Source organism: Chiloscyllium plagiosum, unplaced genomic scaffold (genome assembly GCF_037043375.1).
Source record: "Chiloscyllium plagiosum isolate Xiang-an unplaced genomic scaffold, Cpla_swu_hap1 HiC_scaffold_28, whole genome shotgun sequence".
NCBI lineage: Eukaryota > Metazoa > Chordata > Chondrichthyes > Orectolobiformes > Hemiscylliidae > Chiloscyllium > Chiloscyllium plagiosum.
The window spans coordinates 24,589,459-24,711,156 of record NW_028270166.1 but is presented as its reverse complement, the minus strand read 5'-3'; the positions used below and the strand labels follow the sequence as shown (position 1 = coordinate 24,711,156).

The 121,698-nt window shown below is 40.1% G+C and overlaps 3 protein-coding genes and 1 long non-coding RNA gene across 6 annotated transcripts in view; all 4 read right to left on the bottom strand.

Annotated features, from left to right (window-relative positions):
* Positions 1-14,269: 14,269 nt before the first annotated feature.
* mbd3a (methyl-CpG binding domain protein 3a) lies at positions 14,270-41,446 on the bottom strand. Of its 3 annotated transcripts, none has more exons than XM_043721152.2 (8): positions 41,204-41,446; positions 35,873-35,971; positions 34,977-35,136; positions 32,434-32,571; positions 31,796-31,886; positions 27,769-27,946; positions 20,989-21,123; positions 14,270-14,877 (listed from the first exon to the last, which is right to left on the bottom strand). In XM_043721152.2, the coding sequence occupies exons 1-7, from the start codon at positions 41,311-41,313 to the stop codon at positions 20,994-20,996; spliced, it is 906 nt and encodes a 301-aa protein (XP_043577087.2). In that variant the 5' UTR covers positions 41,314-41,446; the 3' UTR covers positions 14,270-14,877; positions 20,989-20,993. The 3 variants fall into 3 exon arrangements, with proteins under 3 accessions (XP_043577087.2, XP_043577088.2, XP_043577090.2); XM_043721153.2 differs by having other exon boundaries at positions 34,983-35,136; positions 41,204-41,436; XM_043721155.2 differs by lacking the exon at positions 35,873-35,971 and having other exon boundaries at positions 41,204-41,442.
* Positions 41,447-48,150: 6,704 nt separating this feature from the next.
* On the bottom strand, positions 48,151-63,812 carry uqcr11 (ubiquinol-cytochrome c reductase, complex III subunit XI). Its single transcript, XM_043721158.2, has 3 exons — positions 63,675-63,812; positions 51,591-51,726; positions 48,151-48,396 (listed from the first exon to the last, which is right to left on the bottom strand). Exons 1-2 carry the CDS (start codon positions 63,782-63,784, stop codon positions 51,609-51,611), a joined length of 228 nt encoding a protein of 75 aa, XP_043577093.2. The 5' UTR covers positions 63,785-63,812; the 3' UTR covers positions 48,151-48,396; positions 51,591-51,608.
* Positions 63,813-65,046: 1,234 nt separating this feature from the next.
* LOC148142506 (uncharacterized) lies at positions 65,047-69,150 on the bottom strand. The gene is made up of 2 exons (XR_015751909.1): positions 67,814-69,150; positions 65,047-65,530 (listed from the first exon to the last, which is right to left on the bottom strand). It is a non-coding gene; the product is annotated as an uncharacterized LOC148142506 (long non-coding RNA).
* A 30,366-nt stretch (positions 69,151-99,516) lies between these two features.
* The window catches only part of LOC122565047 (transcription factor 4-like), a 149,129-nt gene continuing 126,947 nt past the window's right edge, over positions 99,517-121,698 (bottom strand). The window contains exons 18-20 of the mRNA XM_087976048.1: positions 117,303-117,535; positions 102,317-102,462; positions 99,517-101,035 (exon numbers count right to left, since the gene is read on the bottom strand). Coding sequence (XP_087832174.1) covers positions 102,320-102,462; positions 117,303-117,535 — 376 coding nt within the window. The 3' untranslated portion in view covers positions 99,517-101,035; positions 102,317-102,319. The remainder of the gene's footprint in view (positions 101,036-102,316; positions 102,463-117,302; positions 117,536-121,698) is intronic.

Genomic DNA, 121,698 nt, shown 5'->3' with positions numbered 1-121,698 from the left:
GGCACACATACTATCCAGGTGCTCCCCCAGCAGTGGTGCTATTGGTCTGTAACTGCACAGGCCCTTGGGTGTGGACGGTCATCAATATTCCCTTAGCCCCTTAATTGGATAATAGTAAAATGTGACAGTAGATCCTGTCACCTCCCAAAGTGGAGTAACTTGTACTCCTCCCCACTCCTCACCTTTTGGTTAGATTTGCAAGATCCCTAGCACCTCAGAAAATTCAGGCCTTATGGTCAACATGATTTTCCTTAAATACTTCAATTGCGTTTATTGATTTAAACTATGTTCAAATTGGTATGGTGAGGTAGCTTCGTAATGTAAACAATTTGCACACGTCTTACTCAAATATTGATTCCATTCAAGGTGCAAGAAGAGTGTATAAATTTAACTCAATAGTTTTCAGTGATTGTTATGTAGTTTCCATCTATGATGTGATGGCAACGAGATACTAAAACTAATTTAATTATTTTAATAAAAATAAAAGAACTGCAGTTTCTATAAGAAAGAAAAACAGAAAGAAACTCAGAAGGCCTGGCAGTATCTGTGGAGAAGAATGCTTCAGAATGTGCTGCAGAACGGTCATTGGACCCAAAATGTTAACTTTGCTTTCTCATCAAGGATGTGCTAGACCTACTGAGTTTCTCAAGCAATTTCTGTAAATTATTTTTCAGGTTCCCTGTTTTATGTACTGAATAGGAATTAATGTTTCATTTACTGAATATTGAAAAACACTCCTGCTACATTTCAGAGGCTTATGAAACAAGTCATTCCTGATGTTTGTAATTGTGTAGCTTATTTAGATGACGTTGTGGTATATGGTAACACATGAGACCAGTAGAAGATCAATACAAAACAAAATTTGTAAAACCTAGGTTTCTTTATTTGGATGGCTTAGGATTTAATGCAAACTCTCCAACTTGCCCACCCATGAATCCACAGAGAAACTAAATCAATGATAGCAAAAGGATTTTACATGAGAAATTGTACAAGTAAAAAATGGAGAGGGAAAATCTAATAAACTAGTTATCAAGGCAGTGATTTTTTTGTCTTTATAGATATTCAGAAGAGAACTTGTCAAATGGATCAGTTTACGGTCTGCTAATTATGTGGAAAATCAGCCGGAGCAGACCAGACAAATAGAACACAACCTATTTGGTCTCTGATGCTTGGTGATTGAGATGCCAGCATTCATTTGTAAAAAAGGTTGAATACAGACTAAAGTCGATTTGGTAATTAGCTTTCTTTAAAGTATTTTTTTGTCATAACTTGAATCTTCGAAGAAACAAAAACAAAAATTGCTGGAGAAACTCAGCAAGTTCAGCAGCATCAGTGCAGAGAAAACAGTTAATATTCTAGTCCTGTGACCCTTCTTCACCACAAATCTCCAGCATCCACACTTCTTTCTTTTTTGTAATTGAATCTTGGAAGCCTATCCTCGAGCTGCAATCAGTTTATTTTCCTTAAATATATAAGGTAAATTACAGTTTGATTAATTTCTTTGTATCTTCACTAGTAGCTTTAATTATATTAAAATATCTGATTTGAGATGAGGAAAAAATGACATTAATTTATTACTAATTGAAAGGTTGAAAATATTTACTATTTGTGTAACTGTCACAAGCACGTAATAACTGAGGATTCACTTTGTACCTATGCCATAAATCCTTGTATTTCTTGACCAGTAGCTTAACTGGATCATTCACATGAATACTGTGGCTTTAAGAGCAGTTCAGAGGCTAGAAATCCTGTGGTGAGCAACTCACCTTCTGGTTCCCCAAAGCCTGTTCACTCTCTTAAGATACAAGTCAGGAGCTTTATGGAATACTTTTCACTTGTCTGTACAAGTGCAACTTAAGAAAATCTCATGAAACTTATCACCAGTCTGGAAATAGGTAACTATTTAATTGGAACCCCGTCCAAAACCTGAAACTCCGTTTACCACTGACACAGTGATAACAGTGTGTCCCGTCTACAAAATGCATTGTCACAACTCACCAAAGGCTCCTTCAACAGCATCTTCCAAACCTATGATTTCTAGAAGGATAAGCGTAACAGAGACCCATCCTGACTTGGGAATGTATTTCTGTTCCTTCCCCCTTGGAACTATACCACATGGACTACTGTGAATCACCTTCTCGAGTGTGGATAGGCAACATTCCGTTTCATTTTTTAAGGCACCTCCCTCACTTTAGCTGACTTACAAATAAAAACAAGATAAATATACAAACAATGAAGATATTTTTTTCTGAACCATCCTGCAACATAAGTAGATCTCCAACAAATGGGACACAATGCAACCAGTGACTGAAGTTAATTAATGAGCGAAGTTAATCAGAGTTCTGAAGACGGGTCACTGAACTTGAAATGTTGATTGTTTTCTCTCCACAGATTCTACCAGCCTGGTTGAGTTTCTCCAGCAACTAGTTTTTGTTGCAAATTAAAATATGATATGGGAGAGTGTACACTTTCCCATCAATTCCAATTAGTTCTGTTTTTTCAGTAAGATTCAAAAAGCTGGAGGCAGCAATATACATGCTAATTAATTGATATTTCAGAATGTTCATCTTAAAATGAGAAAGAGCATAAGATGCAGTTCTACAATATAAAAACCCACAAGAACTTTTTGGAAGTTATGAGCAATATCTCATCCACGCTCTTCACAGCACCTCTCTTTAATGATTGCTCACTGACTGAATTATTAAGCAAAAGTTTCCCTAATCCAAGTGTTAGGGAAAATAGCAAGGATCCCTGTCAGAAAGGCCTCCTGACATATTCCCATAATCAGGAAAATTTCCCAGAGATGATTCGGAATGTGGATTGGCTATCTTATAAACAGAGGCAGGTAACCATTTGAAATAATTAAGGCTCCAATTAGAGTTCATATGGCATTTTGTGAGCAGTGGAGCAGCCCTTGAGTAATTGGAGTCGTCGGAGGGCTGCCCCTTAATGAAGACAACCTCCTTATGCCAGACTGGAATTTCAATCTCCTAAGAATAGGCTGCTAGCAGGAACAGCTACACTCACAGCCAGACACTGCTGCAGGATGGATTCCACTCCCCTGCAAGCAGCCACCTCTGAATTTGTATTTTAAATCTTTGGCTCAGAGTGCTTTTGGTTAGAGGTTCCGTATCTGCCTCCTTAGCAATGGAGCTGCAAAGGCTCAAGCTACTGACCAAATAATTGGACTGGCAGCCTTATCACCTTCCTTAATTAAATTGCATGAAAGGAAAAAAGCAGCTCCCAGTCCACCTTCCATTTGGTCTTGATGTCAGTGTCCTGAAATCTGCAGGAAAATTCTGCCTTTTATGCCCCTCTTTATATTACATAGAAACCATAAAACATCCTCTAATTCTTGGTGACCTTTAGGTCATCAACAGATAGCTAAACATTCACAGTAAGTGGGACCTCATCCTGGTAAATATCCTGTTCTATTTTTTCCAAGTTTAATTTTCACTAGTGTTATTGTGATCTAAAAAAACATACAAAGTTTGCTTTGGCACAAAGATTAGTGGCATATTTAGTGTAAACAGGAACATAACATTGTGAAATGGTGCAACTACACTAATTTTAATGCAGGCAAGTATCAGGTCATTCATTTTAGTCCAAAATGTGTAATATCCAAGTCATATCTAAATGTGAAAAGTTAGGAAAAAATACAGGAAAACAGATTACTGCCAGGTAATCAGCTACAAAAAGAAGTCAAACAAGCTAATTATTAATCTTGAGCTAGAAGGCTACAATAAAAGAAAGAAGTTGTGTCACTTGCATTGTCACAATTGAGTTTTTTTGAGATTATAGTTTGGAACCAAACCTTTCCATCTACTGTAAATGAAGGGGGATATAATATTTGTTCTGAAGTCTGTTTGACAGAAATCTTAGTTGGTTTGATTGCTGGAGATGAAAGGGTTCACATTTTCTTTACTGATTAGGTGAAAGATATTTACTTCATTAAGATAATGACAACAGTCTGAATATATTACGAGTAGACCCTGAGTATTCCAAATCCCAGAAAGGAGCTATAACTATCTGGTGCTGTAAACTATTCATTTACCTCTAAGATGAATGAGATCAAAAATAACTAAATTAGCACTTCTACCTTAATACATGATTGTCAGACATCATACTGCCATAAGAAAGAGGGTACAGGAAGTTATTTTTGAAATTTGGTTGCAGCAATTCCTAAACATTCATGAATAGAAGAGATGATGATTTGTTTGATGTGATCTGCAGCCAACTGAAACGCAGAGATCAAGAGATAGTGGGAGTCAGACCTGCAACTGAAACAGAAAAACACTGACCCTATTATTCACCAAAAGAAGAGTGGGAACTTAAACTCAGATTGACATGACTGCGTTTGTCAAGATTAGAAGCTTCACCTAATGGGATATTGGGAAGCAATACCTTGTACAAATCTCATTGTGAAAATGAGTTCTAGGATTATAAGTTATTCAGTTGGGAAATTGGGAAGGAAATAATCTATTGGGAGTTAAAAATAATTTTAGACTGGCTCCTTCAGGATAGATGTCCATTTAAGGAGCAAAATAATGCATAACTATAGTATGATATTTTCAGTTACGAAGTTAAATGGGAAATCTCCTTCTGTAGTTAGAAGTTGCCGATAGAATGAAAATGGTGTTTAACTAGTGCTGTATGTTTTAAGTCATTTATTACAGTAAAAGCTTTAAAGCATGAAATCTTGAGGTTATTCTTTCAACTGCTAACTGATATTCTGTTTAAAAGTTATTGGTGTTTACGGAAATGTAACATTGCACAAAGCCTTTGTTAGGTCACATCTGGTGTAAGTTGAGGCATGGCATCCCAGAAACTATATACAGTATTGCTATCAAGGGAGTGCAGGGGAGATTTAACAAGATGTTACTCGGGCTCGAAAGATTATAAAGAGAGCCATAAAATGTGAAGCTATGATTTGGTTGTGGCTTTTAAGAATTTGTCTGCAGTAGGGGAAGTCTAGGACAAAAGGAATTAAATTTAAAATGAGGACTAGGCCATTCAGAAGACAAATTTGGAAACATTTTCTCATGCAAGGGGAGATTCTAAAATGAATGCTTCTTCAAAAGGCAGCAGATACCAGCTCAATTAAAATAAATCTAAGATTGGTAGCTTTTTGTCAAAGGTATTAAGAGAAATGGAACAAAGGTGGATGAAAGGAATTAAGATACACATATTAAAAATCACACATCAGGTTATAGTCCAACATAGGCGGCACGGTGGCTCAGTGGTCAGCACTGCTGCCTCACAGCGCCAGGGAACCGGGTTCAATTCCTGCCTTGGGCAACTGTCTGTGTGGAGTTTGCACATTCTCCCAGTGTCTGCATGGGTTTCCTCCGGTGTCCTCCCACAATCAAGAGATGTGCAGGTCAGGTGAATTGGCTATGCTAAATTGCTCGTAGCATTAGGTGCCTTAGTCAGGGGTAAATGTAGGGGAATGGTTCTGGGTTGGTTGCTCTTCGGAGGGTTGGTGTGGGCCGAAGGACCTGTTTCCACACTGTATGGAATCTACTCTAAAAGGTTTATTTGGAAACACTAGCTTTTGAAGTGCTGCTTCTTTATCAGGTGGTTGTGGAGCAGAATCATATGACACACAATTTATAGCAACAGGATTGCAGTGTCATGGAACATACTATTAAACAAATTTATCTTAAGTCTTTCATCTTTTAGAATAATCATGTTAGTTTTGGTTCCTTCATATGTAAATCCCATATATACACACACACATGCACACACTCACTCGGTCTCCCCTGCACACACAAAAGTTTGTGGGGTGAATTTATAATTTTATTTTGCTCAAAAACTGCATAAATCCATGCAAAATTCTGTAAATCCCACTTTAGAAAGAATCAGTCTGACCTAACATTGGGACACAGACAGACTTTAACTTCACACCTTCAGTGCATTATCTGAGCCAAAATGGCACCTATTGTTAAAAGCTATCTTAAGAATGTAATTTAACTGAAACTAACGGTCATTCTAAAAGATGAAACACTCAAGCTAAATTTGTTTATTACCTTCTATGACACTGCAATCCTGTTGCTATAAATTCTGTGTCTTATGATTCTGCTCCATAACCACCTGATGAAGCAGCACTTCGAAAACTAGTGCTTCCAAATAAATCTGTTGGACTATAACCTGGTGTTGTGTGATTTTTAACTTTGTCCACCCTAGTTCAACATCTGTATCTTGATGTGGAGGAGCCGATGAGCAATGACCTCCATGAATTGTTGATCACGTTGGGGGGGGGGGGGGGGTGCTGAATGGTTTATTTCTTTTCCTGTCTTTTTACTTTGTTGAAAAACACCAATGGATTGGCACTCTTGACATTCAGCAACATCAGATTCTGTTGATCACAGAGCAAGATTGCCATACCATATAACCTTATAGGACTGATGGAGCCAATTGATCCAGCCTGCCTGTGCTGGTACTTTCAAAAGGACAATCCAATTACTCCCACTGCTTTTCTGTTTTCACCCAGGTCTGTAAATTTGAACTTTTCAAGCATTTCTAAACACTTATTTAAAGCTACTACTTAGTCTGGTTTCATTGCTGTCAGGAAGTACATCTCAAATCATACATTCAGTGTGCAGTAAACCCCATTACCACTGCCTGGTTCTCTTGCCAACTATTTTAAACCCGTATTCACTGGTTGACCTGTATGGCAGTGGAAACAGTATTTCTAACAACTCTACAAAAATTCTTCATAATACAAAATACCTCTTATTAAATCTTCATTGTCCTTTTTCTGCACTAAGAACACTTGAGATCCCTCATCCTTTGAAACCCTTCCTAAGGGCTGGTGGCTAAAATTGGACATGACAACTCCTTTAAAAGCACCCTCCATCCCCATAGCCTGTACCACCTAGGAGAACAAGGGCAACAGACAATTACAACATTTAAGAGGCATTTGGATGCGTATATGAATAGGAAGGGTTTGGAGGGATATGGGCCGGGCGCTGGCAGGTGGGACTAGGTTGGGTTGGGATATCTGGTCGGCCTGGACGGGTTGGACCGAAGGGTCTGTTTCCATGCTGTACATCTCTATGACTCTATGAGATGAATTTTGGTAAATATATATCTATAAGTTCCCCTCCAAGCCACACAGCATTGTGAGATGGAATTACATTGTCGCACCCTCACTGTGGTAGGACTAAAACTTCATACCATTGAGGTTGTACCACACCAGGTGGACTGCAACAGTTCAAAAAGGGGTCTCAACACCCCTTCCTAAAGCTTAATTACACATACGGAATAACCACAACCACTGAAAATAATAATCAAAAATAGGGTCTTAATCAGTGATTTATGAAGTGATTTTAGAGTTATGTTGTAATTTAGTTTAAAGATGAGCATCTATTACATTTTTCAGTGTCAAAATTATGTCTCAAAATAGAATTGTTATAATTATATAATCTGTACCTATAGGGCTAGGTAATTAGGCATCTCATGAACAGCAATAGTTGTAACAATGCAAGTATTTGACTACTTGAAAAACTTGGAACATGCACATTTCAATGTTGTAAATAGTTAAATGATTGACAATTCAACCCATTCACATTGTGGTCACAGTATATGCAAAATCTGTTCTTTGGAAGAGTTAGTTACTCTAAAATATGCATTTATCCTTCTATCTCAGGTACTAAAATTAGGATTTTAACATAGAAAGTAACTATGGAACTTATTGGCACAATGTCATAAACATAAGTAACTGCAATACATTCCAATTTAAGCTGCAACGGTAAGATACATTTAGTTGCTTAGTCTTTATTATTAGTTTATAACATATGTTCAAAGTTTGTGCGAAGATTTGTAGCTCGGGTGCTCGTTGTTGTGGTTCTGTTCGCCGAGCTGGAAGTTTTTGTTGCAAACGTTTCGTCCCCTGGCTAGGCGACATCATCAGTGCTTGGGAGCCTCCTGCGAAGCGCTTCTTTGATGTTTCCTCCGGTGTTTATAGTGGTCTGTCCCTGCCGCTTCCGGTTGTCAGTTTCAGCTGTCCTCTGTAGTGGTTGGTATATTGGGTCCAGGTCGATGTGTTTGTTGATGGAGTTTGTGGATGAATGCCATGCCTCTAGGAATTCCCTGGCTGTTCTCTGTCTGGCTTGCCCTATGATAGTAGTGTTGTCCCAGTCGAATTCATGTTGCTTGTCGTCTGCGTGTGTGGCTACTAAGGATAGCTGGTCGTGTCATTTCGTGGCTAGTTGATGTTCATGTATGCGGATTGTTAGCTGTCTTCCTGTTTGTCCTATATAGTGTTTTGTGCAGTCCTTGCATGGTATTTTGTACACTACATTAGTTTTGCTCATGTTGGGTATCGGGTCCTTCGTTCTGGTGAGTTGTTGTCTGAGCGTGGCTGTTGGTTTGTGTGCCGTTATGAGTCCTAGGGGTCGCAGTAGTCTGGCTGTCAGTTCTGAGATGCTCCTGATGTATGGTAGTGTGGCTAGTCCTTTTGGTTGTGGTATGTCCTCGGTCCGTGGTCTTTCTCTTAGGCATCTGTTGATGAAGTTGCGCGGGTATCCGTTTTTGACGAATACCTTGTATAGGTGTTCCTCCTCTTCTTTTTGCAATTCTGGTGTACTGCAGTGTGTTGTGGCCCTTTTGAATAGTGTCCTGATGCAGCTTCGTTTGTGTGTGTTGGGGTGGTTACTTTCATAATTTCAACAAACACATCGACCTGGACCCAATATACCAACCACTACAGTGGACAGCTGAAACTGACAACCGGAAACGGCAGGGACAGACTACTATAAACGCCGGAGGAAACATCAAAGAAGCGCTTCGCAGGAGGCTCCCAAGCACTGATGATGTCGCCTAGCCGGGGACGAAACGTTTGCAACAAAAACTTCCAGCTCGGCGAACAGAATTATAACATATGTTGCAGACTAAGTGTATGATGGATTATTAATGACATCTGAAGTGGACTTAACCAGAGTTGCAGACCAAAGCCTCATAAGAAAATCATGGGATATACCTATTGGCAACAACCTAAGAACTGTATCAAGACAAAGCTGAGACAATTCTAGGCCAGGCCAACTCAGCCCATTACGATTCCTGGACCAATTCTTACAATAACCCAAAAAGCCAAATTTACTGGTGATGTTAAAAGCAGTAAACAGCTGTTAACACATCAGCCAAATAGCCAGATATCCTCTCATAGTGGGAATGATTTACTGGTCCCAGATCAAAGAGAATGCTGATCTCCATGATTGATCATGGTAGTCTCTTCTCCCTGAGCTAACCAAAACATTATTCCAAAGCCAGCATGACCCACTATGCATCAAAATGATTATTCCCTCTTCAGAACCTTATTTATATACCTTTGTGGTTGGGGCTCAATGGTTACCTTGTGTCAATCCCATGTCAATTTTCCATTACCATGCCAAAGATAATCAAGGTAAATGCTGCTTCTTCTGTTTAATATCCAGTGATATTGCAGCTTGTTGCTTGCTAGGATGTCCTAATATACAGTTCGTATACATATAGGCCATTAGAACCAGCATTATCAGGTTTAAGAATGTCTTCTTTCAGAGCTTGTGAGAGTGTTAAGTCTTGACAGAAATAACAGGTCTATGCTGTGTTGCATTTGTCAGCTCAGAAGGCTGCTGAAAAAGAGCTGTATCTATAACATTAAATAAGATTATTAAAATTATTATCGTCACTTACTACACGCTGCAAAGTACTCTCACTAACTTCTTAGGGATTGATGTCATAGTTGAGAAAGCTGTTCCACCGAATTCAGGTAGCAGCTTGAGTGTTGTACTCCATTATATTTACTGGCAACATGTTGATCATCTCCAGGGCCATTTGAGAGTACGTTCTGTGCTGACTAGTGCAAGGGAAAAGCCAGAATTGGGGCACAGCCATGTACAGTTTAGTAGGCTCAATATGTTGTTCACAACTCATGGATTTACAGTCAAATAGGGCAAAATACACCTGAGTACAATCACTTTCTCTCAATAAGTATTTCAGATTCAATGTTAACTCAAAGAAACATTACTGAAACCCAGGGTTCATAAAATATAATAGATGGCTGACTTCAATGTCCACAAACACGTTAATATTACCAAGAGCTGACTGAGTCCTGAAGGTAGTTGCTAGACTTAATTTGGTGGGTGAAAAAATTAACATGTCTGTCGTTCAGTGGTGTCATCCTCCACTTTAGTGCCCGTGTGTCATGACATGTCTGAACACGTTGGTTAAAAAATATCTACTAGATGAGTTGGATTGGAATTCTTCACTTGTCAGGCATGACCAGTACAGAAAGTCTGAAAACAAAGTCTCACCTTCGTGGAGGGAAAACTTTCATTGCTTAGAGTGGCACCTTTGCCATGCTTAATATTTGAATTACTGATTGTTGAGAAAGATGATATCCTTTAAAAAACACATAATTAAATTATATGATGTAACAAAATTAGAGAATCCAAAAGCATAAGTAATAGCCAGGAGTTCTCAATTTAATGGGTTTATATAACAATCTCATTAATTTCATGTCAATTCATTCAGCAATCGCTAAGAGCTCTGAGAATGTCACATTCTCCATTATTATAGAATTCTAACTGTCTCATCTATATAAATGTCATTTTCTCGGTAGGAATAATAATCTCACAGACCTATATAACAGTTCACCAATCTACATAGATTTTTTTTTAAAATTCAGCACAATGCAAAGATATTGCCATGGAAATAAATCAGAGAATGTAGTTCTCTTCTCGATCTACAAAAGATACAAGGCCTACAGTGATCTCATCTGCTTCAAACTAATACAAACACAAATTAATGAACGGTAAACATATCATGAGGTTCTATTTGAAAATTGCATTTCTTATTACAAAAAAAAGGGAATAGTGTTGGTTTAAAAAAAAGTTGGCTTCGTTTTTAGATTTGTTTTGGTATTCAATGAAATTTTATTTTAGGTCTTCACCAACAATGCACAAATCATGTATTTGTACTGATCAGGAAAGTGTAATCTGAAATGGTAAAATTAGAAATACAGAAGCGTGAAAAATAAAGTTACACAGAATACAAGATGCAGCAATTTGATAAAAATGAACTCCAAGACAGTATACTAACTGTACAACAAACTATTTTCTTTCGTAACAGACCAACTAAATAAATTCTGCAATGATGGAGATTCTTAGACTAGGTGCTTTTTTCAACCTCTAACAGTTTCCCCTAAAACTTTTCTCCCTTGAAGTCAAATGACATTTAAGATGGCACCTCAAACTGCCCTGAAATCTCAGTTCATTTGAGTTTAACAAGTGTAGAAATAAGTCAATCACTCACTGCTTAGCTTAATCCTGCCCTTGCTCATTATTTGCACAACTTTCAGCAGGGCTTTCATTGTACAGTGAACAATGAGGCAAGCAATTTGTTGCAAAAGGTTTACCATAGCGGCTATCACTACAAAATTGGTATTTTCATTGTTCACGTACTTTTATATAGTCCTGCAAAAACAATTATTCATTAAAAGAATTTGATTAGGTATTTGAAAAGAATATAAACTAATACATAGAAAAAGCAGGGAGATATCATAGTACAAAGCTCTGGTTGAAGAATTAGCAATAAATCTGAATTTTTGCTTTGATTTCTACGATGTGGTGCACACCATACTTAACCACAATTTATCAGTTAGCTACTGAAAGCTCAACCAATATTCTCCTCACTTATCCTCATGTAAGATTAGCAAAATCAATTATTTTGATCTAATGGATTTTAAAAAAGTACAAATATTATACATTAGGCCGTATAGTGCAACATACAAATTCAATAAGACACAATGTCATTCCTCACCGAATTTGCTTCAAGTCAAATTTCTGCCTTGGCATGAGGTTTTTGTTTTTCAAAAAAAAAAGCAAATTTAGGAAATGTAGGCTTTGCAGGCTTGGCCAGCATTATTTGGCCATCCCTAATTGCCCCTTGGAATATAGTGGCAAGCTACTGTCTTGAACTTATGTCTATTTGCTGTAGGTACACCCACAATGCGTACCAGAGCTTTTACCCAGCGACTTTGAAGGAATGGTGATATATTTCCAAAAGAAGGTAAAGTTGGTGTTCCCATTAATCTGCTGCTTATCCTTCTAATATGATGATTGTGGATTTGGAAGGTACTAAGGAGTCTTAGTGAATTTCTGCAGTGCATTGGTGGACAGAATGAATATTAGTGCATGTGGTGTTCAAGAATCTAATTTAATTCTCAATCAGAATATTTCTCTGTGACAAGGACCAGCAAGTTCTGAAAGCTCCTTCAAAATGCTCTAGTAAAATTAAATAATTGTGATTCATGTATTCATAGCAACAATGCTGTTGGCAAGGATTAGGGGATGCTATTTAAAGCACAATTATTGTACAGCAATTTAATCAAAAGATAGGAAACACTCCCAAAACTTGCCTTAAACTTAGAATAGTAGAATTTAAAAATGTGACAGTTTTTCCATAGAATATGAATTAAAACAGTTACAAGCTGGAATCCAGATCATTCATGGATAGATATTCAATAGACATGTCTACTGCAGGTCAAGAGGCAGATATACTCTCTCCGCCACTGATATTATTTGAGTTATGCTCTTATACATGAGTCAACTCTAAAGGAGTCACACTGTGGAAATAACAAATTGGGTTAATTTACTTGTATTAGCAACTTAAATCTTTGCTATCTACTAATTTTATCGAATTTCCCTATATCTTTTTATATTCAGCCAGCCACTCCTAAAAGTTTTTTTAAGCAATTAGCCCATCAACAGCAGAGCTGTTCGCAATTCATATGCAAATTCATCTAGGCAATAATTGTGAAAATTAATATATTTAATACTTCAAGGGTAGTCTGAGAAAATCAGGTAAATTCTGTAGAAGAACAATTTCTGATGTGCAATTCAAAACCATTACAGCCAATTTAAACTCATATGCTCTTATTTGGGAATTACTAGTGGATTTGCAAACTTGCAACACAGCATTGTATGCAGTCACAAAACATGAAAGCATAAATAAATTCCGTTCTCATTCACAAGTACGGGGATCAAGTACCACAAGACTATAAGCACTCGAATCACACTACATGCTTCAGGAGGAAACAAAGGATGCATTCATAGAATTGAACATCAGTACAATTGTAACCCGATAAACTATTAAGTGAAGGCTAGGCATTCAGAGGGAAGGAAAATCAGTGGCTAAACTACGATATAGGATTCACTTTGAGATGTTAAAGCAAGCTATTTGCTCAATATTGCATACTGCAAGATTTTAGCATAAAAATGAATCCTGAAACATTTTTGCATAATTTTCATACAGCTTTAATTTACAGAACTGCTAAATTGATAAGACAGGATGATTATTTCAAGTTAAGGTCATCATTCAAGTTTTGCACCTACATGAGATACACACGTAGCAATTGCAATGGTGATGGTTTTCAGTGGTCCAAACATTTTGCATTCATTCAGGAACATGCTTGAGGTTATGGGTTCATGTTCTGCTCCAAAGACCCAAGTATAAAAGCTAGGTTGATTGTCCAGATCTGTGTACTGTCAGAGGTGCATCTTTTAGATGACATTTCATCTCAAGTGTACACAAGTGCATGGCATTACTTTGAAGAGCAACAAAGGAAATGTTTGCCCAGAGTTCTGTTTAAAGATTAGCTGATTAACTGTTCACTGCCATTTTTCTGCTAGTAGATCCCTGATGAACAGGTTGTCTACATTAGTAAAATGTTTGACTTTATCGAAAAGTACTTGTTTGCAACTTAAAGTGGTGAAAGGCACATCATAAATGTTGGTCCATCTTTCTTATAACTTAGGTTTGCAGCAGAATACCCTGATAGTCTAAAATGCATAACATCTTTTGTGCACATTCTAATTTCATCTTTCCCAAGGTTGACTCAGACACTTTAAGATACAAATTGTTAAACTGTTTGCATTTCCAGACACACAAGAAAGAGATATCAAATCTGACCTTGATTTAAACTAACTGCAACTTCAGCACAAATATCTGAATATTAGCAAGTCTAGTTTCAATAAACGACCCAAATAACTGTAGCCTTTGTTTCAGTGACCTTTTAAATCTAAGGGGCAGTTTTAACACTTCAAATATTAACTCCCAAATCTCTTCCATTAAAAGAAATCCCAAACCATGATAACTGTTCATGGTCTTTTGTCCTTGTGGGCTTGCAGCTGATTCCAAATACAGATTAGAGAAGTACAGTAAATAATTCTATAATCTAATGGCATGGTGCATCAGCTCACCTGCAAAACATTACAAATAAAAAATATTTAGTAAATAGATTTTATTAACAAGCTATTCCAGCTTTTACAGTTTGCTTCAACTACACAATGTACATGTACTGAAGGTGGGGAAGAATTGGAAACATGCATTATAAAACACTTGCAAAACAATTTTCCACAAAACATGCATGAATGCAGTTTGCCTCATTACAGGATTAAGAATGCAATGGTCTAGAAACACAACATACAAAACTAGAAATATTGGATTCATTCTCTGGTGCTCGTCACCAGAGATGTATGCTTATTTCACGATTAAACCACAAACAATGAATATACCTACCAACAGACAACCTGCACATATCAAATTTTACAGTATTTTACATAGCTTTAAAAAATGTGAGCATATAAAAACAAACTTCAAGTTTAAAAATGATTACTGGCAATGGTCTACATGCCCATCACAATGACTGTTTCCATCTGACAAAAAGCACTTTTATTTTTAAACTGGAAAAGTAGTTCTTCAAACATATTATAAACCAGTTTGGATGCAGAAATTCCAAATGATACAGTTATTCAGTGATTCTCATCCTTACGAATATTTTCACTCATCTTTATGTCCATACTTCCCTGAAAAATATTGGATTCTAAGAATCTCCTGCCAAGAAAACAAATGAAAATGAATTGCAGACAAAAGCATTATAAATTGCTGCCAACAAGCATCAAGTTTCTCTGTTAAGGCCTTGAACAACTTATCACTTGTGAAATGACTACTTGTAACCTAGCTCAGACGTGGTCCATCCAAACTGAATTTTTTTTGATTGGTTTAGATTCAGACTCGGATTTCAGGTGTCGACAGGATATGCCAATGCACCTTTTGAATATGAGCATATTGTATGACAAAATAGAGTGAGCACTTTACTCAACATATGTTATTGCAAATATTTCAAAAATGTTTAACCAGAAACAATGCAAAATGGGTTCCCTGACCGCTTAAAAAGATATGACAGCAAACCATATTTGGCCTCGGCATCAAATCAAAAACTCAGGTCAGAGATAAAATAAAGTTCTCCAACAGACTATAATGTACAAAAACCTAGCAACATAACATTGTGTCAGAGGCTCATTCATCGAAAAGGACATTTAAAAAATATTATATGACAAAATATTATTATATCTTCTAAAAGACAGCCCAATATGAAGGAGCAACAATTGTTAATTGTTCAGTCATCTTTTGCTCTCTCCTGTTATCCCTATCCAATATAAACACTGCAGTACAGGTGGTGCAGTATCATTTCTCTGGAGCTTGAAACCACCAATACACACAGGATGGGTGAATAAAAAGTAAGAATCACCTATGCAAACTCATCAAGTTATTACCCACCTTACCTAAAACATTAGCAGTTAGAAAAGTAGCAAGAAAGATTCAACCCAATATCAAAAGATGAAAACTATGCTTTTGGTAAATAGATTATTTCCAGGCCGCACAGTAATATCAATTTTGAAGAGATGGATAGGAATAACCACGATCTTACTGACACTGTAGAACGAGATGTGGTATCAAGTGTGAACTGTGGGTTGATGATATGAAGGATAGTAAGGACATAAACAAAACAGTAAAGGCACCTACCATCTGGCAATCTGACTTTGACCATAGCAGATAATCCAGTGAGCTCCAAAGACAAACAAAAAGTCTTCACTCTAAAGCTGCCACTGCAGGTCACAACCCTATTTATTCATTTTGGAAACCTCAATTCTACACATTAGCAAAATACAGTCGGTTCTGTTATAATGTGGCAGTTCCGTTCTCGTGCAACCCAGTGTTATAATAAAACCACATAATACCAGCACCATTTAAATGAGTGGGACTGGAATAATGTTATAACAAATCCATGCCTTACAATTCGCACTTTAGAAACAGTGTGCCCAATTTATCAGTTGTGTTACAGCAAATTTGCATTAATGAAATACGCATTATAGCAGAATGACCTGTGCATAGAATAATTCTCAAGTCATGAACATAATCTATCCAAATTGGGCTAATTTTGAAAATACGAAGCTGAGATGTAGGCACTGATCAGTCCAAATGGAAACGGACAACACCAGGGCAGTCATGAGCTGAAAGGACCGAAATAGTGTTGCTGCCGTAAGTCTTTCCTTCATGGCAGTATGTGAACTTTGACTCCAAATCAAATCTACAAAAGGATGTTCAAACCTTTTCTAAATTTCTCAGTAGTGCACAAATGTAAAGCAATGGACAGCATAGACTTTTTGCTCCATCCTGACAATCACTTTAAAGATGCTCTTAGATGCAAAGGGCCTAAGAGGGAAGGCCGATGAACTAAGGTTCTGGTGCCTAACAGGAAAGGCAGGTAATTCAGGGCATGGTTAGGAACATGGGACTGGGATATCATAGCAATTACAGAGACATGGCTCAGGGATGGGTAGGACTGGCAGCTTAATGTTCCAGGATACAAATGCTACAGGAAGGAAAGAAAGGGAGTGTGGCGTTTTTGATAAGGGATAGCATTACAGCTGTGCTGAGGGAGGATATTCCTGGAAATACATCCAGGGAAGTTATTTGGGTGGAAATGAGAAATAAGAAAGGGATGATCACCTTATTGTGACTGTATTATAGACCCCCTAATAGTCAGGGGGAAATTGAGAAACAAACTTGTAAGGAGATCTCAGCTATCTGTAAGAATAGCAGGGTGGTTATGGTAGGGGATTTTAACTTTCCAAACATTGACTGGGACTGCCATAGTGCTAAGGGTTTAGATGGAGAGGAATTTGTTCAGCATGTACAAGAACATTTTCTGATTCAGTATGTGGATGTACCTATTAGAGAAGGTGCAAAACTTGACCTACTCTTGGGAAATAAGGCAGGGCAGGTGACTGAGGTGTCAGTGGGGGAGTGCTTTGGGGCCAGCGACCACAATTCTATGAGATTTAAAATAGTGATGGAAAAGGATAGACCAGATCTAAGAGTTGAAGTTCTAAATTGGAGAAAGGCCAATTTTGACAGTATTAGGTAAGGACTTTCAAAAGCTGATTTGGGGCAGATGTGCGCAGGTAAAGGGACAGGTGGAAAATGGGAAACCTTCAGAAATGAGATAACAAGAATCCAGAGAAAGTATATTCCTGTCAGAGTGAAAGGAAAGGCTGGTAGGTATAGGGAATGCTGGATGACTAAAGAAATTGAGGGTTTGGTTAAGAAAATGAAGGAAGCAATGTAAGGTATAGACCGGATAGATCGACGGAACCTTTATAAGAGAATAACGGCAGGAGTATACTTGAGGGAAATCAGGAGGGCAAAAAGGGGACATGAAATAGCTTGGGCAAATAGAATTAAGGAGAATGCAAAGGGTTTTTCCAAATACATTAAGGACAAATGGGTAACTAGGGAGAGAATAGGGCGCCTCAAAGATCAGCAAGGCAGCCTTTGTGTGGAGCCTCAGAAAACAGGGGAGATACTAAACGAGTATTTTGCATCAGTATTTAGTGTGGAAAAGGATATGAAAGATATAGAAAGTAACAAAATAGATGGTGACACCTTGCAAAATATCCAGATTACAGAGGAGGAAGTGCTGGATGTCTTGAAACACAAGGGTGGATAAATCCCCAGGACCTGATCAGGTGTACCAGAGAGCTCTTTGGGAAGCGATTGGTGGGCCTCTTGCTGAGATATTTGTATCATTGATAGTCACAGATGAGGTGACGGAAGACTGGAGGTTGGCAAATGTGGTGCCACTATTTAAGAAGGGTGGTAAGGACAAGCCAGGGAACTATAGACCAGTGAACCTGACGTCAGTGGTGGGCAAGTTGTTGGAAAGAATCCGGAGATACAGGATGTACATGTATTTGGAAAGGCAAGGACTGATTAGGGATAGTCAACATGGCTTTGTGCGTGGGAAATCATGTCTCACAAACTTGATTGAGTTTTTTGAAGTAAGAGGATTGATGAGGGCAGAGCGGTAGATGTGATTTATATGGACTTCAATAAGGTGTTCAACAAGGTTCCCCATGGGAGACTGGTTAGCAAGGTTAGATCTCACGGAATACAGGGAGAACTCACCTTTTGGACACAGAGCTGGCTCAAAGGTAGAAGACAGAGGGTGGTGGTGGGAGGGTGTTTTTCAGACTGGAGGCCTGTGACCAGGGGAATGACAGAAGGATCGGTGCTGGATCCTCTACTTTTTGTCATTTACAGAAATGATTTGGATGTAAGCATAAGAGGTACAGTTAGTAAGTTTGCAGATGACACCAAAATTGGAGGTGTAGTGGACAGCAAAGAGGGTTATCTTAGATTACAACAGGATCTTGATCAGATGGGCCAATGGGCTGAGAAGTGGCAGAAAAAGTTTAAATTCAGATAAATGCGAGGTGCTGCATTTTGGGAAAGCAAATCTTAGCAGGATGTATACACTTAATGGTAAGGTCCTAGAGAGTGTTGCTGAACAAAGAGACCTTGGAATGCAGGTTCACAGCTCCTTGAAAGTGGAGTCGCAGGTAAATAGGATAGTGAAGGCGCCATTATGCTTTCCTTTATTGGTCAGAATAGTGAGTACAGGAGTTGGGAAGTCATGTTGCGGTTGTACAGGACATTGGTTAGGCCACTGTTGGAATATTGCGTGCAATTCTGGTCTCCTTCCTATCAGAAAGATGTTGTGAAACTTGAAAGGGTTCAGAAAAGATTTACAAGGATGTTGCCAGGGTTGGAGGATTTGAGCTATGGGGAGAAGCTGAACAGGCTGGGGCTGTTTTCCTTGGAGTGTTGGAAGCTGAGGGATTGACCTTATAGAGGTTTACAAAATTATGAGGGGCATGGATAGGATAAAAAGACAGAGTCTTTTCCCTGAGGTCAGGGAGTCCAGAAGTAGGCGGCATAGGTTTAGGGTGAGAGGGGAAAGATATAAAAGGGACCTAAGGGGCAACTTTTTCATGCAGAGGGTGGTACATGTATGGAATGAGCTGCCACAGGAGTGGTGGAAGCTGGTACAATTACAACATTTAAAAACGCACCTGGATGGGTATATGAATAGGAAGGGTTTGGAGGGATATGGGTCGGATGCTGGCAGGTGGACTAGATTGGGTTGGGATATCTGGTCGGCATGGACAGGTTGGACTGAAGGGTCTGTTTCTATGCTGTACATGTCTATGACTCCACTAAACTGTCTCACTGTTGAGGATCTTGCTGTAGTTCCAAAAAGACAACAAATAAAAAGACGGAGTCACTGGACCATGGCTATCTCCACAGTTGCTCTGTTCAGATAGTCTAATGTCAGTACTTGAGGAATTTGGGTGGAGTGGGGTGTCTGGTCATGTAAAAGACTATAAACTGCATTCTTTATCACATAGGTACAGGTGACTGAATCTTAAAATCAATGGATTCAGAGAGACAATCTAATGTCTTTCAGCCCGCTCAATCACCTGGACAGTATTGCAAAGAAGTGCACTTCGAGTCATAGAGATGTACAGCATGGAAACAAACCCTTCGATCCAACTTGTCCATGCCAACCAGATAATCCCAACTCTATCTACTCCCACCTGCCAGCACTCGGCCCATATCCCTCCAAGCCCTTCCTATTCCTACACCCATCCAGGTGCCTTTTAAATGTTGCAATTGTACCAGTCTCCACCATTTCCTCTGGCAGCTCATTCCATACAGGGAAAACAGGCCTGTTCAGCCTCTTCCTATAGCTCAAATCCTCCAACCCTGGCAACATCCTTGTAAATCTTCTTCAATCACAGTCATAGATTTTGTGGTTTTACTGAAGTGTAGGAACTTCTGAAATTATAGCATTTAGCAGAACAGTCAAAGATTTACATTTACACTTACACATATAACATTTTTTAATGAAGTACTTTTAACACATTGTCACTTCACTTGTAACTTGGTCAAAGATTTTGAAAACAAACCTAAAGAAAATGCTCTTTAGCCCAGCAATTGTTCCAGATTCCACCTATTTCTGACTGGAACATTGAGCACTTCCATCCTAAATCCTCTACACGTTCAATGCTCACTGGTAGTTTTAATTTCTTCTGTTTGTAGCTCATCACCCGACACACAGGAATTCGACTTGGTTGCCTTTTTGATAGTAGTACATGAACAGGGGAGGGCATAAACCACGCTTAACACTTGTAGTTGAATAGGGCCAGTTTAAGATAAACTTTCCTCGAGTTTTTGGGTTTTTCCTTTAATAAATTATCTCGATCGATCCTAGGCATTATGAGGCCACTGGAAATTATTAGGCAAGAAAACCTCTGTGACATTCAGCAATTCAAACCTTTCATTTGGCCTGAAGTCAACATACTGCCAAATTGCATTATGCAGTTAAATCTGTGACTCTGGTCAACTAAAACAGATGTTGAGCAAAGACAGAGAGAGGATGGGCAGAGCATAAACTGATTTTAAAAAATTGCAATCAATTGTCCTAATTCAGGATCAAAATTGTAAACTGAAGGTATCTAATTGTAAATTAGATAGCAAATTTAAGTGTTAAGGTTTACCAAATGTATTCTAGGGTAGAGGAAACTTGTATGTAGCACAGCACAGATAATTTCATGTTATACCTGAAAACAAGTGTGTCACTGGGTCGGTCAGCCATTATGTTGCTTTCCCAACCAACTTGGTTCAACTCCACCAAAGGAATGGAAAATGCTGAATGAAAATTGCATACTTTAATGCATGTAGTTGGTGGAAAAACAGTAAGATATTAAATTCACAGGAATTGGATAAACACAGAGATTCTGCTCATTCTTAAGGTACCTTGGCTATACATCCTCTTCCTTGTCTTGTGCTATATCTGACTCCTTTCCAGATTCTTCAGCATGTGCTAGCATATCAGCCATCAGTGCCTCCTCCAACTTCTTCCGCACTTGTTGTACAAGTTCTTCTTGCTTCCTGCAATAAATACATGGGCACATTTTAAATAGTAACACATTCAGTTATTAAAGACTCAACAACCAGCACAAACAAGTCTCAAATTGGTATACTAGTATTACAGGCATTAATGTGGACCATGCCAGAATTTTAAAGATATAGGGAGACAACATAAAATCCACTGGCCACTTTATAGCTAATACCACTTCCACTTTTGCCTCATGAATGATCATTCACTTCTGTCTCCTTAATCCCCATTTCCACTTTTACCCAGTCAATTGTCCTTTAGTGAAATGATAAATAATTGACAGCAATAAAAGTTGAGATGATGGTCTGGTGGTCTTATCACTAGATATTAATCCAGAAATCCTGGTAATGTTCTGGGGACCTGCGTTCTAATCCTGCCAAGGCAGATGGAATTTGGAATCAATAAACATCTGGAATTAGAAGTCTAATAACTATGAAACCATTGTCGAATGTTCGAAAAATCCATTTATTCACTATGTCCTTTCAGTAGAGAAACTGTTCTTTACTTGGTCTTGCCTACACCGGACTCCTGCTACCCAGCAATGTTGTTGACACTTAACTGCCCTCTGGGATAAATGTATGGTTATCCACTTTGGTGGCAAGAACAGGAAGGCAGATTACTACCTCAATGGAATCAATTTAGGTAAAGGGGCAGTACAGAGAGATCTGGGTGTTCTTGTACACCAGTCAATGAAGGCAAGCATGCAGGTACAGCAGGTAGTGAAGAAGGCTAATAGCATGCTGGCCTTCATAACAAGAGGAATTGAGTATAGAAGCAAAGAGGTGCTTCTGCAGCTGTACAGGGCCTTGTGAGACCACACCTGGAGTACTGCGTGCAGTTCTGGTCGCCAAATTTGAGGAAAGACATTCTGGCTATTGAGGGAGTGCAGCGTAGGTTCACGAGGTCAATTCCTGGAATGGCGGGCGTACCTTACACTAAAAGACTGAAGCGACTGGGCTTGTATACCCTTGAGTTTAGAAGACTGAGAGGGGATATGATTGAGACATATAAGATTATGAAAGGATTGGACACTCTGGCAGCAGGAAACATGTTTCAGCTGATGGGTAAGTGCCGAACCAGAGGACATAGCTTAAAAATACGGGGTAGACCATTTAGGACAGAGATGAGGAGAAACTTCTTCACCCAGAGAGTGGTGGCTGTGTGGAATGCTCTGCTCCAGAGGGCAGTGGAGGCCCAGTCTCTGGATTCATTTAAGAAAGGAATGGATAGAGCTCTCAAAGATAGTGGAATCAAGGGTTATGGAGATAAGGCAGGAACAGGATACTGATTAGGAATGATCAGCCATGATCATATTGAATGGCGGTGCAGGCTCGAAGGGCTGAATGGCCTACTCCTACACCTATTGTCTATCTATTGTCTATTGAATGGGTAATAAATCCTGGTTTGGCCAGTGACACCCATATCCAATGAAGGATCTTTTTTTAAAAATGAACACAAAGATAGAAGGAATGTCAGGGCAAAAACCTTTACACATTATAGATGACCAGGGCCACATGGAAAAGAAACTTATATATGTTGTCTGATAGCCATAACTTGAAACAGAGACAAGTCATTGCACAGTGGGTACTTAATCTGGGCTTGCAACGGGTTGAATCATTAAACTACCTTACATCTGTAGTGGCAGTGTTGTGGCACAATACTTGTTTTGAAGAAAAGCAAACCCCAATGAGCTTTTAATGCAAAGTAATCAGCACACTTCTCTTATATATAAAGTCTATATTTTAATTGGATGTTGCAATGGTGTCTAAACAATTTGATTTTTAGTGAACAGAGTAAAACAAGCCTAGACTTTCATGGTCTGTCAGGGTAAGCATTTTTTGCATTAAATGGCTAAATCTCAATAAGATGAATGCCCAAGAAAAATTGATGTGAAAATTAACTCTGAACTCTCATAGTACAAGCAGCAGCCTGGATTAGTGTATTATCCCAGAGGGGATGGAAGAAAAAATCAATTAACTTTACTTTTCTATTTGACTATTAGTTGCAGTGAAACATTATATATTGCATTCAGTCAAATTGTAGGTAGGATGAGTTTAGGTAGTAATAGATGGGAAGGTAATTTTACTGCAGGTATGGAGAAAAAACTCACGTACAAGTAAACACCCAAATATTACTGAGACAGAAATGCTTGCAACTGAAGGTTGAGAATTGGATTCAGAATGCCTGTAAGCATTCTTCCAACAACACTTGATGTATATGTTAATGGGAAATGGTAATCTGACATGACACTGATAAGAGTGCTCAAAAAAAGTTGGAATGCAGGTTTGTGCAGCTGATAACAGGAGAATGACAGGAATAAAACAAATCGCTTACTGGCATTGGTACAAATTGCAAGAAAAAAGGAAATGTAACAGTTTTGTCATCAGAACATTCTGAAGTGCAATACTGCTAGTATAGTAACTTTAAAGTGTAGACATTTGGAATTGGTTACAGCAGCCAAACTGCAGACAAGACAGCTCTGAATATACTGAGAATTACTGGATTGTGTATTATAATTACTGGATAGTCGGTTTTCAGTTCTATTGGTTGAGGAATAAACATAGGTGGACACTATGGATAACTCCCATTCTTAAATATTGCTATAGGATACTTTACATCCACTTGAAAGCATCAAGAGAACCTCATTAAAATGTCTTATCCAAAAGACGGCACCACTAAAAAGGCCAATATTCCCTCAGAGCCTGCTTGTGTTTCATTTCACAAGAAAGATTGTCTTGACAATGGAAGGCAAATATTGATTATCTCGCAAACATTATAAGGTTGTTAGAATCAGAAAATGTATTTAAAGTAAAATCTAGAATATTTACTGTACAGTTTTGAATAATTAAAAACACATCACTCACTACAATTAACTTAACATTTCAGAATGAGCCACTATGTTTAGGTTTGGCAAATGATGGTGGGAGGAACAAAATAGTAATTTGGTAATAATTTACAAAACAGGTATCAGTTCTAATTTAAAGCCAGAAGAGACGACATACTAGCCACAATTTTAATAAAGCTCAAGTGTATGAACTGTATTAAGTAAAAGTTAGCCGATGCAACATTCTTGTCCAATGAGAGAGGGAGAGGGAGAGGGAGAGGGAGAGGGAGAGGGAGAGGGATGCCAACAAACCATAGACCAGTTAATCTAAATGTCAGTGTAGGCACTTGAAGCCACAATTCAAATTAGCAACAAATTAGTTTTAAAAAGTTGATGTAAATTAAGCTTACAGGCAGAATAACGTGATTAGATATAGAAAAAGTATTTGGATGCAATGTATATACAAAGTGTGGAGAAACTCAGCAGGTCTGGCACCATCAGTGCAGAGAGAAACAAAGTTAACACTTCAAACAGAGTGTGTTCAGTACGATTTCAGTCATAAAATGCCAGATAATTTTTTTGATGCTTAATCAACGGAAGTAGTTTACTGAGAGGTTAACTTTTGTTCATGTAGACAACACACAGTTGGTTGTAAGGAGTGCAAACACACCTGACAAAATCTTACGAGTTAAAAGAGACTGCAAGTACTATCAATAAGTTTAGCTTGTGGAATGGGTAAGTAGGTGCCAAATCCAATTTAAATGTGGAGGAAATGATCATATATACATTCAATGAAAAAATGTGGAAGTTTGAATGAACAGATAACAAGGTGCTCAAACACTTTTTTAAAATTGTAAAGAGCAAATAAAGGGCAATTTAGTTTCAAGTTCTCACCAAAAAATCCAAATAGGGAGTTGGGTGAATTTTCTTTACAGTGAGTTGTTGCTACAGGGAATAGTTCAGACTATTGTTTCTTTTGTCATATGCTGCAAAACAGCACAATCATCAGCAGACAACCCCATTTCTGGCTTTATGAAGGAGGGGAGGTCATCAGTGAAGTAGCTAAAGATGGTTGAGCCTAGGATTCTACCTGGAGGAGCTCTTTTCGTGATATCTATGGCTGGGATGACTGCCCACCCATAGGCATATCATTTCCTTCCTGCTGGATATCATTTCAACCAGCAAAGACTCCCCCCACCTAGTTTCTGTGGGCTCTGTTTTTTCTGGGTTGCCTTCATGCTACACTCAGTCAATTGCTACCTTAAAGAACAGTCATCCTCACTTTCTCCTCTCCCGTTCAGCATTTCTTCCATGCTTTGGCCAAAGATGTAATGAGGTAACAAACTGAAAGAACCCAATCTGTGTTTTATTTCAAGCCCACTGAGCAGGTTATTGTTGAGCTAGTGTTGCTTGTTACTTTGTGAAAATGCCTCTCAGCAAATTCTTTAGGGTTAAGTAGTGTTTATTACTATATTCACTACCCAGCAAAATGGTTTGTGACACACATTAACATGTACACATGCGTCAAGAGAAAGAGATGAAAGAGAAAAGTAGTGAGAGAAGTTACAAATTGCCTAAAATCCAATAAATAATTAAAATCAGTTCACATGAATTAGAGATAGTAAAGCAAATATTCAGTTGAAGTTCTTTAACTAGCTGTGCATAGAAGTCTCTTTTAAAGGAGCTCAGGGTCAAATTGGTGAAGATATAATAGATGAAACTTGGGAATTTATTCACTGTGTAGGCAACTTATAGAAGTTTCTTTCAAGAAATCAGGCTTTTTTAATATAAAGATTGAGAGACATATATTTGGTCAAGTCTGGTGCTGCTTACTCTTTTGGTGTTACAAACTGTGGCAAAATGTCAAAGCCATATAATAATGGGTAATGCAGACAAATCATCAGGTTTGATCTTTGATTGGTTAAGACAAACAGCTACAAGCTGGATGTGATGTCTCATCAAAAATCATTACATTTTGTACTGACTAACTGCAGAGACATTCCACAAGATCAAGCAATAATGGGTTTAAGAACTCTGAGAACAGACTGTGCCAGATACCCTGTCTACTTGTCCTGTGTGTTGGCTTGGTTGGGATTTCATAGAATGCAAGGAGTGCCACTTTCCAGGAGATAAAGAGTTAAGTTTTGATCCTAGTAATGGTTTGAAATTTCTAGCAGTCAACTTGCTCAGGAAGCACACTTCCTTCCTATTCTTTGGGCATTTCGACTCACTATTCATATCTAATAACTCACGAAACAAAAAAAAAACAGTGAAAAGGATGGGTACTTGCATCATGTGAAGAATATGCAATATTCAAAGATGATCCTATAACACATTCAATTTTTGCTTCAATCTCCTTTCATAGATCAGCAACAGCAAATCAAACTCTCTCTCTCTCTCTCTTCCTTCTCTCTCTCTCTCTCTCTCTCTCTCTCTCTCTCTCTTTCTCTCTCTCTCTCTCTTCTCTCTCTCTCTCTCTCTTCTCTCTCTCTCTCTCTCTCTTCCTCTCTCTCTCTCTCTCTCTCTCTCTCTCTCTCTCTCTCTCTCTCTCTCTCTCTCTCTCTCTCTCTCTCTCTCTCTCTCTCTCTCTCTCTCTCTCTCTCTCTCTCTCTTCCTTCTCTCTCTCTCTCTCTCTCTCTCTCTCTCTCTTCCTTCTTTCTCTCTCTCTCTCTCTCTCTCTCTCTCTCTCTCTCTCTCCCTCCCTCTCTCTCTCTCTCTCTCTCTCTCTCTCTCTCTCTCTCTCTCTCTCTCTCTCTCTCTTCCTTCTCTCTCTCCCCTCTCTCTCCCCTCTCCCCTCCCCCCCCCCCCCCCCCCCCCAAGGGAGGAAATGTGACTTGTAAAAGATGACTGGGAGATGACTGTCTTTCATTTTCCCCTGCACAATGCTCAAAGCAAAATAATTCAGTAATTATCACCATTGAACTTTGAAAAGTATTTGTGCTTGCAATTAAACCTGGAAATCTTGGCAAGTGAATGAACAAGGCTTATAGTTCAGCTGTGAAATGGTTCACAAACTTTTCAATCTCTACTCTACAAAGTAATGACTATACACAACAGACTGAATTATTCATTGTGTCTAGGGTCCTAGAATCCAAGGAAACAAACAACCCCAAATTATTAAAAGTCAGTACGCCACAAACAGGACTAAACAAACTTGCATTTTAATCAATTTTGTATGCCAAACTAATGTTAGTACTGTCAATACCTGCATGAAGCAGGTCATCTTCCAATGATCCAAAGTACGAAGTATGAAAAACTGAGGTAACATAAATCCAAAGATGACTTGATTTTAAATCAGTCAAATGCTGAAGATGCTACTGTATCTGAAGGATCATCATGAGATGGAACGAAACAATTTAGACCAATGAAATGTATTTCCCATTTGTAGCTATTAGTTTGGTTACTTGATGTCCAGTGGGAGCTAACCAACACATTTATCACTGAAGACTTGATCTCCTTATCTGGCAATCTCAATTTTTCAATAATCAGAAATAATCATAAAACCCAAAAACTGAAATTTCTGGAAAAACTCAGCAGATCTGGCAGCATCTGTGCAGAGAAAACAGTTAACATTTCAAGTCCAGTAATCGTTCTTCAGAACTTAATCATAACGCCTTCAGGTTTAAGATTTATTAGATTCCAACTAAAATATTAAATCGCACTTCAATAGGATCCTAATTCTGCTTATGCCAAACAAAGCAAAGAAAAATTAATTTCCAAATTAACAGCAAATATTCAAACGCTGTTACAGTTCACAACACTTATGTTTAATAGTATAGCTCAAGGTAGAGGCCAGAATAATTAATGCTCCTACCTAATGTCCTCATCAGTGACCATGAAAGCTTTGCAGAGAGGTTGCGAAGTATTCAGCCACACACCGGGATTTTTTTCTACTGCTGCAGAGACCTGTCCAGTAATAGGATTGGAACTAGTATGTAGAGCACTTGCTATAGCAGACAACAAAGTTTCATCTGTGCATCCTGGCCCCACACCTAAAAAAGAAAATATGCAAACAATTTCTATGACTAATCACAATTTACTCATGAATTCTCTTTTAATAAGTTTATGATATTTAATTGTGATATTCCAGCTTAAGTGACTTCAAAAATTTAAAAACAAAGAGGTGCCAACGACCCCTCATCTACCCTAAACCAAAACTTCCACATCACCCAAGCACCTTGATCTGTTAGGTGCATTAGTCAGAGGGAAAATGGGTCTGGGCGGGTTACTCTTTGGAGGGTCAGTGTGGACTGGTTGGACCGAAGGGCCTGTTTCCACGCTGCAGGGAATCTAATAAAATAATAAAAAACTGACTCAACCTCCCTGCCTCTCCATCCAGACCACCTTAGAGATCCCTTGGTTACCTACCCCTCTGTCACCCAACCCAACTCCTGCAGTTCTGCAGGATACCTTTAATGGAGCCAAAATATGTAAGTATGCATGCAACTTTCCGGTCTGCTTTTCATCAGAAATTGGAATCCTGACCCAGGTCAGAAGATTTGGGTTAACATGGGAAGAGATCATTTGTAACTCTTCAGAGTTTTTGTTGAGAATGTGACATCCTAACTAGATAGGGAAACAATCATACAGAATATCTATATCTCTAGAAAACTGACAATAAGGTTGCCAGGCCCAGGTAGGCTACACAAGCTTAAGGCACAGATAAAACATGGCAACAGATGAGGAACTGTAAAACAGTGGATAGTAGTTAGGGAACCAAATGACAGATGACATGCAGGGACTACAAGCCCCTTGGACCAGCACTGGAATCCTTTCAAATTTTGATTTAAAAGAACGATCAGAGTTGAGGACAAACTGTGTAACAGATTGTAAACATGGGGACAGAGAGTCAAACGAAGGCGGCGAGAATTAATGCAACAAATTTGTTTACGCAATGGCGGGTATACCATTCATGATGGATGCAATCCGGCATTGGCAAGTACAAATTCATACTAACAAAAAGGGGAAACAAAAAGAGGTGGGCTACTTGCATTTTATCATTGATACCAAATCAGTCACAGGAAAGATCAAGAAAATGAATGTGGTAACATTCTCAACTCTTTCTTGTCCAGTCATTGAATAGCAGCCAACAAAAAACAGAATCACAGAATGATTTATCCAGGAGGCCAGTCAGTCAGTCTTGGCTCTTTCAGAGATATAGTTACAACAACAAATTCGTTTGCATTTAAAAACTTAGGGCTTTGGAATAGCAGCAAACCAGTTGGTCCTTTTAATCTGTTTCCCCAAAGATATTATGGTTGATCTGGCTGTGGTCTCAGTTCCATGTTTCTGTCTGAACTATACAACCTCGGACCCCTGTTTATCAAGAATCTCTTTTGTATATTATGATGTTTTCAATGTGGCCAACATTGCAAGAAATTGCGCGCGCTCACAGTTAAAAATTTGAACCTAATAGACAATCAAAAGATTAATGAAAGTGTGATCAAATGAGATCTTCTAAAGGTAGTGAGAAGATTAAAGCAGCAAATTTGGAATGCAGATTGAAGCAGCAAATGGCAAAGTAAACAGAGCGGAGGGTGCATAATACTTCAGAATTTAAGTAGTGGATGTAGACTGCCCAGCAGGCAAAAGTTAGGGGTAAGGCAGGATGCCCAATTATTAGAGATGGAACAACAGGACACTTCAATGGGATTACACCAAATCAGCGTGGATTTATGAAAAGGAAAGAACATTTGACAAATCAACCACAATTTTTTTGAGAATGCAACTGTAGAATATATAAAGGGAGAACTAGTGGACATGACGTATTAGGATATTTTTAAAACAGAAAACTTTTGATCAACTTGCATGTAAGAGGTTACTGTGCAAACTTAAAGCACAAAGAATTGATTGGAGGGTTAGATATACTGGTAAATGACTGAGAATTGTTTAGCAGATAGGAAGTAGCAGCAATAAATGGGTCTTTTTTGGGGTGGAAGGCGATGCAAGGAAGTAATATTTCCTTATTCTCACTAACATTGGAAAAGGGCAATGTGAATACTGACGGAAACTATTAATTAAGTGCTTCCCCATGTCCTCAGATTCCACACACCACTTTCCGCTACTTTCATTGATTAGCCCTAATCAGTCATTCTTTTATTCCTGACATACCTATAGAAGGCCTTAGGGTTTTCCTTGATCCTATCTGCCAACAACTTCTCATGTCCCCTCCTGGTTCCTCTTAGCCCTCTCTTTAGATCTTTTCTGGCTAACTTATAACTCTCCAGCCCCCTATCTGAGCCTTCATGCCTTATCCTTACGAAAACCTTCTTCTTCCTCTTGACAACTACCTCCCTGCCTGATAGGTATATACTTAAGGACCCGCAGTATTTGTTCCTTGAATGAATTCCACATTTCAAGTGTGTCCATCCCCTGCAGTTTTCTTCCCCATCTTATGCATCCTAAATCTTGCCTACTCAAATCATAATTGCCTTTTGCCCCAGTTATACCTATTCCTGCCCACTGCTATTGTAAACATAACCGAATTATGGTTACTAATCGCCAAAGTGCTCACTTACCTCCAAATCTAACACCTAGCCAGGTTCATTCCCCAGTATCAAATCCAATATGGCCTCACCCCTTGTTGGCCTGTCTACATACTGTGTCATACATTGCATATATTGAACAAAAACTGACAAAGAATGACTACATTGTATGAGATCTTGTCTTTTGTATGACCTGTTGGAGTGAGGCCTTGTCTATCCACTCCAAAAGGGCAGAAAAGATTCCCTAGAATTATTCTGAAGAACTGCACGGACGTCATTCTATAATCAATATTCATCCTTCAAAAACACTGCAAACAGGTCATCCAGGCAGTATCACACTGCTGTCTGTGGGAGCTGGCTAGTACAAATTAGTAGCCTGTTTCTCAACAGCGAGAACAATTCAAAAAGTGCTTTGTTAGTTGTAAACCGCTGTTAGACAACCATAGTTGTCAAAAATACCACACAAAAAGTCTGTTCAATAATACATTCAAGGAATAGGAACAAAATATGTTGGAAATGCTCAGCTTGGCATTGGTGGAAAAAGTGAACTTTTCAGGTTGAAGACGTTTTCCCAGAACTGCCAAAGATACCCAGCATTCCTGCAGTATTTGATTTTGTTGACGTTGGAGGAAAACAAGGTTGGTGATGGTCAAAGATTTATAACTTTTTGTTTTGAAAGGGAGCAATGGTGTTTTTGAAAGAGATGACATCACCCTTCATTAGGAAACAATATGAGTGAAGATTAAAGCGACTACGTTCTGGTCAAGTCATATCTTTAAATCTGATCACTGAAGTGTAGGGGTATATTCATTCGGGAAAGGTGCCAAAATCATCTCAGCTCTGGGCTGAACCAGCTTGTTTGTTTCACACTGACACTTTGCCTATCTGCTTTAATACGTGGGGGTTAGGAAAAGGAGCGGGTCCACAGGTCAGCAAACTGTCAGGTTGTTACTGTTTCTCTGTCCTCTCATCAGGTCAGGACACGTGGTAGAGATTTTTGCAGTCAGACATCAGGTAGGAGGAAATATGTCCACAGTGTGTGACAAACAACAGTTCCAATTGGGCTAAAATGCATTGAATTTGGTTGAGTAAAGCAAGTTGCTAAACCATAGGAGAGGATGGGAAGACAAGATTTGAGGTTGAAACCTAGTTCAGCACTGGCTGATTTTTGTAGGGATGAACATGCACAACTGCACAAACATCTAAACTTAGAATATGCTTAAATTTCACTACAAAAGCCAAAAACAGTTAAGGGAACAAGCATCAGCAAATAAGTGAATTAATTCCACAAAATTTTCAAATATCTCCTCCTGATCCCAATAACAAAATAAGCAATATACTCAAATTCAAGCTCACCTTGTAGACCTTTCGGTAGATCCATAGTCTTTATGATTTCTTCAGCAATGTCAAATGCATTCAATCCAGTCAGCTTCTTCTCCCAGAATAACTAGAGTGTTACAGAAGAATAAATATTTTAAAAGCAAGAGCTGGAAAAAAGTTTTCAAAACTTGCTACAATTTTTGAAGCATTTTAATTAAAAACAAACAGTAGAAACTAAAAGCCATTTAATTTGACCCAAGTGATGTAGAACTTGCAGACAAATGGGAAGCATTTAAAAACACAAACTTCCCCAATGGCTTAAAAGCATCAGCAAACAGATAGCATGTGGCAATATTAAACCATTTTGGTCATTACTATTCAACATGCTTGCTGAAAAGCATGTGCAGAGGCGCTGGTTGAGGACAGAATTAAATGTAGAAGCAGTGCCCTACTTGGACAAATAAGCTAATACTCTTGATTTGCACATGGTAAGGTCTCAAATTGGCAGACTGCCAGAGTGCTGTTGATGCTATTAAAACAATACCTCTGCAAGCATCAGTCCCTTCAGGAAGGGCAAAGAGGGGAAAAGCAGAAAGTAATTATAAAAATTAAAGAAAACAGAAACGTCAAGATCATTTTCACTGATCTACAAATACAATATTAAACATCACTACCTGCCGTGGCTGTTCTACAGCTTTCTGTGGATCCATTTTTACTTTATTGTTGGGGTGGTTGGTCACTTTGGTAACTGGTTGTTTGAAGATTGAAGCTGTCTGTCTAACAGGTAGTGAAGTGTTCAGATCTGGTTTGCCCTGTCAAAGTAAGTTTGTTCATGAGTATGGATAATATAACTGAGCAATTATCATCAACTTTATAAATGACATGATACTAAACAAATTCATCAGACTGCAGAATACTGTATTTTAAACATTCAGACCTAACACATAAAATACACAAGATTAAAAACTTCAAGACATTATAGTATAATATTATTACAAAACGATTCAGAATATATGGGGCGAAGAAGTTCAGCAGCTTTACTGGATAATGATTTCATGTCGAGTGTCATTGAACTTTCTGGTGTAGAAAAAGGTCCATTGCCTTACCAATTTTAGAAAGGTCTCAAGTTAGTTTATCTACTTTCTTTATTGATCTGTAAGTTCTACTCTGCAATTTCTTTTTTAAACACTTCAGCTACCAATTCCTTCAAGTACCCTCTGCTGAAAGATATGCATGGGCAGACAGAATCATGCTGAGTTATGATGTCTTTCACCTTAATATACCTTCTGATGGCCATCATCATGCTGCAGTGATAGTACAGCTTGAGAAGTATGGATGGTGCCTTGCAGGACTATCAACTGAAACATCGTTACGCAAACCACTCTGCCCTACAGATTATGTCAGAAATTGAATATTACAATGATAAATAGTTGAAATGTTTCAACTTTCCAATGGAAGAACAAAACTTGAATTTGACATTTTATAAATTCCTACTTTGGAAATAAAACCAGTCTGACTCCAGGTTGGGATACAAACAGACTCTAACCTCACACCTATAATGCATTGTCTGAGGTGAGATGTCACTTTTTATCCGCTGATAAAACATTAAGTTATCTCAGGGCTGCAACGTCAAAGAAATTCTGGGATTTACATCTTAATCATTCGAAACCTGCATCCACATTCCAAATGATTAAGACTTAACAGCCGTCTAGCTTTGTCTAATACATCGCATCAGTTGTATGACACTTTGATCTTTTACTTATAAACTGTGTCCTATGCACCTGCCCCACTGATAAATGAGCAGCGCTCTGAAAGCTTTTATTTTCAAATAAATTTGTTGGGCTATAACCTGTTGTGATTTTTTAAACTTCATCTAAAATGTGTTATGCAAAATGTGTAATGTAACACTCAACTCTTGTGACATTTCCTTTCCCATTATCCTTTCCTTTAGGGCAGCATGATGGTTCAGTGGTTAGCATTCTTGGGTGACAGTGTGGAGTGTGTGGGTTTCTTCCGGGTATTCCGGTTTCCACCCACACTGCAAAGCTGTGCAGGCTAGGTGGATTGGCCATGCTAAATTGTCCATTATGTCCAGGGATGTGCAGGCTAGGTGGACAAGCCATGGGAAATGGAGGGTGAATGGATAGGATAGGGGAGTAGATCTGAATTGGCTGCTCTTCAGAGGGTCAGTGTGGACTTGATAACCCAAAGGGCCTGCTTCCACACTATGAACATCCATCACCCATATATTGGAACCTGTGTTGACAATGTAATCATGCAGCACCTATCAACAACAGACACTATGTCCCTTGTGGCCTAGTGAGGACAGCATACAATTAGGATATTAGTTAGTTACTGTAATGCTCAATGTCAAAACGCCTCCCTTTAAATGTGTCTGAACTTTAAGAAAATTACATGGTTGCACTTTGACTTATTTATATATTTTGAAGTATTCTCAAGAAAATAGAGTTGCTGATCCACTTCTTATAACAGGTCACCCTTTATGTTGCCAAGTAACAGTTTCTAATGGGGGTTCAACTAATTATTTCAGGACAGTAATTTAATTGTTTTGGAATTTTGAGCATTAAGGTGCCAGCTAAAGTTTCCAAATAGACAAGCGGTTATAGAAAATAAGGAGCAATGGTGTTTCATTGTTGATCATATGCTGCAATAATGCAACCATTTTAGTTGAAGGAAATGTAATTCACCAAGAACAGAACAAGCACTAATAGGAAATTGAAATCATTATCTCATGTGAATCACTGCTGACACTTCTAGTTTCCCCAAGCATTTCCACCAGCAACAATAGATTACACATGATTGAAGATGTCCGATTCTAAAAACCAGCAAGTTGCCAATCTTGAACCATACCAAGTGATGATCAGATGTTTCACCAAAACGAGGAAGCAAAAATATTCATGTCTCAGCTTATCCTCTCACATCTGCAAACAGCTGGTTATACATCCAATTTCAATATAGGCCTGTAGGCAGGTCTCGAAGGCTTTCACTCAGGTCTACAGAGGAATCTCACCACCTCTAGTCTGGAGAATATGCATAACATTAGTTGAGTTTGCACTAACGTAAGAGGATGGAATCTGTTTTGTTTCCAATCTTAGATTGTAAAAGCCAATTGAGTTAATAAAGTCAGAATCACGGATCACACTTCAAACCATTGTGGAATACAATTAACTGGTGAAAATGTCTAAATCTTAAATACCTTGACCTGGTTGGCAGAGTCGAAGCGCAGTCTCTGTCTGTTCTTGTTCAGTTTGCTGATCAACATTTTTCCTGTTCGGAAATCGAAACTGCTCAGATCCATTGAATTTCCCAGGTAACGTGCAAGCTGTGGCTTGCTTCTGAACTTCTTTCCACTTGGGCTAAAAGTAAGGCAAACAAAAATTGAAGTGTTTCTTAATGTACTAAATAAAGCAATGAAATAATGGCTTTGAAAGCTAAGATTTAACTTTGATAACTAAAACCTACTGATAATGTGGTATACACACAAGTACAGAAATTTTAGACATGCTACCAAAACCACTTGCTGATCTAATAGCATTGTTAGATTTTTGTTTACTTTCCAATTTTAACAGGGATTAGTCATGATAATCCAAGAAACCATGTAGAATCCACACTCATGGGCATCATTAACAATTAACCTTTTGACATGGCACAAGTAGGAAATTTTGGGTACTGAACTTTCCATTAAACAAGGTGTTGATCACAGTCATACAAAATAATGACCAAGATCTCCACCACAGGGAAGGGAAGAGAAAAAAAAAGTGCCATTTATGCACTATCCTCATGCACCTCGAAGCAGCTGGTTATACAGCAGCATTGGGAGAGGCCTGGAAACAGATGCCACAACATTTTCTTAGCAGGAAAAAGGTGAACTGTGCAGGGAGACTTCAAGGGGGAAAAAATAATAAAAGATAAAAAAACAAGAAAATGAAATTTGTAACCACATTTACATAGTCCCAGAAACTCTAGAACTTCTACAGTGTTAGTCATTTGGACCCATGATCCCCACATACCAATCTCCTGATCTCAATCACGCTAGAGAAGGAGAAGGTGTCGCACGCTTCCCCATGGGGAAGAAAAAGGACTCTCACGCACCTCCTAGTGGACAGCTCAAGAGCTACATTGGCAGAGGCCTGGTAGCAGATCACCTGCCTCTCTTCTTGGCCAGGGAATGGTGCGTGATGGACAGGCAACCTAAACAAGAGGGGAGAAACACAATTTAAAATAGGGGATGGAAATGGAACATAATCAAGCATTTTGAATTTTTCCCACCCCCATCATCTTCAGAGATATTTGCAGAACTTCAAAATGATAGCACTTGAGAGAGCAAGGGATTGGTCTAATAATAAAATGACAAATATGTTAATAAACATGTAGAGTCGAACTGTTCCTTTCCCAGAAATATTACTAAGTGCATTTAAGGTCATAGTTGATCATAGTTCTTTTAAGGAACATTTGGGCTTCTATTCAACATAAATTTAAAATCTCAAAAGTTGAGACCTGCCTATGCAGATCAAAGTGGCACGGTGTTAAGTTTTTAAACATATACTACCTCACCCGTCTACCACAGCTTCACAATAAATGCCCACTAGTGTGGTATGATAAAATGGGGAAATAATTTTCGAATGAAATAAATTAGACATAACGAATTTAGTTAAAAGAACTTTTGTCTGCAAATTCTAAAAGTTTTGTGTGTGAAATTGCAAACAGATACAAGGTCCTGAGCTTTAACAGCTCTGAAATTGCCTTGAAGTCTGGTAGTATCTTGGAAGTGGAATCTGAAGTTTAGTAGAAATATAGGTATTGCAAGACAATGTTTTGGAGGACATATCCTGAAAGACAATAATCTGGCTCTTGGAAAATAGTCCTTCAACATTCAGACGAAAAACACCTCAAAATATAAATCACATATCCCATAACCCTAGGTTTTTTGGTAAATCATAAATATATAACTGAGCCTCGAACGTATTCAATCACCCAGACTCCAGTGCCTACTTTTGGAGAGAATTTCAAATACTCAATGACCCTCAGAAGAAAAAGTCTTAAAATGGGAGCTGTCTTATTTTCAATTGGCACGAACTTGGTCTAAATTATCCCAAGAAAATATCCTGATTAAATCCCGTCAATCTTCCTTGTGTATAAATTACCCCAGGTCTAAATGAGTACAGGTCAAACTTCTCAACTTCTCTTCATACGACAAACACTTCAGCCCATGAATCAGTTGACTGAACCCTTTCTGAACCACTTCTAATGCAAGTATATACCTCTTTAGAGGAACAAAAACTGCACACAGTACTCCAGATACCATCTCACCAAAGCCCTAAGAGACTTATTTTATACTGCATTCCTTTACACCAAAATTCAATATAGCATTTGCTCTCTTAACTGCTGGTACATCTGATTCATGTTCAAGCACACTGAATCTAATGATTCTGCAGTGCAGTAGTAGTGTTTCTACTGCTGGCCAGAAAGAAACCCAGATCCCCTTGTACGGCAGCCTTTTAAATAATACTTTGCCTTATCAGACAAACTGCTAAAATGGACACGTTTACATTTTCCTATATTATGCTCCATCTGACAAACATGTGTCCACTCAGTTAACCTTTGCAGGCTTTGCATCCTCCTCAGAACTTGCTTTCTTACCTATCTTTGTATCACCAACGAATTTGGTTACAATACAGTCGGTCCCTTCATCCAAGTCATTAATATAGATTTTCAATGTCAGATTGAGGAAAATGAAAGCTATGATAAAAGTCTTCCAGACTTAATTCTGAAAATCTAACACAAGTAATTTAATTATTAATGCATTCAATAATTTCAAAGTTATATGAAGAGCAGGAAGGTAGAAACTGTTCCAATTGCCCTTTGTCTTTAGACGATGGGTGACAGTACCATATAAACTATAGGAAAATACATCAGCATGGAAATGTTCACCGCTCGCTATTGTTTTTTCATTACCGACTTCATAAAGTAGATTTAAAAAATAGATATGCCCACTTACAGTGGCTTGAGTTGCAGAGAAATAACAATCACTATGCGGCACTACACATGACAAACTTACTTAAAATCCAGTATCCTAGAAAAGATTTCAGATGTTCATATAAATAATAAATCTTGTGCTTGAAACTCTGCAATTATACCTATACCAACAGAAGACCGTCCTTTGCAATACTGGAATAAAAGTAATATATACATTCTTCACAAAAATATTTACTTTTGAGAAACATTGATCCTGAATAACAGATATTATTGGCTCCGTGCTCAAATAATCAGTGGTTTCATTGACAAAAATGCTATCGAAGATCACCAATTTGAAAAGCATAATTTGATAGATAATATCCATTTCGTAGACTGTAACATATTCGGACTCAGCAGTTACTCTCAACATTTATTTACTGAGATGCCTAGGGGTTGACTTGTATTCACTGTGGATGATTTGTGGAAAGCTCATTTCAATTTTCCCAGTTTGTGAATGTTATGAACCCCCTATGAATGATACAATATAAAACTGGCTTGATGGACTCACATTTACCATTTCTCAAGCTCATATTATATACTGCATATATCAACCTGGGAACAGAGGATACAATATCTAAACTTATTATATTCAGTGCAGAAAGATCCTCAAATTAATTATCTAACGTTCATATCACTTCCATGAATGCACATGTCCCACCACTGGATTACTTGATCCTTTTCAAATCAGTGGCAATTTCCCATTTTTCAGCTCAACCTCTAAAAATTCAGATGGTAAGTTAATGTTTTATATAAACATTTATCTTCAAAAGGTCAGCAAAAATTTATGAATAAATTGATACAAGCTGCTTTCATTAAAATGTGAAAACATTTTGTATAATATGAAGCTTCACAGCATAAGGACTCTCCTACATAACATCCTGAATTCTTGATTTGTACACTAAATAAATCCTCTCTAACATAGCTGTCCCACCTCTGTCAGCATACACAAGATGCAAACAGAGATTGTTTCAAAAGCCAAGAGCTTCTCTGAAGCTACTGGCAAATAGGTTAAAATCAACACCTCAATTACACAATCTGATTATCATGATTGATAGGTAGAACACACAACTATAGATCTTTGAATTTATGTACAGCGAAAAAACAAATTATATACTTGCAAAGAGCAAATCTATATACTATACAAACATGATTGTGATACCTTGGACAGTTAACATATCTAAAGCTAACATAAATTAAGGTTAAAGAGTAGACAATTTGCCTTAGAGGGAGTATAATGAAGAATCACTAGCTAGTTTTTGTGATGAGGGGACTGACCTTTGAGAAGAGACAGAGTACTAGACACACACACACAGTCTCCAGAGTTTAGAAGAGTGACTGATGATCTAATTGAAATAAGTTTTAAGTGACTTGGGAGAATTGTTGTTAGGAAGATGTTTCCTCTGGCTGGGGACTCTAGAACTGAAAATCACAGTCTCAGCACTAAGGGTTAGCCATTTAGCCATGAGATGAGGAGAAATTTCTTCAAAAGGATTATGAACCTTGGGAATATTTCACCAAAACAAGCTGTGAATACGCAGGGTGCGCATATGCATGGCAGAAATTAAAATTTATGGGTACAAGTGTATTAAGCAAAAGGGAATGTGCTGTAATGTGTCAGTTAAGTGAAAGATTTATCAATTTTAGTGAATAGCAGAACAGGGTGGAGGATTGATCTGCTATTCTAACTCCTAATTCTTATGCTCTATGTATTGCATGTTTCACGTATAATTCCACTTGAAGTTTTAACCTGCACTGTGCTTTAGCAAAGAAGAGGATAATTATCTTGGCTTATCACTATTTTACAAGAATAATGTACTTAGACTACCTTTTTATCTCCAATTTTTCTCCCCAATGCAATGAAAACTCTGCACATACATGTTCAACAGGGCAATTCCCATAAATCCTATCATTTTTGTGCATGTACTGTGACAAAAGTAATTGTAAACCTATTATAATGATTCTTTCAAGGTACACAGAAAACAAGAGTCCTATTGAACTGAAGGCAAACATGCAAAACCATGTGATTTTCACAAAGCAATGATATGACACTAGGCATACTTGCTCAATTCATGCACCAAAATAAATTGATCACAGTTTGCATTAAAGGTGTACAGTAATTTAACTAAATTGCAACTATAAACACATCTCTCAAATAATTTCTTCCATTCTGCCACTCCTGTGAAGACCATAAGCATTTAATGGACTAGAAAGAACTGCACTCTCAAATGAGTTATTCTGGAGTGTGGTTCCACAGGCATCACCTTTTAAATGGCAAGATGCAACATTCATGTCAATTATGCATTAATGGTTGAAAGTTCTGTTCTGTGTTAGAAGCAAATTGATTTCAGAACTCTGGTGATGGTAGGAAGACGACAATAAGACCAAGATTCCCTTTCCTGATTCCTACTCAGCAGTTTTGACTGGATATCTTGGTCAGTCTACTAACATTCACTGTCTATACTCACACTTCAAGAGTGGCCACCCAGCCAAAGTATTCACCGCCTGTGGATCTGCAGAATCCTAGTTGCGAAAAATCTGCTCTAGATCACAAATAGGGAAGTATGCAAAACATCATGACTGTCAGGAAATACTTCATGACTTTGCTTTTAAGTTCTGCAGTTTGCAGTAGCTTAGAAGCAGCATGAACAGATTCCAAAACTACCAAATTAAAATGAGACAAAAATCTTGGGAGACAGACAGAATTAAGATCGTCTCCGTCAGTTTTTGTTTGTAGACAGAAATGATTGCAATTAAATTTTAACTTAAACAGAATAAGCCTGACAGCCACGTGTTTTAATGTCTACTCACACTGGCTCCATTCCTGAAATGGACAAAGAAGTTCATCAGTTTTAATCTGGATTATTTCACCACTACACCCGCAGTGCCAAAATCCTTCATATAACACTAGCCACTAACTATATTCCCAACAGCTTTCGGAAGCGTCCATGTCTTTTGAGTGCGTTTTGGAACGAAGGATCCAGATCAAAAACAGAACTTGAATGGGGAAGAAGTCTGCAGAGTGGCGTGGATAACGACAGCATGCATCAACAAAAAAAAAACCTCAAGCGAGGGGTGTGAGAGATGAAGAGCTGGGGGGGGGGGGGGGGTAGCGCCAAGTAACTTGAAGCTGCGTTTTGTGGAAGCTAACTCACCGTGGCCTCCGACAAAGAGAGGCACAATGCTACCCTTACCCACCCCCACCCCAAACGATATGCACAAAGCGGCAGCTGCTTGGGGGGAGAAATAGGGGGTAACAGTGAGTAAAGGCCCTTGATTCTCATCCCTGCGGAGGGAGAGTGCAGCCTCGGCCGGGGGTCCGGGTCCAGGCCACCCCCTGCCCTAAGAAGCCGGCGTTAGGCCGCGGCCTCCCCCCCCCTACACACACACAGATCCTCCCCGGGTACTCACCTATAATAATAGACGTCGCTCTTCCCCGCCGACAGGCCCGACTTTCGAGTCACTTCTTCCCTTTTCCAGCCGGAGGGGAGCGCCGAGCACTCGAAACGCTTCCTTTCCATCTCCAGGATTGCCGGCTTGGTGTGGGCAGAGGCCTAGTGGACGGGGGTGGGGTGGCGGGGCTGTAATGGTAGCCTAGCGGGGGGGAGAATGTGGAAGACCCTATCGCTTCAGGCCGGGCCGCCGGCGCTTCGTGCCCCGTGTCCGCACAGCCCGCCTCGCGCCGCCGCTGCTGCACAACACTCCGCGCAGCCGCCTCACCCCCCCACCCCCAGGCCGACCCGACACAGCCCCCAAAAGCCTCCCTCCGCGCCGCCGAAGTAGTACCGCCTCACTGCTGCTGCTGCTGCTGCTTCCCTCCGTGCGGGCGACAGAGACATGACTCTCAGTCACCAGTGCCAGCACACACTCAAGTCTGCAATGAACCGCTCCATTCGCCTCCCCCTCCGCACACCAAAACCAAAAACAAAACCGTGCAAGGACTTGAAACCACGGCTCGCAATTTAAAATATAACCAAACGCAAACATTTTTATTACAAAAGTTGGAAAAGTACCCGGAGAACTCTTGCCCCCTTCCTCCAATTCCGACAGCCCGTCTCTTCATTCTGTCTCAGGCAGTGAGTAAAGCGTAAACTAAATCAGTTTGGGGAGAGTAGGGGATTTTAAGAGAGAAAAAGGCTTGCGTTTTATTCAGCGCCTTCTAAAGCACTTTGCAGCTAATTAAGTCCTATTGTAATGTAAGGAGATATGCAAGTTGTGCACAGCAAGGCCGCACAAAAAGGAGTGACAAAGGGTCTATTCTTGTGACGTTAAAGGATACTGGCCAGGGCAGCTGTGATAACTTTCCTACCAAAAGATAGGGTCTTGGTTTAATGTCCGATCCAAATTGGAGCACCGCTAGGACGCAACGGTGACAATTTTAATGTTTTGCACCCAACTTGAACCTCAACCTTCTGACTCAGACGAATGTGCTTCCAAATGAGCCAGTTTCAAAAAAGCAAACAATCCAAAGTTTACATATTGTTACAGTTTCTGGATACAATGTACAGTACAGACATACCATTGATAAGACTGCCAATTCTATAGATGCAGTTTTCGGCACAAGATCGCCAGCTGTGCCTCCAACCTCAACAACCCCTTAGAACAGTCTTACCCATTAAATGTTTTTGTAACAAATAAATGTATGCAATAAAAAAAACATACACAACACCCAGGACAATCCTGGTGTGTTGGCAACTTCATGTACAAGTTTTAACCCTTTCTCACTTTTGGGTATATATGCGCCCATTACCAGCTGCAAGAATGGTGCTCCGCGACAAACTAATCAAAGAACGAACATGCCCAATGTGGAGCTATTCTTTACAACATTGGCTTGAGTATAACAATAAGTTGAAAAAATGCTCTTAGGAATTCCACACTGTAGGGATTCTTTAAAAAAATGTTCTCTGGTTGAAAGGATACTCGTTAGCTCAAGTGCCTCATTCAAAAGACCTTGTTTTAGCATTGATTGCAAAATGTTCCAGGCAAACCCATTGCTATTATCAAACATTTACATATTAAGCCTCTGGGCAGTAAAAATAGCAGCAGGTACCATGAGCTCCCAATAACGACTGTAGTGCTTCTGCTATCTCCGCAGTTGAAATTAACTTTCGGGCTAGGGATTAAACCTGGAATTTTCCTATCTTCAAGGCTCAGCAAACCAGTTGATAACCTCATCAAACCACTAACAGAGTTGGATACGACCTTAACCATATCTTGGGCACGAGTAGGTCAACAATTTGACAGCAATAAACAAAAGCTAAGTATTATCGTAATCAAGGTGAATATACGTAGGAGGAACATTTCATGCAACTTTCTTTCTATTTCAAAACACATTGATAGTGATGGACTTGCACTCTAAAATGAACTTTTAAGGAATAACATCAGAGCCAATGACTAATGTACTCAAAACATGACACCACTCAGTAGGCTCATGCCCGAAACGTCGATTCTCCTGTTCCTTGGATGCTGCCTGACCTGCTGTGCTTTTCCAGCAACACATTTTCAGCTCTGATCTCCAGCATCTGCAGTCCTCACTTTCTCCTACCATTCAGTAACAGACGATCAGTTTTCTGTTACAATAAAATCAAAATGTATTAGTTAACATTTTAAGCCATGTCATGGTCAAATAATATGCTTTGGCAGTATTTAATATCAAAATCTATGCTAGCTCAATAACCCAGTTATTTGAATATTTACGTATATATTGATCGTCCGTATAAAATTTATTTATCATACTGCATCCAACTCAATGCTACCATCTAGTGTTACTGAATATTTTTAGTTACTCGGTAGTATAGAGTGAGAGTCATCAGGATAGAATTGCAATCTCAAAAGGGAACGATAATGCTGCATGAGAAGAGAGACTCGATTAATAGAGGTATGGCCACGGAAAATGCGCCAGAGAATAGATAGCTGCGAAGCTTTGTTTAAATTCTAACCAATCCAATTGCCATTGAGAATGCAACAGAAAATGGCCATCTCCAAGCTTATCTTAAATTGTAAAAAGGCAAAACGTGGACATGTTATTCCCGTTTGCAAAGGACGAGTGTCCTACATGTGAGTATGTATAGCTTCTCAAATCAGTATAAAGTAACCTCCACAGCTCTCATATGATATTCCATTAGTTTATGAATCAAGAATGAACATGATATAAGATATGCTTTCCTGATGAAGGGCTTTTGCCCGAAACGTCGTTTTTACTGCTCCTCGGATGCTGCCTGAACTGCTGTGCTCTTCCAGCACCACTAATCCAGAATTAAGATATGAATGAGCAATAATAAAAAGAGCATTGCTATTTTTTCAAAAGAGAATTTAGTTGACTTATATCACATTCTTCCCCACTCTGTAACTTTCTTAAATTTCATTCACCACTCTATTGTCACTATCAGCGTAAATATGGCAGAAAACGGAGGAAGGACCTAAACATTACAGTGCTTCCTTTTATTTTCAAATAACTTACTCAGCAAGTTGAAGAAAGCTAACAGTAGGCAAGGCTCTGTGAAACGTGACACGCCTGTCCTCTTATGGAAACAAGCAAAATAATTTTCTCAGGTGAAGTTTCCTCTAACTTTAAACTGCACATTTAGAAAATTTTACGATTCAAAATGCAGAACATCTGACAGTCACAACTTAAAGAATCCTTCCATTATATCTGACTTGTGTTCATTAAATATATTGAAAAAGTGAAACTCAAGAATTTTTAACATTCAGTACAAAACCTTCTTTCATTTCAAAATAGATTTACTTTAGATTACTTACAGGGTGGAAACAGGCCCTTCGGCCCAACAAGTCCACACCGACCCGCTGAAGTGCAACCCACCCAGACCCATTCCCTTACATTTACCTCTTCACCTAACACTACGAGCAATTTCCCCTTACCTGCACATTTTTGGACTGTGGGAGGAAACCGGAGCACACCCACACAGACACTGGGAGAATGTGCAAACTCCACACAGACAATCGCCCGAAGCCGGGTCTCTGGTGCTGTGAGGCAGCAGTGCTAACCACTGAGCTAATTAGATCATCCTAATTAGCTTGAAGATGGAGCCCTGTGTACTTCAAGGGACTCAGGAAGAATAATATTTCAAAGAAAAACTGCTAACTATAGAGTCAGAGAGATGTACAACATGGACAGATGTTCAGACCCTTTGGTCCAACTTGTCCATGCTTAAGTCCCATTTGTCAGTATTTGGCTCATATCCCTCCGTACCCTTCCTATTCATATATCCATCAAGATGACTTTTAAATGTTGTAGTTGTATTAACCTCCACCACTTCCTCCAGCAATTTCATACAGGTGTCACCGTGTGTGAAAAAGTTGCCCCCAAAGGTCCCTTTTAAATCTTTCCCCTTTCACCGTAAACCTATGCCTTCTAGTTTTGGACTCCTCTACCCTGGGGAAAAGACCTTGACTTTTCACCCTATCCATGTTGCTCATGATTTTATAAACTTCTGTAAAGGCCACCCTTCAGAATCTGACCCTGTACAGAAAATAGCCCAGCCTATTCAGCCAATCCCTAAAGCTCAAACCCTCCAACTCTGGCAACATCCTTGTAAATCTTTTCTGAACCCCTTCAAATTTAACATCTTTCCTATCGCAGGGAGACCAGAATTAAGTGCAGTATTTCAGAAGTGGCCTAACCAATGTCCTATACAGCTGCAACACAACCTCCCGACTACTATACTCAATGCTCTGACCAATAAATACAAGTATACCAAACGCTTCCATCACTGTCCTGTCCACCTGTGATTCCACTTTCAGGGAACTATGAACCTCCACTCCAAGGTCTCTTTGCTTGGCAACACTCCCCAGGACCTTACCATTGTACCTTATGTACACATATAAGTGTATATGTCCTGCCTTACCAAAATGTAGCACTTCACTTTTATATAGACTAAACTCCATCTGCCATTGCTTAGCCCATCTGATCAAGGTCCCATTCTACTCTGAGCTAATGTCTTTTGGTGTCCACTACACCACCAATTTTGGTGGTATCTACAAACTTACTATGAATACCTCCTATACTCATTCCCAATTCATTTATATAAACATAATGCTATATGAATGTATTCGTAACTGATTTTCTTCACTCTCGTGAATTACAGATTGACTATACATATACAGAAAAAAAAGCAAGGGATTGCCAAGAAACAAAGGATTTATTTTGCAAGGTAGTCTAGGTGTAATGCACCCAGTTTGTTTAATATGTCATTATATTTGGCTATTTCCTTTAAAAAAATATGATGGAACAATGTACTAGAATCATCAAATATATGGAACATAATTATCAGGAGCAGTTTGATATTTTCTAGACATTAAAAATGTGTAATAATTTTTGCCTCTCACTTTTTCTGAAAAAAATTCAGCTCGATACTAAACAACAATAGAAACATCCTAATTTTTATTGTCTATGTCAATTTTAAGCATAATACTTTTGAACCTGAATCACAACAGGCTTTGCATTAAGTCTCAGATGCTTTTCTTCCTCAGTTAAAGTTTGAGGATTTCTAACCAATCTGCGAATGCATTATACTCACTTTTTCTCTGTTCACCAGATTTATCACATCATGTGTTCAAATAATCATTCCCAGCACTTCGAAGTTTTTCTTAAATTTAGTGTTACTTTGTCGATATTGCTGGATTTACCTGCGGTTCTCTCCAATTCTTTTCAACTGCAAACTGAAATGCACGTCCTATTGTATTTAAGACCTTGTTGAGGCGACAGAGCAGGGACTAAATTGATGAGTCAATCAGATGTGCAGGGAAAATCCAAAATTCCTCAAAATTCCCTTTCACAAATAAGTCTTTGCATTGCCTTTAATTGTGCATTCAAAATATGTAAATTCAATGACATGATCTTTATCACAGAAAAATGTTTGCTTTAATCATATGAAGGTCATCTGGGTTCATTTAATAATATTTCAGAGATAGAAGGTGTGGATTAAAACCTCAATTTATGATAAATTTATGATATCTTTTACAATGCAGGAGGAATGCTGGTGTCTCAGGCTCTATTTGAACTATTCAAAGAGAAGGAGATTCTTTTGCTGCTGTGGCTATATTTCTTCTCAATTGCCAACATCCCAAAAATGATCAATGCATGTTTTCAGCATGTTTTACAACAAAGGATACCACTTGATCCATCAGGCAGTCTGGTAATAGAGGCTCAGACTAATATCCGATTGGTTTCAAATCTCACCACTGCAGCTGGCAGAATTTAAATTCAATTAATAAGTATGGAATATAGTCTCAGTGATGGTGACCATAGAACTTTCAGTTTACTACCATCCTTCAAGTGATCGGATTGTAGCACTGACTTCTGTTTCCAGAAGTCATGATTGCAGAGATTTCAGAGGTCCATTGCAGAAGAATAAGAAATTAGGGGGAAATGACTAACAAGCTACTCAGTTTAAGGGTTGCAGAAATAAGAAACAAATGTTGGCCCTGCCAGCTAGGCCCATACTTTACACAAGAATAAATTAAACTAAATGATGAGTCTTCAACAGGTAGATTCCTCACTGGGAAAATGGTGATGAGGTACAAAAAATTTCTCCCAAAGACAAATCTCATATTTTACTTTTACGGTGAGGTCAGGGTAACTCGGTGGCTAGCAATGCTGTCTCACAGTACCAGAGGCTCTGGTTCAATTGCAGCATGTAGAGTTTGCACCTTCTCCCCACATCACCCATGTGTGGGTTCTGCTGGGTGCTCTGGTTTTCTCCCACAGTCCAAAGATGTGTAGGTAATGTGGGTTAACAATGGTAAATGTGGGGTTATGGGGATTGGGGGATGGGGGTTGGATACTCCTTGGAGGATTGGGGCAGACATGATGGACCTCTTTCTGCACTTTAGGAATTCTATAATTCTAAACCACTTGGCAAAGGAATGTAGATTCTAAATATAATGATAACAAACCCCCACAAGCACTGTGCAGGTTTATATTCGCTACAATTCTGCATTAATCCCAATCATTAGAGATCTGTCTCAATTTCACACTCTCTTAAAATGGTGTATAATTGCACTGAACTTTTTTTTTTGCTGATGTAAGATTTTGAATATCTTTTGCTGCTAGACACCATGAATTGTAAATGATAAATGCTTATAAATTAGGCAACACATTAAAATTGACCCAATATGTACAAGGTATGGAATAAAAAAAAACATGAAGTTTGGATTATCTTTCAACCAAAATTCCTTATGTTTGCAACTAAGTGTGTTAAACCTAGGCGAGTCTGATGCCAACTCTGAGATACAGCACAATTCTAGGGATTTAGTGCTCCCTGATTACACTTAAATGCAGAGATTACAGGAGACTAGAAGACAAATGATTGAGTTTATAAACACTCAAAATGCATCAATAGAGTAAAGATTTTCATTGTTTTATTTTAAATATTCACGGTGTAGTTTAGGATTCAGAAGACAAAGTGCTGAAGTGGATGCAGTGTATGTTTCACATTAACGCATCAACTTCAAAAGCTGCAAATAATAATGTTTCCTGCTTCTGCTTTAAAGTTCAAAAAAACAGAAATGTTCAGTTCAGAAAAATTTAGACTGTCCTGATGTCTGAAGCCATTGGTCACTTGTCTCGATTGTTCATCTACATCCTGCAATGCAGAAAACACAGCAAATAAGACAAACATATTTAATACAGAACAGTCCTAGCTTGAGCTAAGGCAGCGAAGCACCAATAAAAAGTTTACATAGCAAATGCTTTTCTTAATTCTTTGGGCATAGGAATAATGTATGCTGAAGCTACTGAAACTATAATCCAGTCTCTTGCAACTCCCAGTGATTGGATTCATAGGTAGAATTAAAAATATTGGAGGAGATGGGAAGAAACTGTTCAGCATGCAACGTGAATATGTTTTTGGAATAAGGAAAAAATTTGGAGTGATTAGTCTGGATCTTGAAGAATAACAAGGAAAATAAATCTGTGTTAATAGACTGAGTAGCCACTTCCTACTTGTACATGTCTTAGATCTTCTATGAGATGTGCCAGGAAGAATAATATGTTCAAATTAAATAGGCCTATGTGGATTGATCGAGACCAATTCCTTTAGATGGATTTATTGAGGTCAACATTCTACAAATTCCAAATCAATAAAATTAGCATATAAAATCCCATCATGAAGCATCCAATGATTGATATTACAATAAAATTATAGATTGTGTAAAATACTATTCAAAATTTGTTAACCAGACTTCACTGGCACACTGCTTGTAGTCCATCACATGGTAATTTTAATTTTTTTCTTACCCATAATCCCCCAAATGTCATCAACTGGTGTCGACCTACAAACCAGCAACAAACCTTTTGTTCCTATGACTTCACCACTAACTTTTGTGTTTCCAACTGTTGGAGCCACGCCTCAATCACCCAATAATCTTTAAGAGTTCCATCACAAGTCATACAGTACTCCGATAGGACAATATTTCAAGATGATCTTTGAACAAACCTTTTGCCAGTCCTCCCAAATTTACTAGTTACTCTTTCATAAACACTCACTTTCCTTTTTATTTTAAAACTCCTTGTCAAGCACCTTAGTTAAATAACAATCCTTATGATTGAACGTAAAATCACGACTATAAGCTGCAATGAAGGACCAAAGGTAGACAAGCAGGAGACTGGAAGAACACAGCAAGACAGTCAGTATCAGGAGGTGGCGAAGTCAACCTTTTGGGTGTAACCCTTCTTCAGGACTAGGGGTGTGGCAGATAACCTTTTCAAAGTGGGCATCAAGAGCAATAATACAGAATATAGACAGCACAACAGAAAGCACTGACTGCAGGACAAATTAGCTCCAAATGTTCATGCTGTTAAAAGCCAAAGGCCTGTGGAAGATAGTGTTTACTGTTTTTAGTTAGTGAAACTATGTGGAAGGAGAATACAAACTGCATCAGATTAAAAACATTTTAGCTATCAAAAACTAAGACAGTTGGAGATCAATTTTTGTTATTCACTATGGACATAGCTGGCTGGCCAGCATTTATTGCCCTTAAAGTGGTGGTGGTGAGCTGCCTTCTGTAGGTAGACCATTAGGGAAGGAATTCCAGCACTGACCCAGTGACACTGAAGGAACAGTGAAATATGTCCAAGTCAGCTTGGTGAGTGGCTTGAGGGAAACTTGCAGGTAGTATTGTTCTCATATATCTGCTGCCCTTGCCCTTCTACGTGGAAGTGAAACATGGGCTTGGAAGAAGCGGTCTCAGGATTTTTAGTGATTTTCTGCTGTGCATCCTATAGATAGTAACACTGCTGCTACTCAGTGTTGGTGGTGAAGGAATGAATGCTTGTGGATGTGATGCCAATCAAGGGGGCTGCATTTTCCTGGATGGTGTCAAGTTTCTTGAATATTGTTGGCAATGCATTAATCCAGGCAAATGGGGAGTATTCTATCATATTTGTGCCTTGTTGATGGTGGACAGGTTTTGGGAGAGTTAGGAGGGGAGTTACTTGCTGCAGTGTTCTTAGTCTCTGGCTTGCTCATGTAGCCACTATATTTATATGGTGAATCCAGTTGAATGTTTGGTCAATGGAACCCTGAGGATGACGATATTTGCAGACTCAAGTGACGGCAACACCAGTGAACGTGTCAGATTGTCTCTTGTTGGAGGTGGTCATTGCCTGGCTTTTGTGTGTTGCAAATGTTACTTGCCACTTGTCAGCCCAAGCCTACATATTGGCTAGATCTTGTTGGCATTTGAACATGGACTGCTTCAGTATCTGAGGAGTCGCGAATGTGTAATGTTCAGAACCAATCAGTAGCAAACATCTGACCTTATGCTGGAGGGGATATCAATGGTGATGTAGTTAAGATGCTTAGGTAGCTTAACGGGGGGAAAAAAAATCACGAGGTTCTTACAATATGCCTTGTTGATGGGTGGGAAACAATTATTTGAGAACTTGACTTTTTCAGAAATAAGTCAATAATAGCTATTGCCATATGCACTTTAAACAAGTAAATTTGCCCAGAAAAAGTATGTTTCCTGCCATTCTACGTCACAAGTAAACGGTAGCATGGACTCTATATTCATTGCAGAAACCAATTCTATATGTTGGGTTTTGGGCAGCATTAGATCTACTGAACACAAAACACTGCCAAACAGTGTCCAACACCTGCCACTTCAATACAGTACCATGTTCCATGCCAGCATTTCTGTCACAGGTCTGCTACAGTGATCCGACCAGGCTCAATGCAAGCTGAAGGAACAACACCTCACAGATTTCAAGATTCTTAATAAATTCAGAACACGGACACCCTCCTCTATGTTCACCAAGCTTCCCCCACACCCATTGGCCCTGTTTAATTTGGGGTGCTTCCATCATAAGAAATCAATTGTCAACCATTAAACCCTTTGTCTAGCATTTATTAGTCTCTTAGCCTATCAACAACAATCTCTTTATTCTCTCTTTCTCTCTGGGACTCACCTCCATTAATTCTATTCACTCCCCCAATCTCAACGATCAGCATAAAATCCCTTTCCCAGCCACCTTTAGTCCTGATTGCTGGAGTTGAAACCTGAACTCTCTTTCTCTACACATGCTACATGACCTGCTGAGTTTCTCCAACACTTTGTTTTTAGGACTAAATCCTCTCTACTGTGGTGGTGAGAATATCATTGACACAAGTTGATTTTCCCAAAACATTTTCAACAGCCAAAGACTGTCAAGCATACTGACCATTGGTAACCACGTCACTTCATTATTTTTTAATATGCATAGGTACAAAGAAACATTTCTACTCAACCTGCAGGTAGCAAAAAAACTCTGCACAAATTTAGGAATAAACTGGCTTACCATTAAAACATGATTGCTTCATTCATCCTTGAATTTCCCCCTTATGTAGGGAACATGGTCAAGTATTAGTCTCCAATCTGTACTGTACACCAGTGCTACACAACCAACGCCTCCCCATGTTGCCACTGTTGGAATCCTAGAAAAATAATACAGTTTCAGATTATTTATTTTATCAAAAATCAACAAAGTATCCCTAATCCTTTGTACACAGAATTATCCACTGGACCTGTACATTTCATCCAAATATAGTGGAAATCCAAAAATCTAAAGTTTACCATACTAACTAATCATGATGATAGATTGGAAACAAGATCTTTTAACTGGGCCAGATAAATCATAGCTTCTAATATATACACTGTGTGAAACTGATTCTTAATAAGAGGTTTTTATTTAACATTTGTACATAGAGATTGCCAATTCTGCCAGAGCAGTGATGCAGCTCTAATTAAAAAATCACAAATGACATCCTATAAAACCATGGTGTAAGATCCACCTGCGCTTTATTCAGATTGTCTGCAGCCTTGGAGGTGGCTGACCAGCTTTCCAAATCTCTCCTCCATTGTCTAGTTCACCAGGTCTATCTTTACCAGGTCTAATGACCACCTATCCAATTGTAGAGAGAGAATATCATTCAATGGTTTCTCTTTTCACTTCCACACTGCTAATCTCAACAATCCCCCAAGTGTCTATTATTCACACCCTCCTATCTTCCATCTACAGGTTGCCTAATAGCAATACTATCTGAAAACATCAGGTTTCACACTTACGATGGTACCCAGGTCCTCAGACCCCTCTCATTTTTTTATGTTGCCTTTAGTGTCAGTCCTGAGTGATTTGATATTTCCTCAAATTAATCATTGGGGCAATCAAAGCCATTGTCTATCAACCCAGCCAAGAACTACATTCCCCAGTCGTTTTCAACCTAAAGTACATTATTTGCGATCTCTACATCCTACTAACCCTGCGAATGTGCTGTTCTCAAGTCACTAAATCCACCTACTTGAATTTCTGTATGCCTTAGCCCATCTTTCATTGAAATTTGCAAACTATGTATTGGTTATCTGAAAACTTGATAATGCCAATTTTCTCCTGGTTAGACCATAAGACATAGGAGCGGAAGTAAGGCCATTCAGCCCATCGAGTCCACTCCGCCATTCAATCACGGCTGATGGGCATTTCAACTCCAATTACCCGCATTCTCCCCGTAGCCCTTAATTCCTTGTGACATCAAGAATTTATCAATCTCTGCCTTTAATTGCGGGACACCGCTTGTCACCGGCAGCCATTCCGAAAAAGAACCTTATATCCCAACTCTCTGCCTTCTGTCAGGCAGCCAATCCTCAATCCATACCAGTAGCTCACCTCGAACACCATGGGCCCTCACTTTGCTCAGCATCCTCCCGTGTGGCACCTTATCAAAGGCCTTTTGGAAGTCTAGGTATACCACATCCACTGGGTTTCCCTGGTCTAACCTACTTGTCACCTCTTCAAAGAATTCCAACAGGTTTGTCAGACACGACCTCCCCTTACTAAATCCATGTTGACTTGTTCTAATCCGACCCTGCTCTTCCAAGAATTTAGAAACCTCATCTTTAATGATGGATTCTAGAATTTTACCAACAACCGAGGTTAGGCTAATTGGCCTATAATTTTCCATCTTTTGCCTTGATCCTTTCTTGAACAAGGGGGTTACAACAGCGATCTTCCAATCATCCGGGACTTTCCCTGACTCCAGTGACTTTTGAAAGATCTCAACCAACGCCTCCGCTATTTCCTCAGCCACCTCCCTCAGAACTCTAGGATGTAGCCCATCGGGGCCAGGAGTTTATCAATTTTAAGACCTTTTAGCTTTTCTAGCACTTTCTCTTTTGTATTGGCAACCATACTCAACTCAGCCCCCTGACTCCCTTTAATTGTTGGGATATTACTCATGTCTTCCACTGTAAAGACTGACGCAAAGTACTTATTAAGTTCTCCAGCTATTTCCTTATCTCCCATCACTAGGCTTCCAGCATCAGTTTGAAGTGGCCCAATGTCTACTTTTGCCTGTCATTTGTTTCTTATGTATTGAAAGAAACTTTTACTATCATTTCTAATATTACTGGCTAGCCTACCTTCATATTTGATCCTCTCCTTCCTTATTTCTCTCTTTGTTATCCTCTGTTTGTTTTTGTAGCCTTCCCAATCTTCTGATTTCCCAGTGCTCTTGGCCACTTTATAGGATCTCTCTTTTTCTTTGATAGATTTCCTGACTTCCTTTGTCAGCCATGGCTGTCTCATCCCTCCGCGGATAATCTCTCTCTTCTTGGGGATGAACCTCTGTACAGTGTCCTCAATTTTACCCAGAAACTCCTGCCATTTTTGCTCTACTGTCTTCCCTGGTAGGCTCTGCTTCCAGTCTATTTTCGTTAGTTCCTCTCTCATGCCCTCATAATTACCTTTATTTAACTGTAACGCCATTACATCCAATTTTGCCTTCTCTCTTTCAAACTGCAGACTGAACTCTACCATATTATGATCACTGCTTCTTAAGTATTCCCTTACTTTAAGATTTTTTATAAAGTCTGGTTCATTACATAGCACTAGGTCCAGAATAGCCTGCTCCCTTGTGGGCTCCATGACAAGCTGTTCCAAAAAGCCATCCTGTAAGCATTCCATGAATTCCCTTTCTTTGGATCCACTGGCAACATTATTTACCCAGTCCACCTGCATATTGAAGTCTCCCATGATCACCGTGACCTTGCCTTTCTGACATGCTTTCTCTATTTTCCGGTACATGTTGCGCCCCTGGTCCTGACCACTGTTAGGAGGTCTGTACATAACTCCCATTATGGTTTTTTTGCCTTTGTGGTTCCTCAATTCCACCCACACAGACTCCACATCATCCGACGCTATGTCAATCAGTGCCATAGATTTAATTTTGTTCTTAACTAACAAGGCAACCCGCCCCCTCTGCCCACCTCCCTGTCTTTTCGATAAGTTGAAAACCCTTGGATGTTTAACTGCCAGTCCTGACCCCCCCTGTAACCACATCTTTGTGATGCCTACCACATCATAATCATTCACGATGATCTGTGCCATTAGTTCGTCTGCTTTGTTACGAATGCTACGAGCATTCAGGTAAAGTGCCTTAATGCTAACTTTCTTATCATTAGAGATATTGGAAGTCATAAGATGTCCTAATTTATCCTTCCTTTTTGCTGCATTCCCAATCTGCCTCAAGTTTAAATCCGCCTGCACACCTGCTGCTTATCTTTCCATTTAACTCCATACTCCCTGTCGCTTTCACTTTCCCTTCCCCCCCCCAACTCAGAAGTTTAAAGTCCTACTGACCACCCTATTTATCCTCTTCGCTAGAACATTGGTACCTGATCGGTTCAGGTGGACACCGTCCCAACGGTACAGATTCCCTCCGGTTCCAAAACTGATGCCAATGCCCCATGAAGTGGAATCCCTCTTTCCCACACCAATCCCTTAGCCACGTGTTTACTTCCCTAATTTTCTTATCCCTATGCCAACTGGCACATGGCTCGGGCAGTAATCCGGAGATTATGACCCTTGAGGACCTGTATTTCAATTTCCTTCCTAGTGCTCGATAATCGCCAAACAGGTCCTCCACCCTAGCTTTGCCTATGTTGTTAGTCCCAACGTGGACCACAACAACTGGATCCTCCCCCTCCAATATTCTTTCAATGGTTGACCTCCCATTTTCTATAAATGTACTTATCCAAAGCTCCTCTATCCATATCCTAATTCGCAAGACATCTTGCTTGCCTAACATACCATGTGATATGCCTTGACCTCCGGTGCACGAATGCTTCAGTGTTAAAATATCAATCTTCATATTTAAAATCCATAATCTTGTATCGTCCAAGTCCTTTAACGTCCTCCAATCCTACAACAATCAATCAGTTTTACTTTCATTTAATCTGCCCTCTGTGCCTCTTAATATTTATCTCACCATTGGTGACTGCATTTTCAGTTGCTAGGCCATAAGGTATGGAATATCTTCTCATAAGCAATTCTTCACTAACACCTTCCCTATATCAAATGCTTTTTGATCACATTTCCTGAAGTCTCCTTTGGCATAGTATTTAGATTAATCTCATTCTGGTCTGATTTAGAAAATCATGAAGGGCATAGATAAAGTGAATAGCAAGGGTCTTTTCCCTGTGAGCAAGAAGTTCAAAACTAGGTGGCATATTTTTAAGGTGAGAGGACAAAGATTTAAAAAAGGGACCCAAGAGGCAACCCTTTGAAACAGAGTGGTTTATATGTGGAATGAACTGCGGGATGAAATGGTAGACACAGGTACAGTTACGATGTTTAAAAGATATTTGGATAGGTACATTAATAGGAAGTGTTCAGAGGATATGGGCAAGTGGGAATAGTTTCGGTTTGGAAGGATTGTTTGGCAAGCAGAATTGGACCAAAGGATCTGTGTCTGTGCTGTATGACTCACAAGTGCAAGTTGCTGTAACATGAGTGAACTATTAGTTTGTTGCTGATGGATAGAGTAAACAGCGTTCAGTCTAGCAGGCGCAATAATCAGGTGAACTATTCTCCAGTCAGCAGTGCAAATTTTATGAGCTGCTCATGAATTTGCACCATTCCAACCAGTGGCAAATATTTCAGATATTCCAATTTCAGTCTTGCAATGTTGGAAATATTTTGAGAAATCAGCCTCCCTCCTACTCTGCTCTTTCAGTCATTGGTGACCCTCAAGATCATGACGGTGAATGACTATATGTTTTCCTTCTTTGTAGGTCATGAAGAAACTTTTATGAGGTCTGTGTCATTAACTAGCACTAAATGTGGTAATATTACCTTCCACTGCCAGCCCAAGTTTGGACATTATTCATGTGATTGTAACTTGGCATGGTTATTTAAAATGAGACAGGAAAAGTTTTTTTTAGGGTAGTTGGAGAAGAGAATAAATATAGCACTTGCAGCCTGTGCAAGAGTTGCAAATCCCACAAGTTAAGGAAAATTTACATAATAATATAAATGACTGAAAATGAGGTTGTGGAGGTGGGAAAATCAAAATTACATATTAAAAGGAGATGTGCAGGGCAATCAGAAAATTGGTTACACATGGCAATAGGAAAATTATACAAACATTGAGGTCGTTACAGGACGAGAATAAGTTTTACATGCTATTCTCCGGATATCAGACGATCAGCCACACATAGCCAAAATTTTAGGAGGTAGCACAGAACAAAATCAGACACAATGAAGTTACAGAAAGAAGCAAAGTTGCACTAGTTAACAAAAACATTTGACACAGCAGTTCAGTTGCTACAGGAATACTTTGCTCCTCCATACAGATTTGATGGGCTGTAAACAATTTTACAACATACAGTACAGAGATCAGAGAATGGCATTTAGAGAAATTCGTTGTAAGATACAAAGGAATATTGGATTCAAAGAATTGAATACAATCAATCAATCAGGTCAGAGCAGCAAAGACAAAATCAAAATTTTGGCAAGTTAAAAACTGGATTAAAATTAAGTTTTAGATTAATTTGTCAAATAAACTGCTACCTAGTGATGCAACTACTTAAACTGATGCTTTTCAGAGAGGAAATAGATTCTTTGTTACAAGATGTAAACAATAAAAACAAACTGGATCCATATAGCACCACAAAGTAGTTCTGGAAATCATAAGCAAGGCCAAAAATGCTAAAAACTCAAAAAGGTGAGGCAGCAGGTGTGGAAAGAAAGAGGTATGGTGTCCTTTCATCAGAAGTGGAATGAATCAATGCTACTCCAATAACTCGTGATCAAATAGGTAACTTTTCTCCATTTGTTATTGCCATATATCAGCCTTAGAATTAACATGAATTGTAGAGAGGGAATTGCAAATTATTATGATACTTTATTACTGATCGGTTGCCCAACCGATATTTATGTAGTAGAAACAAAACCAAAGCATTGCAGAGGTTTTCCTTTCAAATTTCCAGCAGTGAAAATACTCAGCTGGTCAGCAGCATCCATAGAGAAAAAGAGTCAACATTGAATTGGAAATGGCTCTATTATGAAGGAGAGATGCAATAGGTTTCATGTAAATGAAAAGCAGGGAGGGAGGAAGAATAAAGAGGATACTCTGGGATTGGGAATAGGACAGGAGAGATTAAATGACAACTGTTTAATGGAACCAAAGACAAAAGGGAGTGCTAAGGGCTTTAGCAATAAAACAAAGTATTTGTGCAGAATGGAGTCGCAGGTAGATAAGATAGAGAAGGCGGCGTTTGGTATGCTTTCCTTTATTGGTCAGAGTATTGAGTACAAGAGTTGGGAGGTCATATTGCAACTGTACAGGATATTGGTTAGGCCACTGTTGGAATATTGCATGCAATTCTGGTCTCCTTCATATCGGAAAGATATTGCGAAACTTGAAAGGGCTCAGAAAAGATTTACAAGGATGTTGTCAGGGTTGGAGGATTTGAACTGTAGGGAAAGGTTGAATAGGCTTGTGCTGTTTTCCCTGGAGCGTCAGAGGCTGAGGGGTGACCTTATAGATATTTATAAAATCATGAGGGGCATGGATAGCATAAGTAGACAAAGTCTCTTCCCTGGGGTGGGGGAGTCCAGAATTAGAGGGTATAGGTTTAGGGTGAGAGGGGAAAAATACAAAAGAGACCTAAGGGGCAATGTTTTCACGCAGAGGGTGGTATGTGTATGTAATGATCTGCCAGACGAAGTGGTGGAGGCTAGTACAATTGCAACATTTAAAAGTCATCTGGACGGGTATATGGATAGGAAGGGTTTGGAGAGATATGGGCCGGGTGCTGGCAAGTGGGACTAGATTGGGTTGGATATCTGGTTGGCATGGACAAGTTGGACCGAAAGGTCTGTTTCCGTGTTGTACATCTCTATGACTCTAAAGAATAACCCTTTTTGAAAGGAAAAAAAAAGATAAATCAGGGCAGGATTTATATACTTAATCGCAAGGTCCTGGGGAATGTTGCTGAACAAAGAGATCTTGGAGTACAGATCCATAGTTCCTTGAAAGTGAAGTCGCAGGTGGATAGGATAGTGAAGGCGGTGTTTGGTATGCTTTCCTTTGTTGGTCAGAGCATTGAGTATATGAGCTGGGAGGTCATGTTGCAGCTGCACAGGACATTGGTTCAGCTACTTTTGGAATACTGGTGTCCCTCCTATCAGAAGGATGTTGTGAAACTTGAAAAGATTCAGAAAAGATTTACAAGGATGTTGCCAGGTTTGGAGGGTTTGAGCTATGGCGAGAAGCTGAGTAGCCTGGGGTGATGCGTGTGTGGAATGAACTGCCAGAGGAAGTGGTGAAGGCTGGTACAATTGCAATACTTAAAAGGCATCCGGATGGGTACATGAATAAGAAGGGTTTAGACAGATATGGGCCAAGTGTTGGCAAATGGGGCTAGATTAATTTAGCATATCTGATCATCATGGATGAGTTGGACCAAAGGGTCTGTTTCCATCTCTATGATGCTATAAAAAAACAAGGTTCAGACCACTATGGAGCAAAGGAAACTGAAAATGGGAGACAGCGTTCGTGGTCTTGAATTGTTGAGTACAGAAGGCTGTAAAGTGCCAAATCAGTTGCTGTTCCTCAAAGTAGACTACTGCAACTGACCAAGGAAAGAAATAGGAGTAAAAGTATAATACTAAATTAAAATAGCAAACAACTGGTAGGTCATGATCATACTTGAGGACTAAGCAGGGTTGTTCCACAAAGTGGTCACTCAATTCACATTTGGTCTTCATAATGGACAGGCCGCCACATTGTGAGCAGCAAATTCACGAAAGATGACAGTGACTACCCTTGACATCAAGGAAACCTAGCAAAACCAGAGCCTATAGAAATCAGAAGTAAAACTATATACTAGTCAGGGTCCTCTCTAGCATGAAGGAAGACCATGGTTGAAGATCAGTCAGTCATTCAGCTTTAGGGCATCAGTTCCTCAGGGTAGTATCATCCTTGGTCCAACACTCTTCAGCTGCTTCAATGGTCTTTTCACCATCTTAAGGTCAGAAGTTGGGATATTGGTTGATGCTTGCATTCAGTTCTATTCAATAATCCTGAAAATCTGAAGCATTCCATGTACAAATGCAGAAAGTCCTGGATAATACCTACACTTGTGTTGACAGGTGGCAAGCAACATTCATGCCACACATGCCAGGCCATGACCAACAAAACAATTTCATTATCACTCATTTGATTGGTACCACATCTGCAAACATTCACTCAGTCCACCACCAACATACAGTAGGAGCCATGTATCATCTACAAGGTGCATTGTTGTACATCACCAAAACTCTTTAGATGGCACATTACAACTCACAACCACTACCAAGTAAAAGGCAGGGCAGCAGTTACCATTTGCAAGTTTCCCTTCAAGCCACTCAGCCTCCTGACTTAGAAAATACTCTAAGTCAGGAGGCTGAGTGCCTTGAAGGGAAACTTGCAAAACCATTCCTTTAATATTGTTGGGTCAAGATTCTGCAATTTTCTCCCCAAAGGCATTGTGGGTGTACCAAGTCAACTACAACAACTCAAGGCAATTCACAATCACCTTCTCATAGGCAAATCTGGCCAAGCCAGTGAAGCTCAACCCTGAAAGAATTTTAAAAATCTAAACTGAAAATGTAAGGAAATTGCTACTGCACCAGGACAGAGTGATTAGGGCCTTGTAAGGTGGGAGACGAGGCAAATATCTTTCTCTATTCTACTTTCTTTCAATTCCGAAGAATTAAATTCAATCAAAGCAGTATATTGGTAATTCTAAATTACAAAAAATCACATGAACGGTTATAGAGCAACAGGTTTAAGTCCAACTGGTTTATTTGGACTTTTGGAGAGCTACTCCTTCATCAGGTAGCTGTGGAACAGGACCACAAGACACAGAATTTATAGCAAATGATGACAGTGTTATGCAATTGAAATAATTTGGAGATGCTGGCGTTGGACTGGGGCGTACAAAGTTAGAAATCATGCAACACCAGGTTATAGTCCAACAGGTTTATTTGACAACCACCTGATGAAGAAGCAGCACTCCGAAAGCTAGTGCTTCCAAATAAACCTGTCGGACTATAACCTGGTGTTGTGTGATTTTTAATTATGCATCTGAAATGATATATTGTCATGACAGTAGCTGGGGGGTTCCCTGTACAGTGGGTTTCAAGATGACTTTGACATAGCCAGAGAGGTTCTTACATAGGGTCCCATTGTTTGATACGACAGGACGTCCAGACTTGTTGGCTTTGTTGGCATTTACACATTTTCTCAATATGTACGCTCAGTCAGGAAATGTGTAAATGCCAGATTCATCAGCCGCACCCACAAGGTAGAGCAAAACACCACCCGGTCAAAATGCAATGCCATCCATACTCCCAAAACTCATCACAACATCGTCATCAAACCAGCAGATAGAGGAGGAGCCATCTTCATTCAGAATAGAACTGACTACTGCAAAAAAGTGTACTGACAATGAACAACAGGAACACTACAGGCAATTATTGGCCGATCCAACCAAAGAACACACCCGTGAACTAAACACATTGATCAAGTCTTTTGATCCAGTCCTTCAGAGCCAGAGAGTGGTGGGCCTGTGGAATTCATTGCCACAGAGTGCAGTGGAGGCTGGGACGCTAAATGTCTTCAAGGCAGAAATTGATAAATTCTTGATGTCACAAGGAATTAAGGGCTCCGGGGAGAATGCGGGTAAGTGGAATTGAAATGCCCATAAGCCATGATTAAATGGCGGAGTGGACTCGATGAGCCGAATGGCCTTACTTCCGCTCCTATGTCTTATGGCCTTAGAGTTCCCTATACACTCTTATCCCACGTACTTCTTGCATAGGGGACTTCCACTGCCTTCCGAAGATATAAAAACCAACATACCTGGATGTCCCATCATATCAGGTAATGGGACTCTGTGTGCGAACCTCTCTGGTTATGTCGAGGGCATCTTGAAAGCCATTGCACAGGGTACTCCAAGCTTCTGTCACGACACTACAGATTTCTTACAGAAACTCAGCACCCATGGACTAGTCAAACCTGGAAGATTCCTCAACACAATGCATGTTTCAACACTCTACAAAAGTATCCCCCACGATGACGACATTGCTGCAACAGCCTCAGTACTCAATACCAACAAATGCCAATCTCTGAGCACCATCCTACATCTCATCCGGTTCATCCCCAACCACAACATTTTCACCTTTGACAACTAGTTCTTCACCCAGATACACGGAACAGCCACAGTGACCAAACCACACCAATATGCCAACATTTTCATGCACAGGTTCAAACAAGACTTCTTCTCTGTGCAGGACTTCCAACCAACACTATACAGCAGGTATATTGACGACATTTTCTTCCTCTGGACCCATGGCGAGGAGTCACTGAAACAATTACACAGTGATATCAACAAGTTTCATCACACCCATCAGTCTTACCATGGACTACTCTTTAGGATCTGTCTCACTCTTGGACACATGCAACTCTGTCAAGGACAGGCATCTCAGTACCTCACTCTACCACAAACCCACAGATAACCTCACGATGCTGCACTTCTCTAGCTTCCACCCTAAATATATTAAAACAGTCATCTCCTACGGACAAGTCCAACATATACACAAGATCTGTTCAGATGAGAAGGAACGTGATGGACACCTGAAGGTCCTCCAGGATGCCCTCAGAGTAGGTTACAATGCTCAATTCATCGATCGCCATTTCTGAAGTATCACAGCGAGAAACTGTAATGACCTCCTCAGGAGACAGACACAGGATGCAATCGATAGGGTACCCTTTGTTGTCCAGTATTCCCCAGGAGTGGAGAAACTACACCACGTTCTTTGCTGCCTACATTACATTATCGATGAGGATAAGCACTTTGCCAAGACCTTCCCTACGCCTCCACTTCTCACCTTTAAACAACTGCCAAACCTTAAACAGATTTTTGCTTGCAGCAAACTGCCCAGCCTTCAGGACAACATCAACCACAACACCCTACAACCCGGTCATGGCAAAAACTGCAAGATGTGTCACAGTATCGACATGGATGCCACCCACCAATTACGCATCAGGTACTCATGTGATACACTCACACACTCGTGCATGCTCTCACACTCAGGCAGACCACCTCTCTCATACACTCGTGCACATACACCCCCTCTCACACACTCTCTCATGCATGCACACAGATATAAGTGTATGGGGTGAATTTGCATTTGCAGAATTATATTTTCAGGTACAATCTATTTTGCTCAAAAAGCACACAATCTGCTGGCAGTCAATCCATGTAATATTTTATAAATTCCACTTTGGAAATGGAACCAGTCTGACTCAAGATTGGGATACAGACAAATTCTAACTTCACACTTTTAATGCATTGTCTGAGCAGAGATGTCACTTTTTAAAATAAAATCTTAATGCTATCTCGAGAATGTGACTTAATAGTAGTTCTTGGATTTACATATTAATGAACTAAAACCTACAACCCATTGTAAAAGATGAAAGACTTAACAGCAATCTAGGTTTGTTCAGTATATCAGTTCAGTTGCATAGTTGTGTGATTTTTTTAAACTTTGTCCACCCCAGTCCAACACCGGTACCTCTACATCTTGGTAACTGTATGCACAGATGTTGGGAGTTTTGAGTATTTCTAATAGTTTGTTTTAATCATAGAGCGTTACATTCTCAATCCAAGGGCTTTCCAATCAAGATAAAAGTGAATCACAGGCACGAATAAATAAAACCACTAACACCAAGGATTAACTGGGAAGCAGAACGACACTTCATGACTTCCAATTGATAAATAAATGGACTCAACAAAATAGGCAGCCAGTTGAATAAAGGAACCAAATCAAAAAATAAACCTGCGCCGCAAGAAGAGTTTTATTTTGTGTTGAAAACAAGCCGGGATACAGGGAGCGTGTGTAAAAGAGAGAAAGGACTGTCAAGGTGAATCCAGCCTCTGGCCCTCCTGCAAAGCAGGGACTTTATCAGAGTCCGGCGCCCAGCCATTTTCACCTTCTCTTAAACGTAAACCCTCCATATCACCTTAATTACAGCCCCGGCCTGGCAGCTCGCGTCCTTACCAGTTTTTTACCAACTGGACATATCTGGGTCCGATAAACTTCTCCAACATCTCGGCATCCGTTCGCCGTCCCGCTCCGCACCACAAAATGGCGGTGCCAAGACCCCGCATAAAGGCCAGCTCAGTCAGCGCCTGTCATAAATAAGACATCAATTCACCATGGAAACAAACATTCTCACATCTATGCTCCCTTAAACCCCGTCCTTATTTTTAAGTAAAAATTCATACTGCCAAAGTTTTTAAAAATTAGGCCGTAATCAGAATTGTAAATATGATTGGTCCCGCCAGGGGTCTTTAGTGAAGTTTCTATGTCGAGTTGCTCGGTGCTGCCCCCTTTGACCAGAATCGGATTTGATCGCAGATAGTTTCCTCATTGCATCACCTATGGTTATTTGTTGCTATCACAAACAGGGAGATCTTCATCAAAAAGCATTTGAAATGAGTAATCTTTCAAAAAAAACCCAAAAGATTTGAATAAGAAATACAAAATCGACTATAAATAAATAAAATCACAGAAAACAGGATTTCGCAAAGAGTTGGATTCTTTTGGGGAGGAACAAAGACTAATCTATTACCTCCACCTCCAGCCTCCAGATCTACCTGTGGTGTAAAATAAAAGAAACAGCATGAGTTCAGTCCCAGCACCACAGGACTTCCCTGTAATAGGGTTTGTGAGCTGAAACTTTGGGGACCTATGCTCTGAGCTGAAAAATGTGTTGCTGGAAAAGCGCAGCAGGTGAGGCAGCATCCAAGCAGGATGAGAATTGACATTTCAGGCATAAGCCCTTCTTCAGGAATGAGGAAGGTGTGCCAAGCAGGCTAAGATAAAAGGTAGGGAGGAGGGACTTGGGGGAGGGGCGTTGGGAATGCGATAGGTGGAAGGAGGTTAAGGTGAGGGTGATAGGCCGGAGAGGGGGTGGGGGCGGAGAGGTCGGGAAGAAGATTGCAGGTCAAGAAGACTCTGAGGAAACAATAGCTAACTCCTATCCACTCGAACTCCTTTACTCAGTCTTCTTCTCTCCCCACCCACCCTCAACTGCTCATCAAGGGATCCCGACAATTTCCAAATCAGGATGTGAGTTCACAGTGGGAGGAGGGTTAGGAAGTTCCAGCTATGGTAATTCATGGAGGCCTGCCTCCTCACCCTACCTATGATTGTGAAATGCTTACCCTCAAACTGTACATAACCAATTATCTCTCACTAATGGACATAGGGATGCCTATGGTCCTTTGTGATCTATGGCTCCTTACATTCGTACATGATCGCTGAGAGTCTTGCACTCCTCAGGGATACGATCGCCTACATGCAGGACAGAGGGTTGTGTGAGAAACAAAGCTCACTCACTTCAATAATTTCAGTCCAAGACAAGATCTGAATCAGTAGTGTCATTTATTTTACACTTGCAAGCGGGTGTGATGTCCACAAAGCAGGGACGAAACACACCGAATTCAACAAATTCTCGATATTTATATAATTTGGTTCCTACATTTTTTTTCTTATTTCATTGTTTCCCCCCCGTTTACATCCACCACTTCCCTAAGACTGACTCCATTACTCCCATTTATCTCCGGCCTTATCTGGCCTTGTCTGTGACAAAATGCTTATTCTGGCCTCACAAGGCCGTTTGACCTCATCCCGCTGCAGGTCATTGTTAGGCATATTCTTTCTTCATCATTATCTATTCTCTCCATCTGGGCTTCTCTGGAGGCCATTCTGATCTCTATTGTTGAAAATGTGTTGCTGGAACAGCGCAGCAGGTCAGGCAGCATCCAGGGAACAGGAGAATCGACGTTTCGGGCATAAGCCCTTCTTCAGGATCTCTATGACCTCTTTAATTGGGGTTTGTTCCTGTGTCTCTGTAAAAGTGGGAAACAGATGTTTATACCTACTGTTATCTAGCTCAACTTCATCCCCTCACAACATATTATCTATTTGCCCATAATATCTACCATTGTTTTGCAATCACGTTTCATGCTGACATACAATTTTAGCTAATACAAAAACAATTATATATTTCCTCCACTTGGTTTCCATTCTTGTCGACTCAGCTCTTGGCTAAAACAATTACACACTGGTGTGAGTTCATTTACTTTGTATCAGAAATTATAATTGCAGAATTGCAGAACTGCAGAACTGAAGAAGTAACATTAATTTACCTATATCCCACAATTTCCCCTTTTTCTTTTGTTACCATTTGTTATCTTCTGCATTTTTTTTCTTTTAAACATTGCCCCCGAAATTTGCAAGCATCATTCCGGAGATTTCATCCATCTTGGTCTCACTCATCTCCTCATCATTTCGTCGATAAAGCTCCTCTGTCTGATTCCCTTTTAGGGGCATCTGTTTCATCAAGGCTGTTTCAATCAGTCTTTGGGTGAGCCCTCGTATACAGGGTATGATACAACAGCCAATGGCCACCAATACCCCAACTACTACTATCAGAGAAGTAAGAATAGAAACCACCACCCCCTACCATTTTCCAAACCATGATTCAAGCCATCCCGTGAGAGATGTGTCTACTCGTCAACTCTCAGCCAGTTCCTCTGCTAAGGTAGTCAATCCCCTCAAGGCCCGAGTAATTGAACCATCAGGTGCAGTGTTATTAGGAATAAAGGTACAACAGCTTCCTCCTAACATCACACACACCCCCCTTTTTCTGCTAAAATCATGTCAAGGGCCATTCTGTTTTCCCATGCCATCCTACTTGTCGCATCAAGCTGTTCTGATATTCCTTTAACCGCATCTCTTGTATAATTTATAAATCGCTGTTGATTATAGAAAATGTAATTTATCCAATCTACATTTTTATTAATTGTTACCCACCAAAAGAGAGCTGACTCAAAGCCTGCTGCAGTCTGGTTACAAGCCTTGAATTCATTAGGTACTCCCCTAGGGACCCCTACCAAATCAAGATAAATCCTGTCATCAAAAGAAGTGTCTAACAGTAATCTCTTACCCCTTCCCTTTTTCCCTACTATCTTTTCCTTCTCAAATGCCAGGGTAAATGGAATTGCCAATTGTACAATTGCACATATCCCTCTCCAATCCGGAGGTAGCGTGGGTCTCAATATTTTGCCTCCACAGTACCACCACAGATCCGCTCGGGGAACCTTTAGTGCTGAGTAGTTCCCTCCCTTCTCTGTTTCGGTAACATTCTTAATCTCAGTACATAATTTCAGCTCCCCCAAATCTCTCGACCGACTTGTACCTCGCCTACGCACATACGACGTGCGATTTCCAACTGCGGCGGAAAATGTCGGGGGGACTTTTGCATCTTTCTTCTCCAAGGGAGGGAACATCAGAGATAGGGAGGTACAATTCCTATCATTCCATGCAGTCTCATCCTGATACAGGGCTATCATACATTTCATGCCCTTCCTGTCTCGCTACCACCCGAGCGGAAAGGGAACCACCTGGGCCACTGGCCTACCAGAGGCACATGGATAGCAATTGCTCTTGTTCAGACTTTTTACAATATACTTTACCCATTCAACCCAGGCATTTGCATCCCCGTACCCAGTTTCTATTTCAATGGTCTGTTTCAAGTCCTTTACCTCTATAATATTTACTACTTTAGGATCATCGGGAGGGGTGAAAGGTTGTATCTAATTATCCAGTAATTCCGCCCATTCTCCCTGTCCTACGCTAATTCAAAAACAACAGCCCAAGAAATCCCTCCCATTTGCTTTCACTTCTATCCCAAATGTTTCATTTAATTGTATCTCATGGGTGCTCCCCCCGCCCCCAGAATTGCTTCGTGCCATGTGGTTTTCCTTATTGTCAGGTATATTGGGTTACACTTTTTATCGGAACAATCGCGAGCTGGTCAGAAGGGGGCCCGGTGTACTGTGACGAGACCATTATACCAAGTACCATCACCAAGGCCATCCCCATAGGACTTAAGATGTATCTCTGAGCTGCGGCACTTCTCTGATTATCTATATCCCCACAATTTACGAAGCTGCAAGAATCAGTGTCTATTACTTGTGGATTATCAGACTCAGGAACCGTTAATAATACATATGAAAATGATATTTGACAAAATCCCAATACTAAGAGGGCTAGCATCAAAACTCTAAGCATTCCCAGTATTCTAAACATCATGCTGAAGCACAAAAAGACTTAATATACAATCTTACAGAAATAATCCCGCGCTCGCGTCGCCACTGTATAATCAGTTACTCAAAGTCTCTTTAGTCTGAGTTTCAGCGGGTCTTGCGTTGATTCGGCTGTCCAGACTTCTTCCTCAACTGGAGAGTCCACAGGCCCTTTGATCCGAGTGTAATGAGTCCAGCCTTTCTCCGCCGTCCTTATTGCTGTTCTGGTCAAAAGAGCCTGGTACGGCCCTTCCCAGTCCGGCTGCAATTTAGTCTCTGTCCATGATTTTACTAAGATCCAATCGCCCGGCCGGATGGGGTGAACGGTGAATTCAAGGGGTGGAGTCTGTGCCAATAAACCCTGTTTCCTGAAGAAAGATAAAGAGGAGGACAAGCCAATATATACTTCTTTAAAAACAAATGTTTAGTTTCGGGAATTGGCAATTCTCCATTCGTTCCCGGATAAGGTAATCCAAATAAAATTTCATAGGGGGATAGTCCTAAATCTTTCCTCTGCCAAGGGACAAGCCCAAAAGGCATCCTTTAAATCTATCAGACTAAACCATTTGTGGTCATGGGGGATCTTACTTAGTAACATATAGGGGTTTGGCACCACTGGGTGCCTGATCTATACTATTCGATTTAATGTTGTCAAATCCTGCACCAATCGATAAGTTCCATCAGATTTTCACACTGGTAGTATTGGGGTATTATAAGGAGACATACATGGCTCCAACAGTCCATCTCTAATCAGTCCTTCAATTACTGGCTGCAGTCCTCGTTTACCTTCTATGGAAATAGGATATTGTCGCTCACAGACAACGTCCCCTTTCCGTTTTAAATTTATTAGAGGGGGAGGGATCTGTAGTTCTCCACGATTCCCTTCCCTAGCCCATACAATAGGGTTTATCTCTCTCTCTCCACATCCTCTGTCAACATTGCCATTTGTACAACTAATTCTTTTTCCTGAATTCCAATCTCCAGTCCTAAGAGGATAATTAAGTCTCTCCCTAGTAAGTTACTTCCTATATCAGGGATATACAGCAGTTCCCCTATGACCCTATTCTTAGGACCTTCTATCATCATAGGTTTAAATACTGGAACAGTAAATCCTTCCCCTTTTACCCCCGAAACAGTAATTGACCGTGTCGACATTTCTACTTTCTTTGGTTTAAAATTCAGCGATGACCGTGCTGCCCCCGTATCTACTAGGAAGACTACCTCTTCCCTATAGGGTCCCACCTTCAAGTTTATCAAGGGTTCCTGGTGGGTCCCCGAGGGTAGGAACCCCTGACACCCCTATTCTTCATCAAAATTCATAAGCGGAATTGCCCTTTCTTCCCTTTGTAGATCAGGACACTCCCGCCTAAAATGCCCTATCTTTCCACAATAATAGCATCCTGCCTGTGGATACCTCCATCTCTGCCCCTGTCGCTCGAACCCTCTATCAAATGCTCCCCCTTGCCCTCTTCCTCTCCCTCTTTACAAACACTTTCTGTGCCTCTCTTAACGATTCATCTAATGGTTTTTCGCTCCACCCTTCTATCTTCTGTATCTTTCTCTGTATGTCTGGCCATGCCTTTGTCACAAAATGTACTTTCAAAAGACCCTGTGCCACTGGGTCCTCAGGGTTCATTCCAGAATATCTCCGCATTGAGTCTCTTAATCTCTGCAAGAAAGCTGAGGGAGTCTCATCTTTCTTCTGTCTAACTTCAAAGGCTTTAGTCAAATTCTGTGACTTCGGAACTGCCTCTCTTATTCCTTTTAGAATCAGGTCTTTCAATTCCCTCATTCCTTCTCTATGATTTTCCCACTGGGGGTCTCTGAGGGGAAACTTTACCTCTCCCTGTCCAGCATCCCCATCTCCAATCGGGTGTTCCCTGTCCCATATTTTAATGGCGGCTCCTCGTATAAGTCCCCTTTCTTCCCCAGTACATAGTATATTCAAAATAGACATTAACTCAGCCCACGTATACAGACTAGGCCCTGAAAATTGATCAATTTGTTCAAACAACCCTACCGGATCCTCAACCAGGACCTTCATTCCCTTTTTAAATGTTCTGACCTCCCCACTGGTGAGGGGGGCACTTACAACCCAATCTCTTTGTCCCCTATTGGTACCTCCCGAAGGGGATAAGTTGTTACGTTCTTCCTTTTTTTTTTCTTAAAGAAATATTGCACTATTTCTAGCTCCCCATAACTTCAATTCATGCTTGACTAACTTTTAAAGCCTGTTCCTAACTTGTAAATATATTTTTATATTTATGTTCATTTATTCAGTATTTAATATTTAAAATGTAAAATGCATACAGTTCCCAATTTTGAAATCCACTGTAATCACCCAGTTTTAGTCCCTTAATTTAAATCCAAAATTAGTTTTCTTAAGTAGTCCTGACCAATCGTTGCTCAATTGCAATACTATAGGTCGTAAAATAATCAGAGCTGCCTTAAAAGAATTTGTCTATTCAAGTTTAAAAAAAAACTTCTAATGCATGAACAATGGCCGAATCCAAGGTCACAGATATTAACCATAGGAGTTTCGTTTTTACTACAATTTAATGTTGAACTGAAACTTCAACTGTCCTCCATAAATCGCTTTTATGTAAAGATAAAAGAGATTAGTTAGAAACTGACAGTAAGGCAGTCATGACCTATAAAAAGAACAGGAGTTATCTTTTTTTCATAATCTCTATAGAATCCTTAACCTTAAAAGAAATCATGTTAAGTTTCCATAATAAAAATCAGATTCAAAACAGTCCTGGAACTCAAGCTCCAGGGAATAAAACGCAAACATTCAATCACCAACAAACAAATGTGCATTCAAACCAAATCACAAAGGGTTAAACTTTCTACCAGCTGTACAGTTCTTTTCATTCTCTTTCCCTCACACATTGACATATAAATGCAGATATTTACAAACCCAGTCTTTGTCCGGCCCGTACCTTGGCCAGAAGATGGCGGGACGAAGAATGGATTCCTTAGCCCATACAAAGCAACAATATTTAATCATCTTTCTCCCTTGTACAAGTATTGTTTCTTCAATTCCACAACATCCTGGCCCCTTTTTGCAGTATTTTCTATCGAGCTCCGATCACTGTCTGATTCAGATGTCTCTCTAGTGGGATCCATACCAGTCGCCCAAGGGAGCGGACCAAACCAGGACACGAGACCGTTCCTCAATGGGGAACGGGATGCATCTTCCCAGTGTCCAAGGCCAGCCACTCCCCCCGGCGATGGAAGAAAACCCCGGACGAGCCCCCAATTGTGAGACACAAAGCTCACTCACTTCAATAATTTCAGTCCAAGACAAGATCTGAATCAGTAGTGTCATTTATTTTACACTTGCAAGCGTGTGTGATGTCCACAAAGCAGGGACAAAACACACCGAATTCAACAAATTCTCGATATTTATATAATTTGGTTCCTACATTTTTTTTCTTATTTCATTGTTTCCCCCCCGTTTACATCCTCCACTTCCCTAAGACTGACTCCATTACTCCCATTTATCTCCGGCCTTATCTGGCCTTGTCTGTGACAAAATGCTTATTCTGGCCTCACAAGGCCGTTTGACCTCATCCCACTGCAGGTCAAGGTTAGGCATATTCTTTCTTCATCATTATCTATTTTCTCCATCTGGGCCTCTCTGGAGGCCATTCTGATCTCTATGACCTCTTTAATTGGGGTTTGTTCCTGTGTCTCTGTAAAAGTGGGAAACAGATGTTTATACCTACTGTTATCTAGCTCAACTTCATCCCCTCACAACATCTTATCTATTTGCCCATAATATCTACCATTGTTTTGCAATCACGTTTCATGCTGACATACAATTTTAGCTAATACAAAAACAATTGTATATTTCCTCCACTTGGTTTCCATTCTTGTCGACTCAGCTCTTGGCTAAAACAATTACACACTGGCGTGAGTTCATTTACTTTGTGTCAGAAATTATAATTGCAGAATTGCAGAACTGAAGAAGTAACATTAATTTACCTATATCCCACAGTTGGACACCTGCATGATCAGCCTGGACCAGGAGAAAGCCTTTGACAGGATATCACACAGGTATATTAGAAATGTTCTCTCCAAAATGGGCTTTGGGGAGGGAATCTGCAATTGGATCAGACTGCTCTACACCAACATTGTCAGTGCAGTCTCAATCAATGGGTGGGAATCAGATAGCCTCCCAGTCAGATCTGGAGTCAGGCAGGGCTGCCCTCTCTCTCCCGCCTCGTTTGTGTGCTGCATAGAGCCACTTGCCGAGTACATCAGGAAGGATGCGAGCCTGAGAGGGGTGAGTATTCCTGGCAGCGGGGGCCTGCAGGTTAAGGCCTCCCTGTACATGGATGACGTCGCCGTTTTCTGCTTTGATCCGCTGTCCGTGCACAGACTCATGTGCATATATGACCAGTTCGAACGGGCCTCGGGGGCCTAGGTAAACTGAGGCAAGAGCGAGGCCATGCTCTTTGGGAACTGGGCTGACCAATCCTCAATCACCTTCACCGTCAGGACCGACCACTTGAAGGTACTGGGTATTTGGTTCGGGGGGACTGGGCCTGCACCAAGTCTTGGGAGGAATGTATCAGCAAAGTGAGGCAGAAACCGGGCAGATGGAAGCTACGGTTGCTCTCCATCATGGGAAAAAACCTGGTCATCAGGTGTGAGGCACTGTCATTACTGTTATACGTGGCACAGGTCTGGCCTATTCCCAGAACCTGTGCCGTCGCAGTCACCCGGGCAATCTTCCAATTTATATGGAGGTCAAAGATGGACCAGGTCCGAAGGGACTCATTGTACAATGATCTGGGCTACGGGGGAAAAAATACACCCAATGCCACCCTCACCCTGATGGCCACCTTTGTGTGTGGCTGCATCAAGCTGTGCATGGATCCCCGGTACTAAAACACCAAGTGTCACTACGTACTGAGGTTCTACCTGTCCCCGGTGTTGCGAAGGATGGACCTGGCCTCGCTGCCGCGGAACGCTCCGAGTAGTTGGACCGTTCCGTATCACCTGTCCTTCGTGGAGAAGTTCATGAAGAAAAACACCTTTGACCGCAAGTCCATTAGGAAGTGGTCAGCATGTAGTGTCCTTGAGGGCGAATCCTAACGAGCGGTTCCCTGAGCAGACTGTCAAAGCCATTTGGCAGAATGCCTCATCGCCATAACTTTCCAACAAGCACCAAGACATGGCTTGGCTGGTGGTGAGAAGGGCTCTGCCTGTGAGATCCTTTATACACGCCCGGACTCTCAGCTGCACCGCACGCTGCCCTCGAAGCAGCTGCGGGGGGGGGGGGACGAGACTGTCACACACCTCCTTCTGGAATGTGCCTAAGCAGAAGAAGTCTGGAGCGGAATGCAGTGGTGTTTGTCAAGGTTCGTCCCGAGCAGCGCCGTGACGCGGGACTCCGTGCTCTATGGTCTGTTCCCCAGGACGCACACCGAGACGAACATCAACTGTGCCTGGAGGATCATCAACTCGGTGAAGGACGCTCTCTGGGTGGTCCAAAACCTGTTGATCTTCCAGTTGAAGGAGTTGACCCCGACTGAGTGTTGCAGACTGGCACATTCCAAGGTCCAGGACTACGTGTTGAGGGAATCGCTGAAGCTTGGGGCAGCTGCCGCCAAGGCGCGGTGGGGAAAGACCACCGTGTAACATGTGCCTGCCTAAGAAGAACAGGGGGCCCACACAGTCATTTGGGCTCAGCTGACGCCTCAGCTAAATATATGGACATATGATTGATAAACGTACAGACCTGTATATACAAATGATAAATTCTCCTTACATTCATACATAAAGGATCCACTCTTGGAATAATATGTGAAGGGTTTTGGGAGCAGAGAAAGGGTGGAAAAACAGGTACAATTCCTTTTCAATATACCAATGCAATTATCGTATTGGGCAAATATGTCCATGGCTCCTGTCCAAAATTAGAAATGTTTAAATAGCCAAATATGTTTTCTTCAAAAGAATTGTAAAACTATAGTGCTTTGATGGTTCTGCTCAAGTCATGATGGAAGGGTGGAAGAATTTGATGGAAAGTCTCCTTTTTTTAAAATTCATTCAGGAGATGTTGGCTTTGCTGCCTGGATTAGCATTGATGCCAATCCCTAATTGCCCTTGAGAAGATGATAGAAAGTAGGCTTTTTGAAATGTTTCCTGCATTTCATTTAGTGCAGGAGCACCCACAGTGCTATTAGAGAGAGAGAGAGTCCTAGGATATTAATCGAGTGAAAATGAAGTCAAAATACATGTATTTTTGAGTCAAGGTGATGAGTGTCTTGGAAAGAAACCTGCAGGCGATGGTGTTCCTATGTTTCTACTGTGTTTGTCCTTCCAGATAGTTATGATTGAGGGTTTGGAAGGTGCTGTTTAAGTAATCTTGTGAACTTCTGCAAGATGGTCACACTGTCTTGGAGTGGAGTGAATGTATGAGGAAGTTGTGCCATTCAAGCAGTTTGATTTGTGCTGGATGGTATCATCAAGATTCCTGTTGTTGGAGATTCACTCATCCAGAACAATTGAGAATATTCCATCACACTCTTCTGCCTTGTAGATAGTGGTCAGGCATTCAGGAAGAACCCTGAACACTGGGCCGAATCTTACAGTTTGAGAGCCATTGACTTTGGATAGAGAATCTCAACGGGAAACCAAGTGAATTTTCTCACTAGATCTTATCAAATTTGCTACATTAATTGGCATTTCACCCCTTCTGGGGAGTATTAGATCTGATTTCCACCCTACCTTATAACATATCATTCCTGGAGCAACTCACCACTTGCCAAGTTCCCACAATTGACTGGCATCCTTGGCACTGGTGTTATTTTTAAAAGGTCACTGTACACCTCGCCAAACACTGTCAGTCTAGAGTTCTCCTGAACGATTCCTTTATTTGCCCAATTTGGTAGACAAGAGGAAATCAACAGCCTGCTTTTCAGGCATAGTCCTGAAGGTCCTGTTGGATGAAATGATGCATCAGGAGGGAATTTCTCTTGCCCCAGAACCACTAGTAGAGGTCAATAAAACAGACCATGCCAGCCTAGTCCAAAATTGTCACCCAGAATAAAGCAGTCACAGCCATCTGGAGGAACGCTTAGTACTGGAGGAAGGCCAACAGTCCGTTACCACTCTGCCAGCACAAATGCCACAATTTCTCTCTGATACCTCACACTCACTCTCTCTGCAACTGCACCATTTCTCACCAAGGCCCATGCTCTTATCATTCTAATTAATGATGCAATATCTTGCCCACTCACCTTCACCCACCGCAAATGGAGACACCACTAACCTTGCATGCCCTTTCCACCGCCTTTTCACTCACTTGGGAAATCTTACAACCTGCACATTGAGTAATATATGCACTACATACTTTCATCTTTCATAATACCTGCCTCTCTCTCATTGCAGGAGCAAACAGCTCTCAATAGGAAGAAAGCGATGGGTGATGTGCTGCCCATCAACTGACTCCTCACCTCTCATGAGTAGAGCATATGACTCTGACTGCCCAGAGCAGCGTGTAGACTCGTGTTGGAGGCTACCCTTGATTTACTGTAATGGGATGGCATGGCAAGTCAGTAGCAATATGAACCAGGTATCGCTGGCTGAGAGGACAATATGCAAAAAGACAAGACAGGGATGCTGTGATCATCCAGGTATGCTCAGTGTAGTGAACTAGAGTGCAGAGATGCAGCCTGGTCCAGTTCATAAGCTGGGTGTATGTCTTTGAGAACACAGTGTCCTTTCTGCAACATTACAATAATAGTTTCCAGTGCAACCTAAGGTGTAGCATTCATGTGTCATAAGGGTTCTTAGAGACTGGCACATATCAGGTATCAAAGTCTGTGGACATTGGTGCATGTGACCACTGTCCATAGAGCATGCCTGAAATACTGGTGCCTAGTTCCAACACAGAGGTCATTTGGAGAAAGGAGTGAGTTGAACCTGCCAACAACTCTGGTTCCCATAGTGAGCTTTCAGTAAATTAACATGGTGAGTTTGGTTAGATCTTAACCAGTGGCGAGTTGAACTGTTAACAGTCCATCTACTAGCTCAGTTGGCTGGATGGCTGGATTGCAGTGCAGAGTGATGGAAACAACATGGGTTCAATTCCAGCACCTGCTGAGATTACCATGAAGACTGTCCTCCTCAACCTCTCCCCTTGCCTGAGACTTCGATTAAACCACCAACCCTCTCTGATGAGGGAGGAGCCCTCTGGTCTGGTAAGCCAATGGTGACTTTTAACAAGCAATGATTGTCAATTTGCAACGTGCCACACTACAATGAGATGATCTTACATCACGTCACTCAGAGTTTAAGATTTCACCAACAGAACTTAAATGGCTGATCCAGTTCAGTTTCTGTCAATGGCAAACCCCCACGATTTTGAAAGTAGCAGATTCATCAATCATATTACCATTGAATATCAAAGGGCTATGGTTAGATTCGATTATTGGTGATGATCATTGCCTAGCACTTGCATGATGCAAATATTGCTAGCCATTTGTTAGTCCAAACCTAGATATTGTTAAGGTCTTGCTGACTTTGGCCATGAACTGTTTGAGTCATGGATGTTGCTGAGCATTGCCCAATCATCAGTGAATATCCCTGATTCTGATCTTATGATGGAGTGAAGGTCAATGATGAAGCGATTGAAGATGATTGGGCCTGGGGCACCTCTGGGGAACTCCTGGAGCTGAAATAACTGACCTCCAACAACCACCACCATATTTGTGCCAGCAGAGAATTTTCACTTTTGATTCCTATCGACTCCAGTTTTGCTAGGGCTCCTTGTTACAACACTTGGATCAAAGGTAGGCTTGATATCAAAGGCATTCACTCTTAGCTCACCTCTGGAAATCAGTTTTTATATGTACGTTTAAACCAAAATTGCCATGACGTTAAGAGCTGAGAAGACTTGGCAGAATCCAAACTGAGCACTTAGCAGGTTGTGGCCAAGGAAGTGGTGTTTGATATCACTGTTGATGACATTTTCCATCATTCAACTGATTGTTGAGAGTTGACTGATGAGGCAGTGACTGGCCAGGTTGGATTGGTCTTGTTTTGTGTACTGGACATTTTTCACATTGTGAGTAGATTCTCATGCTGTAGCTTTATAGGAACACCTGAGCCAAAGCATGATAAGTTTGGATCACTGGCCTTCTAGAATATTGATTCCAGAGCCTTTTAAGTATCAAATATCTTGAGCCTTTTGTCAGATAATTTTGGAGTGAATTGAATTGGCTGAAGACTGGCATCTGAGATGCTGGGGACTGCTAGAGGGGACCAAAATATGTGCCGTGGATGTAAGTTTGCTCACTGAGCTGGAAGGTACATTTTCAGATGTTTCCTCACCATACTCGGTAACATCATCCGTGAGCCTTTGGTGAAGTGCTGGTGTTATGTCCCACTTTTTATTGATGTGTTTAGGTTTCTTGGGTTGGTGATGTCATTTCCTGTTCATTTTCTCAGAGGGTGGCAGATGGGGTCCAAGTCGATGTGTTTGTTGATAGAGTTCAGTTTGGAATGCCGTGCTTCTAGGAATTCTTGTGCATGTCTCTGTTTGGCTTGTCCTAGGATGGATGTGTTGTCCCAGTCGAAGTGGTGTCCTTTCTCATCTGTATGTAAGGATACTAGTGAGAGAGGGTCATGTTGTTTTGTGGCTAGTTGATGTTAATGTATCCTGGTGGCTAGTTTTCTGCCTGTTTGTCCAATGTTGTTAGAGTTCTTGCAAGGTATTTTGTAACTGACATTCGTTTTGCTTGTTGCCTGTATAGGGTCTTTTAAGTTCATTAGCTGCTGTTTTAGCATGTTGGTGGGTTTGTGGGCTACCATGATGGCAAGACGCCTGAGTGGCAGTCATTTCCGAGATGTCTTTGATGTAGGGGAGAGTGGCTAGGGTTTCTCGTTGCGTTTGTCTGCTTGTTTAGGTTTGTTGCTGAGAAATCGGTGGGCTGTGTTCAGTGGGTACCCGTTCTTTTTAAATAAGCTGTATAGGTGATTTTTCTCTGCTCTTTGTAGTTCCTCTGTGCTGCAGTGTGTGGTGGCTCATTGAAATAACGTTCTAATGCAGCTTCCTTCGTGGGTGTTGGAATGATTGGTCCGTATGTGTTGTTTTCCAGTAAACGTTGGTTTAAAGTTCCCCATTGGCTGTTGGCTCTACTGTGACATCTAGGAATGGCAGTTTGTTGTTGTTTTCATCCTCTTTAGTGAATTTTATGCCAGTGAGGATATTACTGATGGTCTTGAAAGTTTCCTCGAATTTGTTTTGTTTAGTGATGACAAAGGTGTCATCCATATAGTGGACTAAGCTTTGGGTTGGACGGCTGGCAGAGCTGTTTGTTCAAGTCTCTGCATTACTGCCTCTGCCAAGAACCCTGATATCAGAGATCCCATTGGTGTTCTGTTGGTTTGTCTGTAGGTTTTGTTATTGAAAGTGAAGTGGATGGTAAGGCGTAGGTCCACTAGCTTGATGATGTTGTCCTTGCTGATGAAGTTGGTGGTGTTTGGTGTATGTGTCTTTGGTTCTTCTACTGGTATGGTCAGTGCTTAATTGGCCAGGTTCATGTTGATGGATGTGAACAGGGCTGTTATGTGTTGTAGCTTCACCAGGCTGATATATCATTTTTAGGTGTGCCTAATGCTGTTCCTGGTTGTCCTCTTGCATTATTTAAGCCAAGGCTGATTCCCTGGCTGGACAGTTATGGAGGAGGGTATGCTGGATCATCAGATTGCAGATTGTAATCAAGTACAATTCCCCTGAGACTGCTACCTCACAGCACCTCTTGGCTAGCCAATATGGAGTTATTAGATCTGATATGGCAGTGGCTCAGTGGTTAACACTGCTGCCTCACAGCACCAGGGACCCAGGTTCGATTACAGCCTCGGGCGTGTATGTGGAGTTTGCACATTCTCTCTGTGTCGGTGTGGGTTTCCTCCAGGTGCTCTGGTTTATTCCCACAATCCAAAGATGTGCAGGTTAGTTAAAATGACTATGCTAAATTGCCCATAGTATTAGGTGCATTAGTCAGGGGTAAATGTAGTGTAGGGGAATGGGTCTGAATGGATTACTCTTTGGAGGGTCAGTGTGGACTTGTTGGGCCGAAGGACCTGTTTCCATACCATAGGGAATCTAATCTAAATTGCCCATAGTGTTCAGGGATGTGTAGATTAGGTGCATTAGTCAGGGGTAAATGTAGAGTAATAGGGAAATCAGTCTGGGTGGGTTACTCTTCAAGAGGGCCTGTTTCCACACTATAGGGATTCTATGATTGAAATTGCAATGTTGGAAGTCACTTCAATATACTCTACTCAGTATGACACTTGCATAGATTTGACTTAAATATTGCACTGTCATAAGTAAAACATACTTTGAAAAAATACTTACTTATGAAACTCAAAGTAAGAAATGATTCGGCATAAATTATAAAATGCAGCTGTTGCTGTTACAGAATTACTTTGGAATGCCTTATTTCTGGTACGGTTTCCAAAATCAAAATGCAACCGAGCAGGTCTATTTCTGGAAAGTTGTTACCACGTGTAGTGTGTCAAAGTTTGCAGATGATACTAAGATGAGTTTTCGAGCAAAGTGTGGAGAGGGCTCTGAAAATTTGCAGAGGGATATAGATGGCTTTAGTGAGTGGGCAAAGGTCTGGCAGATGGATTACAATGTTGATAAATGTGAAGCCATCCATTTTGGTAGGAATAAAGTAAAAAGGACTAAATTGCAGCATGCTGCTATGCAGAGGGACCAGGCTGTCCTTGTGTATGAGTCACAGAAGGTTGGTTTGTGCGTACAACAGGTAATGAACAAGGCAATTGGAAATTTGTCTTTCATTGCTACAGGGATTGAATTTAAAAGCAGGGAGGCTTTGTTGCAGCTGTCGGGTGAGGCCAGACCTGGTGTACTGTGTGCAGTTTTGGTCTCCTTACTTGAGAAAGGATGTACTGGGACTGGAGGGAGTGCAGAGGAGATTCACTAGGTTGATTCTGGAGTTGAGGGGGTTGGCTTATAAGGAGAGGCTGAGTAGATTGGGATCATATTCATTGGAATTTAGAAGACTGGTGGGGGGGGGGGGTTTACAGAGAGATATAAAATTATGAAGGGAATAGATAAAATAGAAGCAGGGAGGATGTTTCCACTGGTGTGTGAAACTAGGACAAGAGTGCGTGGCCTCAACATTAGCGGGAGCAGATTTAGGACTGAATTGAGAAGGAACTTCTTCACCTAAAGGGTTATGAATCTGTGGAATTCTCTGCCCAGTGAAGTGGTTGAGGCTTCCTCATTGAATGCTTTTAAACTAAGATAATTTTGTGAACAGTAAAGGAATTAAGGGTTATGGTGAGAGGGTGGGTAAGTGGAACTGAGGCCATGAAAAGATCAGCCATGATCTTATTGAATGGAGGACCAGACTCAAAGGGGTGATGGCCACATCCTGCTTCTGGTTCTTATGTTCGAATTTGTAAAGAACATTGCTTACTAACTGGTTTAGCGGGAGGTAGCATAGAAGACTTTTCTCATTCACTTGTGAGACGTGGACATGGCTGGTTGCACTTGAATTTATTACCCATCCCAAGTTGCCCTTGGCAAACAGCTGGTGAACTGCCTTCTTGAACTGCTGCAGTCCATGTGCTGTAGGTAGTCCCACAGTGCCATTAGTAAAGGAATTCCAGGATTTTAACCCAGCAAAAGTGAAGGAACAGCAATATATTTTCATGTTAGGATGGTGAGTGGCTTGGTGGGGCATCTGCTGCCCTTGTTATTCCATTTGGAAGTGGCTGTGGGTTTGGAAGATGCTGTCTGAAGATCTTTGGTCAATTTCTGCAGTACATTTTGTAAATAGTACCACTTGCTGTTGAGTGGCAGTGGCAGAGCAAGTGCATGTTTTTGGATGTAACGCCAAACAAGCGGACAGCTTTTTCCTGGATGGTGTCAAGTTTCTTGAACGTTGTTGGAGCTGCACCCATCTGGGCAAGTCGGAAGTATTCCACAATACTCTTGCTTTGTGCCTTGCAGATGATGGATAGGCTCTGGGGAGTCAGGACGCAAGTTATTCGATGTGATTTTCCTAGCCTCCGGCCTTCTTTGTATTTATATAGAATCATAGATGGTTTGGCCTAGGACACTACCCTGAGAAACTTCTGCAGAGATGTCCTCGTGTTGACATGACCACTGCCAACCGCAACCATCTTCCTATGTACCAGGTATGACTCCAATCACAGGAGAATTTGGCCTCTGATACGAATTGATTCCAATTTTGCAAGGGTTCCTTGATGCTACACTCAAATGCAGCCTTGATGTCGAGGGCTCCCACTATCATCTCATCTCTGCCATTCAGCTTTTTGGCCATGTTACAATGAGGTCAGGAACTGAGTGGACCTGACGGAACCAAAACTGGGTGTCACTGAGCAGATGCTCTTGAAAGCACTGTTAATGACACCATCCATCACTTGATCAATAGGAGACTAATGGGGTGGTAATTGGTCAGGTTAGATTTGTCATGCTTTTTTTATATACAGAACATACTTGGCAATTTTTCACATTGTTGCTAGTGCTGTAACTGTACTGGAACCGCTTGGCTAGGAGAGCAGCAAGTGCTGAAACATAAGTGTTCGGTATTATTGCTGGAACATTGTCAGGGCCCATAGACGTTGCAATGTCCACTGCTTCCCAGTGTTTCTTGATATCCACGGAGTGAATTGAATTAGTTGAAGACTGGCATGTGATGCTGGGATCCTTTGGAGAAGGCTGAGATTGGTCATCCACTCAGCCTTTCTGGCTGAAACTTGTGATTGCTTCAGCCTTATCATTTACACTGTACATACTGGGTTCCCCGAGCCTGGATAGAAATTTGTGGAGCTGCCGCCTCCAGTGACTTGTTTAATTATTCACCATTTTCCACAACTAGATGTGGCAGGAGTGCAGAGCTTAGATCTGATCTATTGGTTGCAGAATAAATTAGCTCTACCACTTGCTGCTTAGCGTAAGGTGGCATGGTGGCTGAGTAGTTAGCACTGCTGCCTCACAGTGCCAGGAACCCAGGTTCGATTCCTGCCTTGGGTGACTGTCTGTGTGGAGTTTGCACATTCTCCTTGTGTTTGCATGGGTTTCCTCTGGGTGTTCCAGTTTCCTCCCACAATCCAAAGATGTGCAGGTTTGGTGAATTGGCCATGCTAAATTGCCCATAGTGTTTGGTGCTTTAGTCAGATGTAAATGTAGGGGAATGGGTCTGGGTGGGTTACTCTTTGGAGGGTTGGTGTGGACTTGCTGGGCCGAAGGGCCTGTTTCCATACTGTAGGGAATCTAATCTTAACAGGAGCTGTTTTGTAGCTTTAACAGGTTGACAACTCATTTTTAGGAATGCCTGGTGCTATGCCTAGTATGGCCTCATGCAATCAATCATTATTCACCTAGGGTTGATCCCCTGGCTTTATAATAGTAGAATGGGGGATATGGTGGGCCATGACGTTGGAGATCACGTTGAAATATAATTCTGCTGATGATGGTCTTCAGCACCTCACTTTCTTGAATTGCTATATTTTCAAAGTTTGTATCACTTAGCACCATACATCACATCACATAATTGTGCCTTTAACGACTACTTGAAGCAAACTTATTGCTACGTACGATAGAGAGAAATAAATGTGTTCACAAAAATCACAACTTGTACAATTCTCATGAGGAAAAGTGAATAGGTTTTGATAAAACTTTACTATAGGGCTGTGGAAATGTGTGGAATGCAACAGGATATTTTGCAGGAAAGAAAACATCTTTGTACACCTAGCTAATGATAAAACTTACAAATATTTATCAAGATTACAAATGTTCAAGGTACCCAGGAATCTTTGAAATAAATGGCACTGCCACTGATACCACCTATTGCTAACTGACAAGGAGAATACAATTTGCACTTTGTTAACTTAATGTCACAATTACACTGTTCTTCCTTGAGACTTTTCACAATTTATTTAATAATCTAGCACTAGAGGTGGAAATAATTCAACTTTTTATTAAGAAGCCATCAAGTCGCTTCAGATCAATCCACATCCAACAAAGTTCTCTGAAATGATCAAAATGCAAGCAGAGTCGTGACAAATTCCACCAGAACAGCTGAGTTAATCCACAGAATTTAAGAACCACGCTCTTAACCCCCTCCCCCCGAAACAACATTCTAAAAGAAAGAAAAAAAAATGCCTCATTTCCCAATGTTAGCAGATCATAAACAGTGCTGAAAGGAAATTAGGTGTTGAAGCTTTTTGCTTTGTACTCAGTAGATGCAATAAACAGACTTGGGGAGAAAAGAGTTATTGTATATAGAATGAGAAGGAAGGGCTGATTTGATGTCCATAATTGACAGGGAAATACAGCAACAGTAAGCAGTCAATCTCAATTCTCACACAAGGCAAGTAGACACTGATTGGTCAGGGCAGTGCAACAGGGGCAGAGAGTTTGGCTGTCTCTACGACCACTCAGGTTGTAAGTTTGCTCACTGAACTGGAAGACTTGTTCTCATACGATTTGTCACCATGCTAGGTAACATCCTCAGTGAGCCTCCATTGAAGCACCGGTGTACTGTCCCGCTTTCTACTTATGTGTCTTGGTCTGTTGTGGTGGGTGATATCATTTCCGGTTCTTTTCCCGAGAGGTTGGTAAATGGGGTCCAAATCGATACGTTTGTTAATGGAGTTCCAGTTTAAATGCCAGGCCTCTAGGAATTCCCATGCGTGGCTACGACCACTTTCTCTTTTGAAAATGACGGCAAGATAAAACAGGGTCCTGAGTATTAAAGTACATGGCTTTTAGCCGAAGCAAATGTATCAAATGATCTTAGATTGGTTTCCGGTGTCACTCTTAGCACAGCTGGAATTATTTAGTAAATGGGTTCCAACAGCAGTATAGTATCTAATAGTGGAAATATTTTTGTGGTTTGCCGAGCTCAATCACCTGGAGGCCCACTGAAGATGTTAACTAGTAGGGTGACAAAATGTCTGGAAATGAACCTTCCAGCTCAGCGAGCAAACCTACAGCCTGAATTATATGTTCGCATTTTTCCTGTTGTCTAAGACTTATCTAAGATCAAAAGATCCTTACAAAATGTCTTCCAATGCATTCATTATGTCTGTAGCTACTTCATTTAATATCATAGGATGCAACCCATCAGGACCAGGGGACTTATTTCTCTTTACCGCAACATCAATCACATCTGATCACTGCCTCAGGTCAAACAATACCATTCACAAAATTGACAGCATAGTTGAATGAGCAGAGTGTCTTCCATATCCGCATCATTAAACTGCTTATGAATATCCCTATAACAGTTGACATTTGTAACCCTGCCTCAACCTGTCCACTGCTGGAACCCTCATTCATTCTTCTGGTAACTTCCCACACTTAATTATTCCAACGTTCTCCCGACTAGTCTCCATTTTCCATCAATTCCAGCTCATGCAGAAATCTATTACATATATCCTAACCTATAACAATTTTTAGTCACACTCAGTGTTTGAAATTCTTAATCTTACGTTCAATCCCTTCTGTTAATGTCTTGAAGGGTTAAATTGCAACAGGAAACAAGATCCACCCATCAAGTGGAACAGGGAACTGGTCTTGAGGGGAACTAAGTTGTCTCTCAACTGTATATCAGAATGTTTTAATAGCAGTAATTTGTACTTAAGTACAGCCAGAGAGAGGCCTTACGAAGGACTCTCATGTATCTCAGATTTTAATAAAACACATTGCTATGATTTTTAAGTGCTGGAAAATGATTTCTTCAGCACAGATTGGAAGACAATTCTGATTGAACGTTTTCCATTTAAAAGAATTTCTGAGAAGGAAAATAAGAATTAAAAAAAACCTCATTAAAACAAAACGTAATGACAAAGCCTTAAGCTATTCATTTCCATTATGCAATAATGTGAGAAAAAAGAACAAAAATGAAAATAACTTGTATTTAAATGTTGAATTTTCTTCAAGTGAAGTGTTTGTAACTTTAATACAATAAACAATAGAACTGCTATGTGTACAAAAAAATTGAAAAAATCAACAGCTTGAGTAAATAATTTAAATAAGAGGAAAAATGTTAATTATGTAAAATGGAGAAAGATATTATGTACACAAGCAGAATTAAAATCACAAATCCTTCACACAGGGAATTAAGTCTCTTTCACAGTTTGTGAAAGAGATCATTCACAGGATACAGAATTGCTTCAGGATTATACAAGCAGCCCAGAGAAGAACAAGAGAACACATTTCTTTATTCTCTAAGATTGACAGAAGATCATGTTTTAAAATGACAGAATGTCAGAGACAAATATCTTTGCTGTTGTAATAGTATTTGACTATTAATTTACATTAACCAATGATATAATAGAGAGAGCAAGATTTAATAGAAAAACACTTTCCAGGATAACCTGTTGATAACTTTAATAGCGATCTTTATATATTTTCTGAATTTTTAAATATCAATCATGATTTACCATCAGAACTAATTCAAGACAGAATTGTCATCAAAATTTCTGATTGATTATCTTTCAGAGATGTTACCATCAAAGGAGGATCTTACACTGGAAAGAGTGATCCAGCTGGTGGTGGAAGATGAAATCAACAAACAGCACAAGGGAATGATGGGAACAAAAAGCCACTCAATGCAACTTTTAAGGAAGTGGCATATTTCTAGAGAATGTGCAAAAGTCAAAAACAACTGTCCAACCACAGAACTAAAAATGGTTGCTTGGACAAAAAGGTCAACACTTTACAGAAAGCATCTTTGGAAGAAAACACAGTTTCAGCATACCTGTATATCTTAATTGGAGCACATATATTTTTATGATTGAACCTATGTTTGGAAGAGACAGCAAACCTTTCCTAGGGGTAACAGATGATTCATCTGAACCACATAGATCACACAGGTTAATGGTCATCCAACAAATTTAAAACTTAATACGGTAACACTCACTCAGTGTTACCTTAAAAAAATTCTTTGGGCTTAGAGAATGAAGCTGTAGGACTGGAACTGCAACAGGCAGGACAAATCAAAGGAATACTTGGAGTAAACTTAACATCCAGAGAACAGTACCATGTGGAACAGGTGTACATTGTCAGAAACCAACACTTCTAATTTCTGAGCAGATAAACTCGCTTTGCTCTTAATATTCTACAGTATGTTGAAGAACTATAATCAGTTCAGAACCTAAATACAAGTGATCAATGTAACATTACTCAACAAGAGGAAGATTTCATTGGTCTCAAAAAAATGTTTGCAAAATCAAAATTAAAATATATCATTTGAGATCACGTTGGTGTCTGACAACTCTTCATGACCAAAAGATCAGGATTTATTACTGATTTCACAAGTTTAAAGGAATTATTCAATTGTATTCCAACTACAAATAAATTTTCAAAATCTGATCATCAAGCATCCTTTGACACAGTAACCATTACAATTTTGTAGTGAAAAATTGATACAGCCAATTCAGCTGTTTAGAAGCAGTACCCAAAACTGAGTCAGCTTTACAATGATTTAAACTGATAAAATGGAAATGGAAGGTTCACAAAAGTCTACATAAATTGCAATGTCAAAAAGGAGAAGACCTCTTTTGCAGAAAGACAACTATCTTCCAACACAATTTGAAAAAACTAAAGATCTTCAAAGGGAAAGTAATTTAATAGGAGCATTGATGTCAGAGCACATGTTCTGCAAAGGGTCTTCAAGAAATCAAATATTCAAAATTCCAATCTAAGAAGGAACTGCATCTGAATGTTTCATCTTCAAATAGCAGACATTCATCCTAACCAAGTCATCCTTTACAAAGTTAGCCATCTGGAGAGAGATGTATGAGGAGGAGGTATTAGTAAACCTTGTTTATTTGAAACAATTTTATGAAGAACTTAAATCAGCAAAAATAGCTGGTGGTGGGGAAGAAAAGACGAACAATGCTGTTAGTACCGAAAGGGCTAATTGGTATCATGAGATGAGATCTGCTCATCAGGACATAAAAAGGAATGTTCCTGGGAGGAGCCAACCCCAGTTCAGATGTCTACGCTGTGCTCTAGAATGCTTCAATAGCAGTAATGTGTACTTAAGTATAGCCGGAGGTCTTACAAAGGATTCTTGTGCACCTTGGTTGTAATGTACTGAGGTAAAGCATTATGTACTCAACCACTTTCGACTATCAAAACTGAGCAATGTGGGCATCCTTTCCCTTTTAGATTAGTAACTTAGACTAATACCAAGAAGGATTAGTAGCAGTCAATCTATCCAGGACATAAGTGGAGCATATAGTACAGAACCTTCAACATCTCAGTTGTCTCCTCCAACTCTTCAAGAACTCGATAATTTTCATTATTAAACTCCCACTCTCCTGCTCCATGATTAAATATGTCTTCCAAATCTAGGTCTGAATTTCTTTACAAAAGCTCTCCCTTCTTTAAGGCCTAATTAAAATCTGCATATTTGGCCAACCAAATTCCTCTGATTACACAAATACGTTCTTCCAATTTACTGACGTTTGTAGAATTTTGAGTTTTGTTATATATTGATCCATTTTATACTCATACACTCTTTGCCAGTCTTACATTTCTCTTCACCTCCCCTTTACTGAACAAAGTTCTCACTTGAAGAACTCACCTGATATGCATCCCACATCTTCCTTTGTGCATCATAATCTCACTCACCCTGGCATACATGGAGTCCTGTTTTTAGATCAGTTATGCCCTTGCTGGAATGCAACTCTTCCTTAAAGATGATCCGCTCTTCCATTAGTTTTTCCTTTGCTGGTCTCCAGTTCCATTTGAACCTAGCTAGATTCCTTTTCGATTGCACAGAAATTAATCCTCTCCCAATCAAAAAGTTGTATATTAAAATATTCCTTGCTCTTTTCCATTACTGACCTAAATTCATAAGTCAATGATCATCCTTACTCAAATATTCTCCCTCCGATCCCCGGTCCATCTAATTTCCCAGCAATAGATTCAGCAATACCATTTTTCTAAGAAATTCTCCTGAAGAGTTTAGAACTTTCTCTCCCTTTTTACCCTTTACTTTAACATTAATTAGACAATTATTAATTGGGATAAAGTCCTTTTCTTCAGTTTTAGCATATCTGATTTCCCTAGAGATTTGTCCCCATCTCTTTCATCATTTTGAGGCAGTTAGAATATACCAAGTAGCAAATGGTCTCTATCCTTGTCCTGTTAAGAACATCCCCTCTTTCTGATACTACAATGTCTTTTTTAAGATCAATACTGCTACCTGTTTCATCTGCCCTTTTCCCCTTCACCTTTTGTTTTGTGAATATTTAATGACCTGTATATTAAATGCAGATTACTTAACCATGTTTGAGTCACAATTCCATTCCTGACACTTCAATGTATTTTGGCACTGCTATTTGCACCTATAGCTCAACAACCTTATTCACACGTGTATATTTACACAAGTGCATTATAATCTGGTCCATGTAATCCTTATAGTCCCTCTTAGATTGTCGAAGGGTATATTCCTTAAGTACTGTTCAACATTCACGTTACACACTTTAGTTTCCTTTTTGACTTCCATATGCTCTTGCAAATCCAGAATTTACACTCTCCCCAATCATGTCAGTGAACATCTTGAGAGAATGTCATTCCCACTGCTATTGAGGTTGCTACATTGCTTTTGAATAGGTACCTTATGTACCAGGACTGGTTTCTGTGTGCCAAGAATCTCAAGCCCTCCTTCTTGCACCATGTTTAAAGCTATGCATTAAAAATTTAACAGTAACACTGGGACATTCATCTTCTCATGCTTACCTCTATAAGGCCATGAAGAGAAAATGAGGTCTGCAGATGCTGGAGATCAGAGATGGAAATGTGTTGCTGGAGAAGCGCAGCAGGTCAGGCAGCATCTAGGGAACAGGAGAATCGACGTTTCGGGCATTAGCCCTTCTTCAGGAATGAGGAAAGTTTGTCCAGCAGGCTAAGATAAAAGATAGGGAGGAGGGACTTGGAGGAGGGGCGTCGGAAATGTGATAGGTGGAAAAAGGTCAAGGTGAGGGTGATAGGACAGATTGGGGTGGGGGCGGAGAGGTCGGGAAGAAGATTGCAGGTTAGGGAGGCGGTGCTGAATTTGATGGATTTGACTGAGACAGGCTGGGGGGAGGGGAAATGAGGAAACTGGTGAAATCCGAGTTCATCCCTTGTGGTTGGAGGGTTCCTAGCCGGAAGATGAGGCGCTCTTCCTCCAACCGTCGTTTCGCTGTGGTCTGACGATGGAGGAGTCCAAAGACTTGCATATCCTTGGTGGAGTAGGAGGGGGAATTGAAATGTTGAGCTACAGGGTGGTTGGGTTGGTTGGTCCGGGTGTCCCAGAGGTGTTCTCTGAAACGCTCCGCAAGTAGGCGGCCTGTCTCCCCAATATAGAGGAGGCCACATCGGGTACAGAGGATGCAATAGATGATATGTGTGGAGGTACAGGTGAATCTGTGGAGGATATGGAAGTTTCCTTTGGGGCCTTGGAGGGAGGTGAGAGGGGAGGTGTGGGCGCAAGTCTTGCACCTCCTGCGGTTGCAGGGGAAGGTGCCGGGAGTGGAGGTTGGGTTGGTGGGGGGTGTGGATCTGACGAGGGAGTCACGGAGGGAGTGGTCTTTACGGAATGCTGATAGGGGAGGGGAGGGAAATATATCCTTGGTGGTGGGGTCCGTTTGGAGGTGGCGGAAATGGCGGTGGATGATGTGCTGTACATGGAGGTTAGTGGGGTGGTAGGTGAGGACCAGTGGGGTTCTGTCCTGGTGGCGGTTGGAGGGGCAGGGTTCAAGGGTGGAGGATCGGGAAGTGGAAGAGATGCGGTGGAAGGCATCGTCGATCACGTCGGGGGGGGAAATTGCGGTCCTTGAAGAAGGAGGCCATCTGGGATGTGCGTTTTTGAAACTGGTCCTCCTGGGAGCAGATGCGGCGGAGTCGAAGGAATTGGGAGAATGGGATGGCGTTTTTGCAGGGGGCCGGATGGGAGGAGGTGTAGTCCAGGTAGCTGTGGGAGTCGGTCGGTTTGTAGTAGATGTCCGTGTTGATTCGGTCGCCTGAGATGGAAATAGAAAGGTCGAGGAAGGGGAGGGAGGAATCTGAGACTGTCCAGGTGAATTTGAGGTCGGGGTGGAAGGTGTTGGTGAAGTGGATGAACTGTTCCACCTCCTCGTGGGAGCACGAGGCGGCGCCGATACAGTCATCGATGTAGCGGAGGAAAAGGTGGGGGGTGGGGCCAGTGTAGTTGCGGAAGATGGATTGTTCCACATATCCTACGAAGAGGCAGGCATAGCTGGGGCCCATGTGGGTGCCCATGGCTACTCCTTTCGTTTGGAGGAAGTGGGAGGATTGGAAAGAGAAGTTGTTCAGGGTGAGGACCAGTTCAGTCAGTCGAAGGAGGGTGTCAGTGGAAGTCTTTTCCTCCGCTACATCGATGACTGTATCGGCGCCGCCTCGTGCTCCCACGAGGAGGTGGAACAGTTCATCCACTTCACCAACACCTTCCACCCCGACCTCAAATTCACCTGGACAGTCTCAGATTCCTCCCTCCCCTTCCTCGACCTTTCTATTTCCATCTCAGGCGACCGAATCAACACGGACATCTACTACAAACCGACCGACTCCCACAGCTACCTGGACTACACCTCCTCCCATCCGGCCCCCTGCAAAAACGCCATCACATTCTCCCAATTCCTTCGACTCCGCCGCATCTGCTCCCAGGAGGACCAGTTCCAAAAACGCACATCCCAGATGGCCTCCTTCTTCAAGGACCGCAATTTCTCCCCCGACGTGATCGACGATGCCTTCCACCGCATCTCTTCCACTTCCCGATCCTCCGCCCTTGAACCCCGCCCCTCCAACCGCCACCAGGACAGAACCCCACTGGTCCTCACCTACCACCCCACTAACCTCCATGTACAGCGCATCATCCGCCGCCATTTCCGCCACCTCCAAACGGACCCCACCACCAAGGATATATTTCCCTCCCCTCCCCTATCAGCATTCCGTAAAGACCACTCCCTCCGTGACTCCCTCGTCAGATCCACACCCCCCACCAACCCAACCTCCACTCCCGGCACCTTCCCCTGCAACCGCAGGAGGTGCAAGACTTGCGCCCACACCTCCCCTCTCACCTCCCTCCAAGGCCCCAAAGGAAACTTCCATATCCTCCACAGATTCACCTGTACCTCCACACATATCATCTATTGCATCCTCTGTACCCGATGTGGCCTCCTCTATATTGGGGAGACAGGCCGCCTACTTGCGGAGCGTTTCAGAGAACACCTCTGGGACACCCGGACCAACCAACCCAGTAGCTCAACATTTCAATTCCCCCTCCTACTCCACCAAGGATATGCAGGTCTTTGGACTCCTCCATCGTCAGACCACAGCGAAACGACGGTTGGAGGAAGAACGCCTCATCTTCCGGCTAGGAACCCTCCAACCACAAGGGATGAACTCGGATTTCACCAGTTTCCTCATTTCCCCTCCCCCCAGCCTGTCTCAGTCAAATCCATCAAATTCAGCACCGCCTCCCTAACCTGCAATCTTCTTCCCGACCTCTCCGCCCCCACCCCAATCTGTCCTATCACCCTCACCTTGACCTTTTTCCACCTATCACATTTCCGACGCCCCTCCTCCCTATCTTTTATCTTAGCCTGCTGGACAAACTTTCCTCATTCCTGAAGGGCTAATGCCCGAAACGTCGATTCTCCTGTTCCCTAGATGCTGCCTGACCTGCTGCGCTTCTCCAGCAACACATTTCCATCTATAAGGCCATGGCTGATCTACCTCAAGCCTGTACTACTCTGTTATGCTAGTTCCTCTCCGAGCATTTCAAGTATCTACATCCCCTTTAAATACTTCCTGATGTAACCTGTCCAGCTCTCTGGAGTAAACATTTGCTATCAGAAGAAATTACTTTACCTCTCAGTTTTAAAGCCCAACTCTATCTTGATTGGGAAGTGCTGGTGTTAGACTGGGGCAGGCAAAGTTAAAAATCACACAAGACCAGGTTATAGTCCAACGGGTTTATTTGGAAGCACTAGCTTTCAGAGCGCTGCTCTTTCTTCAGGTTTGAGGAGTACAAGATTGTAAGACACAGAATTTATAGCAAAAGTTTACAGTGTGATGCAACTGAAAATATATACTGAAAAAGACCTGCATTGTTTGTTAAGTCTCTCATCTTTTAGAATGACCATGTTGGTTTCAGTTCTTTCATATGTAAATCCCAGAACTTTTTTTAAAAAAGTTACATTCTCAAGGGAACTTTAATGATAGGTGCCACGTCAGTTCAGAATGCATTGAAGGTGTTGGGTGCCCTGTGTGAGGCTGTCTGTGCCCCAATGTTCAGACTGATTCTATTTCTAAAAAATAAGATTTCTAGAATCTTACATGGACTCAATTTTTGAGCAAAATAAAATGTAATTCTGCTAGAACAAATTCACCCCACAAACTTGTCTGTGGTGCATGTGATTATGATTAGATTACTTACAGTGTGGAATCAGGGCCTTTGGCCCAACAAGTCCACACCGACCCTCCGAAGAGCAACCCACCCAGACCTCTACATTTACCCCTTCACCTAACACTATGGGCAATTTAAAATGGCCAATTCACCTAACCTGCACATCTTTGGACTGTGGGAGGAAACTTACGCAGACATGGGGAGAAGGTGCAAACTCCACACGGTTGCCCGAGGTGGGAATTGAACCCAGGTCTGTGGCGCTGTGAGGCAGCAGTGCTAACCATAGTGTTACACACACCATATGGGTGGCACAATCATATTATTGTATAACTACATCCTCCATTTCAAGATTCACGCCCCCTAATAGAAACGTCTACCTTGTCAAACTCCATCAAAATGTTGCACGTTTCAATAACATCACCCCTCATTCTTCTAAACTCTAATCATTAAAGTAAATCCCTTTGTTCCAGGAATCAAACCAAAATATAGAATTCCAGATGTGGCCTTATTAACATAATATACAGTTGTAATTAGACCTCCCTATCTTTAAAATCCAAGCGAATAAAGTCCAAAATTCAATTTACCTTTCCTGTTGCACCTCCATGCTAATTGTGTTCCATACACAAAAACACCAGATCCTTTTCTGCTACACATCCTTTAGGAATTCCTCTAATTAAATAATAGCCCGCTTTTTGATTTCTCTTATCAAAATTCATTATCTCACACTTTCTTACATGAAACTCCATTTTCCAAGGTTTTGCTTACACACTCAATTATCTCCTCGCAGATTCATCGTCACATGCCCTCGCTATTATGGTATTGTAAACAAGTTTGGAACATTACAAACAATTTGAAAGGTGGGGCAGACTGTAAATAGTAAATAATTGTCATAGGACTGATACTTATGGTACTTCACTAGTTTTCGCTTTTCAACCTGAAAATGATCCATTAATCGTCTGTGGGTTAACCAGTCTTTAATCCATGGTACTACATTATTCCCAATACTATCAGCTCCCAGCTTCTGCAATAACCCTTTATGTGGCACCCGATCGAATGTCTTCTGGAAACCCAAATGAACTATATCCACTGACTCCCCTTTGTCAACTTTGGTTTCATCCCTAAAGAACTCGATATTAACTAGTTTGATTGTGTTAAGTTTTTTCTAAATGATATTTGTTATTTCTTCCCTAATAATGAACTCTTACATTTTCTAAACAGATGTTAGGCTAACTGGTCTGTAGTTTCCTGTTTTCTATCTACCTCCCTTCTTGAACAGAGCATCACATTGGTGGGTTTTCAATTTGCTGGAATCCTCTGGAATCTTGAGAGTTTGGAATATCTCGACCAACATCACTACTATCTCTGCAGCCTCTTCCTTTAAAATATTTAAATGCAGGCCATCAGGCAATTTGTCTGCCTTAGTTTGTCAACACTTGTCCCTTATGATGACTGTTAGAAGACCTAGCACCTTATGTTATCTTTGGGCTATTTATCATGTCCTTCACCATGAAGACCAATGCAAAGTAGTTCAGTTTAGGTCCCACTCCCCTGTCATTAACTCTCCAGTCATACCCTGCAAGGGTCCTACATTAACTTCTGTTGCTCTTTTTATATGACCACAGAAGCTTTTGCTGGTTGTTTTTGTATTTATTGCAAGTTTACTATTCAACACCCCCCCCCCCCCTTTTTAATTACCTACTGCTAGTTCCTGAACCTTCCCCAACTCACACCCCACCTTCTTCCCACCCCCACAAAACGAAACTAGTCCTTTGGCCTCCATTAGTATTCATCACTTTGTGTGCCTGAGATTTTGATAGGATACATCTTTTGACTGCCTTTGTTAACATACAGCAAAAACAGAAGTTGCTAGAAAAGCTCAGCAGGTCTGACAGCATCTATGAAGAGAAATCAGAGTGGTTTCCGGTCTGGTAACCATTCCTCAGAATTGTTGTGAGGAAGGAAGGGTCAGCAGACCCAAAGCAATAACCCTGATTTCTCTTCCCAGATGCTGCCAGACCTGCTGAGCTTTTCCAGCAACTTCTGTTTTTGTTTCAGATTTCCACCATGTGTCGTGCTTTTGTTTTTTTTTGGTTAATGCGTTCATTCTTCTCATCAGGTCCTTCTTTTTGTTTAGAATCAATTTTAGCTGAATATTTAAATATTTATCTCATCCTCCCATCCAATTATTATCCAGATCCTAGTACTACTGGCTTCTTTCTCATCTTCCTGAGGTGACCATCTCTCAGAATACAGCATGAACTGCTCAAGCTCCAGTCACTATTCCTCCAGCATGAAAAACCAGAATACAAGCTAGAAACAGATCATAAGTAGGTGGTGATCAAAGATGTGTAAAGTACTTTGAAGATCCAGGGTGATCTTGCCAATAGGATACAAAAGTGTTTTGATAGCAGGAGACAGAGGGTGGTGGTGGAGGGTTATTAAGAGTAGTACAGCACAGAAACAGACCCTTTGGTCCAACTCATCTATGCCTACCAAAGATCCTAAATTAATCTAGTCCCATTTACCAGCATTTCACCCATATCCCTCTAAACCCTTCCCATTGAGACACCTTTTAAATGTATTGCACCAGCCCCCATCACTTCCTCAAATGGAGGGTGCCACATGTAAGGAATGAGCTGCGAGAAAGTTAGCCCTTAGGTCCCTTTTATATCTTCCCCCTCTCACCTTAAACCTATGCCCTCTAGTTTGGACACCCCTATCCTGGGGAAAAGAGCTTGACTATTCAGCCTATGCACAACGCTCATGATTTTATAAAGCTCGAGAAGGACACCCCACAGACTCTGATACTCCATGGAGGAGAGACCCAGTCTCTCCCTATAGCCCAAATCCTCCAATCCCAGCAACATCCTTGTGAATCTTTGGAGGCATGTGACCAGTACTGTTCCACAGGGATTGGTATCGAGTCCACTTTTGTCATTTATATAAAACAATTTGGATGAAAACATAAGAGTCATGGTTAGTAAGTTTGTAGTTGACACCAAAATTGGTGGTATAGGGAGGGTGAAGAAAGTTATGATTACAAAGATCTTGTTCAAATGAGTTAATGGGTAGAGGAGTGGCAGATGGAGTTTAATTTGGATAAATACAAGGTACATTTTGGTTAGACAAATAAGGGCAGAACTTATACAAAGAGACCTAGCGGTTCAGATACATAATACTTCAAAATTTGTTGCACAGGCCAACAGATGGTGAAGAAGCCATTTCGTACACTTGCCTTCATTGCTCAGATCTTTGACCACAGGAGCTGGGATGTCATATGTCCAGGATGTCCATGAGGCCTCTTCTGGAATACTGTGTGCAGTTCTGGTCATCCTGCTATTAAAAGGATGCTATTAAGTTGGACAGGTTTCAGAGAAGATTTACCAGGATGTAGCCAGGAATGGAAGGTTTGAGTTATAAAAAAAAACATAGGCTGGGACTTTTTTCACTGGAGCATAGGAGGTTGAAGGGTGACCTCAGAGGTCATAAAAATCACGAGGGGCATGGATAAGGTGAACAGTAAGGGTCTTTTCCCTACGGTAGGGGAGTTCAAAAGTAGAGAGCCTATTTTTAAGGTGAGAGGAGAAAGTTTTAAAAGGCACGTGAGGAGCAACTTTTTTTTTAAAACGGAGAATGGTTCATACGTTGAATGAAGTGCCAGAGGAATTAGGGGATATTGGTACAGGTGGAAAGGTGAAAGGATTGCCTTGTAATTCATTAACACATCAAAAGTTTTATATAAACAAATCAGAAAAGGACTGTGCATTTTCAACAATAATTGCCACACTAAATGTTATTCAGCACTGATACAGTTTGCGATAGGTTTTTAAAAACTGCTTAAGTATTTCAAAACTTACACATGCTGGATGATATAAAATATTAAAAGCCAAAGCAAGTTTTACAAAAGGCAATGCCTGGAATTGAATAATGGACTGGTCTTTATTGAGCTACAGTCACAGTAGCAAAGTTTCAAGAAAGCTTGAAACCTCATTTTCATGTTGTGATGGTCACTATGCAATTAACTATATATTACATAAGTATTTGAGATGAATTGCAAATTTCAAACTTCCAAATAAGTGGTGCATATCCAAGGTATTATTGTAGCAATCACAGTGAGGAGGATGCATCTGGGAAAAATAATTCAGATGACAGAGGCTGCAAAATACTTCATAGAAGTTAAACAAAGTGAGCTATCTGGTGTCAATTAATAATTCCTGCAGGAAACCTTCTTTGAATGAAAACATGCACAAATTGCTACAGTGGACAGAGTATAGATGTCATTGTACTGGAAGAACATTTAAATTAGCCCCACAGCATCAAAACCTGGGAGGTCGTAAACCATTTGCCTTCTGAAATATGGAAACTAAACAGGATGATACACCATGTAGGGAATGCTGCAGCATAAATTCTCATGTGGAATAGGAAGGCAGATAAAGCAAAAGTTGGGTAAACTACATTAATAATGAATGAAATTACATTCTTGTTCCTCTCAACTGGCTATAGCATCCATCTTAAACCAAACTGAAAATAAAGAGATCAATCTTATTATATTAAGAAAAACTATCACGTTGAAAAAAAGTGCACAGTGAGTGCAGGTGGGTTGTAGTGACATCACCAAACTAGTAGTCCACAGCACCAGGCTAATGCACACATGGCAGCTAGTGAAATTTGAAGTAAAGATCTGGATTTAAAAAGCTAGCCTAATGGCAATCACTGCTGACTGCCTTCAAAAACCTAACTGGTCTACTAATGGTATTTTAGGAAAGGAAATCTGCCAATCTTAACTAGTCTGACTCCAGTGGATGATTTTTAATCTGCCCTCTGAAATGGACTAGCAAGGAACATATTTGTACAAAATTGCTAAAAGTGCAAAGAAAGGAATGAAACTGGGCAGACCATCCAGTAATCTAGACAGAAATTACAAAGGTAAATATATTCTTCTCAACCCTGCAAAGTTCTCCTTACTATCATCTGTCCCCAAACCCCAATGACATCGTTCAAAAAGGCAGTTCACCACTACCTTCTCAAGTACAATTAAAGATGGGCAGTCAGTGCTGGCCTAGCCAGTGAGATCCAAATGCTATGATCATACACCACAACCTTAGAATTTCTCAACGATCTTTACTCTTCCTTGAGCAGAACAGCTGCTGTAATCAAGTGAGAAGGGTGTTGTGAAACTTGAAAGGGTTCAGAAAAGATTTACAAGGATGTTGCCAGGGTTGGAGGATTTGAGCTATAGGGAGAGGTTGAACAGACTGGGGCGGTTTTCCCTGGAGCATCAGAGGCTGAGGGATGACCTTAGAGGTTTATAAAATCATGAGGGGCATGGATAGGATAAATAGACAAAGGTTTTTCCCCAGGGTGGGGGAGTCCAGAACTAGACGGCATAGGTTTAGGGTGAGGGGGGAAAGATATGGAAGAGACCCAGGGGGCAACTTTTTCACACAGTGGGTGGTGCATATATGGAATGAGCTGCCAGAGGAAGTGGTGGAGGCTGATACAATTACAACATTTAAAAGGCATCTGGATGGGTATATGAATTAGAAGAGTTTGGAGGGATATAGGCCAAGTGCTGGCAAGTGGTCTAGATTACGTTAGGAAATCTGGTTGGCATGGACAAGATGGACCAAAGGATCTGTTGCTGTGCTGTATTTCTCTATGCCTCTACGAATAACAAAGTTGGAAACAAAAACAAAGTGGAGAATAAAAACAGCAAGAGAAAGAAACAGATTGGGGTTGAAAGAAAACAAAGGTACAGAGAGAAGAGACTGACAAACAGAGAGAGCATGTCACAACTAAAGTTTTTTTTAAATAAAAGGTATAAGAAAATGAAATGCAACATCCAAATTTCACTCAAGAATGTCAAAAAAATCCAACCTGTTTTAATGATAATTGAGATGAGAAAATATTGACCAAAACAACAAGCTTAAAAAAATCCATGGGAATATAGATGCTGTGTGCAAGGCCATACTTGTTGCTCATCCCAATTTTCCCTCAAATCTATTAGCTTACTATGTCTTTAAAAGGACAGTTAAAAGTAAACCATGTTGCTTCAAGTCTGAAGTGACATGCAGACCAGCCTGTTTAAAGATGGCAGATGTCTTTTCCTAAAGAACATTAGGTAACCTGATGAGTTTTATGACGATAGTGTCAGTCACCATTACTAGCTTTCAACTTGAGATTTTATGAACTGAATTTAAATTCCATCAGCTGCAATGGTGGGATTTGAACACACTCTTTCAGAAGATTAGCTGCCTAATGACATGACCATCACATCATCTTCCCTTCTTCATGATTGAATATTTTATTTCAGCAAACAAACCTTAGTTTAAAACATCTAATCTGGGTAAAAAAAAAGGGCATCTGAAGCAGCATGATAGTCATTATGCACTAGTGTCAATCACGTTATTTGCTGGAGTTTCTAGAGTGGAACTTTACTGACAGGTACGTGTACCATCACTGAACCAACAGTATTTCAGAAAGGCAGTGAGAGAGAAACAGACTAAAGAAGAAAAAGACAAAAAAAAGTTATAATACAAGCAGACATTTCAGTACATGTATTCATAACCTGTGGAGAATTGTTTTGGTGGAAAATTTCACAGCCACTGACCTATAGCAAAACTTCAAATGTCAACTATTTTACAAATGATCAACATTTTACTTTAATTAACAAGTCATTATTGACCGAATCACCATGTACCAACATTGCAAATGGGTGTAATTATAAACTTCTTAAAGTATATTGCCCAAGATGAGGCCAGAAAAACACATTCTGAATGGGACATTTTCGGATCTTATTCTCTACAAAAAAGATTAAAAGACAAAAGTAAAGGATACAGGTGTACATATCACTTTTTCCAGTATATATTCTCCAATTTACACAGTGAAAAAGTTAAATGAAGCTTTTTGTTTTTAAATTTAAAGGTAAACCCTTTATTACAATGACATCGGGTATACAAGATTAAACAGACATTAAAAAGGAGGGGCATTCCTGTTATAAAAATGGCACATTTATTGCTACATTACTGTTATATACATGACAGTTCTCATTAGCTACTAAGACAAAAGGAAATGATTTAAACTACTTTTCTGAATACTCCAGCCAGCTGTTTTGATGCTTGTACAAATACAAAAAAAAACACAAGGAACTTGAGGCACTCAGCAACACAATCAGAAATCTAATTGTGCAACATTTAAGTACTGTATGGATGCTAGAAGAAGCATTGCCTAAAATGTAGTAAAATAAACTTCTGGAATCAGACATAGAGTAAAAATCTACAAAAAGTAACATTCAGAATCCAAGACATTTTCAAGATTTATGGTATAAAAGGATCGTTGTTGTGAAAATAAGCCAACTTTTTTCCTTAAATTTCACTTTGTAAGGGTATACTGCAAGTCTTTTCTTAGCAAAAAAAGCACTAGACAAAAAAGAGGCTTTTAATGAAATGTTAGGCACTGGTCATTTTTCATTCTGTTCACATTGCATCACAAGTACAAGAATGAAAAGGCCACATGTAATTTTTTTTTTAAACTATTACATACATCTGCAATACTCAAAATGAGCTGAGAAATGTCACTGCACAATACTTAATGCAGTTTTAGAAATGTCAGGCATATTACCCAAAAATGTCAAAAACTTTTGTTCATTCAGTCCCACGGTTTCATTGCCCGTTTTCCACTTGTTCACATCTTTTATTTTTAAAAATAAAAAAAAAGTTATGTCAAAAGTACTGTCTTCTGCTTGGCTGGTGAAAGTCTGTGAATATGTTCAGTGGAAGACTGATTCCGTGTTTTATTTGTAATGGGTTCGTTTCCACAGTACACAGGCGGCTGCAGAAATGAATTCAGCTTGGCATAATGCAAGCCACTGATACACAAGTTGCTCACATCCTTATTAGATTCCACAACCAATTCATATGAATTTTAAACATTTTAACAGTTCATTGTGCAGGAATCCTAGAAAAAGGTGGAAATTTTTCCCACTCTTGAATAAGTCCATGACAAACCTATAGTCATACAAGACCTAGAATCTGCAACATTTCCTGTTGCAACATGAAAGTCTTCAAAGACCTTTCAATTTCTAAGTACACACTATGCCCAGCTATCTTAAAAAACTACAATGTAAAGTCTAATAATGCAAAAATATAGTTTTGCTCATCATACATAAAATAACTCCCTACAAATGAATGAACTAGCTTTTGTAATGCACTCATTTTGTTGGCCCTCCAGATATACCTGATCATATAGGCAGGGCAAGAGAAGATCTGTAGAATATTTTGTCCATTGGCTAACAATTCCTCCCAGCCAACTACCAGGGAGATATGGAGTGGTTGAGCGTCAATTGAGTAAGACAAATATTTTTGCTGGGAATGCTGCAAACCAAGGACACCAAAAGTTCTCTTTTTAAAACAAAAAGACCAATTGCTTACAAAACAAGCAAAAAAGGACTTCTGAAATTTTGTTCCAAAACAACCTCACATCCTTGTAAGTTTCATTAAAACATACTGGGATTTAAAGTAAGCTTAGGCACTAACTCCTTTTTTCCACTGTGGGGAAGATTTTTTCTTTGGGCTGTAGAAAAAACCTTTTTTTGCAGCACAGAGATCCAGTACTTCAACGATATATGTCGACTTCCCCCCCTTTATTCGATAGATATGGCAAATGCATGGATTCACATTTGCAATTCTGATCCAGAAAGGATTCGTCAGTTTATCATCTTTTTGGCAGAACAAGATTTCTTCCTTATAGAGAAAGATGACAGATGATGTGCCCCCTCTTGCTCAACAACTTCAGTTATACCAGGCAGAAAGAGCTGTGAGAAAAATAAAATAGAATATCTGACTTTTTTTTGCATAGTATTTGCGATTACCTACACATTTTGAACTAAAAAAGACTGCACTCATTTCTACAAAGGTATATACTGTTCAACAATCAAAATCTCCACAAGTGCTCACTTATACATTCAGGGCAAATAATTAAACCCATTTTACACAATGATCAATTCTAAACTAAAGCAAGATTTGAAACAAAGTTGTAATTTTATTTGGGATGAGTTCTAAAGCAACTGAATTGAAGCTTAATATTATAAACTAAACAGCACATACAAAGAATAAAAATAGAAATTATTGGAGAAACTCAGTAGGTCTAGCTGTGGGAGAAAGCAGAGTTAACATTTCAGGACCAGTGACCCTTGTTCAGATGCTGCCAGATCAGAGTTTTTCTAGCAACTTCTATTTTTGTTTCTGATTTCCAGCATCGCAGTTCTGTCTGAGTAATATTAAATTAAAAAAATTGAGTCATTAAGTTACCAGCGAAATGATAGTAAATTGTTTCAGGATTAATTACAATTTAGGAAGGGAGAACTTGATTTAAATGGGGCAAGATAGATGATGCTCACCATACTGAAAAAATTATATTCTCAAATGGAAAACTGTTTCAAGGTGATAAACTGCATAGGCAAATTCAAATTATGCAGTCTTTTACACATTGAAAGTATTGCAAGAGTGCAATTTTACCTGCTATTAAACAGGATACTTTGCATTAGTATTTTTTAAAAGGCTGAGGGTTAAACAATTATCATTCAACATTACATTCAATGGATATACAATACTACTCTTTAAAAGTTCTCTTTCTTCTAAAGAATAACAACTCCAAATGGAAGATTGTCCAAAATGTATTAACAAATCTGATACAAAATCCAAAATACATTCTTTCAGCATGCAGCAAACCTAAGTATCAACATGGTTTGCCACCAAAAAGAAGGCATTGCTTTATCCTTTAACTGTGCAATTTGAAGCAGGACCCATTAGATCATTTATTGGATTAAGTTACCCAGACTGGTTATTTCTTTTGCAAAGCCCCAAAGACATCAAGGCAGCCACATGACAGCAGAGGCTTACTATCTTAAGTCTACTTTATTTTAATAGCAATAAGTTCACTGTCCCATGAGGGAATTCTATAGGACTAAAGTACAGTTCATGAAATTTCTTAACCTAAACTGAGTTATCCCAATTTGGACTGCTTCTAAAACTTCATTCACATAGATTAAAATGCCATTTTTCACATTCCAGCATTCTACAAATTGGCATTTTACCTCCTACATGTGGCTCACTGCATTGTGATTATCTCCCAGACTAGGATGCGCAGCTGAAAGGGGCAGTGGCTGTTCTCCTACAACTGCAGATACCTTCTCCTCTTCCCTTCGTTTAAGGCAGGCAGCTTTAGGATTCAAATTACGTTCTAGAAACAAAACAATGTGGGGGGAAAAATACAGATCATAAACATTTGATATATTCTTCACTGCAATTCATCTTTCAGAAAATTAAAAATATATAAACATTGGACTAAAAATATATCAAGTACTCTATAGTATAACTGAATTCTTTTACAGATGTTTAAATGATATTCTCATAGCAAAACCACATAATCAAAGCATTATTCTGCTTCATGAGATCTGTAAGAGTAAACAATCCAACTTTAATTCTGCATCCTATATACAACTTGAAAAGAAAATGTCAGTGCCAGATCAATGACTGATGACACAAAAGGCAATAAGAATATTTGATTTTCAAACAGGTCAGCCAGATAATTGTTATTATTCAATATACATATTATTCAGATTTTGTAGCCAGTAGAATAGTCACAGCCTGACCTCTGAAAAAGTTGTTCAAACATCTAATAATCTGGGGAATGATTCCTAATTTGTATTAGTTTGAAAAAGGTGCCAAATAAAGGAGATTGCCAAATGTCTAGCAGTGATGTTGTCAATTAAAACAAGCATCTAAGTGAAATATTGTTACAGAGAACAAATCCGTAAATAAAATTCACTGATTATTCCGCATCCTACATTAATTTTACAGGAAGCAAAATAAATGATTGGAAGCTATACATTAGAAACTGAAATATTAGCTGATTTGAAAATATTAAAAACTTGAGAATTTTTTCGTTATGGAAAAATCTGGCATTGCACAAAGAGAAAATTAATTTTCCAGAAGAAAGGTTAATCAGTAGTCATTACTTAGAATGTTATTAAAACAACTCACATCCTGTAAAGGGATAACCTTATAAGGAAGCCTTAAAAAAAAGTGTTGAAAGGGTAAATGGGGAGATTGTATTAACCCAATAACCTTTAGTTGTTTGCAATCAATTTAGACTTTGACATTGTACCCTGCAGAAAAGTGGAGAATCACTGACAGCAATAGTTCAGAAATTCCAATTAGGGCAGAAATTCTATTTCTGGGAATGTCTGTTTGCGTTTGCGAAGCACAACAAAGTCAGGTCCCGGGGGTAGATGTGTGTCTGTGTTTATGGTGGGGGGAAATTGGGAGAGTGAGTAGGTGGGGAAAGAGAGCAACAGCAAGAGAGTAAGTAATGAGATGCTGTTTCAGACTGGTCAAGGTGTCAAGGCGATAGTGGGGTGGGGCAGGAAGAGGGAGGTAATTTGGAATTCAGCTTAATGGTTATCACCCAGAAAAGCTGAAGCAAGTAGAAACGGAATCTGAATTCTGACTTCAAGGCACCTTTTCCCAGAGGATTACAGATGTAGGGGGATTCCAGATCAGAATTTTACATTTCCCATGCAGTCAAGTACATTGGGATTTTCGCATGGTCCCAATGTGCAATTCCAGCCTACACTGCTGCAATACCCACTTCCATGCTTCACCTCAGATTAAATATCCTTGCTCATTAACATCTTCATATCCATTCAATTCACACGAAGGCTTCGAAATGTTTAATGGGAAGGGAACTGAGCTCTTCCTTTCAAATATTTACTGTCGTCCCAATTTGATTTCAGCAGCATAGATAGATCAATTTTCATTACGTATCAGAGTCCAGAAAATGAGTGTTGGCAAACTATTGAACTGTGAGGAAGGAAGATTGATTAACACTTAGAATTCAAATTGCTTATGTTAATACAAACATTTTGCAGCAGAGGCCCTGAGATTGCCATCAGAAGCAAGGACTCCAGCAATGTTGCCTTTGAATTAGGAATATTACAAATACAGACCTCCGAAAAATCAAGTAATCCCACAGCCAACTGATTAGATCAAACTTCTGCAGTTTTGCTATATACAGTTGCAAATCATTAGCAATTAACTAAAAAGAGGAAGCTCTATGAACTTTCTCCATTCCATTCCCAATGACTATAAAGTCCAGTGCATTGGTGCAAAAGGCAAGACTGAAGAACTTGCAACTGTCAATAGATAATCCTCAGCTGTCGCCCAAGGTCTCTAACTACTCTGACTCACTCCAGCGTTACTGAAAAACGATTGGGCATATTAGATACAGCGAAGACTATGGGCCTTAACAACATCCAGAGAGCAGTATTAAGGAGTTGTGCTCTAGAAATAGTTATGCTACCGATCAAAGTAATCCAGTATAATTGTAATGTATATCTCCCTGACAAAGTAGAAACTGTTCAAGCATATCCTAACAACAAAATGCAAGAAACAAGATGAATTACTGTCCCATTACAAGTGAAAGGAATATGAACATCACTAACCAACACTTATGAAGAAACTGCTTATCATTGCTTAGATGGGGTTCTACTTGGACTTCTTAGCTTTATGGCCCAAACAGAGACAAAAAGATCAGAATTCAAGAGATGTTACATCAACCCTTTTTGACATGAAGACTGGATTTCACTTAGTGTGGTATCACGGAACCCTAATAAAATTGAAATCCAGTGTGTATCAGGGGAGTGAGTGGGTGAAGGCGAGAGCCCAGTTTGGCTCCTGGCATACCTAGCACAAAGAGAAATGGATGTGGGAGGCAAATCATCTCAGTTCCAGGACGTGTCTACAATCGAACAATCTTTAACGGTCTCATTTTCTTTGGTCAGAAGGATGGACGCCTGGGTTGACCTGATGTTCATCTCAGATGAATTTTGGCCGACATGACCAAAATGTGGGCAACATTCAGGTTTGTTCTCATGAAAGAGATGTAAAATAGGTTAGAGTAAGCCACACAGTGTAAGCCACACAGTGTAAGAAACTTCATGGGAGTAATACTGAGACAGAATGAGTAACTGGGAATTGGGGTCAAAGTGGGAATTTGGACCAAAAACAATGCTTCAATTAAAGGCCAATTCCAAGAAATAAAGCGTTGATTGAGAGACCCTCCTGTAGAGACTAACTGTAGCACAACATCACTAATGCAAGGAAAGCAGCTGATTGAGGAGGAGGTTTGGTCTACATTCCTAATCTTTAAATTGAAAGTTCAGTATTTAGTTTGCGGTTACATTTTTACAAGGTTTTCTCTTTTCTTGAGTTTTTATTCCAAGTCCATTCTTATTCTAGGGGTAACAAAGAGTTTGTTTTAAAGAGAGTTAGGAGACAGTAAGTCAGAACAGTCAAATGGAATTACGACCTGTGGTATTTGTGAAGTTATGGGACATACTATGTGTTCCAAGACAAACATGTGCAGGAAGTATTACTAGCTACTCAAGCTTAAATACCATGTTTTGGAACTTGAATAGTGATTGGAGTCACTATTGAGTATCAGCAAGCCAGATGATCTGTGGATAGTATGTATATGGAGGTGGTCACACTGCAGATGAGAAGCTGACAGGCAGAGGGCTCAGGTGACCACTCGGCAAACGTGTGGATTCTGTTTGGGTGGAACCAAAAACATGAGAACGAGAGGCAATTCAACCCCTTGAGCCTGATCTCATCTCCGCCTCAACTCTACTTTCCTGCCCTATCTCCACAGATTTTTAAGTAGTAATGGATGGAAGGGCCATCTCCTCAAATTTACTCAATGCTCCAGCATCCACTCCACTTTGGGGTAGTGAATTCCACAGATTTACGATCCTTTGAGGGAAGTAATTTCTCATCTGTTTTAAATCTGCTACCCCTTATCCTAAAACAATGACCTCTTGTTGTAGATTGTCCAACAACTGTAAACATCCTTTCTATGCCTACTTTGTCAATTTCCTTCAGCATATTCTATACCTCAATTAGATTCCCTCTCATTCTTGTAAACTCCAGAGAGTATAGGCCTTTACTGCTCAATCTCGCTTCACAAGACAAACACATCATTCTCTGGAATCAGTAACAGTTGGCACATATTGGTTGCAGTTATTTATGATACACCAAACACTGTTGCTTCCGTGGAGCATGGTCTCATGAGAATAAAGAAAAGGATTCTGGGTAATCCAAGATAGTGGACAGGAAAAATTTCTGGCTGTAACAGACTGCTCCTTTTTTTTTTGAGGTATTTTAGGTGTTGGAGGGGATTTCCTAGAATTCCAGGAGCAGCAGGTTTTATAGGCTGTTGCATTGTTTTGGAACTTGGGAGAAAAACAAAAGTCAAAACAACAGCACTTTTTAAAAGGAAGAGGAACACGCAAAGGCAGCACATGGTGAGGTTAGTGCAAGTCAGAGAGACAAAGAGAGTAAAGAAACCCCCACTGCTAACTGACATAGCAGTGAACCTGCGCAGTTACTGCCTTTGCTGTTTGAATTCATATATCGCTGGACATCGGGGTGCGTCTGGGAAAATTAACAAACAGTGAAATTCACAACTGATCTTGGAGGAACCTGTTTGGGAGAGGTCATGAAAACAGGTAAGTGAATATTTTTAATTGTAGCCATACAGTAAGTCTGCAGTAGTGAGTAGAGCGGGTTCTTTCTTGATTTTACGTTTTATTGAGATAGGTCGCTCGATTAAACTTAAGTATTAAGTTAGCTGGGAGCAGTGTTTTGTAGAGGAATAAGTCAGTGCTATATTCTGAGTCTGTAGATTGGAAGAAGCAAAACTGGCCTTTAGTAGAGTGAAACGCTCTTCTTGTCAGATCTGGGAGTTTAGGGAGAGTTTGTGTTACTGAGCATTATACCTGCATTAAATGACGTTGGGTGCGAATCCTATCGGATTGAATGGATCGGTTGGAGAGACAGTTAGAGGCAATGAGGAATTTACAAGAACAAGGGGATGTGATGGATGGCAGTTATAGGAAGGGGGCAGGAGTTACAGATACAGTTACACAGATGGATTAACTCCAGGAAAGGTAAGAGAGGTAGGCAGTCTTCTGTGGCTATAACCATTTCAAACAAGTATGCTGTTTTGGAAAATGTGGTGCGTGATGCTTTCTAAGGGGAATGTAGCAAGAACAGCTACATTCTGGTATCGAGACTGGCTCTAATGCAACGAGGGGTATGTTGGATTCAAACAGATCAATTGTGTTAGGGGCACATGCACGTTTCTGCGGCCAGCAGCGAAAAATCAGAATGGTGTGCTGCCTTCCTGGTGCCAGGATCAAGGATGTCTCAGAGAGGGTGCAGAATGTTCTCAAGGGGAAGAGGGATCAGCAGGAAGTCATTGTACACATTGGAACCAACAACATAGAAAGGGAAAAGGAGGAGATTCTTAAGGGAGAATAGAGAAAGTTAGGCAGGAATTTAAAAAGATCCTTGAGTAGTAATATCTGGATTACCTTCAGTGCTGCGAGTTAGTGAGGGTAGGAATAGGAGGATAGAGCAGATAATGCATGGCTGTGGAGCTGGTGTATGTGAGAATGATTCACATTTTTGGATCACTGGAATCTCTTCTGGGGTAGAAGTGACCTTTATAAGGAGGACAGATTGTACTTGAATTGGAAGGGGGACTAGTATACTGGCAGGTAGATTTGCTAGAGCTGCTCAGGAGGATTTAAACTATTAAGGTTTGAGGGGTGTGGGGGTGAGACCCAGGGAGATACTGAGGAAAGAGATCAATCTGAGACTGGTACAGTTGAGAAAAGAAATGAGTCAAACAGTCAGGGCAGGCAGGGACAAAGCAGAGAACAAAGTAGGACTGATAAATTAAACTGCGTTTATTTCAATGCAAGAGGCCTAATAGGGTAGGCAGATGAACTCAGGACATGGATAGGAACATGGGACTGGGATATCATAGCAATTACAGAAACTGGCTCAGGGATGGACAGGACTGGCAGCTTAATGTTCCAGGATAGAAATGCTTCAGGAAGGACAGAAAGGGAGGCAAGAGAGGAGTGGGAGTGGCGGTTTTGATAAAAGACAGCATTACAGTTGTATTGAGGAAGGATATTCCCAGAAACACATCCAGGGAAGTTATTTGAATGGAACTGAGAAATAAGAAAGGGATGATCACCTTATTGGGATTGTATTATACACGCCCTAACAGTCAGAGGGAAATTGAGAAAAAGATTTGTAAGGAGATTTCAGTTATCTGTAAGAATAATAGGGCAGTTATGATCGGGGATTTTAACTTTCCAAACATAGACTGGGGCTGCCATAGTGTTAAGGTTTTAGACAGAGAGAAATTTCTTCAATATGTACAAGAAAATTTTCAGATTTAATATGTGGATGTACCTACTAGAGAAGGTGCAAAACATGACCTACTCTTGGGAAATAAGACAGGGCAGGTGTTGGTGGGGGAGCACTTTGGGGCTGTGACCATAATTGTATTAGTTTTAGAATAGTGATGGAAAAGGATAGACCAGATCTAAAAGTTGAAGTTCTAAATTGGAGGAAGGCTCATTTTGATGGTATTAGGCAAGATCTTTCAAAAGCTGACTGGGGGCAGATGTTCGCAGGTAAAGGGATGGATGGAAAATGGGAAGCCTTCAGAAATGAGATAACGAGAGTCCAGAGACAGTGTATTCCTGTTAGGGTGAAAGGAAAGGCTGGTAGGTATAGAGAATGCTGGATGACCAAACAAATTGAGGGTTTGGTTAAGAAAAAGGAGGAAGCATGTCAGATATAGTCAAGATAGATCAAATGAATCCTTAGAGTATAAGGGCAGTAGGAGTACACTTAAGAGGGAAATCAGGAGGACAAAAAGGGGACATGAGATAACTTTGACAAATAGAGTTAAGGAGAGTTCAAAGGGTTTTCCCAAATACATTAAGGACAAAAGGGTAACAAGGGAGAGAACAGGGCCCCTCAAAGATCAGCAAAGCGGTCTTTGTGTGGAGCCTCAGGTGATGGGGAGATACTAAACGAGTATTTTGCATCAGTGTTTACTGTGGAAAAGAACAAGAAAGATATAGAATGTAGGGAAATAGATGGTAGCATCTTGAAAGGACAAGCCAGGGAACTCTCGGCCGGTGAGCCTGACGTCAGTGGTGGGACAGGATGTACATGTATTTGGAAAGGCAGGCAAGGCTTGATGAGGGATAGTCAACATGGCTTTGTGCATGGGAAATCAAGTCCCACAAATTGATTTAGTTTTTTTTTGAAGTAGTAACACAGAGGATTGATGAGGGCAGAGCACTGGATGTGATCTATATGGACTTTAGCAAGCATTTGACCAGGTTCCCTAAGGGAGACTGGTTAGCAAGATTAGATCTCATGGAATACAGAAAGGAATTGCCATTTGGAAACAGAACTAGCTCAAAGGTAGAAGACAGAGGGTGGTGGTGGAGGGTTGTTTTTCAGACTGGAAGCCAGTGACCAGTGGAGTGCCACAAGGATCACTACTTTTTGTCATTTGTATAAATGATTTGGATGTGAGCATAAGAGGTATAGTTAATAAGTTTGCAGATGACACCAAAATTGGAGGTGTAGTGGACAGTGAAGGAGTTTACAACGGGATCTTGATCAGATGTGCCAATGGGCTGAGAAGGGACACATGGAATTTAATTTAGATAAATTGAAGGTGCTGCATTTTGGAAAGCAAATCTTAGCAGGACTTATACACTTAATGTTAAGGTCCTAGGGAGTGTTGCTGAACAAAAAGAGGCCTTGGAGTGTAGGTTCATAGCTCCTTGGAAGTGGAGTCGCAGGTAGTTAGGATAGTGAAGAAGTCGTTTGGTCAGAGTATGGAGTATAGGAATTGGGAGGTCATGTTCCGGTTGTACAGGACATTGGTTAGGCCCCTGTTGGAATATTGCGTGCAATTCTGGTCTTTCTATCGGAAAGATGTTGTGAAACTTGGAAGGGTTCAGAAAAGATTTACAAGGATGTTGCCAGGATTGGAGGATTTGAGCTACAGGGAGAGGTTGAATAGGCTGGAGCTGTTTTCCCTGGAGCATCGGAGGTTGAGGGGTGACCTTATAGAGGTTTATAAAATTATGAGGGGCATGGATAGGATAAATAGTCTCCTTGGGGTGGGGGAGTCCTGAACTAGAGGGCATAGGTTTAGGGTGAGAGGAGAAAGATATAAAAGAGACCTAAAGGACAACTTTTTCACACAGAGGGTGGTACGTGTATAGAATGAGCTGCCAGAGCTCAAATTAATAAGAGGCCTATAAAGTTGCCAGAAATAGCAGTAATTTAGGATCGGTAGAGTTATAGATTACAAGAAAAGGTCCTATTCATGTACCTGTCCAAATGTCTTTTAAACATTGTAATTGTATCCGCATCTACCACATCCTCTGGCATTTCATTCCACATATAAACCACCACCTGTAGGAAAAAAATTGCCTCTCAGATCACTCAAATCTTTCTCCCCTCACCTTAAAAATACTAGTTTTTTTTTTAAAAAACTAGCCCTCTTGTTTTCAATTCAAGTCATTAATTATTCACCTTATCTATGCCTCTCATGATTGTATTAACCTCTTAAGTCACCCTCAACCTCCTATGCTCCAGTGAATGAAATTCCAATCTATCCTGCCTTTCTTTCAAACTCAAACCCTTGCAAATCCTTTTTGAACCCTCTCCACTTTAATAATATCGTTCCTCCCTAGCAGGGCAACCAGAACTGCACACAGCACTCCAAAAGTGGTCTCACAAACATCCTGTACAATCTCAACACGACGTCCCAACTCCTATAGTCAAATGATCTGAGCAATGATGGCAAGTGTGCTAAGTTTCTTCTTAACCACCCTGTCTACATGTAATGCAACTTTCAAAAAACTGTGTACCTGAATTCCCAGGTCTCTGTTCAACAACACTACCCAGGGCCCTACCATTAACTGTATAAGTCCTGCCCTTGTTCGTTTTACAAACTGCAATACCTAGTGTTTATCCAAATTAAACTCGGTCTGCCTCTCCTGAGTGCATTGACCCAATTGATCAAGATCTCTTTGTAATCTTAGACAACCTTAACTGTCCGCTATACTACCAAATGTGGTGTCATCCGCAAGCTTACTAACCATGCCTCCTAAATTCTCATTCAAATCATTTATACAGCAGCAGTGAGGAGATTGTAAGAGAAATTAACAGAGCTAAAAGTTAACAGATCCCCAGGATCTAATGATTGATATCCCAGAGTGTCATAGGAGGTGGCTATGATAATAGTAGATACATTGATGATTATCTTCCGAATTCCTATAGATCCTGAATGATTCCAGTGGATTGGAAGATAGCAAATGTTATATCAGTCTTTAAAAAGGTGAGAGCAAAAACAGAACAACACATCTGTTCATCTTACACAAGTAGTAGGGAAAATGCAAGAATTCCTTCAAAAGCCTGAGGTTAACAGATATCTGGTTGATAATGATCTGATGGGCATTGTCATCATGGTGGAAAACGGAAAATAATATTTGACAAGCTTGTTGGGTTTTTTTTTAAAAAGACGTTACAACAAAATTAACAAAGAGCTGTAGGAGTAGTATACTTCAATTTTCAGAAAGCTTAATACCCCACAGGAGGCTGATTAGAAACATTAAAGTACATAGAATAGGTGGTAGCATACAAACATGGATTCATGATTGGATGGTCATTTTCACATTGGCATGCTGTGTCTATTGGGTACTGCAAGGATCAATACTTGCGCCCCGTTGTTCATAATACATGTATCAACAGGGACTTGCATAATATTCCCAAATGAAGTTGGAGACTAAATTAGCATATGACATGAAGTGAAGTGAGAAGGAGTTTTGCAATGAAGATGTGAAGTGGCTTCAGGATTTGGATAGGCATTGTGATTTGGCAAGAACATAGAAGATGCTGTGGAAAAATGAGAGATTATCAACTTTAAATCAGAAGAAACAAAAGATAGAGTATTTCTTAAATGGCAAGACATTGGAAAGTGTAGATGTACAAAACAGACCTCAGTGCTCTTATTGCTAAGTCACTGAAGGTTAACATGCACATACAGCAAGCAACTAAGGGAGCTCATGGCATGTGAGCTTTCACTACAAGAGGATTGGAATACAAGAGTAGTGAAAACTTGGCTCAACATATAAAAAGTTTGTTGGACCACACCTGAAATACTGTGCGCAGTTTTGGTCTCCATATCTCAAAAAAGATATCGTTGATATAGACAGCGTGCAAAGGGTACCAGACTTGTGTCCTGGATAGCGGAACTGACCGATGAAGAGTGATGGGGCAAATTAGGCCTGTATTCTCTCAGGTTTCAAAGAACAGAGGGGATATCATTGAAACTTAAAATATTTAAGGAGAAAAAAAAAGGGTAGGTGTGCCTAAGATGTGTCCTTTGATTGGGGAGCCTAGAACAAGCGGGCACAATTTAAAAAAAGTTGGAGGCCACTAGGATCAGAGATGAGGAAAAATTTCTACACAGAGGATTGTGAACCCTTGGAATTCTCTAGCACAGATGGGCAAGGAAGCTCACCTTTGCGTATGCTTAAGGTAGCGATTGATAGATTTTGGATTGCCATTGGCATGCAGGCATATGTGGTGGAATGGGTAAAAAGACACTGAAGAGTTCAAATCAGCCACGTTTGTACTGAATGGCAGGGCAAGCTCAATGAGCTGAGTGGCCTACTCTTATGTCCTTTCTTTCTAGCTGTACCTCAAATTGTCAGGCAAGAATGATTTTCAGCAATAGTCTAACAAACCTACCACTATTCACCATTAACATTCTGGGGTCACCACCGACCAGTTATTTAGTTGGGATAACCACATAGATACAAGAGTTGGTCAGAGCTGGATCCTTCACATGATTCCAGTGTCTGCCATCCTGCTAAAAAGCACCTAGTTTGATGAAATAGCCATTATCTGGAAGAGTGCAGCTTCAACAACACTCGAAAGGGTCAATATCATACTAGGAAAAGCAAAGCAGTCTGCTTGTTTGGCTTCCCAACTTGACACTGTCTGCAGTTGTGTACCATCTATAAACATACTGCAGCAACTTGCCAAAGATCATTTAACCTCTAATATACTTGGAGAAGGAGGCAGCAAGTTCAAGAAATATCAGAGATTCATCCAAAAGCCAAATCTCCGAATTATTTCCCCTTTTCATCATCACTTATCAGGAGGGGAATATTTCACCCTGTATCTCAGTCCCAAATGGTTGGCTTCTTTCATCTTTTTAGAAGAAAAAAAGTGCTGCCCAAAATGGTTTTGTTGACTCAAAAGCTTACTACGCCAGGAGATGTTGTACTGAGGCAGGATATTGTGCATGTGGAGCTTAGGTGAACGCAAGATTAAATTTGGCAATAGTTCTGATTTGTAGACAGTGGCCACTTAGTTGAAATACTAGAAGACTGTTGGCACTCCAGTAACTATATTCCAACATAAATCACCATGTTGTGAAGGGAAGGTGGAGAGAAAGTGCCATGACTAGATCTTTATTACTTTACAAACTACAAAGCATGTGCTGCCTTCTCGCTGCCTCAAATCTAAATAACTAAGCCAAGTTCGTAATGTCAGTATGGGATATGGGAAGGAGGAGAGAATTAAAATTGTTTGCGCAAATGTGAGTAATCAAAAACAACAAACAATCTTGGCTGCACATGGTCCAAATCCATTAGAGTTGAATCATTCCCAGGAAGACTTCACCTTAGTCGGTCTTCAGATTTCCAAAATTCCAAGCTCAACATTATTCCCACTGCTTCCTTCATTTACCGTTTTTCTCCCCAGTTTTGATGGAATCTTGCATTCTAGCCCTTGGTTCATCATCTCAAGTTTCCCCCAATTAAATGTCTAACTTGCCACCCTCAAGTATTTTGTCTGAATGATAGACAAAATATTCAAAAATGAGATTTACAATTCAACACGCTTTAACAATTTAACAACCCCATTGCATAATTTAAAAATGCATGTGTATACATACAAATTCCACAATTCTGGCTGTGTCTATGTTTATTAAATTAGAATAAAATTATAATGAAGGATTTTCTAAATGTCTACTCCAGAAGATCAATCTTGATTAAGGTTAACTCTGAAGTATATTTTTCAGGAGTTAGGTAACCTAACTCCTATTGATGTAAATGTTGTGAATGTAAAATCAATCCGCACAATATATTTAAAATGGCAGGAATAATCAGTGCTTGCTGATTACTGTTACTGTACACTACCTCGTACTTGCTGTTCAAGGCAGAGAATGACCTGGACGGCCTGCTGTAGGATGATCAGTTTGGTCTGAGCTTTATCAGTTTTTAAGTGCATCTGACACATGCGACCCAACTCTTTGAAAGCCTCATTAATGTCTCTGACGCGAATTCGCTCCCTCATATTATTTGCCATTCGCCTTTCACGGTCCTTCATTTCTTTTTCTTCGCCTGTAAAGCCTTCATCATGACTGCAGGATTCAGTGCCAACAGGGGTTAGTTAGGGATGGCAATTTTGCACAAGCCGTAATCCTTTTGTAGGCACATAAAGATATGAATATTGATCAAACTTGTATAAAATACACCTTTACATAGCTTAAATTTAAAGCTTCATAAAAGGTGTTAAAATTTGTTTTAACAAAATCAATTTGTATTTCTGAATTTGCTAAAATTGATGGGACAGAGTTGCCAAAGTACTGCATACAAATTTGGTCAATCAAGGAAACCCACAAAAGGATACATTGCCTTTTAACCTTTGAAACAACAAACTGTCACACCCAGAGCAAACTGCTAGAAGAGATAGGTACAGGAGATTACATAACCCTTAGGAAATGCTGTTATGTCTAATAGACCTAATTATATTTACAACAGCTACTGAAAGGATAACTGCTTAATTTACTTCCACAATTGTTTATAGATTCTCTTGAAGGGGATGGAATTCAATCCAGGATGAATGCACTTACTGTAAAGTGAAAGTAAGTATTACTAAGTAGCATTCATTAGGTTTTAATTCTCCTAAGTAAATGCAATGAACTTAGAGGCATTTTCATTTGTAAAAAAAGGCTTTCAATTTATATTCAATTTCTGGCATGTCCGATTATCAAATTTCTTATTACAGGTCCTTCCTATTAGATTCTCAGTAGCCAACTTTAGGCCTTCCATTGTAATAGTTTAAAACAAATCAGCATCTTTGAAAAGTCCAGAGTTTCCAACAGCTCACTTTAAATCCTGAAAGCATTTCCATAGTCTAAGGCAATTCACAGGGATGCTAGTCTACTCATTGTTTGAATCAATTTTTGGACCTTTGGGTTGCTGGATTTTCTTTCAACAATGCCCAGAGAACAAAAGTTTTCATGTTCCCACTGCTACCTTACCCAGATAATTTGCAATCATGCAAATTTGTATTGCCCACTATTATTTTGTGATAGCAATCTATTATTTACCTTGTGTGCAAAGTGAGGCCAACTAGGAATTATTTCTTACCCTTGATGTACAGGGTAATTCTGGAAACTCAAGGCACATTTTTGTAATCTAGACTGGGACTGAATAGGTCAGTTTGTAAATTTGTTAGATGTAGAAGCCTACCAATTTATAAAGAGCCAGACTCCCAGATAAATCAGAATTTGGATCTATTATAGCATCAACAACAAAATCAGAGCTGCCAAACATGTCAGATTGAATAATTCTTACATCAGTTCCCTGCTTTGAACACTGCCAAACAGCAAGTACGAGGTCAGAATGGAACCAGTGAGTGACTATGACTTGGAAACATCCAAGGCAAGAACAAGAGAGCAGAAAATGTGTTTTGGAAATTAGAAGAACATAACTAAGTGCAAAAGCTGGATGTATGGAAACACACTCAAATCCAAAGTTTGTACAGCAAACTGCAAAAGAAATGTTAAGCTGCATAAATATGCCAGGATATTCATACATGGCATGCATTTAATTTTTTTGGGGGGGGGGGGGGGGGAAAGGAAAGAAAGAGGCACGCTGGAAAATAGGATAAGAACATAGAAACAAAGTGTATAGGCCTATATGAGATGAAAATATTCTCAATACGCAGGACACCTCTATAAAAAAAGTGCAAAAGAAACATTACGAAGTGAAGAAGCAAAAATATATTACAGAGGGGAGCGAAGGCATCTGGTTAGCCGAGAGGCAACCACTGAAGGCTGAATCTAACTTATAAAATGGACTACAAACTATCATGCAGTCGTTCCTTCCCTAACTTTACTCTTGGAATTTCACTGGTTTTGTGCATGTTTGAGGTGATGGCAGTTGTGAAATTTGAGCTAGAGGAGTAATTAACAATTACAGCTCTTCAAAATTAGACTCTCACCACAGTTTAAACTAATGCAATTGATTGCAATATGGAAGGCAAATTTTGCCAAGTTTCTTTCAAAAAAATGAGATGGAGAGAAGAAAGTTTGTATCTAGATTGTTCACAACTTGCAGTAAAGCTCTATTTTCAGGAGCATATGTTTCTACTGCACAGCTGGAATAAATGTCCATTATAATGATCACAGACTCACCAGATGTGTGAAGGAGAACACAAAACATCTTCTAATAATGTTCTATTTTTTTCTCCCCATCTTGTTTGAAATCAGTTACTCTTAATAGTGTCAACAGGTCTCTGGTAGCTTGCCCAAACATCTATATTACTGAGCAAGGCTGTTGAGCATGTTGCATTACACTCCTTGCAAAATTTTCAGGTACATGCATATATTAAGCAACATTCATAAACACGCAGCCTTCTGTCAGTACATGACAGCATGAGATGTGTTCACTAGGCATGAATTTTTAATAAGTTTTCAGTTCATTCTGGGACAAATATTTCTGTTGTCATAGTTCTTCAAATTGTATGGCATGTCCTGCACATATAGTTTCATTAACTGTATTCAAAAAGGAGGTCTCAAGCTCATGCGAGCTTCAACATTTTGATGGACAAGAGAACAATTGCAAAAGTGATTCATAATATTGTACCATATTTAAATTTGTTGTGGAATAAACTGCTAGGATAAATGACATGCATTGCATGCAAGTGAAAGTTGTGTAAAACAGGATCAGGATCTTCAGGACAAATGGGGAAAGTAAGCCTTTGGCATGTTGTATTCCAAGTAGAGACAGCCCGTGCCAGTTGATATCACTATGACCAACTGACCTCTGACTTGTTGTTCCAAGTTGAGAATGACTGATACAGCCTGGTGGAGAATAAGCAGTTTTGTCTGTGGCTTGTCACTGTTAAGATGGAGTTGACACATGCGTCCAAGTTCCTTGAAGGCCTCATTGATGTCACGCACACGAAGGCGTTCACGAGCATTATTAGCTACTCTCCTTTCCCGCTCTCTCTCTGCCTTTTGCTCTGGGGGAAGGTGTTCATCATCATCTTGACTACTGACCAAAATATAATAAAAACATCCCTCAAGTACAAATATCAAATACAAATTGTAGAGGCAATCATGTGCTGAATTCAAATATTTCAACTGAATAATACCTTCAACAAATAATCACTTTAACATACCAAGATATTAGGAGGACGCAATGTTCATACATTTTGAAGGCTGCAACTTGATCAGCAATAGTTCACAATGTATAGCTCAATTTATCATGTATGCAGAATAAAAGTGTTACTTTTTGAACAAAAAAAACTACAACTCCACACATTATAATTACTGCATTTGAATATTAACCTTTTCTATTTGTGCAGGAGCATATTTGTACTTCACTTGCAAATAACAGACAACAAATTTGTGGAATATTTGATACATCTGCAAGACATCTCACCTGAACGTAATGCCTGTTCATCACATGATGGGTTTAGAACTCTAGTTAAGAAATGTTCTCTAAAATGGAACTTCAAGAACATAAGTAATTTTATTCAAAAGGTTGAAAAGCCAAAGTATTACATTCTATTTTTTGGGAGATCGAGAATGACATTTCTAACTAATATCTTATTTCAATTTCAACTCAAGTGATACAAGAATTTCTAGCTCCAAATACCACATCCTAAAGATTTCTAAATATTATCAAACTGTAACTTAAAAAGGACGACTCTTTGGAAGAGTCAACAATGCACTAGGAACCGAACAGTCTTGTTCTGTGCTGTATAGCTTTATGATTGCTCTGACAGAGCTCAAACAGAGTACTACCTACAATCCCAAATAAAAAGCAGATAAACATAGAAGAGTGAAAAACAGACTGTATATGATATTTATCATACTGTCCATGTCAAAATGAGACTGAAGCAATGCAGTGCAAGACTGAGCTTATAAATCCAAGTTACAGGATATAAAAATTATTTAAATTAAAGCTGGGGTCACACTTGAAGGTCACATCTCTCACACTTCAATGGGAAGTGTTCCTGTACTGTGTCTTGATCATTTATATTCCTTAACAGCAGACTTCAAATTAAAGACTGGAAAACCATGATGGTAAATTGATCATGTAACCGAGTAAACTGCTGGCACTAATTTGATTTGACTCTTGCAAAAAGTCAGTTCTGCTTCCAGATTTGTTTCTGTTTAATTCACTTGATCAACATGGACTTCACTAGCTAGGCCAGCATTTGTTGCCCATCACTAGTTTCCCTTAAAATGGTGGCAAGCTACCTTCTTGAATCGCTGCAGGTGGATCCACAATGCTTTAAAAGACAGGAATTCTAGGATTCGACCCTAACAAAACGGAGAATGGCGATATACTTTCACAATGATCAGTGGCATGTAGGGGAACTTGCAGATTGTGGTATGCATCTACTGCCTCTGTCCTTCTACACTGCTTATAGATTTGGAAGATGCTATCTAAGGATCTTGTAGAAATCACCATTAATCAGAAACCGCAGCGATTCTCCAACATTGACAGTGGGGGAATCCAGTGGTGGTAATGCCATCAAATATCATAGGGCGATGATTAGACCCTTGCTGGATATGGTGTGGCACAAATATTACTTGCCACTTTTCAGCCCAAGCCTGGACATTGTCCAGGTTTTGCTGCATTTGGACATGCTTCAGATCTGAGTCGTTGCAAATGGCGCCGATCATTCTGCAGTCATCAAACATCCCTGCTTCTGACCTTGCCACTGCTGAACGTATGGGCGGTGGTATTTTGTGCTCTACAAGGTTAAAATGATGAAATTCCAATGAAACCAATGTAATATCTGCATTTTGTTGAGGTCTCAATGACAGGAGTGTGATTTGTCCAAACTCCAAAATGATTTTAAATCTGTACTTGAAATATCAAGGTTAGCCAGATGTTTAAGTTTAAGACAGTAATTGTGACACAATGGGATTGACTCCCCTCCCACGGGAGTCATGTCTGCAATGGCTTTCACACTCTGGTGCTGGTTCTTCATATTCTTCAGCATCAAATGCACCTGCACCTTCCTTAAAAAGGATACATTATTGATTGCTTTGCTTTCAGTTTGAAAACAATTCATGAAACTATAATCATAAACCAAATCATGCCTGTTGATTAAGACACCTCCATGGGCTGTAAGATACACATTCATATCAAAGTCAATAACTCTAGAGGCACTGCAAAAAAGTGTACCACTGTCCATACTAACATACATGATACACAAAATTACCACAGCTCTATTGTGCACTTATCCTCTGAGCTCAAATCATTCAAAGGAGATCCGACTGGATTAAAACATTAAGCAAAATTACTGTATTACCTTTTGGGAGCCCGTGAATCAATATTCTGTCAAAGAACTCAATCAGCAGTGAAAAATTCATAGATGAGGGAGAGAGCGAGTATGAAGGTTTTGGATAGAAGAGAAAGAACTACAGATAGAAATGGCTTTAAAGCAATCAAAGTCTTAAGGACAACATTGCAATGCTACCCGATTTCTATAGATGATCATTAAATTTCTTCCCCCCCCCCCAGTATTTTGTGTATGTTGAAAAACAATACTTCTGAATCCAAATGAGTACAGAGGAACCTCAAGTATCCAAAGGACACGGACAGACAGTATTTAGTTCGGTTAATCGAATTCCGGATAACAGTTTAGTCAAGCATCGGGACCTTGCAATCTTGCCGGATAATCTAATATTCGGATAATCGAATGCCAGATAATGGAGATTCCTCTGTAGTTGGGAAAAATGATAATCTGTCTTAGGTGCATTATTGCACTCCTACATTTAAGATTATAGGTGCAGTGGAGCAAAGTGAATAGTATAATTTATGAAAAAATAACTTGTTCAAATTGGCAGACAGATGCGTCTAGACTGCAGCACAAGAGCTTCTTAGACAACATTGATCCGGGACAAACATGCTCAAAGTATTCAAAGTCTGAGTAGTTTCTGCTCAGGAAACTGGGGCTTGGGAGCTAAAGTAAAGATAGCTCCCAAGCCCCAGTTTCCTGAGCAGAAACTACTCAGACTTTGAATGATATCATTATTCATTGTGCTGGGGGGAAATTTTGTTGGATTCTTTGTAATAAGGAGGCAGCCAACCTATCGTAACATGCTGCGCTTTTCCAGCAACACATTTTCAGCTCTGATCTCCAGCATCTGCAGTTCTCACTTTCTCCTATCGTAACGTATAGTCTTCTAATTTGGTTATTGGTCACAGTTAAGTAGTAGTGAAGAAGAGGGCAGGAGGAGTATCAGCCCAAGACCAATGTCCTTGCGAACTGCTCAACCAGGGAAGTAGACAAGGATTTAATCTAAATGGTGGAGCTAGAGATCCAACGTGGAAAGATGGGAGTAGAGACGAGGCAAGGGATGAAAACAACATGGATCAGAGAATGGCAGGAAGGTACAGAAAGCACAAAACCTCAAGATACATGTTTGAATGCTTTGTATTGCAATACATAGAACATTCAGAACAATGTAAACAAATTAACAGCAGTGTTGTAAATAAATACAATATAATAGTCATTAAAGAGACATGGCCACAGTATGATGGGGATAAGGACTGTCCTGAATATACAGGAAAATATGACTTTAAAAAAAACTGGAAGCTGGGTAAAAGGTGAAGGTTAACAATGTCAATCAAAGATGACTGAGAAAATCAAACTGGCAGTAGTCTGGGTGAGGAATTCAGAGAATACTTGACAGAGATAATTTTTCAGAAGGGCACATTTTGGAATTAATCGGAGAGGTCACATTCGACTTGGTAGTGTGTAGTTAGACAAGCTTAAATTAATATCTTTGAAATAAAGGGAGCAGTGACCACAATGTAATTTGACATTCAGCTTGAAAGGGAGAAGAATATGTCTAAACTTAACATTTACCTTCAGCCTCTTACAATCATAGAATATTCCAAAGCATTTTACAGTTAATGAACTCCTTTCACTCAGCATTGTCAGGGAAATGTGAGGTGGAAATAGTCATTTGAGAAGAGACAATAACACTTAGCGCATACACTAACTACAAAGCTCCAGCTACATAGAGTCAGAGATACAGCATGGAAACAGACCCTTCGGTCCAACCCATCCATGCCGAACAGATATCTCAACCCAATCTAGTCCCACCTGCCAGCACCTGGCCCATATCCCCCCAAACCCTTCCTATTCATATACCCACCCAAATGCCTCTTAAATGTTGCAATTGTAC

What these genes read in the sequence shown, in the direction of transcription:
- mbd3a (XM_043721152.2), bottom strand. Translation starts at nt 41,313, where the DNA reads ATGGAAAGGAAGCGTTTCGAGTGCTCGGCGCTCCCCTCCGGCTGGAAA. An exon ending in AGCGACGTCTATTATTATAG is followed by an intron (nt 35,972 to 41,203) that starts GTGAGTACCCGG and finishes CCTCTTGTTTAG; the next exon opens with GTTGCCTGTCCATCACGCAC. An exon ending in GTCACTGATGAGGACATTAG is followed by an intron (nt 21,124 to 27,768) that starts GTAGGAGCATTA and finishes TATTTATTGCAG; the next exon opens with GAAGCAAGAAGAACTTGTAC.
- uqcr11 (XM_043721158.2), bottom strand. Translation starts at nt 63,784, where the DNA reads ATGCGGGGTCTTGGCACCGCCATTTTGTGGTGCGGAGCGGGACGGCGA. An exon ending in GTCCAGTTGGTAAAAAACTG is followed by an intron (nt 51,727 to 63,674) that starts GTAAGGACGCGA and finishes TTATTTTTCTAG; the next exon opens with GATTCCAACAGTGGCAACAT.